This window comes from Mauremys reevesii, linkage group 3 (genome assembly GCF_016161935.1).
Source record: "Mauremys reevesii isolate NIE-2019 linkage group 3, ASM1616193v1, whole genome shotgun sequence".
NCBI classification, from domain to species: Eukaryota; Metazoa; Chordata; order Testudines; family Geoemydidae; genus Mauremys; species Mauremys reevesii.
The window spans coordinates 177,225,484-177,369,662 of NC_052625.1; the positions used below are offsets into that span (position 1 = coordinate 177,225,484).

The 144,179-nt window shown below is 42.9% G+C and overlaps 3 long non-coding RNA genes across 4 annotated transcripts; all 3 read right to left on the reverse strand.

Moving 5' to 3' along the window:
* Positions 1 to 42,238: 42,238 nt before the first annotated feature.
* On the reverse strand, positions 42,239 to 93,642 carry LOC120401853. Its single transcript, XR_005596785.1, has 6 exons — positions 92,670 to 93,642; positions 84,304 to 84,381; positions 81,785 to 81,943; positions 48,626 to 48,691; positions 42,951 to 43,022; positions 42,239 to 42,352 (listed from the first exon to the last, which is right to left on the reverse strand). It is a non-coding gene; the product is annotated as an uncharacterized LOC120401853 (long non-coding RNA).
* A 2,470-nt stretch (positions 93,643 to 96,112) lies between these two features.
* Positions 96,113 to 97,104, reverse strand: LOC120401958. Its single transcript, XR_005596872.1, has 3 exons — positions 96,942 to 97,104; positions 96,501 to 96,727; positions 96,113 to 96,189 (listed from the first exon to the last, which is right to left on the reverse strand). It is a non-coding gene; the product is annotated as an uncharacterized LOC120401958 (long non-coding RNA).
* A 28,404-nt stretch (positions 97,105 to 125,508) lies between these two features.
* Positions 125,509 to 130,504, reverse strand: LOC120401955. Of its 2 annotated transcripts, none has more exons than XR_005596865.1 (3): positions 130,489 to 130,504; positions 128,303 to 128,457; positions 125,509 to 127,991 (listed from the first exon to the last, which is right to left on the reverse strand). It is a non-coding gene; the product is annotated as an uncharacterized LOC120401955 (long non-coding RNA). The 2 variants fall into 2 exon arrangements; XR_005596864.1 differs by lacking the exon at positions 130,489 to 130,504 and adding an exon at positions 129,888 to 130,013.
* Between the last annotated feature and the right edge of the window lie 13,675 nt (positions 130,505 to 144,179).

Genomic DNA, 144,179 nt, shown 5'->3' on the forward strand with positions numbered 1-144,179 from the left:
TTAGAAAGATTTTGTTCTAACTACTAAAGGTCATTTACTAAAAAGCTGTTTTAATGGCATTGCAACTAGAGAGGAAGGGCTGAATGCTTAAAAGGAGTTGGGTTCCTAACTTCTATTGATTTCATTAGAAATAAATAGCCTAAATAGAAGTTAGGATCATAATTCCTTTTGAGCATTCAACCTGAAATTATTATTAATGATTTTTAAATGAAGTGGGTCAGATCTTGCACTGGTGTAAATCACCATTGAATGCATTAAAATGTAAGGACTTAGCAAATAATGAAGTCAATGGGGCTATGTCAATTCCCACCAGCTGATGATGTGATCCAATGCACCCAGCAATGTATGCACCGCCTCTGGCACATCCTCCCAGGTAAATGGTTTTGGCAATGGCATCTCTAGCCTCTCTTGGAGGGTGGGGGTACAAGTCTTATTGTCCCTTCCTTCCCTCCTTCTGCCCAACCCCAAACCCCGGAAGGGGGTAAAAGAAACTCCACATATTGAAATGTGCAGGTACCACCTTCCCTGTATGGCTATAATCCACACAGAGGAGAACGGAGTCCTATGTTTGAAATCAATGGTGTTAAACGAATTGTATTTCATTTACATTCCCTTATATTTTTGTATTAATATTTGTCTTCACTTATCTTTATACATGAAATACAATATTAAAAAATTTAGCAAAGTACTGCAAGTTCAATAAACCCTCCAGTCCTAAAAATGCATTCCTTACACCTTTTTGTATTGCTATTGTACTGTGTGTATGAGAAGCAACATTCCAGAGACACAGCCCTACCAGTGAGGAAAGGCAGTGATACACATCCCTTTCTTCATAACACTGTGAGAGGCAAAGAAACACTTTCATCAACATCACTCACTGGATAACTCACTTCTAAAACACGGAAGTGCTTTTCACTATGGCACTAAGGTGGGAAGACAGCAAGTAGTTCTTGACAACATTGTACACGTCTATGGTTTGTTTCCCCTTAGCAATATTTCCAAGAATTACATTTCAATGCTAAGCAACTGGTGCTTTACATTGTTCCCAGAAACACCCAGCAGTGGAGGTAGCACTGGTGGAAATGACTTATGGTGCTGAAAATGTAAGCATTTCCTCCCGGACATTGGTCAAATTCTTCTAAATGGTATGAAATTCTCTGAAACCTGCTAGCGTACAAGTACATTTGTGTGTGTGTGTAAAAGACAGTGAGTGGGTGGGGAAAATGTGTTGACAGCGAGAAAAACCCCAACCACCTCTTTTTCTGTACAGGGGGAAAGTTTATTATTTGTGTCAGTACAAGAAGCTTTTGAACCAAACAAACAAAACACATTACGAGAATGAGTGACTGGTCCTCCCTGTCATTCTGCACTATGGATACCGTTGCTGAACATTGGCCACGTATTATTCATCTTCATGCAAAAAGGGAGAAAGTTGTTACTGGTGAGTTGCAGAGTCAGGAAAAAATAAGTAAATATCAGTATAACACAGTGATTCAATAAGATACAAGAAATGAAATGTTACTGCTTGTGTACATGGTATCAGGGCAATTAAGAAGAAAGTAACCAAACTGCAAACTATTGGTCTTTTATTATCATTTCATGTAAGTATGTTTTCCCATTACCACATATATATATATATATATATATAAATCCAACACTGGTCTGTACCAATTCAATTCCCAAAGTGGGAACAGAAGGATCCTGGCACTGTGATTCCATAACAAGTATCCAAATTTGGCCCATCGTAATTAAGTGTCTTGGTTAAAAGACAAGAAACACAGGGTAGGAATAAAGTTTTCAGAATGTAGAGAGGTAAATAGCGGGTTCAGCCAAGGATCTGTACTGGGACCAGTGCCGTTCAACATATCCGTCACTTATCTGGAAAAAGGGATGAACAGTGAGGTGGCAAAAGATGTTACAAAACTACTCAAGATAGTTAAGTCCAAAGCTGACTGTTAAGAGTTACAAAGGGATCTCACTAAACTGGGTGACTGATCTCCATTTCCTAACAAAAAGTCTCGGAGGTTCAACTAAACGTGATATCTTTAGCTAACATTTTTGTTAGTGCTGCTTATTTCCAGAAGCCAAAATTTACTGTAACCCCACACCCACAGTGAATTTGAACCACGCACAGAAATTATCTACAAACTAGCAGCATTACTATTTCTCTTGTTTCTGCTCCACCTCAGTCCCCACATTGCCATCTTCTCTGATTTCAAAGAAACTTAAATACACCCATTAGCTGTTAACAGTGTCATGTGGGGGAAAACGCCTGCTTCTTTTAGTTTCAGTTCATACTCTCTGCTTTTCTGAGCAAAATGTTTGAACACACAGGGGTCCTAACAAATGGAACCCATTTGTGATTAATCATTATTATTTCATTTCTAATATGCCATACATGTACATGGCATTGTACAATAGGCAAGCTATTCCAGCAAGTTGGAGGCTCCTGCCACAAGGAGAAATCGAGGTGGACAGATGTACATCAGTCTTTGAATCTGCATTTTAAATATGCAGGAAATATATCCTTATAGTTCAACAGTATTTGTTACGCAGTACCCTGATTCCACCTTCATTGTCCAACAAATGCACAAATAGCCACCCCTGTCATTCTTGTATTCGATGTGCCAGAGTTTTGGTTCTGCCAATCACTGACATTGAAGAACCTAGTTCCTTTGGGTCTACTAAATTCACCTTCTGCGGCACTGCTACTGATCCTGCTCTTCATGCCTTTCCAAGCCTCTGAGGCACTACTCAATGCAGAGATCATTGTCACCAAGTCAAGAGGGAGCATGAAATGGAATGAGTTATGGGAGCATATAATGAGAGACAGAAGTGTGTGCTCATCTCAATACCTACACCTTGCTCTTTTCAATCCGCAGTAGAAACACTAGGGTCTTATTTTTTTATTTCATTCTTTTTTACTTACGACCCTCCTTTTTTCTTTTCTTTTAAGTTAGATATCCTCTCACTCTCCCACTTTTTTCACACCTCCTAAGTGACCCCCAAAGAGGCGGGGAAACTTGTTTGTTATATAAAACACTGATTTCTTTTTAGTTAAAACACCTTGGGCTTGTCTGCACAGTGGGATAATACACACTACAGGGTGTGTGTGATTTCTAAAGCACACTAATGTGCTGTGCAAAATTAGTCCATATAGATCCTGCTGGTGTGCTTTAATGTAGTGCTGTTTAAGACAGCACTAAGTTAAATCACTCTAGAAACTTTTAGTGCTCACCAGCAGGGTTTATATGGCCCAGTTAAGGCACAGCACTTTAATGAGCTTTAGAAATCACAACTCCATGTGGACAAGCCCATATACTACCTAATAGAATTTTAGTTTGCTTGCTTGCTTTGACTATTTGTCCAACACCAGCACAGCGGAGCTGCCCCAGAGCCATGGACTCTGGAAGTCCAGGCTCCACAACAGCCTGCCAAGCAGGTTTCCATTGGAACCCTATCTGTGATTTGATGAAAAGTCCATCAAACCCACCCTGTTTTCACAAGACATTTCAGGTTCAAACGGGCATTTTCTAATGAAATTCTGTTTTGTTGAGATATTTCTGACCATCTCTAGGTGAAGATGAAATATTCTTAACATACCAATAATAGTGGTGTTCCTGTTGTGTAGCTAATGTAGCATTTTGGTTTGGAGAAATTAAAATGGGATTGGGAGTCAGGAGGTCCTGAATTCTAATCCAGGCTCTGCCAGTGGCACGGTGTAGTCTTGAGCAAGTCACTTCATCTCAGCCACAGTTTGAAAATCTATAAATTTGAGATAATAATACTTACGTCCTTGCCTGGAACACAGGGGAGCTGGGAGAATTAATTAGGACTGAAAGGGACCTCCTGAGTTATAGAGCCCAGTTCCCTGTTATCACAGTCAATCCTGTTATATAATCCTGTTCAGGAATTTATCAATGAGTTAATGGCCATAAAGTGCTTTTGAGCACATAAAACACAATGCTTTATCAATCCATGTATCAAGAAATATAATTTATTTAGTTATTGGAAAAGTCCCTGTCTTTTTGAAACAACTGTATGACACCACTTATTATACATAAGGAGTGACACATAACGAAGCAGTTGTTAAAACTGAAAATGATACTCGTGCTCTCTGGACAGAACATTTGCATGTTTGGAAAATGTTCCCATTTCTTTCTGGGTTTGGCCTAAGAAACTTTCAGAGGGCTAAAAAAAATTTTTTTTATATTAGACAGATTTCCTTTTTCAGGCAAAGCCAACAGAGGTCCATCAGCAGTAGTCAAGATCTTGTGAATATTGGGATTAGGGCTAGAAAACTACAAGCCGAGCTTTGCTCTTTGGGCCTGCATCATGGAGAAACAAAGAACGTTCATTATAACCATAGAGGAAAGAATTAATAGATTCACCAAAGTTAAGGCCATTATGATTATCTAGTCTGATCTTCTGCCCAAGCCATAGAGTTTCAGCAAGTGGTTCCTACATTAAGCCCCCCTACATTTTGACTCAGTTGAGTCAAAGCATGTCTTTTAGAAAGATATGCTTTAAAGATTTCAAGTGACTGAGTCCCTAGGTAAGCAGTTTAAATAGTAATTTACCCTCTCCGTTAAAAAAATAGTAACTTACCCTCTCCGTTAAAAGAAAAATTGCATCTTATTTCTAGTCTGAATTTCTCTAGCTTCAACTCACAGTTACTGGATATTGTTATGCCTTTGTCTGCTAAACTAAAGATTCCTTTACTATTGGAAATCTTCTCACCATGTAGGTACTAAAAGACTGTGATCAAGTCACCTCTTAACCTTTTCTTGGATAAGCTAAATAGATTGAGATTATTTCAGTGTAAGGCAGGCTTTCCAGACCTGGATCTCATTCTTGTAGCTCTTTTCTGAACCCTTTCCAATTTGTCAACATCCTTTTAAAGTGTGGGCATGAAAATTGGACACAGGGCTTCCAGGGTCTGCAACTCCTGGGCAGCCCATCAAGCAGACTGCCTGTGGGCTGGAGACGCCAGGGCTTCCAGCGTCTGCAGATCCAGAGCAGCCAGCCAGGTGGACTGCCTCGGAATTGGGAACCCCAGGGCTTTTCCTTTCACAGAGAACTTCAAAATGTCTGGGTTTTTTTCCTTTCTAAGGGAAATGAAACCAAATTTTGAAATATCAAAATCCTCCATGAAAGGGAATTATCTTTCTCCACACAGCTCTAGTAATTATGCTATCAGCCTTTAATTCTTCATTGAATGCAACCTGTGTATTTCCATGATTTGGAAATATCCGATTACACCTTAAAGATTGTTTTGCTAAATCAAGTAGAAAATGATGTCTTAAAACTGTCCTTTGCCATAATACATATAAAAAACTTGACAATGGCTGAGAGCACCACCTACCACACTCACCAAAATTGTCTCATTGTTTCCTTGTACTCTCTTGTCTGTCTGTCTCCATTTTTTGTCCTGCGTCTTATACTTAGGTTGTAAGCTCTTTGGGGCAGGAACTGTCTTTTTTGTTCTGTGTCTGTACAGCACCTAGCACAATGGTGTCCTAGTCCATGACTAGGGCTCCTAGGTGCTACAGTAACAAAAATAGTAACGTCTATGTTACTATAAAATCTCAGCAGACTGGTACTTGATCAGCTGGTTGAGAATTGCTACTTACTATATAATTATTAATAACTGTCTAGCAGGTTTAATCCAAGGAATTCTAAGTGCTTTAAAAACATTAATTAAGCCTAAAAACACCTTCATGAGGTAGATACCATATTATCATCATGCCCAATTTACAGAAACGTATTCTCAAGCACAAAAAGGCTAAGACCCGTCTGTGGATACACAGTGAGAAATGGCAGAATCAGGAATGGAGCCCAGGAGTCCTATCCTCCTGTGCCCTATTTGTTAGAGCTCCATTGCCAAGGGATAAAACCAAGGACAGGAGAATAAATGACTGTTTAATAATGTTTTTCTCCCTATTGCCTTCTGCGGGAGTCTACAAACTACCATCTGGGGCGGATTCATTGTTGCCCTGGCGTAGTCATTTCCTCCTGTGCAAAGTGGGCATAAAATGCTACCAAATGAGAATGGTAACATGTCACCCCAATGCAAAGTGAGTGTAAGTGAATTCATATAACGCAGGACAACAGTGAATCAGATCCTGAGAATTACAAAAGCTCATCATTCTTCTCTCTTTTACTCCTCCTCACCACAGGGACGCGTGATATTAGACTGATCATCATGCCAGTAAAGGAACAAGGAAGTACCGATACTACTTCAGTTGGCCAAACGGGGACAGAGACACTAGAGAGAGTCACAAGGTGCTTCCTTCCCTATCTCAATCCCCTTTCCCTCCTAACTCCCCAATGTGCACTTCTAGCTGAGGATCAAGGGAGCAAGTTTGTGTCTGAAACCCAAATCCCATGAGGCAGCACTACCCTTCCATTGCTGGGCTGGCCAATTTCATAATACGCTCTGCACATTGATCCAAAATGACCCAGTATATACCGTGTTTAAATGCCTAAATTAGGATTTAGGCACCTCAATTTAGGCACCTACTTTAGAGAACATGGGCCTCTGTGACTTGCCCAAGGTCATCAAACATGCAGGGAGCAAAACCAGGAGTCTTGCAAGCCCAACAAAAATTCAACTCCAAGTGACAACTCTAATTTCAGACTCATGCTCTAAAACCTGTTATGCTGCATGCCTTACACAGAGCAAGACAAAGAAGGGGGGGGGACTTCCATTGCCTTTGTTTTTAATGCATTTTTGTTTATCATTTCACTGTATCACTTCATGTGGCAGCTACAGAGCTTCATAGGCAGGCTGAATATTAACCATTCCACTGTACTCCACTCAGTCACTCCTGGCACAGGTTAATCCCTGTATCATAGCCTGCCACCCGTTTGCTAAGCAGCTTAAAAGGACATGTTATAACTTTGACAATGACCTGCTAATGGTTTTAGATTTCTCAGAAGTATTATGAGCTATCTTTGTCACTTTTATCTACTAATGAGATCAATAAATTTAGGAAGCAGACATAGATGGAGCAAACTGCAATGCCACAGCCAAGGACGTGGTGTGTATGACTGCTAAACTATAAATAATAATGTAGAAACTATAATCAAACCTTGACTTCTTCACACAGAAACTGATCTGCACGCTCGCTGGCATAACAAAATCTCCTCATATGTTAGGAAAATAGCAGAACCCATGGTTTCTTCTTTTTGGCATGGTATGACCTACCTCCTAATGAAAAGCTTCACACAGGGAAATAGGTTTTATTCACGATTTTTTTCTTTCAAGTGGATAGAACAGTTTTTGACATTTTATCCTTCTCTGCCAATTTTGGTGCTAAAACATGAAATAAACGTTTAGGTCAGAATCTTTGCGTAACCACAGAGTGTATCTTTATACTCTTTGTTATAGATATACGGTTAACTCAGCATAAATCCTTCCAAATGATTAAAGAAAGCCACATGTCTATTTCAGCTGTTTTTTATAATATATCTCAAACAATGTGAGGGTACGGTGGTCTTCTACAGAGCTGAAGAAACTAGAAACAGCCTGGAACGGAGCTACTTGCTTCCCATCTCTACCCCCCAAAATGCACACTTCTAGATATGACGCTGAGCCTTTGTCCAGTACCACAATACACTTCTGAGTATGTTGTATTTGTGCCAGTTGATCAGTGGTTTTCATAGCACTGTGGCATTTTTAGATATGCTGCTTTGCCACACTAGGGAAAACATACATGACAGCAGGGCTGGATCTACCAAACTGGGCCAGTAAAGATGGTCTCCTAAGACAGCAACACATTGGGCCCATGCTTACATGGGCAAGTGCAGGGCTGGGAGAGGAGCACATTTACTAGCCATTTAGGGCTATTAGAGACTGCAGAAGTAGCCCTGCATGGCAGAAGCAGGATATAGGAGACTGTGGAAAGCAGTACCAAAATACCTCTCTTGCCATATTCCGAGGTAGTTGAGCTTTGCCCTCTTCATTTCCTCTGCAGATACCTAATCTCAAACAGATATTAAAAAGTGTACATTTGGGGGGAGTATATTCAGAAAGATTGACACCAAAACTCTCTCATTGCTTCTGCATTTTTGGATCCACATCATGGGCTTTAAGTGCAAAACTGAGTAGTTGCATCTGTACCTTGTTCATTTGCACACACACCCCCCCCAATTGGGTAGTTAGGGCTGCAACTATTCAGATTTGCACCCTTGATTTAATTTTGAGCACAAAAATGAGAGAGCAAATTGTGTATCTGAAAGGGAGGCCTTCCTTCTGGAGATGTACTCCTTTGAGTACGCAAACCTCAGTCCACTGCACTGTTGGAATGTCAGGAAGCAGCCCCACGGAGGCTTTGTGGCACCGCAGCCATGGGGCTCTATGTGTTTGCTGATGACACTGGTGCAGATGATCCTATGTGATGTCTGAGCAGAAAAAGCATCAATTATAGAATGTAGCAAAATGGAAAAGGGAGGAAAAAAACCCTCACATAATAAAGAATCTTAACACCTCAATCTATGTGAGCATCTTCCACCCCAGATGTAGGCCTCATTGTTCCCAGCGTCAAAATAATTCCATTCAATTGCCACAGCAATCCTCTTATGGCCCAGATTTTCAAAAATGCATGCACAATGCCTGATGACCACATACAAGTCAAGGTGTTTTTCATGCCTATGCATGGGTATTTTCAAAGCCCTAAGCTGCACGCATGAGCTGGGCCTATGCAGAAGTATGTGAACACTTTTTCTCTTAAATTAGTCTTTATTTCTATAGCAACACCTGCATTCTGCCCTTCAGGAGTTAAATTACTGATATCATTGCACTGATGCTCCAAAACTGAAATTCCAGGCCCAATTCTGCTTCCATTGAAGTCAATGGAAAAATCATCATTGACTTCAGTGGAAGTAGGATCAGGCACACTGTTTATTAATATGCTCATACGGCCTTAATCACGTTCCCATTTAAGTGGATGTACTAGAAAAATGCTTCCCTGAAATGTCTTAATTTACTACAATAATACAACTCTCTGTCACTTTACACAGGGCCAGAACTTGCCCTTTGGATGAAAAATGTGCAAAGGAAATGTTCTCAGCATATCTCTGCTCATTATTAGGGCAACAAGATTTATACCACATCCTGGGCCTGTTTGTTCATTTTTCAGTTGCTGTCGCTGTACAGGAGCTTTTTCTTTCTTTGCACATGCTCAGTTTACCCAACTTCGATAATGGCAAAAGTGAGGGAAACTATCTGGCACCCATCACCCCAGTAATTGAGCATCTTAGAGAATACATTGCAGTATGTGTTTCCCATATATATGATGCCTTGTCTTTCATTTGACTTATCAGCCTGGAATCCATGGCTTATTTGACCCTGCACCAGTCTAATCCAGCTCAAAAACTGGATACCACTGCAGCAGAGTTATGTTTCTGCATGTAGATGTATATATAGCCTCCATGGAACTGGAGTTACTTAGCACTAGGGCATGTTACCCAAAACTGGGCCAGCTAGTAAGCTTAGGGAGGACTAATGACCCACCAGAGTTTGGCAGAAAGCAGCATGTTTATTATACTGATAGCTAAGCTCCAAAGAAGCGGCAAAGGGTCACACTTACACTCGCATACTCACGCTCCCAGGACAGGCACGGCACTGGAGATGTCAGGATCCTTCAAGGTAAGTGTCCCACAGTGCAGCGATGGATAGTGCAATGAAGGTAAGTCTAAGGCATGATGAAATGCAACGCGGCAAACCACTGGCCAGGCAGTCCGGGCGAAGGGCCTTCACGGGAGGTACAATCTTGTGAGTGCACTGCTGAGCACATGGACCCTTCCCCTTTTAAGGACCTGCTCCTCATGGCCTGTGACTAGAGATGACTTGGCCATGTCTGGTTGGTCACACTCCACCTCAGGCATTGTCCATGCAGTGTCCATGCTTTGGGTGTGTGATCGCTGCCTAATCAGAGTGCCAGACATCTTGTCTACCTGGGAGCTCTTCAGATCTTCCAGCTGCTCAAGCAGCCCATTCATCCCACAAGCATTCCAGGAGGGAGGGGGAGGGGGAAAGTCACTTCACAGGCATTCAAAGAGGGAGAAGAGACAAAAAGGGTGGGGGGAGAAGGTGTAACAGACCTTTTGAACATACAGGTTATACAGACCATACAGATCACTTCTGCTCCTACAACAGGGCATAGACAAGATTTGAAATTCTAAGGTAGGAATCACCAGCAGATGACACATAGTTGTTTGGTGACCCCTCAAACATTGCCCCCTTCCCAGGAAACTGTGTCTGTGAGACCATCCCCACCTTTTGACATTTTTGACTGTGAGTGCTGAGAAGTGACATAAGGATGGGTGGTGCCTCTGTAGACATCCCAACTCTAAGGCACATAGGGACATGATGGCTCCAGCAAAATGACAGCCAGGGAGACAGAAAGGGTCAAGAGACATATAGCTATTGCCTTCAGTCACAGCAGGATCAGACTTTAACGTTGCTTCCTGCACTTCATCTCAGGACACATGACGGATCTATGGCATTTTCTCATTAGGTTTTCTTGGTTAAGTATACATTTGCTAGCAATGATGTGGTACGACATACATCAGAGGATGCATAATGAGTTAATATTGTTGCAGCATCCTTGATATTCAGAACTTTCTGATTTTGAGCACTTCAAATTTCAACATTAAGATATCATTAAAGGCAATTATTTGTATTGTATAATTACATTAAATCATATGTGCACACTTACAGCTGTGTGTAAATATTTAATCATAAAATTAATCTAGAGTCAAAATAAATACTATGGGTGAAATCCTGTACCCCAAAAGCCAATGACCCAAACATATACATATTGCAATCCATATGTATTATGGGCCAGATCCTCCCTTGAAATCAAAGGGTTATGCCAATTCAGCTATTTGAGGATCTGGCTTTATCTACATGTATATACACAAACACATATATATGTGTGTGTTTGTGTATATACATGTGTATATATACACACACATGAATTATATCATTGATGTTGATGAGTGAACATTTCATTTCAGCAATGAGACATGAGCCAGCATCACTAGATTTTGTAGCTAAGTACGCCTCAGAAAGACTAAGCACAAAGCTCTAATCTAGACCCACACCCTCAGCCTGGACCTGAAAAAACCTCTTTCAGTAGTGATTAGATTAGTGATAATCCAATGGAAACATGCACCCATGTGTATCATATTAAGGTGAAGTGATTTTGTGATGTGGACAAGCTCTGGAGTTTTAGTATCCAAAAACAGTCACAGGAGCATCTTGCAGTTTGTGCTGGTTTTGTGCGCATTCAGGATCAAATGTTTATACCTTGCAGAAATTAATTTAACCCGTCTTTCAAGCATTTGAAGTTCCATATTCTGAAATGTTATCAAACATTCCTAAGTTTGTGGCTTTATAAATATTTTTCATCAGGATTGCTTTTCTCTTTTTTAAAACTCAGCTTTCCAGAAGATTTACATAACGCTTTACATGTACAAAGAACAGCACGGACAAACTAATCATGGCAATCCTTGCAGGATTTCTGTAAGGGGTGGTAAAAATTATTGCCCCTATATTACAGATGTAACCCTTCTGCCAGGCCGATTGATAGCAGCAAGGGCCGGGTTCAATACACAGGGGTCCTTTCCCTACAACGTAATGCAAAACCAGCTCGAGCTCCTCCCAGTGACCTGGGAAAATCTTACACCACCCCTGGGCACCTCAAAGAGGCAATACTTCCCCTCTTGCAAGCACAGAGTCTCGGTGTAGCAGAAAATGTTTAATAACATGAGATAAACAACATAGCATTAAATTGGGAAAACACCTCAACTAGAGTTCATAGACCAAACCATGAGCAAAGACCCACCCCAGGAAATTGGGCCGTGTCCTCTTCCCTGGGCTCAAGTCCAGCAACCCCAAAATCACCCCAAGACTCCAAAGTCCAATACCCCAAATGTCCCTAGAGTCCAGCAACCCAAAGATCACGCACAGTCCCAAAAGTCCCGCAACCCATAAGTCTCTGTCCCAGGTCAGTGCAGCCCCAGAGTTCAAGAGTCTATCTGCAGGGGCTTTCCTCCCGCCAGCCTGAGTAGAAAGGGGCACCTTACATGGTACGGGGCCGACTGCCCTGCCTCTCCGTGGGATTCTGCTTCCGCCTTCTCCACAAACTGTTCAGCTCTGCTCCACTCTGCCAGCTGCTCTGCTCCACCAGCCGTCCTGTGATCCGCTCCAGCCGTCCCCGCAAACTGCTCAGCTCCGCTCGCTCCGTGGGCACTCCAACTGTCCCACAAACTGCTCCACTCCACCAGCTGCTCTACTCCACAATATAGCTTCAGGCTCCCCAACTAGTTAGCACAGCTTTTTAGTGATTTCAGCTCTCAGTGAGTTCAGCTCAGGAACCTGTAACTTAGATTCTTAAGGGAATCAAAAATCAGTTCTGGTATTCAACAGTGAAGAGAGGAGGTGGTGCAATTGATGCTTGTGGCTCACACAAGGAGCCCACTCCCTTGTCTAGCGAATGCCACTCAATTGATGGTGAGACTCCCTGTCACAAAGCAGTTTCACAGTTCCTCATCCACACAATCAGGATGACAACACTCCACTCCTCCCGCCCCAACAACAAAGAAACTGGGGATCCCACAGCTGCCAAAGCAACCATCCCAGGCTGCCGTGGGCTATGCCAGGAGGGGTGGGTGTGCCTACGCAAACACGATCAGCCCCTGAAATTCTTTTCCACACTCGCCATAATTCACCACCAGATGTCAGGGTAAAGCTCATCCTGACTCTGCTTACACAGATATGGACACAGAGCTGGAAAGACTTGCCCAAGGGTTGCATAACAAATCACATTTGCAGCTCCAGGTTTAGAAAGTCAGATGTTGTGAAGACCAAGCCTACATTCAGCCCTCCAAATGATGATGTCTCCTGAACTTTCCACTCACAAATCTGCACACAGCTTTATCTCTAAAGGTGCATGCAACCTTGCCTGCCATTGTTTTAAACAATGCCTTTCATAAATGTAGGCCTCAATCCTGCAAAACTTAAACAGCTGCTTAACTTTACAAATGTGAGTACTGCCATTAAGGCCTATCCATGTTATATGGCCCCCATTGCTGTAGTATCTGAGCACTTCGCAACCTTTAATGTATTTATCCTCAACTCTCGCATGAGGCCAAGAAATATTCCTACCCCATTTTACAGATGAAGAATGGAGAGACTTCCCCAAAAGCACACAGGTAATCTATGGTAGAGCACAGAGTTGACTCTGGGTTCCTGAGCCCCAAGATAACACCCAAGCCACTGGACCAGCCTTCCTCTCCTAATCCTCTTTCTTGCAATGAATGAGAGGGCATGGACCTCTTTCCTGGCATATTCAGATGCAGAATACTGTGAAAAGATGCAAAATGCACAGTCCTGCTGGAAATTTAGCATCTGTATTCCCTGACTTTTGGTGACTGTAACTGTCAACCTTCAGGCTACATTAATAGTTATTGGTGTGATATAACAATATAAAGTGTGGCATAACACACTATGAGAAAGTCAATGGAACAATATTTTGTGGGGAGTTGGGTTTGGCTCTCAGTGAGCCCATTTGATAAGCATGTAAATGTCATGTAGTTCATTTGTATTTAATCACAGCATTTGGAAGTACTGAACTCCATAAGTAACTCATGAGAGTTTCACATCAATGGGAGCAGGTTTTTCAAAGAGCTCAGCAGCTTCATTTCCTTCATTATCATGAATATTCAAGTTTGATACATTAGTTTCAGATAAACAGTCACGTAAATGGTTTTACTTTATTTGAAATTTCTGTGTCTCATTTGCATAAGGCAAGCCAATTGTGAGGGAGTGCCTCCATCCTCTGTTTCTAGAGTCAGTTCTTAGGGCCAGATCCACAGCTGGAGTATCAGAATAGCCTCACTGAAATCCTATTATGCTGCAGTTTTCCTTTAATTGTATTAACAGTCAGTTCTGTTTCAGTGCTGAACTTTATGTTAGTGGGTTTGTAGGAGAGTAAATTCTCAGGAAAGACGTGAGGCCAGTGAAGATATAACTTCACATATTTTATTACAGAAACAAAGACAAAAAAAAGCAGTGTCAAATGGGCGTTGATTAGATAACCTAAAGAACTACTGCACATATCCATTCGGTCCACCACATCGCCATTAAAAGAGCAACTTTATGAGGAACTTTGGCTATAGCTTTATCCCATCTACACAGAGAGCTAATGTGGCCCAGCAGAATGTGCCCAGGAACTGAAGCTGGGAGTCATTCCGGAATTCTAATCCTAGATCTGCTGTTGACTTTCTTTGCAGCTTTGAGGAAAGTCATTTAACTATTCTGTTGACAAGTTCAAGGAGGGTGTAAGCAGGCACAACTGCATTACAATCTGAATAAATTTAGCCATGTGCTTCAGTTAGCTGTAAAAGAGGGATATTTACTTTTCCATCTTAGCAGGGTGTTTTGAGGATTCAGTGGTTAATGTTTGTACATTGCTTTGAAGATGTGAGGTGCTAAGTGTTATAACTGCATGCTATTAATGACCTTAACTCTTTCAGCAATACTAATGAAATGTGATTGTCCAGAGTCATCCATCATTTACCCTCTTTTGTAGAATGTGGATATAGAATGTGGATCGGACACAGACTTCTCTGAGGGGAGAGTCTGATGATAGAGAATCTCCAGGTTATAGTCAGGAGCAGAGGATGGAAGAGGATAATGTAAGGGCCAGATCAGATGATAAACAGTCACATAAAAAAGAATCTGGCACATTAGAAAATGGCAGACAAATAAACAGGGACAATTTTTTAAAGTGCTTGTACACAAATGCTAGAAGTCTAAATAATAAGATGGGTGAACTAGAGTGCCTTGTGATAAAGGAGGATATTGATATAATAGGCATCACAGAAACCTGGTGGACTGAGAGCAATCAATGGGACACAATCATTCCGGGGTACAAAATATATCGGAAGGACAGAACAGGTCATGCAGGGGGAGGAGTGGCACTATACGTGAAAGAAAATGTAGATTCAAATGAAGTAAAAATCTTAAGTGAATCCACATGTTCCATAGAATCTCTATGGATAGAAATTTCATGCTCTAATAAAAATATAACATTAGGGATCTATTATCGACCACCTGACCAGGACAGTAATAGTGATGATGAAATGCTAAGAGAAATTAGAGAGGCTATCAAAATTAAGAACCCAATAATAGTGGGGGATTTCAATTATCCCCATATTGACTGGGAACATTTCACTTCAGGACGAAATGCAGAGATAAAATTTCTCGATACTTTAAATGACTGCTTCATGGAGCAGCTGGTACGGGAACCCACAAGGGGAGAGGCAACTCTAGATTTAATCCTGAGTGGAGTGCAGGAGCTGGTCCAAGAGGTAACTATAGCAGGACCGCTTGCAAATAGTGACCATAATATAATAACATTTAACATCCCTGTGGTGGGAAGAACATCTCAACAGCCCAACACTGTGGCATTTAATTTCAAAAGGGGGAACTATGCAAAAATGAGGGGGTTAGTTAGACAAAAGTTAAAAGGTACAGTGACTAAAGTGAAATCCCTGCAAGCTGCATGGGCGCTTTTTAAAGACACCATAATAGAGGCCCAACTTCAATGTATACCCCAAATTAAGAAAAACAGTAAAAGAACTAAAAAAGAGCCACCGTGGCTTAACAACCATGTAACAGAAGCAGTGAGAGATAAAAAGACTTCCTTTAAAAAGTGGAAGTCAAATCCTAGTGAGGCAAATAGAAAGGAGCATAAACACTGCCAAATTAAGTGCAAGAGTGTAATAAGAAAAGCCAAAGAGGAGTTTGAAGAACGGCTAGCCAAAAACTCCAAAGGTAATAACAAAGTGTTTTTTATGTACATCAGAAGCAGGAAGCCTGCTAAACAACCACTGGGGCCCCTTGACGATCGAAATACAAAAGGAGCACTTAAAGACGATAAAGTCATTGCTGAGAAGCTAAATGGATTCTTTGCTTCAGTCTTCACGGCTAAGGAATTTAGGGATATTCCCAAACCTGAGCTGGCTTTTGTAGGTGACAAATCTGAGGAACTGTCACAGATTGAAGTGTCACTAGAGGAGGTTTTGGAATTAATTGATAAACTCAACATTAACAAGTCACCGGGACCCGATGGCATTCACCCAAGAGTTCTGAAAGAACTCAAATGTGAAGTTGCGGAACTATTAACTAAGGTTTGTAACCTGTCCTTTAAATTGGCTTCGGTACCCAATGACTGGAAGTTAGCTAATGTAACGCCAATATTTAAAAAGGGCTCTAGAGGTGATCCCGGCAATTACAGACCAGTAAGTCTAATGTCGGTACCAGGCAAATTAGTCGAAACAATAGTTGAGAATAAAATTGTCATACACATAGAAAAACATAAACTGTTGAGCAATAGTCAACATGGTTTCTGTAAAGGGAAATCATGTCTTACTAATCTATTAGAGTTCTTTGAAGGGGTCAACAAACATGTGGACAAGGGTCCCTCACCAAAGGCTCTTACGTAAATTAAGCTGTCATGAGATAAAAGGGAAGGTCCTTTCATGGATTGAGAACTGGTTAAAAGACAGGGAACAAAGGGTAGGAATTAATGGTAAATTCTCAGAATGGAGAGGTGTAACTAGTGGTGTTCCCCAAAGGTCAATCCTAGGACCAATCCTATTCAATTTATTCATAAATGATCTGGAGAAAGGGGTAAACAGTGAGGTGGCAAAGTTTGCAGATGATACTAAACTACTCAAGATAGTTAAGACCAAAGCAGATTGTAAAGAACTTCAGAAAGATCTCACAAAACTAAGTGATTGGGCAACAAAATGGCAAATGAAATTTAATGTGGATAAATGTAAAGTAATGCACATTGGAAAAAATAACCCCAACTATATATACAATATGATGGGGGCTAATTTAGCTACAACGAGTCAGGAAAAAGATCTTGGAGTCATCGTGGATGGTTCTCTGAAAATGTCCATGCAGTGTGCAGAGGCGGTCAAAAAAGCAAACAGGATGTTAGGAATCATTAAAAAGGGGATAGAGAATAAGACAGAGAATATATTATTGCCCTTATATAAATCCATGGTACACCCACATCTTGAATACTGTGTACAGATGTGGTCTCCTCACCTCAAAAAAGATATTCTAGCACTAGAACAGGTTCAGAAAAGGCAACTAAAACGATTAGGGGTTTGGAGAGGGTCCCATATGAGGAAAGATTAAAGAGGCTAGGTCTCTTCAGCTTGGAAAAGAGCAGACTAAGGGGGGATATGATAGAGGTATATAAAATCATGAGTGATGTTGAGAAAGTGGATATGGAAAAGTTATTTACTTATTCTCATAATACAAGAACTAGGGGTCAAATGAAATTAATAGGCAGCAGGTTTAAAACAAATAAAAGGAAGTTCTTCTACATGCAGCGCACAGTCAACTTGTGGCACTCCTTACCTGAGGAGGTTGTGAAGGCTAGGACTATAACAGGGTTTAAAAGAGAACTGGATAAATTCATGGTGGTGAAGTCCATAAATGGCTATTAGCCAGGATGGGTAAAGAATGGTGTCCCTAGCCTCTGTTCGTCAGAGGATGGAGATGGATGGCAGGAGAGAGATCACTTGATCATTGCCTGTTAGGTTCACTCCCTCTAGGGCACCTGGCATTGGCCACTGTCGGTAGACAGATACTGGGCTAGATGGACCTTTGGTCTGACCCGGTATGGCCGTTCTTATGTTCTTATGTTCTTAATGCAACCAGGAAATAATTTACTTAAATCCCAAACATTTCCTCACCTCAGTCAGGTGGAAATGGCAGACAGTGTGTTCATTTTAAAGATGACAACTGTCAACAGAAGAGGCAGGGAAATCCACTAATTTTATTCTCACCCTCTTTAAATTAAGTCTTTTGATAATTTAGCAAATGTTACCAGTTTACTTGCATTTAAGAAGACAACCTGTACTCTTATCTGGCGTGCTTGTATGGCCCCCATTACCACAGCATCCAAGCATTAATGTATTTATCCTAAAAGCCCCCCTGCAAGGTGCTACTATCATCCTTTTATGGATGGGAAATTCAGTCACAAAGGGACTACTAGGTGACTGGCCCAAGGTGTTACAGGATGGCTATCATGAAACAGGGAACTGAAATCAGGTCTCCCATGTCCCAGGATACCCTTTGTTCATACAAAAAGGATAATAACATTTCATTACCCCCTGCATCCGAGACTAAAGTGGATCTTAATCCAGAACAGCTGAAATTGATCACATTGGCAAAGCAGGCAGGTCTGCTGATTGCCTAAGCAAAGCAGGTGTGTCTATGCAAATATGGTTTGCTCCTGAAGGCTTGTCTCCCAGGTCATTCAGATCACTGCTTACATCAGTTTGGGATCTACCAACTGCATCCCTCTTGTATACCACATAGCAGCTGGCCCGAGCACAGCACTAAAGCCCAGGAGGAGGTGAGCTATTCTATCAGCCACAATGCTGGTGTGCAGCTGCTGCTGTGAAAAGGTAGAGATTATGATAATAGGAAAAACAATAAAGGTGGCACGTGGTCTGATATTCCGAGATCCATCCTTAGGAAGTATATTCCATTGATTTTGCTGAACACAGGACAAATAAACTAAGAATCAGAACGTTCAATGACTCATATCAAAGATATAAACTGAAAGTCTACACTTGTACTGCATACTGTCTAGCAGAAGAAGTTATAGTTTGGAATTTCCCACATTAAACCCAGCTGCTGCTGTTTGCAGATATACTAAATGCTAACTTTAATCACTGCTGCTTCTTTCAAGTTGGGTTTTTTTATTCTCTTTATAGTATCTTTGGGATGCACATCCTTCTCCAGGGAAACAGAGAAGTTTGGAAAAGAAATAAATCACTGAAATGCCTCTTTTGCTTCAAAAAACCATGTCATTTAGCTTTTCCTAACCAATGGGGTATTTTAAATGGATTGTCCTTTTTCATAATGATGCTTGTGCAATGCTGACGAGTGCCCTAAGAAGTCATTTCTGAGAAGAAAGGCAGCCTTTCAAATAGTCCTAGGGACAGGGAAGAACAAAGCAAACACACTTGCTACCTGCTAAAGGCAACAGGGGTCAGCACAGCAGTCTACTAATATTGGAGAGGTAATAACAGAAGGGAAAGGAGGCTTTGTTTACATTGACTGAGAGAAGCGTAACAAGAAGAAATAACCCAAACTGTAAAAGGCAAAAGAAGATTAGGATACACTTTAGAAAAACATAAAATCCCTAATTCTGCAAATGACTCTGTGTATGCTGACCCTTGCAGGGCTCCATCATGTCTTCATGGAGTCAGTTGCAGGATCAGGGCCTAAAATCGAACTAGATGAGTTCCAATGCTGTTCAGTTATCCCTAACCCAACCCGTTCCACTCTCCTGCTGAATCTGTGAGCATAATCTACAGTTTGGGGAGTGTGCACATAGATATTCATTAGCTATAGACACATGCGCACACACTTTATTTGTGACTGGCAAAAGTCATGGCTGCTTTTAGCCAAGGGACTGGAGGTTATGTTTGGGTTTGGGCTTATTAGCAAACCAAAGACCAAAGTGACTAGATCAAAATAAGTTGGTCTTTAGTGTAGAAATGTGCCTGATATTGCTTTCTGTATACAGGATGCAGGCCCTTTCAGTGATACAGAGCTTTTACATACTCTGTCACTGATTCGGGTGTGGGCAGTCAGGCCTAGTGGTCAGAGCAGAGGGGGTCAGGCCTAGTAGTCAGTGCTGGAGTCAGAGGCCAGGAATAGCACCAAAAGTCAGAGCCGGAGTAAGGAACCAAGCAAGGGGCAGGCTGGGAACAAGATAGGATCAGGACAGGAACAGAAAGGTTGTAGCTGCAGGCATGTGTGTTGAGCAGCCAGAGATCAGTTTTTGCTGCTGGGCTTAAGCGCAGACTTGGTGACCTCCTCAGGCAATCAGATTGAGGGATCAATCAGGCAGCCCTGCTGTGGCTCAGCTGTGCTTATTGGCTGCCTGGAGACTGGGTAGGCTGCCAGTCCTCATTCCTGACACTGACCTTCCAAAGAGCCCGGATTGCCTGGAATTTAGGGTGAAATTTTGTGCTGTGCCTCTAAGAAATGTAAGTAGGTTGGATTGTGCACAAGCTGAAATTCAGCCAGGACTCACGGTTTACAGCATCCTTTCTGATGTGAAAAATGCCACTGGAATCTTTAATGATCATATGTATTCATAGCCTTAATTTTATGTCCCATCTCAAATATTGCACCACAGCACCTCCAGCAACAAGTTGGAGCATTGGTATGTACGCAAATGAGTGCTGGACTTGTTCTTAACCTAAAGATGAAACATAATTTGTATTAGCGTTATAAAAAAACCACCTCCAGAATGAAGATTGTTTCAAGAAGACTGCGTACTCCAGGCACTTGAGCATTCTTGTTACTTCAGAACTTATTTGCAGAAATACACTGACAGGTGAACAATTTGAATTGGAGCCATCAGGTGAGTGAGTTCTTGCCCTTTCAGCGTAAAGCGTGTTCTCCTAGGTCTGCATTTACCTGAGCATTTTCTAACGGGCCTTTTTTTTTTTTTAAATAATTATTTACAAATTAGAGCTCTAGTGAATAAACTTTCAGAGCAGGAGCACTCCATCCCTCTGCAAATACACAAAATAGAGCTAATTATTTTCTGTAAAACTACAAACACCCATCCAAATAATGACAATCATTAGAAAACATTAGGGTCTTTCACTTATAATCTCTGCCAGCCACTGATAACGTTTTATTGCTGCATAGAAGGGTTGATTAAAGCTTGTAATAGATTTAGTGAGGGTGAAAGATTAACAAAAGGTATTTATGGTAGACACACTAAAACATAATATGCTCTCAGTAAACACTAAGAAAACCCAGCTCCATACCATTTATAGGAGAGGTTGCTCAAGATGTAGTTTTTCATCTGCACAATGAAACCGATAACAGGTTTCAGCATGTTGCAAAGAAGGACAAAAAGGACAAGAGCATTTTCCCTTGGGAGTCATATGACAGAACAAGCCAGGAAGTATTCTTCGCTCTCTCTCACTCGCTCTCACACACAAACACACCATGAAAAGGTTCTGTGCATGCTCTGATAGTTCTACCCCTTGGGAACCTGGCCCACAGCCCCAGTCCAAATAAATGCAGTAGAAAATTAAACCAAAGGCTAGGTCATGAGATAATGTTCTGCCCTGGCTAAGGAGCAGAGTATTATTGTGCTGCCTCTGGAGCAGACCAGGAAGGACCTTCCTGGTTTTCCTGCTGTTCCTGGGAGGGAGTAAACTGTGGTGGGCCTCGCCCTTGCACAGTATACGCTATCCAAAGCACTGACACAGGCACACCACCCTAGCATTGGGCACAACCTGCCCCTTGTGCCCATCTGTGCTGGGAGGCCAGCAGCAAAGCAGCAGCTCCCATAAGAGCATGAGGAGGTCATAGCCAGCCCACCGTTTGTCCCTAAAACATATTTATTTTCAACCCAAGATTATGGCTCATTCACAGCAATCAATTTAAAAGCATGTGGCTTCCATATTCTTGAGGAAGGCTATGTGAAAGGGCAGCTTGTTCCCTCGTAAAAAATGGCTAAACATCTAGCAGCTTCCATGGAGGTCAGTAGGAGAGGCTGGATGCTCAGCACTGCTGAAAAGCAGGTGATTTATTTAGGTACCTAAAACCAAGCAAACACGTAGGCACCTATTTTTGAAAATCTTGCCCAGTATTTCTTGCGGCAGGCTAGTGACAGCACTCCCCAACACAGAAGGGCCGAGGCCATGAAAACCGCTTGTCAGGAAAAAGTGATCAGCTTCTTCATTGCAAAAAACAAAAACAAAAAAAAACCCAACCAACCAAGTGTGAATATAAACAACTCCACAGTACATGTTTGTCAACAGATCTATAGACAGATACACACGTACATGGTCTATAAACACTCTTTAATGTGTGCCTTGTCAGAGAGGTCAAACTGTGGTGAAGCAGAACTAGGCTGTGGTTAAGCCAAGCAGAGAACCACGGTCTGCATTCTGTGAACATGTTTGTAAGTTACAGCCCTACGAAGTGGATGACAGATTACAGAACCGGTGACTGTGAATCAGCCTGCCCCACACGGTTCCTCAAGTGCACTGCGTGGGCGACGCTCATTTTGAAGATGACTCTTAGCTTCATGGTGAAAAGTGGATTTTTTTTTTTTAAATGTCAAGCAATGGTCATCCGGAGAGTGAGGATTTAGAAACTAAGGCTGTTCATTATTCCAGACTGAAACCCTATTCTCTCTCGGGTTTAACCATAATACTTGTGTCACAGTCGCTACGTGAAGCCAGTCCCATCTTCCGAGGTGAAACTTCACAGTGATTTCTCTCTCCCTCTATCTTTCATACCAGCAAAATTAATGAAGCATTGAGAAAAAAATCAAAATATTTCCAGACTGTTTAAAGACACACAAACCCCAACAGACGTAAACAAAAGCTTCATATTTGTTTGCTGCTGTAGTGAGTCAGAATAAACAAAACAGCTTTACCTGAGAAGCTGGCATCTGAAAACAAACACTGGGTGTTTGACAACAGGCAGAGCGGGTTTTTAAGTCAGAAAAACAGTATTGAGGATCAGCACAACAACACAATGAGCCAACACCCTTTACTCATACAAGTAAACCTTACTTACCCAAGTAGTCCCACTAAAGTCAAGAAAGGGGGAGTGACATAATGCAAGTTGCCTGCTGCACATATCCCACTGAGCTGCCGGCTGAATCCTGCTCCTACAACAGCTAAATGCCCTCTAATAGCAATATTTTACTTGGAAACCATAACAAATTAGAAGTCCAGCACATGTTGGCACAACAGGCTAAATCAGAAAAGCAACATGGGGAGAGAAAAAAAACTGAGGCAAACATGGATCTATACCTATCCAGTTCCAATACCCCAGCCATCACCAGGGTATCTGAACACCTTGAGTGAGATCCAAGATGAGGACTTTGCCACTGAAACAGCAGAGAGGATAAATGGGATCATGAAAGAGACTACCAAAATCCTGATTGTTATGATGGAGCCCAAATCACTCAATAGCATGCTATGGACGAGTTTTCTTTCTGAGTGGAGACTTTCACACAACAGTTATGGGAAGCAGAGATACACTCTCAGGGCTAGTCTACACTTACCAGCCGGGTCGACGCGGTGAGTTCGACTTCTCGGAGTTCGAACTATCGCGTCTAACGTGGATGCGATAGTTCGAACTCCGGAAGCGCCGCGGTCGACTCCGGTACTCCACCACTGCAAACGGCGGTGGCGGAGTCGACCTTGGAGCCGCGGACTTCGATTCCGCGGCGTCTGGACGGATGAGTAGTTCGAACTAGGGTACTTCGAATTCAGCTACGCTATTCACGTAGCTGAATTTGCGTACCCTAGTTCGACCCCGCTTCTTAGTGTGGACCAGCCCTGAGATGTGGAAGAGATTTAAAGCTTATTAAAAAATAGATGGCTTCTCCAAGAAAACAATTATTCTGAAGGACAGAGGAATGCACCAGAGAATTAGCTGCACCACAACAACCTCCAAGCTTTAGATTTCCTACAAAAAAACAAAAATTCTGACTGCGTCTTTTTCAACTCGACTCTTGCAACCATCACAACTGTGAAAGTTAGAGTACCAGGGAAATCTGGCTATAAAAGAGTCAATGTGAATTTTGCCATTGCTTTCAACAGGGCCAGGATTTCCCGCTATGCCTTTTAAATTAGAAGCTAACATGACACAGGCCGCAAGCAGGATCACATCCACAACACCTGGATTCAGCTGAACAGTTTCTGAGAGAAGGATTCCCCTTGTTTGCTGCAATTAAAATAAAAGATTTGCAAATCAAAGATAAAACAATTACTTCATATCAGAACAAAGCAACAAAGAGTCCTGTGGATTTACAGATCCAGACTAACACGACTACCTCTCTGATACTTCATATCAGAACTTCACTCCTGAGCGTCATAGTAGCTTTTAGTCCAGCTTGGAAACCGCAGCATGGTAAGATCTGTGGTAATGCAACCTTATACCCAGCCGTCTTCAAAGTAGAGGAACAAGTGGCAATTCCAGTTGAAAAAAATAATCTAGAAACTGCAGTAAAGAATGCTAAAGATCTCACTGCTAAAACAAAATGATCTGATCCACAGAGCAATAGCCCTGAACAAAACCCAAGGAGATGCTGTAAACTGTGTTTCCTCTCACTCAACCGTAGCCACTTTTCTTATACCTCTTGGTATCAGAGCTTCCCACTGGTGCATTTTGGGGTTGGGCACATGAGGGGACAGAACAGGATCCTCTGTATTCATTAGAACCTGATGCAGATTTTTAAAAAAAGATTTGGGGTGAAATCTAGGCTCCCTATATGTCAATGGCAAAATTCTACTGATTTCAATTGAGCCAGGATTTCACAATTTCACCTTTGGAGTCTAATCCAATATCCACTGAAGGCAATGGGAGTCCTTTCCACAGCACTCTGGAACAAGGCCTAAATTAGGAACTTATTACTCTTGCTATATAACCAGGACTTCCACCATTTTCTCTAGAAACCTGCAGACATCAGGAGAGTTTTCTTTTCTTATGAATCAGTTTGGTTTTCTACAGAGTGATGTCCATGCCATGTAACCAAATCAGTAATCCAATTTTTTTTTTAGTGGTCAGATGTCATTTTACAGCAGAGCTTCTAACTTAAGAGAGAAATTACTGACTGGCATCTATTAACTATTGATCACGGTCTGTATTCTCTAGGAAAAGTGGTAGACTTTGGTAATCTTTACACCTAACTAGCCTGCAAGAAGAAACAAATACCATAGAGGGAGAGTTATTACTAGTATCAGATTTTCAATATCACCAGACTCAAGAGATCAAAAATCATGAGTCAGACCCAGGGCCGGCTCCAGGCACCAGCATTCCAAGCAGGGGCGGGTCTAGGGATTTTGCTGCCCCAAGCACGGCAGGCAGGCTGCCTCCGGTGGTTTGCCTGAGGACGGTCCGCTGGTCCCGCAGCTTCGGCGGACCTCCCGTAGGCACCCCTGCGGGAGGTCCACTGAAGCCACGGGACAAGCGGACCCTCCGTAGGCACCCCTGCGGGAGGTCCACCGAAGCCGCGGGACCAGCGGACCCTCCGTAGGCATCCCTGCGGGAGGTCCACTGAAGCCGCGGGACCAGCAGACCCTCTGCAGGCAAGCCGCAGGAGGCAGCCTGCCTGCCGCCCTCATGGCACCAGCAGAGCGCCCCCCGTGGCTTGCTGCCCCAAGCACGCGCTTGGCATGCTGGGGCCTGGAGCCGCCCAATTCCAAGCAGGTGCTTGGGGCGGCAATCTGCAAGGGGCGGCAGTCCATGTGTTTTTGCCCCCAAGCAGTGCGCCGAATTGCCACCGCGGACGGCAGGGGCGTTTCCGCCGCGGCGGCAATTCAGCGGCAGCTTCTATGTTCAGCTGTCCACTGTGGCGCAGTTTCTGTCTTCTGTCTTCAGTCCGTGTGCCCTTAGGGCGGCACGTGCGTTTCCACGGCGGCGGCAATTCAGCGGCAGCTTCTATGTTCAGGGTCCGCGGCGGCAATTTGGCGCACTGCTTGCGGCGGTGAAAACAGTAGAGCCGGCCCTGGTCAGACCCCAAAAAATCATGAGATTGTCCCCTCACGCCCCCCCAAAACATGAGATTTAAAAAAAAACTCTACTGTGCAGTTTTTTGGTCTTTTTATTTTTGAACTTCCCCTGTCCATGGTGTGCATGTATTGGATTTATTTATTTATTGGATAAAATGGTTTTGGCCCCTGCTAATGGGATGGATCTTTCACCCCCACATCTGCCCATCCCTGTCCAGCAATTAACTCTAATGGAAGTGGGAGCTGAGTGGGGGCAGTTCATTCATTCTGAGGCCTTTCCTGAGTTCAGTCCATTCATTCCCCCTCAACTCCAATCCCCAGGACCCATCCCCATCAGTTCATTCCTCTAGCCCCCTCAACCCTTCTGTTCAGCTCACCATCAGTTCAAACTCCACTCCCTCCAGGACAGTCCTGCTAGCCTCATCTCTGCTCCTCCTGGTGTTCTTCACCCCACTTCCAAGCCAGGCGGTGGGGGCAACTCCAGGGCTCTTCTCCCCTCATGCCCCTTCCCAGGCCTGGTGTTGCAGGCAGGGAGGAGAGCACCAGCCTGCCCCCATTGCTCACAGGAGGAAGGGGGGAACAGAGACACCCTGAGCAGCTGGATTCTTTAATGCCCTCCTCACCCATCCCTCCTGTGAGAAAGACTTTGGTTTGCAATGGGGAGGGGGAGAGAGGAAGAATGCTCTGCCTGCAGTAGCTCTGATTGGTTATTTTGTCCCAAGAGGTGGGCAAATGGCTCAGGAAGCCAATCAGAGGGCTCAAATTTACTAGCTTGCTAGAGCTTCTCCTGGCATTGGAGGGGCTCCCTCCTCAGCCAAAATCATATCACTTGCACGCAAAAAAATGGAGAGAATTGGCAACACTGGATATTTGTTTTCAGTGTATCCACAATGTGCTCAGCCCATTGACTAGGGGCAAACATATATATGGCCAAGGTGTTATCTGGCCACATTAGGTAGTATAATGTTTTTAAATCATCAGAAGCCCCTGCTTGACAATGGAGATTGCGCAGGAGTCCATGAAGGCCTAATGCGAAGATAATGAGAACGTAATTTAAAGGCAGTCGGGTTGCACAGATCTCACTGGAGATCTAATTTGACCATTCAACTCTTTGTGGCTGGTGATAATGTGTGAGAAGGAAGATTCCAGCTAGACTTCAGAGTTTCCTGGACTGACCCATCTTTACCTGCCAGCTAAGCACCTTCCAGAAGGAATCAGTGAGATTCAATACCCATGGAAACCCACACTGTCACTTTTTACAGCACACTTTCTGAGACATGCTGAACTTCAAACTTCTAGAAATCCTGCTTCAGATTTTAAAAGCTGACTTACACACACACACACACACACACACACACACACACACACCATCTTTAATGAGGAGAGAGAATTTAGTTTAAAAGAATATTCTTTCTTGATTACTACACTGTCTCCATTCCATTACTCAGCTGGTGCAAGAAGGAAATAAACTGAATAATCTGAGGTTTTTCCATGACGTTAAAGAAATCCCTTATTACCCTTCTGCAAATCACAAGCCCAAAGTCTTAGGGCTGGTCTACACTACGGGGGAAAATCGATATAAGATATGCAACTTCAGCTGCACGGCGCGGGATCGATGTCCGCGGCTCCCCATGTCGACTCCGCTAACGCCGTTCGGGTTGGTGGAGTTCCGAAGTCGACAGGAGCGCATTCGGGGATCGATATAGCGCGTCTAGATGAGACGCGCTATATCGATCCCCGAGAAATCGATTGCTACCCGCCGATACGGCGGATAGTGAAGACGTACCCTTAATCTCTCCATTTGGAAATTCTACAGGTGGGTAGCTCTGGTGTGATATGTCTGGGACTGAGCACAATTCAAAGTGAACAACAGAAACAACTTGACCTGGGAAGCGCTAGAAGCATCCATATGTGCATTTTGGAAGTTATTTCATATGATCTCTACGTAGCAACACCTTTACCCCTTTCAGTACAGAACAGTCTAATAATCAGGAGAATGATGGAAATAAAAGGAAAAGAGACCTTCAAACTAGTACAAATTACATACTGTACCATGCCCACCTAAGAGAACATCCGGGAATCAAGCAAGAGTGAGGAAGGTCCCAGTTATAAGATGTGGGAGAACAGAGGTTTCATCTCTCTGAGATGCTTTATCCCATAGTAATCTATGGCAACTTTTGCAGAAAATCAAACAATGCTACCCAGGGGCAGGGGATAGCTCAGTGGTTTGAGCATTAGCCTGCTAAACTTAAGGTTGTAAGCTCAATCTTTGAGGAGGCCACTTAGGGATCTGGGGCAAAAATCAGTACTTGGTCCTGCTAGTGAAGGCAGGGGGCTGGACTCAATGACCTTTCAAGGTCCCTTCTAGTTCTAGGAGATTGGTAGATCTCCTATTATTATCCTTCCATGTGCAGTGAATTAACACTTTAATCACTACTAAAAATAGGGGAAAGTAATTGAGCTTCAAGAAAATCTAAGTTGAAGAATCTCTGTTAAGACTGGCTAAATCCAAAACACTTCTTTTTAAAATACGCCACTTGACTGTAGGATATCCTGCTAACTAAGACACCACATATAATATGTCCTGAGAATGCAACTTCTAGATGAAGCTGACTGATGAATAATTGGCAGGTGCATTCATATCAAAAAGAAACTCTCCTCTGTTATACCCACGAACAGCTTGAGCTCTTTCACCCACATGGCTCATCTCATTCCCCTCTCGTAATCAGTCATCTGAAACCAGATACCTCCCTGAATGGTGTTAAAAGTGGAATTGCCGAAGCTGACTCACTGTATTTGGGGCTGCCCCCACATATAAAAACACTTTGGTTATTGATCTAAAGATTCATGAGTCAGAGGCTAAATATAGCCCAAAGCTTAAATCCTGCTTGCTTTGTTCTTGGAATTGACACAGGGGTTCTCCGCCAGGGCAGCTGCACTCTTCTTTGGCCCCTGTTTATTCAGAATGGGCTCCAGTAAAAGTCAGACGAGTAGAATTATAGGACTGGAAGGAACCTTGAGAGGACATCTAGTCCAGTCCCCCGCACTCAAGGCAGGACTAAGTATTATCTAGACCATACCTGACAGGTGTTTATCTAATCTGCTCTTAAAAATCTCCAGTGATGGAGATTCCACTACCTCCCTAGACTATCCTACTTGTCCTCCCTCTCTCCTCCGGCACTCAACTGAACCCTGAAAGCCAGGGCTGGTGCAACCATTTAGGCAAACTAGGTGGCCGCCTAGGGCACCTAGTGGTTGGGGGTGCCTAAAAGCCCGCTCAGGGGAGGAGGTGGAGTGCAGGTGAGCTGGGACGCAGGGAAGGCCACCCGCAGTAATGGGGGAGGGGCACACAGGGGAACCGCTCCCCACCCAGATCACCTCCACTCTGCCTCCTCTGCTGAGCACACAGCCTCCGCTCTAAGTCTCCTCCAATCAGCACCACAAGCCTGGGAGGGGAGGAGAATTAGAACGACGCCGGCGTGCTCAGCGAAGGAGGCAGAGCCGAGGTGAGCTGAGGCGGGTCCCCCAGGTGGGGTTAGCTGCCGTGGGGGCCAGGGCAGGCTGGTTAGCTGCGGGCTGGGGGGGGGGGGCAGCTGGGCTAGCTGCTGCAGAGGGGGCGAGGTTAGCGGGGAGCCCTGCTGGAAGCTGATCCAGGAACACCAGGTGCGGGAGGTCTGTCCCCCTTCACCTGTCCCCTCTCCACCTGCCCCACACACACACACAGACATGAACTCCACGTTAGTGACAGCAACATACATCCAGAAGAAACCTGTGAAAGGCTCCAGCATACAAAAAGGAATTTCCAATAGCAACCAGCCAGGGTGTAGGAAGATGGGCCTTCCCAGCCTCTGATCTTTGTCACTCTCCCTCTGACATTATCTGCTGACAGGACCAAGGCTCAGAGATAGCCGTATCTCTTGCCTCTTTCAACCAGATTCACTTTACAAAAATCCTCCCTCAACATAGTTTAATGCTACCATCAGATGCCTGGAAGGGAAGCTGAAAGGGCAGGTCAACCTTGCAGCCTCCAGACCACAGACACTCCATTTGAGCTGTTGGCTCCAGCTCATTACCACTCCAGCACCAGCTCAATCTATTTTGTTAATCCAAGAGAAGATTCAGAGGTCACTTGATCATAGTCTGTAAGTACCTACATGGGGAGAAGATTTTTCTGATAGTAGACTGCTCTTTAATCTAAAGGAGGAAAGGCCCATCAAGATCTAATGGCTGCAAACTGAAGCTAGACTAATAGAGACTAGAAATACGGTGCAATTTTTTACCAGTAAGGGTAATTAATCATTGGAACTACTTAGGGATAAAGTGGATTCTTCATAACTTAATCTTTAAATTAAGATTGGATGTCTTTCTGAAAGATATGCTATAACTCAAAAGTTATTGACAGAAATTCCTAGGTTATGTTCAGTAATCTGTGTTGCAGGGGTGATAATAAGGGTTAGAATCTCGGACACCCAAGGACTCTGGAGGAATACCTTCTCTGCTGCTTAATGGTCTTGGACCAACAGGAGGTTTTGAATTTCATTCCTAAAATCATACCTGCACTACTTGAGCTAGAGAACTAACTCCCTTAGTAGGGACCTTGGCACCTGTAATAGCCTCATTAGCCTTTTATGTGGATTAGTCATTAGCATGGAAAAAGGCCCATACTCTCCTAGTGTGGGTTACATGCTTCTCTTGCCTGTGAAAGCTCATTCAACGTCTGAGGCCTTTCCTGAGTTCAGCCCACATGCGGGGCACCACTTTCATTACCAACCCCCCTTTATCAGGGCCAGTACAACCATTTAGGCGACCTAGGTGGTCGCGTAGGGTACTAGGATTTGGGGGGTGGCATTTTCTTCGGCAGCGACCGCAGTGGCTGGATCTTCAGCCGCTGTGGTCGCTGCCGGCATTTAGGCGGAGGGAGCTGGGGCAGGGGAGTGTGGGGAGGGCTGCCTGCAGCAAGTAAGGAGGGGGTGGCACGCAGGGGAACTTCCCGCCCCAGCTCACCCCTGCCCCGCCTCCTCCCCGAGCACACCATCGCTGCTTCACTTCTCCTGCCTCCCAGCTTGCAGCACCTAAGCAGCAACAGTGTGCTCAGGGTGGAGGCGGGGCAGGGGTGAGCTGGGGCAGGGGGAGTGCCTCAGGGCGGAGAGCTGCCACGGGGCTGGGGCGCATCAGGGCGGGGGCTCGGGAATGGGGAAGGGCGCAAGGTGGAAGTTTCGCCTAGGGCGCGAAACATCCTTGCACCGGCCCTGCCCTTTATTCAACAGGGAGTGAAGCACCTATATTCTCCTTCCATTAGTTACACCTTCACCCGGGGATGAAGTTGGCCCAATAGGCTTTAAAAGAATATGCATGTTATAATGCATGCACCCTTTTCATACAAAAATAAAGTATATAATCACATAATCTGCAAAAAATTCCTAAGATTACATACACACTGAAATTACACACATACAGCCCTATGTAAATAACTGTGATGTATTCCATAACTTCTGACAAAAAAAGATGAAGTTATAATAATTGTCACTTTCCATTTTATATAATTTTACAAATAAAAATGAGAGATTTGCCATTAACTAGTATTGACAATATGCATACAGTACACACATTTGTCAATTTCATTAACCTTCCAAATTAGGTATTCATAGTGTGCTAATGGCAGCATAACACATCATTACAATATTCAATGCAATTTCATGGATATTATGTATAGGGAGAAATTTTAGGCTCTCTTGTCCTTACAGCTGTTAGAAAACATTTTACTTTGCAAATATCCCATTAGGGATAGACAAATGCTAAATAGCTGAATCTGAATAGCATGAATTATGGACCCCTGCACCCCCAACTCCCAGACAGGAACAGGGTGCTAGTCTGCTTTTATTTATTAATTGGCTATATGGAAGGAATGAAAATAATTTGTATTGAACACTAGATCTGATTATAATACTCTACACTTGGAGTATCTTCAAGGTTAAACAGGTGGTCTAGTAGCTAGGATGCTGGATTAGGACTCAGGAGACCTGAATTAGATTCTTGTCATGGCCACAAACTCCTCTTATGGTCCTGAGCAAGTCACTTAATTTCTCAGGTCCCCACAATACGTCCCTATCTCACAGGGACATTGGGAGGATAAAATCCATTAATGAGTGTGAGATACTCATGTCTATAAACAGTCCCCAAACCTACATTCTTCTCTACATCTCCCACCAACTACTGCCTCACACCTGGGATGCACACATTATGTCTTGGCTATCTTCGCTCGCTACACTGGCTTCCCATAGAACCTTAGATCAAGTTCAATGTCTGACTCCTTATCTTCAAAGCACTCTATGGCCTGACCCCAGGTATCTAAAAGATCATCTAAAGCTCCAGGACGAAGTCTGTCATTGACAAATATGCTCCTCTTGCACAATGGAACTCCCAACAATAATAGTAAAGTTCATCAGTGCAGGAGACAGATCCTTCTCTGGGGTGCAGTCTGAAACCTATGGAATGAACTTTCCCAAGAACTCACGGCCATCACAAACCTCACCAATTTCCACTCCATTTCATTGGCCTTGCCTTCTTCAACATAAACAGCATAGCAACAGATATATTAAAAACAAAACCAACACATATTACTCAGCCAGGACACTCCATTTCACATGCTTCTTCCATTGGGAAGAGGATGAGAGAACAAACACCACATGATGGATGTGTAGTCACATGGCTTAATGAGCTACTGGAAGATGCTCAGGTGGTAGGATGAGGAGTGCAGTATAAAAACCTGAATAGACTTGAATGTCTGGGTTCTTCCCTCCTTCCCCCAAGTCTTAGGGTTGGATGTGTGTCTCTTTCACTTCTTTGGTGAAGATCAACTATTACTTCAGACAACTGCTACTGCAACAGCCCCCACACAGTTTGTTTAGCAGAGAAAACAATGATTTCTGTAGCTAGCCCTGTTAGCTGCTTCTCTTCTGTTTTTTTAGACAATTGGACATGGAGTACCTTATGGAATTCTAGACTTTCTATTCATGGTACATGCTTTGGATGGTCCAGCTACACAACAGTCAGCTTGTGTTAAGTTGAATCACTCTAGTTTGCTTTTCTCACTGTTGTTTTCATTGCCAAGGGCTGTCAAAACACATTGTCCAGCTTTGAGAGCACAGCCACATACTGTGCCATGGAGAGATACAAAATGCAGCTGATAGAAACTACATAGAAAAGTTCAACTGTATTCCTAATCTACGAATTTAAAAAGTACTTTTTGAAACGCTGAAAGCCAAGTTACCCAATGTCTAATGTTCATTGTAAATGTGTGGTATCAGCTGGACTACTTTTTGTCCATATTTTGAACTGAAGCAGTTTTTATATTAAGTTGATTTGTCTTTTTTCCCTTTTCAGGTAGCATCTGCCTCACTTTTGCCAGCTATTTTTGGTTCTTCCAGTCATTATTTCTTTCCCATTTGTATACTTCATAACATCTGGAATATGAGAAGATCAAGCTTGTAGTGATCTCCCTTTAGGATCCATTGAGCTATCCAAGTTCTTTGCAAAAAATTGATTTTTGGGGGGTAGGATATAAAGAAGAGATAGCAACCCAAGACTACAAATAAAGCTGTCAGTCTTGCTATCATAACACAGATGTATTAAAAAATGAATGACTGTGTCTCAGATAATAGGTGGTGGAAACTGATTTAATGTTTCAAACTGTTGAGCTCTGGCCAGTGCAGAACTATTTAATAACCAGGAAAAGAAACCCACTGTAAAATTAACAAAAAACAAATTTCTTGTCATGACTGCACCTCACTTGCCCGTCACTAAAAGAGAACTAATAATCTTTGACACAGGAGGAATGGAATATTTTTGAATACAATGTATTCAAAGTGTTGGGCCAATTTGGCTTATTATCATACATAAAGAATCTTGGTGTCTTCTGAAAAAAAGAAGAAGTTCAACCCCATCAGCAAGTGCCAGCAAATGTAATAAAGCAGTGGATAGTGGGTGGGTGGTGTGAAAAGGTTTCATAACCACTAACAGCAACCTTGTTGTGAACCAAACAGCTGTGAGCAAAACACAGGTGTGCTAACACAGCGAGAGCTATTCATGACTTCCTACAGTGCATTGGCCAAGATTGAAGAGCCACAGCTGACCACATAAAGCATCAGAGACAGAAAAGGCTGCTAGTGAAATGTCCACTAGAAGTGTAAACACCAGACACCACACGGATGCACATTTATAGCACATTCTCCTCACTGCTGAAATTGAAAAGAAATGAAAGCAAACAAAATGAAAAGAAAAAAGTAATGAAAACAAATTCTATTGTGCCAAGCACAGAATATTATATCTGCAATGTTCCTTGGCTTGAAGAGTTAAGACAAAAAATTCCTTGCATGGAAAAATATGCAGGTAAAGTATATTGGAATATGACATACCTCAAACATTCTGTGTTTATGCATAGTTTATACTGACACTTTCATTACCATTTTCTATCCAAGACAATTGTAATTGAAGGAAATTAAAAACAAATGTCTGAATCAGGTATGACACTGGCAGACCAGGTGCCAGCTCATGCCAAAGTCCCCAAGTCTCAACTGAACACTGTCAAATGCATAGCTGGAATCAGTCTGGCTCATCTCTGTGTTAGTATCGTTAAAATAAGAATTCAAATTATAAGAATATATTTAGAGTTTAGACTTTATTGAAAGTTTGTGAGCTGCTGCGTGCATTATTTTCACTTATAACATCTGTATCCAATATAGGCAATAGCTGAGCATTTGTATTGTGAGCATCTGTGACTGTGTAGATCACCAGATAGGAGGGAGACATTAGCTAGTGCAAAGGGCTCAGTAGAAACAGATGATGTTTGTCCTTCCCAACAGAAAAGTTCCATCAACCCCAAATGAACTATTATGGGTTGTTAAGAGAACAAAAGAGGTTTATTGTTCTGCTTTTCACCCATTCCCATGAAGATGAGTCATGCAAGTAGATTCCTCCCATCAGCTGAGTTTGCAGCTCACATGGCAAGAGAGAGTTAAAAACCCCTAACAAGAATGAACTGATTATCTATATGCTGCTTGCACTCTGAAGGCAAAGGGTTTCTAGGCGTAAGCAAGAGATCCACAGCAGCATAGCCTGGGTTGGCCCTAAAGGACGTATAGAGATTGCTAAGAGGCTTCTATTGTCTTTTGAAATTTAGGATTGTAACTCATTTTTGTACATATGTTTATCTGTTTTAACCTTATAAATACCTCTTGGGTTTCCTTTTCCTATTTAATAAATCTTTATATAGTTTATTATAGGATTGGCTACAAGCATTGTCTTTGGTGTGAGATCTAATGTGCAACTGACCTGCGGTAAATGGCTGGTCCTTTGGAGGTTGGAGTAACCTGAATATTGCTGTGACTCTTGGTGTAAAGGACCATCTATCACAAAAGGAACAGTCACCTGCATGGCCAGACAGATCGGAGTATTGAAGGGGACTGTCCGTGACTCCATATTAAAGCTGTTATATTGCCTGAGGAGTTTACACTTGATAATTGGTTGGTGAAATCAAAGTCCAGAATTCACCACTAGTCTGGTGGATGTGCCCTGCTTCCTAACAGACTGCCCTGAGGTTGGTACTCAAACTCTTGAGTCACTGAAGACAGCATTACATAAGACATGCAGAAGGATAACAGAGTCTCACTCCTCCTGGGAAACTTCCCTGATAATAAATGAGACATATTTCAATAAAGTTTGGTTAAAAATTTAATTAGTTACCTTTATATGCTCTATATTAAGTGCCTCTTTTTTTCAGCAAACATTGGTACAGCAGGAGTGTTTTAAAAATCTGTTTTAAAGGGTGATTCAGAGAAAGCGATCTGAGAAAGGAATGGGAGACAAGGAGCTCTGAGTTGCAATCCTGACTATGGAAATCATGTTTGAGATATTTAAAACTGAACTCACTAGGCAAATACTGACGCATACATTGCAGGAAAGAACAATCTTCCATTGGGAAAGGACTAAGAGAGCTTTTTCATCTATAATTTCTATGATAAAAAAGCCAGTTATTCATTTAAAAAGTGCCCTTACATATTATTTTAATACCCAGGGGCTTCATACTGATAACACATCAGAAATGAATATTACAATTTATTTAAATTAGTAGAAATGTAAAAGAAAGGTTTTATAAAAGAAAAAATAGTAATGAAAATTAAATATATGGTAATCATGATACTGACCAATAGCTGAACATTTAAAATCACACAAATTATTAAAAGATGAAATCTCACATGACTATCTTTGACACACACAAGCGCTGACTGATGCCTAAGGATTTTGGTATCCCTTGTATTCATTTCTGCTTTTAAGCCAAAACCTTCATAAATGGAAGTAGTGAAGGTAAAGTTTGACATTAAGCTGTTGTGTTACTAGTAAAATTAACGATGAAATTACTCTTTCCAGATAGAAAATCTTGCATTTCTTTAAAGACTGTTTGCTAAAGCAAAGTTGAGAATCCTCTTTTTCTGAACACCCAATTTCAAAGGCATTTAAATATCGAACCACAACACTGCAGAACTTTGTTTTCAGCAGATGTAGGGCCCCAGAAAAACAGTTACTACTGTGAAACAGCAGCGATAAAGACTCCTAGATGAGTTACTGCGTACATTCTTTGTCTCCCAACAGTGGAGACCTAGATGTGTATCTATCCAACGTTCTGAGTGTGGCTGCTCCACTCCTTTCAGCAAGCAGCTAGTGGTCAGCATCACAGAACCACACTTAAGAAAGTATCATGCACAGGGCTTGCTGGTTTTGTACTATGGCTAGTATCTGGGTCAAACTGAACATCCTCATCTCCCCACTCTACAAAAATAGATTAGATATTTTTATCACTGTTATCACTCTTCACTAAGACAGCCTCAGCTGTCACAACAAAAAATAGCTCTAAGATCAACAAATTACATTTGTGTTTCTGATGCAGCTAATTCAAGAAAAATCCAATCTTTATTGAATTTAATGCAGCTGAAAAGTAACAGACAGCTCTCTGTACATCCACAGAACAAATACAATGGTGTGACAGTGGAAGCTTCCACACGTAGCCCCATCAACATGCCATAACCCTGGTCTGGAGGAAACACCTCTGGAGGTGAGCGGACAGATCAATCACCATGTCAATTCACTCTTTAGCTTCCCTCCTGAGATTCCCAACAATTAGTTGTCAAGTAATGCTGGATGTGTTACAATTTGGACTGAGGCCTCCAACTCATTGCATGTAGTCCAACAAACAGCCATCATGTAAAGTCATTCTTACCAAATAAAATTCTCCGGTAGGAAAATATTAAAGAGGTTTTTTTTTTACCTAGCTGCCATTCTTAAATTGGTCTGGTCCAGTCATAGGTATTTGTTTAATGGCAGTCTCTTGTTTTATGAAGTAGATTTTAATGTAATCATTAGCAATTCAAGGCATACTCAAGCAAAACCAGAGTATAAAATGGCTAACAGTTTATCATTAAAAATGTCTTCCTTGTCACAGCCTAATTGATTAAAGGTGTTTTACAACTGGCTCAAAACTCCTGGGCTAAATTCCTGTAAAACTCACTAATTTCCTTCCCTCTACCCAACAAACCCTCCTTCTTTCCAACAAACCCCAGTATCCAATCCTTGAAGTAGCTTTGAAAAACAGTGCTCCCCGCCCTTCTGCCTTGTAACAGTCCTTTACCACCTGAATTATAGCCATGCAGCGCTGTCTAATATCTTGCATTCTCCAAAGGGGGCCACCTGGTGACATGGCAATTTGGGTGAAAATAATCCTGAAGTGACAGATTTCAGGATTCTAAGGAAAGGAAGGAGTGAGAACAACAGAATAAGACCAATAGATTTCAAAGAACAGATTTTAACAAACTCAGAGAACTGTTAGATAAGATCCTATGGGAAGAAAATCTAAGGGATGAAGGAGTTCAGGAGAGCTGGCAGTTTCTCAAAGAAACAATATTAAGAGCACTACAGCAAACTATCCTGCTGTGAATGAAAGATAGGAAGTAAAAGGCCAATATGGCTCCATCAGGAGCTCTTTAATGACCTGAAAATCAAAAAGGGATTCTACAAAAAGTAGAAACGTGAACAAATTGTTAAGGATGGATAAATAAATAAATAAATAAATAGCAAAAAGTGTGTAGGGAGAAAGTCCAAAGGCGGATGGCACAAAACGAGTTACACCTAGCAAGGGACATAAAAGGTAACAAGAAGAGGTTTTATAAATACATTAGGGCACAAGATAGATGAAGGAAAGTGCAGGGAAGGGAAGGAGAGCTGACAGCAAACGACATCAAGGAGACCCACATGTTTAAAGCCTATTTTGCTTCAGTATTCACTAAAAAAAAGTTAAGTGTGACCAAATGCTTAATATACTTAATATTAACAAGGGGGAAGGTACAAAATCCAGAATAGGGAAAGAACAGGTTAAAGAATATTTACTAAGTTAGATGTATTCAAGTCAGCAGAGCCTGACAAAGTTCACCTAGGATACTTAAGAAGCTAGGTGAAGCAATCTCAGAACTATTAGCAATTATCTTTGAGAACTTATGGAGAGATAGGGAAGGGCAAATATGGTATCTATCTTTTTTACAAAGAGAACAAAGAGGATCCAGGGAATTATAGACCAGTCAGCCTAACTTTGATACCTGGAAAAATATTGGAACAAATTATTAAATAATCATCTTATGAGCACCTAGAGGATAATAAGGTAATAAGTAATAACCTACATGGATTTGTCAAGAACATATCATACCAAACCAACCCCAATTCCTTCTTTGACAGGATTCCTGGCCTACTGGGTGTAGGAAGCAGTAGAGGTAATATGTCTTGATTTTAGTAATGCTTTTGACACAATATCACATGACGTTCTCATAAGCAAACCGGGGAAATATGGTTTAGATGACATTAGGATGAGAAGGATGCATAGCTGGTTGAAAGACAGTACTCAAAGAGTTGTTATAAACAGCTTGCTGTCAAACTGGGATGTTGTATCCAGTGGGGTCACACAGAGGTCTATTGTCATTAATAATGTGGATAATGGAGTGAAGAGTAGGCTTATAAAATGTATGGTGACAGCAAGGGAGGGGGCCAGGGGCAGGGAGATTTGCAAACACTTTGGAATTCAGGATTAGATTTCACAATGATGTTGATGAACTGAAATCGGTAAAATAAAATTAATTAAAGACAAGTGCAAAATACTACACAAGAAAAAAATCAAATGCACAACTACAAAATGAGGAATAACTGGCTGACAAGAATGTAGGGGTTATAGTAGATCACAAACTGGAGATGAGGGAACAATGTGATGCAGTTGCAAAAAAAGCTAATATTCCGAGTATTATGTACAGGAGTATTGTATATAAAGCATGGGAGGTGATTGACCCACTCTGTTCGGCACTGGTGAGGCCTCAGCTGGAGTAATGTGTCTAGTTTTTGGCACCACATTTAAGATGTGGACAAACTGAAGAAAGTCCAGAGGAGAGCAACAAAAATATAAAAGGTTTAGAAAACCAGACCTACGAGGAAAAGTTTAAAAACTAGGAATGTTTAGTCTTGAGAAAAGAAGACTCAGAGGGACCTGATAACAGTCTTTAAATATGTTCAGGGTGGTTACAGAGGGGACAGCGATTAGTTGTTCTCTATGTCCGCTGAAGATAAGATCATCAGCTTAATTTGCTGCAAGGGAGATTTAGGTCAGATATGGAGGAAAAACTTTCTAACTATATGTGTAGGTAAGTACTAAAACAAGTTCCCAAGTAAGGTTTTAGAATTTCTGTCACTGGCGGTTTTTAAGAACAGGTTGGACAAACATTTATCAGGGAGGGTCTAGGTATACTTGGTCCTGTCTCACTATGAGGGGCTGAACTAGATGCAGGGGCGGGTTTAGGTATTTTGCCGCCCCAAGCACGGCAGGCAGGCTGCCTTCGGCGGCTTGCCTGCGGGAGGTCCCCGGTCCCACGGATTCAGCGGCAGCCTGTGGGAAGGTCCGCCGAAGCCGCGGGACCAGCAGACCCTCCGCAGGCATGCCGCAGAAGGCAGCCTGCCTGCCTGCCACCCTGGTGGTGACCGGCAGAGCGCCCCCCGTGACTTGCCGCCTCAGGCACGCGCTTGGCGTGCTGGTGCCTGGAGCCGCCCTGACTAGATGATCTCTCAAGGTTCCTTCAGCCCTATATTGTTATGATTCTACAATGACAAGCCCATTTATCCAACACCCCACTCCTGAAAGGCTCTTCTGGGGACTGAGGGGTTCCTGAGCCAATCTGGCATCGGGGACAGAATGAGTTGCTACTCTCACTGATATCTCCTCTTCATTAAGCCTGCAGACTGAAACATCCCAGACTGTGCAAGCAGTTTGCAGGGGAATGTGACGTAAATGCTCAGTTGAACCCTATGCTCATGTTGGTACCTAGACTTTTGGCTTCCCTAACTTATCAAAAGCATACCCATCCACCCATGTAAAGACAGCAGATTGCTACCTCGTGTAAATTGATACAGCTGCACTGAAGTCAGTGAAGCACTTGCTGTTTACTCCAGCTAAGGATCTGACCCAAAATGTTTGTGACTAGATCTGTTAAACCATTGAGCCAGATTTTCCCTTTACACTAATGTTATAATTTCTGTGTAGTTACACTGACAGAAAACTGCTGTAAATGGAATAGAGAATCTGGCCCCAAAAGCTCATGTACCTTTAGGCACAAACTTTAATGTTAACCTTCTGACCTTTAATCTTCTAATCAGTCTTTCAGAAATCCTATTTTTGTGCTTTTTCATGTGGAAATGAATGACTTGCTGTTCTTTTGTGTGATAATTTCGCTGAGTGACAATTATTACTTTGTGTCCTCAGCTGTGGAAAGGGTAGAGCTGAGTTACTTCAGTTCATTCCTTTGTTCCTCACTTCTGATTTATAAATTAGATATTTTTGTCCTTACAAACAGAGTGAAAGAAAAAAGATGTAAGATCATTAACCTCATCTAAATATTAATATATACATTCAGTACCAATCTCAAGCAAAGGTAAAAACTTGCAACTATTATTATTCCTTCAAAATGGTTTTGGTTCTTTCCTGATTTTGTATCAGAACCAAATTCTACCTTTTAACTTTTTTTCCATGTGTCAGTGGGATTTGCATATGTGGATCCAGGATAGAAACTGGACATAGTGACCTCTCCAACAGAAATAAAGATTACATTGCATAGAAATAGAAATCTCCAGTCTACAAGCAAAATTTCTTTTTATTCCAGAACTGTAATTTTAAGAATTCTTTAGAGAATTCCTTCAAATAGACTAGACCATCGATTAATATAAATCATATGAAAGTAAATTTATGATTATTATAGTGCCTTTAACAATAAAGTAGTATATTAATTGGCCTCCTATGTTACATTTCCATTATTTATTGTGGTCAGTTTCATAGCAAGAGTATAGCTAATGCTATTTCAAAAACCTAAAGCCCAGTTCACGCTAACATGCACAAGCATGCTAATTGTTTCTTAGATGTGGATTAGCTTCAAATGAGAAAACGTGAAGAAATAATACCAACTGTAGAAAACAAAGAACAGTTATTTAAAGTAAATTGTAGACAGTGATATTGCCAAAATTCTGTAGGGCCTTCATCACAGTGAGAGGCGAATGGCTGGTGTATTAAACCTGTGCAATTCGCTTTACAGATTCTTTTCCCACTGCCCACGTGTTCAGTTTTACTCAACAACAAGCCCTATTATACCTTATTTTCCCTTTGAAGTAAAGCCCATATTGGTGAGAACAATCACTAAGATGACACTTAGAAAAAAGCAACATGATTTGAACAGCTGTAGACAGTCGGTTATTTATCAGAAATTTTAACAAAGGCCAAATGGAAAAGTGGCAGTTCAGTAAAGAACTAGATAGCGAGTACTGCCCTAGCACAACTGTTCCACAAGATGAGAGAGTTACAAAATGAGAAAGTAAACATTCCACTGTATTCTAGCAAAGAGGATGAGAAGATACTTCCCCCACCCCACCGAACACTTGAAAGTGGCAAACTCAGCTCCACTTAAACACAAAAAAATCAACTTTGAAACAATGTTGCAGTTATGAATCTAAATATACAAGTTCATCTTCTCAGCATGCCATTAACTTGCCTATATTGTACAGACAGTGTAAAGTTATACATATGCACCAGATCTTCAACTGGTGTAAGTCAGCATTGCTCCATTGACTTCAAAATTACTGGTGGAGTTGCATTGTCAGGATGCTCAGGAGAGCCCGAAAGCTGACACAGGACCTGTCCTCTCACTGATTCACAAATTTTGAGGGAAACCATGCAATAAAACTCTTCCTTAAACAGAGAGATTGGGGAAAACTCACAAGGGGAATCCTCATGGAGTGTTCCTAGCCATCCTTCTTGATCCCATCCTGTGGGAATTTCTGAAGAAAGGACCCTCTATTATTCAATAAGGGACAATTTGCCATAGTCAGCTGAACGGTTTATGAATTATACCATCTCTCTGAGATCCAAAACAGAGCCCCAAAGAAATAAATACACAAGCATACCTGGTGGATATGTTTCTAAGCTTTTAGTTAGAACATCATGTGCAATAAAAAAAATCCAAGTTCTAGCTGTTAATATAAAACTTATAAACTATTGAAGGAGGAACTTTCAACCATTTCATTCCTACATTTATCTTTTCTTTTGAAAAAATTCACATTTCCAGAAACCACAGAGTGCTGCAGCTATAAAATGGAACCCTCTTTTTGGCTGCATCTGTAAAAGATCAAAAAAAACATGATGCACTAACCAACAAAAAAAATAAAATAAAATAATAATACAATTTTTAAAAGCTTGAAGCTGTGCATTTGTGAAGACCACAAAGTATAACTGAAACCGGTTTGGAAATTCAGCTATAAGTAATTATCCTTCTGACTGGAGCATCTCAGCATGTGAACAAACACCCAAATAATACAAAATTCATATAATAAATATTAGTATAAATCCAACAAGTTTTTCACCAAATTTGATTAGAATTGACCCTTCAAAAACTGATCTCCAAAACTCCAAAGTGTTGTATTGGAGCAGATTTGTATATATTTTATCTGTTTCAATTCAATTCCACCATAAACCCTTTTCTTATTAAGAGAAAAGGATTAGCATATATGATGTGGCCAGGTGGTTACAGAACTTGACTGTATGAAATGTGATAGGCTAAATCCCATTTACACTAATTACATCCACAGCAGCACTGGCACATACAACTTCATGCGTGTTTTAGCTCTGAGCTTTAAAACATATTAGTTTAATGTTAACTTAGTGTCTTTATCTGGAATACGCCAAAGCACTTTTTTCCCAAGCTATTTGTTCTTACCCATCAGCAGCTCATTAGAGACTTCAACATGTGTTTTCATGTGCAAAGCTAGCACCAGTTGACAAATGTAGGCTGCAAAACAGAAGATAAATAAGATATTAAAGATCTGATTATTGGTCAAACAACATGTACAGTTACATAATATAATTTGCAAGTAATTATTTCACTCCCAAATATTTCATAATAAATGCTACCCAAGAAAGGTTAACCCCAATGATATAACTAAATTTGTGAAGAGCTTTACAAATTTGATTATGTCATTGGTGTTAAAATTAATTCCAGATAATTGGAAGCACTGTCTGTTTTTCTACCATAGTGAATTCTGAACAGTTTTTATGGGGCTTTACTGCTGGGTGGACAGTTCTACCATATTTTTATGTTCATGTTCCTGCCATGACAGAAAAACATTTTGAGTTAAGCTATTCACCCTCATAAAAAATACTGAGCAAGTTCTTGGAGAGTGTTTTTGCTAATATCTATTATTTGAGAAGGCCCAAAAGTAGAAATAGTGCCTGCCCCTAAGAGCTACCAATGTATATTTTAAGCATAACACACAAGTGGAGGTGACAAAGAGTAAGGAGGACAATGAGGCAAGAAAAGACTAGGGTTATAGAAATACCATTCTGTGGCTGCTCAGCCTAGGTACAGAAATATGATGATTGTTCAAGCTGAGATGTTTTAATTAAATGTATTAAAAATTAAGAAAAATGGAACCTCAAGCAAATCCCACTGACATCCATGGAAAGAATCCAGTAGACTACAATGCTTTTTTGAACCAGGCCCATAGTTAATATTCTTGGCTCACGTAAACCCTAATTCACAAAGCACTTAAACCCATGCTTCAATCCCATTGAAGTCAATGGGCCTTAAGCATCTGCTCAGGTGCCTTGCTGAATTGGGCCATAATATTGGCATGATGGAAGAGATGAATTTTTGGGAGGTATATAGGTGGAAGATTTGAACACTGGAAAACACTGCAATGCTGGAAGACACACACTTTCTTGGGTAGCATTTAAGAACACTCTGAAAATAAATCTCTTACCAAAACTCCATATCTGTCCCCTTCCCAACTACAGTATTATCCACCACTCCACAGATTTTATTTTGAAAACTTAAAAAAAAAATCTTCACCCGATTAAAACAAGAGTCATATGATCAGCCATATCTGACCGCAACAATGTAAGGAAGCAAATAGCTTAGCCCTTGATAGTTTCTATTATCTTGCAGCCCAATGTTGATCTTAGAAGTAGTAAGTCATTTTACCTATCTAGAGCATGAGATGTGCAATGCTGGTACCACCATGCTAGGTGTCAAGCAACAGAGAAAACAATTTTCACAATCTTGAAAAGATTTGAAAAAATAGCACAATTGGCACTGACACAGAATATATATTTTTTGTTAACACAGCATCATGGCTGTCCTCCTTTATGGAGCAGAGTCATGGAAATCTACAAAAGAAATCAATTAGAAGATTAATTCATTCCTAAGTAAATGCCGATGGAAAATCTTCAGAGTCCATTGTAAAGAATTTCTGATGTTGCCAGAAACTCTAAGAAGAGCAACCCAATGTAAAGCATCAAACAGGGTAAGAAGGTGATCATGAACATGTTTAGAACACACTTTAAGGATGCCACCCACATGACTTCCATGGCAAGTGATAATGTGGACACTACCTGGAAAGTGAAAAAGAGGGCTACCTAGAGAAACATTACACAGAATAGAGAAAGAAATACATCAGCTTGACACTCAGAACTCTGAGCAGACCAGCACAAGACCAAAATAAATGATAGAAACTGATGGACACCCTACGACCCATAGGCGTGGGAACTAGGGACATGGGGGTGCTGTGCCCGCCTCCAGATGTCACCCCAGCCTCGTTCCCCTTACCCCTGTCTGGTCTCCCCTCCTGGAGACACGGCCCTGCTCCCGGTCCCAGGTCTAGGGAAGGTGGGGCACGGACAGGGTAAGGGAGCTAGCTTTCAGCACCCCCACTATTAAAAGTGTTCCAGTGCCACTGCTATGCCCTTGAGTGTTTGGGAGGATAAAGAAGAATGTTGCTCTTCTCCTGCCTACTATTTTGGCATAACATCTCGCAGAAGTGCTGGCTGAAGATGAAACAGTCCTTCCTGATTGCCTCAGGTCCTAATTATATTAGCTACCTATCATGCTGCCATTGAAGTCAACTGGACGTTTGCAATTGTTCTCAGTGGAAACAGGACCAAATCCTCTTTCTTCTTCAAAAGGATATCAAGCCTGATCCAACTCCAATGAAAAGATCAGCCTCATTCTGATTTCTTTGTCTAAAAATCTATTTATTACTAATTTTCAAAAAAGAATAAGCTATAAGACACTCTAGTTGTCTATTGTCTTTTACCCTGATTTTTAGATCCCCTTCTTTACACTGAAAAATAAATTCCATACAGGAGACTATAACATTAATTAAAAGGCAGTATTCCCTTGGGTTAGGTGTTAAAATATTGTCATATGAAAAAAATCATGACTCAATTCAATTTAGCACTCTCACAGTATCTAAGAACCAATGTTTATCTATTAGCCAATATTTACTGTTTAAACTTTTTATACTGCAAAACGAATGCAATAATTCAGCCGCATCATGATTGGAATTCAGGAGCTTAATTCTGAGACCTCTTATAAACCTGAACAGTCCTTATTCGTACAAGTAACCCCTTAAATTCTATGGGCCTACTGACAAGAGTAAGGATAATAATATAGACACATATTGTCTCTCTAAAAATATTCTACTATGATTCTATTAGAGTATTTTTGAAGGGGAACATGCTATTATTTTTAACTAGCCAGATACACAAACCTGATGGCTTTTGTTTCATAAAGATATTACTCATATTTCAATATGTGTTTGGAACATTCTAATATGCTCCAAGCAGCTTGCATACAAAAAATGATCCCTTATGCTCTAGTTCAAAAAGAATTATTTTGGGGAAATTCTGTGGCCTGTGTTACACAGGAGATCAGGCTGGATGATCAACATTGACCCTTCTGGCCTTGGAATCTATGAATCTATGAAAGATGGTGGAGAGACTGTGGTTCTACTGCCACTTATATTCAGATTTGGTGGAGTTGCTCAGGAATTCCAGTGATTAGTAACTAAGCAGTGCAAACGGTGAATGTATATTGTTAAATTGGATTATGGCATTGTTAGTCTAAGGATATGTCTACACTACCCACTGGATCGGCAGGCAGCAATCGATCCAGCGGCGGCCGATTTATCGTGTCTAGTCTAGATGCAATAAATTGACCCCTGAGCTCTCTCCTGTCGACTCCTGTACTCCACCGTTGCGAGAGGCACAGGCGTTGTCGATGGGGGAGCGGCAGCAGTCAACTCACCATGGTGAAGACACCACAGTAAGTGGATCTAAGTATGTCGACTTCAGCTACGTTATTCATGTAGCTGAAGTTGTGTAACTTAGCTCGATCCCTGCCCCCCAGTGTAGACCAGGCTTTAGGGAGAAACTGCTCCCAAAAGTCACATGCTTTACTCAAATTCCTTCTCCAAGAACCATCATCATTCGAGGCTGACCCACTGCATCCACTGTGTTGCTGGGGAGCCCCTGATTTTTCCATCTTCTAAGGTATCAACAAGCCCTGACAGACCATTAGATACTAAAGATCATCCCCTTTTGGAGGGTTTCATTTATTAGCAGAAAAGCCAACACAGAACATAAACAACATTTTCACTGGACTAGCTTAGCTGGGTAACCTGACTGTTCTTAGTCCCTGTGTCCCCTACCTGAGTCCAGTGTTTGCCTCTTTCCAGGCTCTCTGCAGGGGTTCTCTCAGCTCTGGTCTCTACCCTGGTATCAGGCCTCATGTCACTACTGGTGTATGAGTCTTCTCTGGAGTCAAGTTCCAGAGGTGTCCATCCACTGCAACTCTTCTCCGGGGACAGCAGGTGATCCTTGCCATGCCAGGCTCCCAGCTCGTATCTGTGAACCATCCTTCCATGCTCCTAGGCTGAAACTGCAGCCTTCCATCTAGCAGGCTCTCCTCTCTGTAAGCACCTCTTACAGGCTCCCCATTCCAGCGGGTTCCCTGGAGAGCTCACCTTCTAGGCTTCCTGCTCAGCCCTTGGGCTCTGACCTTTCTGGGGAGTTCCTCTCTATGGAACCTTCTGTCTCCCTTGAACATTCCCCAGTGACTGAGCTTGGGTAACCTGTATTCGATCCAGGTGCTTGTTTACTAATCAGACTATGGGGCAATTACCCATAGGTGGGGCCTTCATAAGACAGTCATGGGCTGACTGGGCCCTAACTCCCCATAAACAGCAGCTGCCCTGTTACAATCCCATATAGTAATTGCATTAGAGTGGTGAAATCCACATATGTCTTCATAGGACAGATAGTCTAATGAGGTTTGGGAGGAGTTTATCATAGAGATGATTGGTTTGAAAATGGACACAAATAACAAGCTCTCTAGTGTTTGGCTTTGTTCATAACTTATGCTGCAAAGGACACTACTCTTCCCAACTTCTAATCATGGAGTTAAGAAGAGGAAAAGAATAGGCCCCTCCTTGCAATATATGCCCACCCTAGCTGCTGGTTTTGTGTTATTTCTTAAATACAAATCATTTCCCGTTTACAATATCTTTGGTAGGAAACAGCTGAAACCACAACATTTAGATCTGGATTCAAATCTAGATTTTGAATACTCCAAAGTTCAGATATGTTTGGCTGTAGGATCTGCACTGTAGTGACATCAGAAGGAGTAAAAATATTTTTTAAAAAACCATAAAGTGTTTTTAAAAATCATTTTAATCTACTCTTGAACCACTATACACCTTAATCACAGTCATACCATTATTGCGTGGGGTCACTGCAGGGCAGAGTTAAGGTTGTTTGGATGTCTTAATTGTGCATTTCCATGACTTAACATGTTTGGATTTCTTTTAAGTGTAACCTGAGTGCTGAACTTCCAGGTCTTGAGGATAATTGCAACATACCTGTAATGTATTTTACACTTAGGTTACCAATATGTACAGTCAATCAACTCCATTGTAACACAGTTTTTTGACTTGGAATGCATAAATGTTTAATGCATATACTGCTGCTGGACTACTACTCCTCTCTAGGCCTCCCCAGGCAGCCTAATGTTTAACTTGGCAGTTCTCAAGATTTCTATGCCCCACTGTGACAGGGTGCTGAGCAGCAAGAATGTAGAATCAGCCCCCTGCCACGCCAGCCCCATTTAAGTGAATAAAGTGGTGCTGGCTGGAAAGAACCTGCCCTAATGGGGAAGGAAAGCCAGCTGCCAGCCCAATTAGCCCAGGGCTACATAAGAGGCTGGGAAGAAGGAAGAGGGAGAGCGGGACAGATGAGAGTGAGGGAGTGCAGGCAGAGAGAAAATCCTTCCCTCCTGGGTTCAGACACAAAGAACTCAGAGCTGAGTTCACTGTATGGTGAGAAGATGGTGGGAACACAGGCTTGTAAATAAAAGCACCAGTGGTTTCAGAACTACAGGGTCTCTGAGTAACTTTATCTGGGCCTAGCAGAGGCAGGAGCCAGGAGGGCCAGCTGCGCTCGGTTACACCCACCAGCAAACAAAAATCCCCAAAGATCAAAGTCATCTGTGCATATGTACTCTCCACTCCATCTGAACACAGTGCTTGTCTTGTAATATACATACTGAGACACACTCACCCATGACAGCGTGTGGTAGCTGGGACAAGAGTTGGCTCTGGTATGGTAACTACTGTTGTATGCCCACTGTTAAGACAGAATAATCATAGCTTGTGTTATTTGCCCTAAAATGGGGAAATAAAGGTTATTTGGGTTACAAAACAAAGCCTGTAACACTTAACTTTTTTTGCTATATTTCTCTGACTTCACTTTTCACCACAACCCCATTTTCTAAGACTTACCATAATAAAGCAACAGTCATATAACTCATACTTCTAAGAAACATGCTGTTGAGAGCAACCCATTTTACAAATTGCCAATTAGTCATGTTTGAGTAGTTACCACTACAAATTAGCTGGAGTAAAAACAAAATGTAACAGCTTTGATTTGTTCATTTTTAATCTTTAGGAACTTGATCCTGGGGAAATTGAGATTTTAAAAATACTTTGCATACTGATTTTAAATATGGAATATGGAATCTGCCAAAAAAAATTATACCCTTGTAAAAACGCAGGATGGTCACATGTGTTTGTGCAAAGCATAGATGGCCAATCTTTAAAGATCCATGTGCGGAGAGTCTCACACGGAAATGGCTTTATGGGTCACATACATATTCTGCCATAGCTGAACCCCAAGGGATACTGCAGCTAAGCATAAAAGTTTTTCAGACACTACAATTAGGTTTAAATGGGCATATGGCAGAAGAAATCTGTTCACATGGTGGGCGGGTGGGGAGGAGGAAGAGAAGTTTATATCACAAGCAAAATTAAGAAAAATCAAGATGACAGGCTATTACTAAACTAATAGAAGGGGTGATACAAATGGAAGGAGAATGAGCTTGGGGAAGCACTTGGATGGAACATGTAAACTCTGGGAGTATGGCTATTTTCCAGAGAGAGGGATACAATGCAGATTTGACCCTCATGTAGAGATGTAACGTCATCGTCTTAAGATCACTTACTCTTTGGCATTTTCCACGTTCTGTGCAGTATTTTAGGTACTAGGCTGCTCACATTTCTACAGAACTGTATTGATTACATTGGTCCCTGGTACATTTCTACAGGATTTTTCCATATGGGCACTTGTTTTAAATGCATGATGAATGATGTGGGAGGCCTGCTTTCAAGGTTTGCCTCCTCCTTCAGAGAGCTCACATATATGAGTGCTTCTGTGAAAGCTTTAAGCTATATGGGCCAAATCCCACTGAAATCAATAGGAGTCTTTCCATTGACTTTATGGACTTTGGATCAGGCCCTTTATCCCGACCTTCAAATATTTGTTGGTTGGGTTTTTTTAAACTGCGCATTCTAATAACACAAGTTTAATTAAAGAGAAATCTATTTACAACCTTAACCGCATCTTAACAAAGTTTTTTGTCTGGGACTTATAAACTATAATTTAGAGTTAACATATATAATTACCAAAGAAAGCAAAATGAAATCCACTATTGTTAAAGAACAAACAGCAATTCCAGTTAACAGGGGGGCTAATACAAGTTCTAGAGATGTATAGTTCTAGAGATACAGCAGGGACCATTTTCTTATTATGAAATCTACTGTTCACTTTATGCTGTGGTAGCTCTTTTGCACAGATGAGATGCATTTACACACTCTACATATGAGTCTTATCCCAGAAATGTTGCCATAGAAGGCTTTTTTATACAAGGGGTAGAAGTTTCAAAAGCACCTAGATGATTCAGGAGTCTAAGCCTGAACATCGCTTAGGCACTTTTGAAAATTTTACCCTAGAGAAGTTAGGTGTTGCAACTACTGTTACAATCCTCTAATATATGTATAAAAAGTTTCACATCCACCATGAAAAATTCTTCCCACAGATACATGGGGGATGTATACCACTGTTTTCATTGCATTTGTTCTGAGCAAGACTAAGCATCATAGAATATCACAGTTGGAAGGGACCTCTGAAAGTCATCTAGTCTGACCCCTTGCTCAAAGTAGGACCAATTCCCTGACACATTTTTAACCCAGTTCCCTAAATGGCCCCTTCAAGGATTGAACTCATAAAGTCTGGGGTTAGTAGGCCAATGCTCAAACCACTGAGCTATCCCTCCCCATCATCCACCATGATGTTACTCTGCATCATTGTAATGCGATGCTGCACCCAAAAGCCTTGTTTACATGGATTTTTTTTTCTTAAAATTACCCACTGCCATGGGCATGCACATGGCAGTGTAAACAGGGCATGCCCACCCCCCAAATCCACATGGGCATAGAACTCCTCCGGCCCTGGGGCTGCAGCAGGGGAGAGTAGGTTCCTCCGGCCCTGGGGCTGCAGTGGGGACACAGAATTCCTCTGGCCCCAGTGACAGAGGAGCTCCATCTCTTTCCCCACTGCAACCCTGGGGCTGGAGGAGCTCTGCAACCCTGCCACAGCAAAGTACCTGTGGATACATTTATTCAGATGGCTGTATGGCTCATCGATTTTTGCTGAAATGGTGAATGTAGTGCTGCTTATTTCTATGTATATGTTATAGGTGTGTGTGTTGATATAGTTTAATGTGTATAATGTGTGTGTTTAACATCTCCTCCCGCAAAATGGTCAAATGTAAATTCCTGTGCATGCCCTGCCGACGGTTACTACCACCAGTCAATAAGTTAGTGCACACAGTCTGCCAGCATTTTAACCAACATGTCATTTAAACTGGCCCTGAATAATGGTTAGCCAAACAGGTTAAAACTACCTGGTCACAAATTTTCCACTGAAACATTTTTCCAAATAGAAACTGACAATTTTGTTGAACATAATCTTTCTTCAGGAAGTGTCAAGTCTTTGGCAACATTATTCAGGTTTTTATCAAAAAAACCCAAACTCAAAATTTGGTTTTGCTGAAAGTATTTGCTCCACTGGCCAACATTTTTCAGATGCCAAAAAAAGGAAACAATTTTAAAAAGTTTCAATTTTCATTGCTGAAAACTAAAAAAAAGATCAGTTCTTGGTTAAAAAACCTGAAAAATAATGTAATTTTTTGACTAAAATGAAAAGTTTTTCATTTTCATTTACGTTGTTTACAGGAAATTCTTTCCTCCCCTTCCGCAACCTCCAACCAGTTCTAGTTTTAGCACCAACAACTGGGTGAGGGCTCCCTATGGTGGTGGCAATAGTGTGACATTTTAAGAAAGAAGGCCTGGACAGTCGCACATCACAGTGGTCTGCTGAACTGGCCCAGGAGACAGTGGTGCAGGTAGCCACACTAGGCATTTTCTTTCAGGTGCACAGAGTGCATGCCAGCCACATGCAACATTTCCTGAAAGCACTGCAGGGCCTGTGGATGGTACTTATCTCCCAGTGGCCAGTGTAACGCCCCAGAACAGATGAATGATGTCAACAGTTTATAGCGTACACTTGTTCATAGTTTTGGTTTGCTGCTTTTTCTGCTTCCAAGGATCCTGTCCAGCACAAAGATCCATGCATGTGTAGTGAGGGAAAGGGGCTACTCCACTTTCACAAAGGCCATGATGGAATGTCAGGACCTAGTGCTACAATCCCTATGCACCAGGTGTTTACTGCAATGAGTACCACCAACAATGGGTGGCAGCACTGAAGGAAGAAAGGAGCTTGATTTTACCTTTCCTTCAATATTTTTAGATTTAATTATGTTCTATTTCCTCCTCTCTTGTTGTGTTAATGTGTTGTATTTATCACTTCCTCTCCCAAGTAATGTTGCTATGCACAGAGCTCCTCTCAATTCAGAGCTGTGGGAATAGATTCATGGAGCCATGTGTGATTTGTATAGCACTTTGGGACCCTTCAGGGGGAAAGACACCATAGAAATGTAAGATCATTAGCCTTATAAAGATTGTGGCTGCTCTTCTTGGATCAGACACTTTAGATTTGTATTATGTTTCTATGTCAGAAAGGAAATATGAGCCAAAGGTGAGAAAAAAATCTGTTCTCTGAGGTCAGATTCACATTCCATACATTAAATATTGTATATTTATTACGACACTGTTTTTCTTTTCCACTTTAAATGCCTAATTTTTTTCTGGACTGCCCCTATTAGATTCTGCCTCACTTTGTAAAGTTTAACCTTTTGTTAATTGGAGATCGGGGATTTATCAGGGGTGTGCACAGGAATTTAAATTTGACCGCTGGAGGGTGGGGGTACATTAAACATACACATATTGTACACATTAAACCATATCAACACAGACACATACAACATATGCATAGAAATAAACAGCTGTACACTCACCGTTTCATTGAAAATCCATGCGCCGTGCAGCCAGCCGAATAAATGCATCCACAAGTACTTGGCTGCAGTGTGGGCACAGAACTTCTCAGCTGATTACGGGGGGGGGGGGGGTGCGGGGGGAAGGGGTGTGCCCCTGCTTGTCCCCCTTTGTGCACACCCCTTGGGATATTACATTTTCAGTTTCCACAAGGTAATAAACATGAGCAAGATTCTTTCACACCAGAAACCCAGGTTCACGAGCAATCTCAGAACTTTGGCTCCTTCAGTCACTGCAGAGACTAGGCCAGGTTGTGAAAATGACACAGTTGCTCTCCACAATGGCACTGTCCTTACAAGCCTGCTCTTCAGCTCCTTCTATCAGCAGATCAGCGGCAGACCTATAAGCAGGGCCTCAACAAAAACCACAGATTGCATTCTCCTGGTCAAAAGGTAATTTGGGATGGTAATTAACATGGGAGGAATGGGGAAGAAAGGAATGTGAGGAATCTAGAACATGTTGAACTTCTGATTTAAAGAGATGTCTCCCTTGCTCAAATAACTACACTATGAAAGGGCTTGTCTACACTACAGGACTATTTCGAATCTACTTAAGTCGAATTTGTGGATTCGACCTTAATAAGTCGAATTTGTGTATCCATACTAAATACACAAATTCGAACTTCTTAGTCCACATTCACAGGGCCAGCTTCGACTTTGGAAGCGGTGCACTGTGGGAACCTATCCCACAGTTCCCGCACTCCCCGCTGCCCATTTGAATTGTGGGATTTCCCCCCAATGCATGCTGGGGGGAAAAATGTGTCGTCATTGAACCGTCAATCCCGCCCTCCCTGTCTTCCTTGAAAGCGCCGGCGGGAAATCTGTTCGCGCCCTTCTCTGGTCGGTTACAGCGTGGACGCCACAGCACTGCGAGCATGGAGCCCGCTGCGATCATCGCTGCACTTATGGCCATTGTCAACTCCTCGCACATTATCGTCCACCTCTTCCACAGTCAGATGCTGAGAAACCGGGCGAGGAGGCTCCGGCAGCACGGTGAGGAGAGTGGCGCAGACCTCTCACAAAGCAGGGTACGCCGGGCAGTGGAGATCATGGTGGCAATGGGTCAAGTTCATGGTGTGGAACGGCGATTCTGGGCCCGGAAACAAGCACAGACTGGTGGGACCGCATAGTGCTGCAGGTCTGGGATGACACAGAGTGGCTGCGAAACTTCAGGATGCGTAGGGCACTTTCCTTGAACTGTGTGACTTGCTGTCCCCTGCCCTGAAGCGCCAGGACACAAGGATGCGAGCAGCCCTGACTGTGCAGAAGCGAGTGGCCATAGCCCTCTGGAAACTTGCCACGCCAGACAGCTACCGGTCAGTAGCGAACCACTTTGGCGTGGGCAAATCTACCGTGGGGATTGCTGTCATTCAAGTAGCCCACGCAATCGTTGAGCAACTGCTCTCAAAGGTAGTGACTGTCGGAAATGTCCAGGCCATCATAGATGGCTTCGCCGCGATGGGATTCCCAAACTGCGGTGGGGCTATAGATGGGACTCACATCCCTATCCTGGCACCAGCCCACCAGGCCAGCGAGTACATTAACCGAAAGGGCTACTTTTCAATGGTGCTGCAAGCTTTGGTGGACCATAGGGGACGTTTACCAACATCAACGTCGGGTGGGCGGGCAAGGTTCATGGCCGCGTGTGTTCAGGAACTCTGGTCTGTTTAGACGCCTCCAGGCAGGCACTTTCTTCCCGGACCACAAAATAACGGTTGGGGATGTGCAGATGCCTACAGTGATCCTCGGGGACCCGGCCTACCCGCTAATGCCCTGGCTCATGAAGCCCTATACAGGCGCCTTGGACACTGAAAAGGAACTCTTCAACTACCGGCTGAGCAAGTGCAGAATGGTGGTGGAGTGTGCTTCGGACGTCTCAAGGAGATGGCGGACCTTACTGACTCGCTCGGACATCAGCGAAAGAATATCCCCGTAGTTATTGCTGCTTGCTGTGTGCTCCACAATCTCTGTGAGAGCAAGGGCGAGACCTTTTGGCCGCTTGGGAGGTTGAGGCAAATCGCCTGGCTGCTGTTTACGATCAGCCAGACACCCGTGCTGAGAGAATATCCCAGCGGGAAGCGATATGCATCAGGGAGGCTTTGAAAGCGAGTTTCCTCGCAGAGCAGGGTAACCTGTGACTGTCCACTTGATTTTAAGAGAGCCTGATCATAAACCAAGTTTTCCCCACTTCCCAAGGACGTTTTAAAACTAAGGACATGTTTTAGTAATTAATAATAAATCTTTCGTTGACTTTGCATTTCTGTTTATTCGTTGAAACATGGAAGCATTCTGTGCTGGTTAAGGTGTGCACTGATGGGTGGGTTTGCAGGAAGGGGCGAGGGTGCCATCCTTGGATAGGGGTTACCATGACGGCTGTGGGTTTGGGCGTTGGAAGGGGTGAGGGTGTGGGGAAGGGTGAGTATCTGCCCCTGGATGAGGTCTATTTTTGGGGCTCGGGGCACCGGGGAGGATCGTGACTACGGTCCAAATGCATGTGAAGGGAAGCCTGCCTTTACATTCGGGATGTCAGGCACCAGGACCCTGCACAAGCATACACCTCAAGGAAAGACCGGGGCAGCATACACCACACAGACTGTCCCTGGTGCCTAGTGACTGCAGTCTGTGTGTGCCCTGCAGTTGACCCTGCAGCCAAGTCTGTAGCATGGCACTGTGGGCTATGCAGTGACATTACAATTACCCCCCCCACCCCCACAGAACAACAGAAAGTCTTCTGACACCAGAAACGTGACAGAAACAGTCAGTAACACCAAACCGCTTTTAATAATGTAATACACAGTGGGGGGTTTGAACTTGGAGTTGGGACTGGTTGATGCTGTAAAGAAAGAGCTTGTACAAATTTACAGCGCGACAGTTGTCTCTAACATTATCGGTGTGCTGCGGTGCAGGGACAGTTCTCACGGCCCCTACCGCCCCTCCGTCTTGTCACTTTGGGTGAGGGGGGGACAGGACTTCTTGGCGTTGGAGGGCGGTTGCAGATGCACTGCAGGGGGGCTCTCTCCTCCTGACTGCGGTCTTGAAGAACATCTACAAGGCGCCGGAGCGTCTCCGTTTGCTCCCTCATTAGACCAAGCAGCGTTTGAGTCGCCTGCTGGTCTTCCTGCCGCCACCTATCCTCCCGTTCCAGGTGTGTGCGATGCTGCTGACACAGGCTCTCCCTCGACTGTCTCTGCTCTGCCGCCTCCGCTCTGGAGCTGGCCATCAGTTCCTGGAACATGTCGTCCCTTGTCTTTTTCTTTCGGCGTCTAATCGAGCCAGCCTCTGCGAGGGGATGGCGGGCAGTCCGGGAAGGAGCCAAGCTGTGTGATGTGAAAAAGTAGGTGATTTCCTTGAACACATACATGTTTGCCAACAGTAAACACAGTCTAGTCAGTTTCAGTGAACAAGACCAAAGAGGGAACCAAGTCTCAGGAGATCTCAGAACTAGTCCGAGATTTCGGAATACGCTCTCATTGGCGGCGCCATTGCACTGGAGAGCGCAAGCGAGGAAAGATAGCTGCATCCCTCTTGCACAAAGTCCTGGTAAGCCTTACAGTACAGAGTGCTTATCAGTTAGTGCTTAGCTGTGCTCTCCTGCTGGAGGCAATGTGCAAAGCAGAAAAGATGAGCGTTATGCGGCATCTCCCGCCAGTGAACGGGAAAGACCCCTGTATGCTTTTCCTCTGAGGCCTGCCACAAGTGGCTGTTAAGCGAGGGTCATTCTTATGCAAAGTAAAACTCTGTTAAGCGAGGGTCATTCTTATGCAAAGTAAAACTCTGTTAAGCGAGGGTCATTCTTATGCAAAGTAAAAGTCTACCATGCACAATAGTAACAGTACACTAATTCCACTAATTAGATGCAGCACTTCCACAACGACATCACCCTGAGGCGTGTCAGGCGCACACAGAGAGCGGATGTTAACAGAAGCCCTGCACAGACCAGGACCCTACGCTGCCATGCTCGTAGAGGCGATGGTCCCCCTGTACCTGAGGATGGCATGGCGCGGAAGAGTGTGCTTCAACGGAGCACCCAATAAAGCACCTCTCCCAAGAAACCTCTTGCTGAGGCTTTTCCAGCTGCTCTCTGAGAGCTTTTTTGAACTATCCCCAGAGGACTATTGCTCCATTCCTATATGTGTAGACCTGCTGTTTGTATAGTTTCATATTTAAAAATTTTTATATAGTATTTCTATTTTTTATATATATCCCTGTTTCTTAAAAAAATAAATGTTTCCTTGTTTGTAGCACTTACCGCCTGATCCTTCCCCTGATTCCGAGTCCGGGTTAACGGGCGGGGACGGTTGGTAGGGGATCTCTGTGAGGGTGATGAAGAGATCCTGGCTGTCAGGGAAAGCGGGAGTGGGTTCGATGTCGCCTGCGCCGTCCTCAAAAGACCCTTCCTCATCTTCCCCATCGGCGAACAGGGAGGAGGAACTGTCCCGGTACACTATTCCGTCCTCGGAGTCCACCGTCACTGGTGGGGCACTCCTGGCAGACCCACCTAGAAGGGCATGCAGTGCCTCGTAGAAGCGGCATGTCTGGGGCTGGGCTCCGGGGCGGCCGGGTGCCGCTCTGACTTTTGATACCCTTGTCTTAGGTCCTTCACTTTCACGCGGCACTGCATCGCATCCCGGCTGTATCCTTTCTCTTTCATGGCTTTAGAGACCTTCTCGAAGGTCTTGGCGTTCCGCTTGTTGGAGCGCAGCTCAAAGCACAGACTCCTCGCCCCACACAGCGATCAGATCCTGGACTTCCCGGTCAGTCCATGCTGGGGACCTCTTTCTATTCTGGGATTGCCCGGACTCCTCTGCTGGAGAGCTCTGCATCGTTGCAGGTGCTGCGGAGCTCGCCCCGATGTGCAACCAGAACGTCAGATTCAAACCGCCCAGACAGGAAAATGAATTCAAATTTTCGCGGGTCATTTCCTGTGTGGCTGGCCAGAGAATCCAAGCTCGGACTGCTGTCCAGAGCGTCAACAGAGTGGTGCACTGTGGGATAGCTCCCGGAGCTGCTAAGTTCGATTAGCATCCACACCAAGCCTAATTCGAGCTAGCAAGTGCGAATTTAGCGTTACTCCACCTGCCGGGGTGGAGTACCAAATTCGAACTAAAGAGCCCTCTAGTTCGAATTAAATGGCTTCCTGGTGTGGACGGTTGAGCGGTTAGTTCGAATTAACGCTGATAAATTCGAATTAAAGTCCTAGTGTAGACCAGGCCAAAGGGTTCATCTGAAAGGAGGAAAAATACCCAAGAAAGCTAAATCCATTTCTGAATACTCTAGGTCAGATCTTCAGGTGGTGTAAATAAGCATAGCTCCATTGACTTCACATATCAGTTTACGCCAGCTAAGGATCTGGCTCTTTTTGTTGTACTTAATTTACCTTTTTTTAAAAAATAAGTCAAAACGTATGGCTTTATCTTCATGACAGATTAGGTTTAAATTATTGTAATGATTCCTCCCTTTTAGAATAGGTTTCAGCTTCATTCCATGATTAAAAAGTCTTCCATCAGGTACTTTCATTGCAGAATTACAGAAGTTGGTTAGCCAAATTCTGATGTCATTTACACCAAGGTTATTCCAGACTTTGTTTGAGTTACTCCAGATTGACTCTATTGTAAATGACAACAGAATTTGATTCAATATCCCTATGATCTGAGTCATACACACATAACATATACCTTTCTCCCCAGCACAATACCAAGTTTTCATATATTTGGTAAAATACTTTATATAAGCAGCCTTCTATTTTTAATATTTTTTATATATATAATAGGGAAATTGTTCAAAGAGGGGTTTATTTTGCTAGAAAGAGCAAAGCACTCTGCACAGTTCACACACATACTGGGACTTCTGTTTTTAAAATCTCTGCACCAATCCTGCCACTATAAAGGCCAAAATATGACTGACTCCAAAATTGGATCTGGCCCTTTATTGCCAGATTATGATATCCTTAGGACTTACACTGAGAAGCAATTTAGGCCTGGTCTACACTGGACGGGGTGGGTCGAACTAAGGTACGAATAGCGTAGATGAACTCGAACTACCTTCGTTCGAACTACTCACCCGTCCAGACGCCGCGGGATCGAAGTCCGCGGCTCCCCCGTTGACTCCGCCGTTCACGGTGGTGGAGTTCCGGAGTCGACGGGAGCGCGTCTGGAGTTCGATATATCGCGTCTAGATGAGACGCAATATATCGAACTCCGAGAAGTCGAACGCTACCCGCCGACCCAGGCGGGTAGTATAGACGTAGCCTTAGAGTCTGATCCAAAGTCCACTGAAATCAATGGGGATCTTTCCTCTGATTTCAAGTGAGCTATGGATCAGGCTGTTACTCCACGAGTAGCCCCATTGACTTCAGTTGGGCTATTCATGACATAAATTACTATTCAATGGGAATCAGAGTATCATAATCTGGTCCTTAGTGTTTTTAGATGCATTCTTTCATAACATGCAAAGCATGCCCTAAAAAGTTTTAAACAAAGATTTTTAAAGGATGATACCGTTACAAGCTACCATAAAGCATTTTCAACAGAGATCATGTAGATATAAAATTTTAACAGTGAGAGTCATTAACCATTGGAACAGCTTACCAAGGGTCACGGTGGATTCTCCATCACTGACAATTTTTAAATCAAGATTGGATGTTTCTGCAAGATCTACTCTAGGAATTACTTTGGGGGAAGTTCTATGGCTTGTGTTATATAAGAGGCAAGACTAGATGAGCACAATGGTCCCTTCTGGCCTTGGAATCTATGAATCTATGTTATTAAATAAAACAACGTATAATATGTTATTTAAATTATTACAAAGCATCAAGTGTCATACTTAATAAACACTAACCCCAGGATGTTTAAATGGAACCCTGATGGACACTTAGCAAAAAATAATCTTAAAATGCATAACATATGTAGTGAGCATCCGCTGTTTTTTTTTCTGAAAAAAAGACACTGCTTGTGCCAAACACTGACACCCTTCAAGTTCTCACAGTGCTGGGGTAGCTATACTTTAATACCGTATACTGTGTGCATAACCTTCTCACAGTTAAATCTGGGCCAGAAGTGTAGGGGGAAAAACAACAACAACCCAAGCCAACATATTTAGGAATTCTAGGCTGCTGGTTATTAAAGTGCCCTTCGTTCACCTGCTACATCCAAATCAAAAGGCCGTGATTGGTGTTTAGTCTTGTAAACTGGTATTGTGTGAGCAGTGGGCAGCTGGAGCCCTCTGAGAATCTTCACTTGTCAGAGATGAATCAATCATCTCGAAAGATGTCAGCATCTGCCCAAACCATTTTATATTAGAATAAATGGCAGATGGTGGTGTTTTTATATTTAATCAGTTCCACCAAATGCAGTTTCATCTCTTATAAAACTAAACCATCTGCAGCATGTAGGTGTATAACTCTAGTTAAATGCCCACTGCAGAACCTTTCCTCTTAAAGGTAAGTTGTATGTGTTAACATTTATGGACGTTAAGTACAATAAATATCAAAAGCTTTAAAAAAACAACCCTGCTGTGTTCTTATAAATATGTATATTACTAAAATATAAATATTTTATATCAGAGGTCTATGCTTAATACCTATTTTAGATTCTTGTTATTTATGTAACTACTCAAATTTGCTAGCATGAAAATACTTTCTGTGAAAGAGATCGTTTCCCCCTTTTCTGTACAACTTTATGGACTTGGTCCCAATTTTGTAAACACTGCACAGGAGTAGCATTACTCACATGCATAGACCTACAAAAAATCAATAGGACAAAACACAAATAAAGTTACTCACATCCAGAACTGTTTGCAGGATCTGGCCCTTGAAATAGAAACTCTTCAGCATATCTTTATTTTGTCACGATTTCTCTGTGCAGCAGGTTGGGCACATTGGCTAAATGGCATTCAAAAAAAATTGGACACCCACAACACTAATATAAGATATCTTTTAACATACATTTGCGCAGCACCATCTGGGTGGGGTTCGACCAACTACAGGCTGGCGAGCTGATTTCAAATACAGACAGATGGAATGTTTTTTCTTTTCTCCTTTTTTTCCTGTGTAGAGCAGACGCACATCTTTGCACCAACTGCACTCAATGCACGTTTTTCCTTAACCAAGTAGCAGTCTATGTGAGTACATAGCAATCGGGGGAGTGAGTGGGAACTACTTTAACATACTGGACTCTGCTCAGGCTTATGCTACTAATGCAGCCACCTCTAATGCCTAAAAGTTCCCTCTTTCCCATGAAACATCTATTGTGAGTTGCAAAAAGACAAAATGACTAGTTCACAGCAAATTACTAAGTGTATATCTAGTTATTCTGTATTTCTACAGCCTTGGAAGCTGACCTAAAAAATAAAAACCTGCCGTAGATTTGGAAAATATATATATATGCTGTCATAAACCTGAAGTGCTGTAAGAGTGATTAAGATTTTCCTTGCAGTGGTGACAAACATAGCATAAGGCAGTGGTTCTCAAACTTTTGTACTGGTGACCCCTTTCACATAGCAAGCCTCTGAGTGTGACCCCTCCCCCCAACAAATAAATTAAAAATACTTTTTTATATATTTAACACCATTATAAATACTGGAGGCAAAGCGGGGTTTGGGGTGGAGGCTGACAGCTTGAGACCCCCATTTAATAACCTTTGGACCCCCCATTTAATAACCTTGGGACCTCCTGAGGGGTCCCGACCCCCAGTTTGAGAAGCCCTGGCATAAGGCTTGTGTGTGCTGTTAAACAGCTGTCGTATTTCACCCCAACAGCGACTGCATTTCTGTGATTGATTAAGGAACACTGCAGACAGACAGAATACAGCAGATAGACAAAAGTGCTTTATGAATCTTCAGGTTGAAGGATACCCATAAAAATAAAACAATTTAAGTGACTTTCAGTATTGTTTAAAAGTTCCAGATGGATGGCTTTGGAAACTAGGCACAAAACAGGTAAAGGACAGGCAGTAGCAGTGCAATAATCTTAATAATGTGCCTGAGCTCTAACCTGGAGGTTCACTTCTAAAGATGAGAGGCTACACAGGCCTATACAATGCTTGGCCTCCCAGCTAAAAGTGCCAGTTATCAGGTATTTTTTGTGATGTGAACACTTGTCTTTCAGCAATTTGGCTGAAACCAGAAATAAAACCTGTATCTTCACAGGAAAATTAATAAGTAGAAAATAATGTTATGCATGGCATGCGCTGACAGAAGACTGCACTTTAAGGATTGGGCAGCTTGGGTGATTCCAGATCCACTGCTAACCAAAAAGATCTAAATGTACAGACCCAAAGCAGAGCTTACTCTCAGTTAGCACAGCTTGCAGTGCCTAGCCTACAGTATCTAACCCCATTCCTGTGGGTCTGGAGTCCAAGCACAGAATTTAGGAACCCTGTCCAAAATAACTACAAAAAACATAAATAAATAGACCAGGGCCTGATGCAAATCACTGGCTCTGAGCCCCAAATGTTGATAAGTTCAGAGCCCGTTCTGAACTTCGCAGCCAATCTATTTTAATAAGAAGCCAAACCAAAATGTTGGCTTTTGAGATCCCTGAGCTTCGTGGAATTTCCAATTCTGATCCAAACGTTAGGCCCAGTCGTGGCTAAAACTTAAAAAGGAGATTTTCTATATCATGATAGTCAGTAGGAAAATATGGAAATGTCTTTGCTTATTAGCATCCTGAATATCACTATACAACATAATACCAAATTAACTCTTGGGTATTATGACTGTTGTGGATCCAATTATAGATTTTGGTATATGCATCAAGAACACAGAGTCCTGAAATCAAAGAGTTGCCATATTGTCCAAAAGATAAATAGCTATAGGTCTACACATTAATGGCTAGTTATAAACATGTCGTGCATGTAATTACTATGAGTGTGTGGAATGGGTGTGTGCAAAGGTATTGGGCTGATTTGTGCCTTTGTCTTACTAGGCCAAGCAGTGGGGAAGGGATATAAGTCCCCCATCTCTACCCTCATGTTAGGCCTACCCCACTGTTAACAGTGGGACTGGTCCAAAGCCTCGCCCCTGATCTGTGGATATCCCATAACAAAGTGGATGGAGAAGGAATAGCGACTGGCAGGGGATGAGATGATCCCCGTTTCTGGTTTGTCCTCCTAACTGCTGGCCAAAGTACCTGACCCATAACATTTTGAGGGAGGAAGTAGCTACTCCTTGTCAAGGGCAGGCAACTCTCTTCCTCTCCCATTTGAAACAAGACAGGAGCAGAAGAAGAGTCAATTCCCTTGAGGGACTTCTTTGGAGCAATGCAGTTATTCATCACCCTTTACTCAGGGCTGAGCCTAAAGGCTCCAGCTAGCCATTCTGATTGAGTACCAACAGCGAGTTGCAGATGCCGTTACTTAAGCTAAGGAAATCGGCTGCCCCATCTAGGTTAACAAAGTGGTTTCAGTTTACGGTGGTTCATGGAAAGCTTTTCTTCAGTTTCAACCCAAGTTTGTTCACAAACCCTCAACTCGAGTTTCAGTTTGACTTTCAGGGTCAAACAAGGCCCCAGACTCAAACAGTAACTCAATGAAACTGCTGAGTTTCCCCTGATAGCAACACAAAAGCGAAAACTGCCCCAAGGCCATATTTTTAGCAGACTGGAGTTATAACCAGAGGCAACCGAATCGTAACTAGAGGCAACTTGGTAGATTCCACTGAGTCACTGTTAACGTTTTGGGTCTTGTGTTCACTCCTGCACTAAACCTTTTTAAAAAAACAAAAAAAAAAACATTTTAAATAACTTTGTATTGTATCATACTTGCATAATGGCTGTATGTGGGACTGTGATGGGAGGTTTACCCCATACCACTCCTAATGGGGTTAAGGTGGCTCAGGAGAGGCTAATTAACCTAGTAGGCTGCACCTGAGGGGATACTTAGGCTTGATTGACAAGCCCTAATTGAAGATGAAGCCCCTCTGGGCTGGAGTAGGCAGGGGCTTGTATAAAGCCAGGAAGGGAGAGCAGAGGGGTGCTGCAGTAATTCACTGGGCCTAGTGAGACGAGAAGGAGGAAATCCAGGGGGGAGCAGAAGCCTTGGAATCCTGACCCTGAGGGAAGGGGTTTACACAGAGGGGTGGTGGAGAAGAAAGCTTGCGGAGTGTGGAGTAGAAAGAAGCCCAGGGAAATAGCGGCAAGGATTGAAATGGTGCAGACCTTGGCTACTAATTGTAAGGTCTCTGGACTGGAACTCAGAGTAGTGTGAGGGCCCAGGTTCCCTACTGGCCATTGGGAAAGAGGCACAGTCTTGAATGGGAAGACTGCCTCAAAAGGCACAGCTGATCTGCTGAGACCCTGTTATTCCAGAAAGAGAAAACTATATAGTGACCTGATTGGAGGGCCAATCCACGAAAAGGAAGCACTGCAATCAGCTAAAGAGCAAGAGAGGCTGTGTCATGAGCAACTGAAAGAAGGGGGCATCAGACCGGGCAGAGCTAATCCCCAGATGCAGTCACCAGAGGGTGTCCCACCAGTGGGTGTATCCCATGACAGCGACATTATCACCTAAGAACAAATAATCATTTACATGGTTTCTAAAAAGTCTCTGCTTAGAGAATTAAAAAAAAAAGTTACCCAGAATTGCCACCCAGTTTACATTTTTCTTCCAGAATCACACAAGTGCTTCTGCAACTATTGCAATATGTGTATGCTTTTGCTACCTGGAAAGAATTGCTGAAATTATTTTGACTGTGAATGATGCTTTTAAGTATCTGATCTAGCTACTGCCCTCAGAGCTTTCAAAATCAAATATTTAAATTCCTCTGTTTTGGTTTTCAGGGGGCTTCAGCAGCTTGCAAAATATGGTCGTTATTAAAAACCACTTTCTGTATATAGCACTGTAAATTTATGTGTACTTTAAATCCCAAACACCATGTTCTCTAACCCTAAAAATGCTATAATTAAAGCTGGGCAAGTAATGGATTTTTCATTTTGCTGGTGATTCTGGAAAAACAGAAAATACATTTGGGGTAAACCCAAAACCAATTTCTTTCAAATTTTTCAACAAATTAAAAAGTAAAATTCATTTTTATGTGAAGTTAAACATTTTGTTTTCATTTCAGTCATTTTTAAATAAAAGTGAAGGAAATTTCTAAACCAAAAGTCATTTTGAAAACGTCAAAACAAAAAACACTGATTTTTTTTTCAAAAATGCGATTTGGTGAAATGGATATGAATTCACACAATTCTTTGGTGCTCCAAATCTGCATTTCTGGCCAAAAACTTGTGTAAAAAGTTTCATTTGGCTCTACTTCTAATACAAGATATCAAAGACAAGACAGAAAACAAAAGTTGAGAAAAGCCAAGGTGTGCAGAATTATTGGTGTGAAAATGTAGAAAAGATTCCTGGATGGAGACTGTTCCATACATAGAGGCAGCATGGCAAAAGGCACAAATCTGAAAGTGGAGAAGGACACAAAGGGGGGAAAGTAGGGCAGCAAGATGAGAAGTAGGTCGGATCAAGCTTGAAGATGAGGCCAAGAAAGCATTAGTTTGATGCAGAAAAACAGGAAGCCATTGAATTGAGGAAAAGCAAAACTATTACTAGGTCACTTCATCAACCAGCCTGACAGATAGCTGTGCAATCCACAGTTTATACTCCTAATTGTACCAACTGTGCAAAAAGTTTAGAAGCTGCATCAACTGAGAACTCTGTTTTGTTTATGGAACAGTGCAATGTGGCAGGAGAGGTCTCTCATCTTCCGTCATTGCCTTTGTATGACATTCAGTGCACTGGCGGTGTTGTCCTTGTTTAAATGTAGTGCGCTTTGTGCAGCCATGTGAGGGACCCAGATGCAGAAATAACCTCTGAGTTCTGCTCTGCAGGCTAATGGAGACCAGGTGCATTGTGGTCATGAACAATTTTGCCACTGGGGAGGGGAAAGAGGAGTGTGCCAACTGTTTCACTCCAACAGTATCGCTTCCCAGCCTATTCATAGTGCCGAATTAACAGTCTTGTAGGGTAAATGTTTTGTCTGCCCAGTTGGAAGAAGACAACTGGCAACTGTGAGGGAAGATATAGCATGAGTAATAAGAATCATAATTCAATAATACATAGATTTAGCTATAATGAAAATGTAAGTCCCTTGTAAAACATACTTAGGAAAATGCAGCAAACATGGCAGGATAGTGCCGTAATCAGAGCTCAGAAAACTATGCCAAAATGTGCAGTTTTATCAGTCTAAGGGCAAATTATCTCCTCTGAAGATATTGGAGCTCGTCTGGATTTACACCAGTATAAATGAGAGCAGACTCTGGCCCAAGATATCAATGTGGCATAACTGCTTCCTCATGCCTGCATAATTTTTCAAAATTTGCAATGGACAAACAGAACATGGAGTTCTTTCTTAATATTCTGACCAAAAAGAACACAGACAAAGCTAGGCTGGAGCTGGAAGGTGTAATTTCCAACTTGAACAGGCAAACCCATGCCAGCTCTGATGGCACTAGTATGCTAAAAATAGAAGTGTAGCTGCAGTGGCATGAGCAGCAGGAGGGGCTAGTCACCAAAATATATACCTAATTTCTCAGATGGGATTGTACAGCTAGTCCCTCCCACCACCACTCATGCTGCTGTGCCTACACTTCCACTTCCAAAGCAGACATACCCTGTGATTAGCATCTTAGTCTTTAAGATTTGGGGGGACATAATTCTGCAAAGGCAGCAGTGGACGCCCTATCTCTTAAGATGTTTAAAACTAAACACGATAAAGTGTAATGCCGACAGACCCTGGTCACCAGCAGGTGGGATTGAACCTCGGACCCCCAGAGCTTAGTGCATGAACTTCTACCACATGAGCTAAAAGCCAACTGCTTGTTAGCTAAGGCTGTAGAGCAGACTCATTTTATTTCCCTCTCTCTAAGTGGTCTCGGTGCCACTAGATGGGACAGAACACCACGCCCAGGAGGTGTGTGCGTTACAAAAGCACTAAAGAATACGCTGTAGGAAAAAATCCTGCATTGCCAGAGGGTGAGTTGGATGAACTAATATGTCATTGCTCTAATTTCTGAGATTTTAAAACAAATCATAAACAGTTGAGGAAATCAAGAATTAAAAATAAAGATGACTTTAAAAAAGACACTACAAACTAGCAGAAGAGAATCCTCTTGTACATAATGTGCAACTGGCCTGTGGCACTCTGCCACAGGATATCATCAAGCCTAAGGGACTAATGGGAAATTAAAAAGAACATCATCCACAGTTACACGAGATTAAAATAACACTTTATAAGGGATATCAACCTTCATGCATCAGGGCCTCAATTTAGCAGCCTGGGATTAGGGAGAAACTTCCCCATTGTCATGTTATTGCAGAGTTGCCCATTACAATGTTTTAGCTCTTCCTCTGTTACTGGCAACTTTTAAAGACAGACACCAAACCAAATGGCCCAGTAGTCTGATCCAGGACACTAATTCCTAATATCCCGTGAAGCAATATTGTTGGATTGAGGTACTTCTAAAACAGAGGATACCTGGATGTCAACATTAAATCAACAAAGGTTTGAAATTCAGAGGTCATTCACCTATTTTATGGTGAGGTAGCCAAGTCACGTCAAGAAGCTGCAATTTGTGAGACATTCCCCTCAGTGTACATTTTGGAGAATAGAAAAAGTAGACTGGGTTTTTCAGCATACAGGGGGTATGAGATGGTGCTGTTTCTGGTCTGTATACTTCAACATTAACGCTGAATTTTCAAGCTTCCAAATATTTGCTTTTTTAATAACTCCAGTATTCAGAAATTGTTTCTGTTTAATTTATGTCTACTTAGAACTGTAATGGTAGCTTAGCAAAGGTCCCTAAAATCCCCTGCTATCTATTTTATCTAGTTAGTAGTAGAAGTAGTTTCCAGTAATGCCCACTATGTACTAGACCCTTTCCTAATACAGATGAAAACATATCACACTGTAATTCATGCAGTCAGACTGCTGCACAGCCCACATAGTGCATTGATTTGGGCCCCAATTCCATAAAGCACATAGACACATGTTTAACTTTCACCCCCATTTCTGTGGGACTGAAGCATGTGCTTAAAGAGAGAGCACCTGTTAAAGTGCTCTGCTGAATAGGGTTGGCCCTATGCACACACTAATGTGCTTTGCTGAATCAGGGTCCAAGTGTGGATTAAGTAGGAAATCTAATTCTAAACACAGGAAAGTGGAGTAAAATCTTAGAAGACGATTACTCTTTAGAACAGATTCTAATCTCTGATAGGCAGTGCATAACACTGCAGATGAATAAAATCTAGCATGCGTAGTAAACTGGCTTGCATGTACATGAGTCACTCCCTGCTACCGCACAGACTATCAGGTCTGTGCACATGTTGATTGGTTCCACTCAGCAGCTGATCTAGTGAATCTGATCCTGTAGGAGGTTATGGCTTTGGAACCAAAGCTCATGAGTTCTATTTGCTATACAACCTGCATAGTGTCTGTGTATATGTGCTACCACTGATCATTACATATTCATAAGCAGAGTACTAGATATTTTGAAGAAGGCTGCCGCATGCACTGTCCAGCTGAGATTAAAATTGTCATTAGTATAAAATATGGGGCATTTTCTTCATCAGTCACAGAACACAAGAGATTTGTATTCAGCATTCAACACAGCAGCCCTGCAACAGGAAAAAACTGCAGGTCTCCACTGTAATCTAGACTAGCACTCCTCAGGTCACCAAAATGCCAATATACTGCCTCCCATAAGAACAGTACATGCTTTCGCCTCTCCTACAGCCTCCGTTTGAGGAGGGAAATTACTTCTTATTCCATCACCTGTGTCTGGATGATGAAACCCATTATTACCTCTCTTCTCTCACAGTCTTCTCTACACTCAGTGTTCAGATTTCTTCTCCCCAAGGCACTACATCAGTCAAAATTATCAGCCTTCAGTCCTCACTGTCCACCTCTTTGTAAATACATTCCAAAAATTATTTTTCACCCAAGTGTATCAGAAAAAGTCAATATTTAACGCAATATAAAAATATCGTGTACACAAAATGCTCAGACATGCTCACAATCTCTTCTCTCCAAACAGGACATTTGCAGACTTCGTGTGGACAGCCTTCATGTTTTTTCTATGCAAAATATTTGTGCCTTTTCTATATAATTAATGGGTCGTTAGAGACATGTAAATGCTTTTGTTGCTTTTTCTTTTCTAGTATTTTTTCCACCTCTCCTGTTGTAACATTCTCACGTAATTTAAAATTCTTAAGTGAAATCCTCATTCCTGTTCCAGGTTGCCATAAAGGGGCCAGACAAGCCCTGGTTCTGGAGTGGAGGAGGATTCCTCTATAGAAGGCTCTGGGGAGCAGACATCAGACTGCCTTTCGAGGACACCCTCACTAGTCTTTGCATAGGTGGTGTGCCTGGGAGCTGGAGGTGGAAGGGGTGCATCAGAAGTGGGGGGTCACGGGCATGCAGTGCTATGGAGCGTCTACACAGCACTGCAGCCTCGGGAAGCTGCCATAGCTAAACTTCTCAGGGCTATCAAAATTAACCTTGGGGCCCCAGAGCAGCCTAGGATTGGGAGGGAACAAAGGCCACTTTAACTCCTTCCTCCGTGAGGTGTGAGTTCTGTGCTGCCATTCTTAATATTCATACATCCTTGACCTTTATTAGTAAAGGGTTGTTATCAACTTGAAATACAGTTAGTTTCAAATAATGAACGACACCTGAGTCCTCTCACTTGAACTGACGTTCTGACACCTTTGTCTTGTATGTGTCTTATTTAGATTGTAGGCTCTTCTGGGCCAGGAACATGTCTCATCTATGTTTATACAGTGCCTAGTAAATGTATAGCACTATAAAAGTTTTAGAATAATAAAAACAAATCACTTTTTGATTGCATTGTTGATACTGTTTCCATACAGGCAATTGATATTAATGCCTTTGGCCTTAGCTGAAATCTGTAGTTATGAACAGAGGACTCTCTTGGTTGTCTCTATATCAGACCCTCAAAAAGATCCTGAAAATTTCCTTGTCTTCATGTAACATTTGCATTTTGGAAACTGAAGTCATTCACGTATAAGAAATGATAGCACCTGAGTGTCCTAAACACTGCAAAATGGGTTGGACCCTAGGTTACAGAGAAGGTGCTCACTTATCCGTAAGTAGGTTTGGAAGGATTAGATTTTGATCAGTAAATGCTGATAAACATCAAGTTCACCGTACACACACACACACACCAATGAAAAAATGTTTCCATCAATAATAATCAAAATTTAGAGATAGGCAAAGAAATAAAAATGCCGGTGGGTCAGGGGTATATATTCTGCACTTGTTCCATGCATGCAAAATGAGTGCAAAAATATATAGTGAATATCAGCACCGCAAAATCTGGTGCTGGTCAAAAGAGATGATTTTGCTCTTAATCTGTTACCTTTAAAATCTCTATTAGATAATCATACAACATTTTCCATATTTAACTGAAAATGGACACAGACCATGACAGACTTTCCCTTTCCATCTAGGGATATGTTTTCCTCTTAATATGCAAATGTTTTCTATATGCCTATGTCCCAGTAGTTTTCCATGCAATTAATTGTTTTATCCACCCATCACCCTGGGATTAGGCTTCTAAATACACCTCTACCTTGATATAACGCTGTCCTCGGGAGCCAAAAAATCTTACCATGTTATAGGTGAAACTGCGTTATATCGAACTTGCTTTGATCCACCAGAGTGCGCAGCCCCGCCCCCCACCAGAGTGCACAGCCCCGCCCCCCCAGAGCACTGCTTTACCATGTTATATCCGAATTTGTGTTTTATCTGGTCACATTATATTGAGGTAGAGGTGTATTAAACTTATAACTTGAGAAAACCTAGTGATGATAAAGCCAAATTCTGCCCTTGATGACATACAAGTGCACCTCCACCTATTCAGCAATCTAGCCAAAAATTTCCTGATCATAAGTACAGCAATTCTAAGGACTGCTCCATAACATATATTAAAAAAAAATGTTTTAAAACGTACTTGAGTTGCTAGACTATGACACTGTGTATCGAAGCTGGTAGCATTCATTAAATCATGCAGATATCTATTGTGTGAATGTGCCACTGATAGTCAATCTGATTCTCTAATATTCTTTGGATGCAATGTATTGGATTTTTTCATCATTCCCTCTGCATGTAAATTGATCCTCTGCATTGAAGCAGTACTATTTAAAACAAAAGGGTTTGATTTATAGCCAGTCTCTACCCTCATAAATCACACCTGCAGTGTGGTGCTCTGGGCTCCCTGTGTTCTGCCAGCATTTACCTTTTATAAATGATTTGGGTTTACCTCCCATTGTGATGGAGCCTAATACAATCACATTCTTCTCTCCCAGCATTCACTCTTGCTGTTGCTCATTCTTCCCACTGGGAATTCAGACCTAGTTTTTGCAAGCATGTCAGTTTTGGGGTGGGTTTTTTTTTTTAAGGTAAGGAATGATGAATTAAAAATGTGTTTCTATGCTGTAGCTCTTTCTATCCCTAGACATATTATGCTATGGAATTTTTCCTCCCCATTGACTATGCGTACATTAAAGTTTCTATTTGCTTCACTAATGATTTGGAACTTAAATGGGACAGCAGCTTGAAATGTCCAAGTCTTAAAGTACTTGACCTTCAAGGTAGCCCAGAGATGCTCATCAGGCAAGGTACATGTTGTTTCTTTTGTAAGAAGCTGGAATTCTCAACTTCTTAAATGATATATTTTCTAACGTTAAGTATTTGACACCTGTAGTCACTGGGTCCTAGGATTTTCCTCGTCAGTTCTCAGAATCCAATCTTTGGAAGTGTCCAAAAAGGGTTTATATAACCAAAATGTATTAATTATTAAAATTTATATTGCAGTACTGCCTAGAAGCCTCAGCTAAATTGGGACCCTTTTACTGTAAATGCTTTGCAAACATAGTGAGACAGACCTTGCCTAGAATTACTGACTGACTAAGGCCCTGATTCAGGAAAGCATCCCTAGTTCAGGGCAGCATCTAACTGAAGTCAATCTGAGTTAAGCTCAGGCTTCAAGTTAAGAACATGCTTCAGTGTTGTCCTGCATCTGGGCCTAAAAGACAAGGCACACAGGTGCTTCAGATAAATATGTGAGTGGGGATGAAATGAAATAAGAAATATAGGATGTCTTGGAACAGACTAGCTGTGTATGCCATTCTTAGCCAATCAGTAGCAGTAATCTCAATTTGGCACCTGCCGAGGAAATAGCATTATTATTACAACCAGAAATGGGTCCAAGCCAGAAAATTACAATTCAGACTAGATTTTAGTGACAAAATGTTAATGTTCAATGCTGTTCGGCTTCAGTTTCAGAATTCAATCCTGCAAGCTGGCAGGGCTGCACCCTTTGTTTGACTCTTTCTAAAGATGAGACCGTTGTGAAATTTGGACCTGAACTGACATTTAGAAGTCTTGATCCTGTACTCATTTACACCTCTGTAAATCAGTAACACGACTGAAGTTATTGACAGTAAATTGGCATAGAACCAGTGTAAATGGAGATCTAAATCAGTCCCCCAGTCTTTGGAGGAACGTGTACAATAAAGGTTGTCCATTGTCTGAGATTTGATTAAAATAAGTATTTGTGAAAAGGAAGATCTTAAATAGTGTTAAAATATCAGCAGTACCATACTTCCACTGCAATGAGCAGCACAAGTTTTTGGTATCCATTTCATATCTCCAGTCTCCTGATATATATGATTTGGACAGGAATGAGATGAAATTGGAATGCAGTGTTGCTGTCTCGTGTAAAAATAATAGAACTGATGAAGTGCCTCCAAAGAACTTAAGTGAAGTATGATGTTCCTTCAAAGTGACTTAATTCTCTATTGGCACCAGCACTGCAAAACCAGACTTTCAGCATAAGAACAGCCATACTGGGTCAAACCAAAGGTCCATCTAGACCAGTATCCTGTCTTCTGACAGTGGACAATGCCAGGTGCTTCAGAGGGAATGAACAGAACAAGTAATCACCAAGTGATATATCCCCTGTCACCCATTCTCAGCTTCTGGAAAACAGAGTCTAGGGACACCATCCGTCCCCATCTGGCTAATAGCCATTGATGGACCTATCCTCCAGGAAATCAGGCTCTAATTATTTAGAGACAAATATTGAAATTAAAATCTCTACATTTAGTCATATCAGTTACAGGTTGGTTAGTTTTGTAACCAGATTTTGTTAGAGCAAGGGGCAGAGATAATCACTCTGCATATTGTATTCCATCTGACTATTTTTTAACACATTTAAGTGTCATGGGATGGACTACGCCCTTCAAGAGGGATCTGATCCAGTCCACCTGTGCTTCAGTTTAGTTTATTAACAAAGTTCAAAATAAACACAAGGGTGTCTTTCATCCCAGCCTCAAGTAGACACAACCCCACCTGTAGGATACCTGTCTTCAGAATTCTACTCTGGACACAGCTTTTCAGCCCTTCCCAGGCTCTGCTCAGTCTCGCACTCCAGCCCATCCTGGGCATGTTTGCATCCCACCCTGCTCGTTTCAGGGAAGCCACTTGCAGGTCTTTCTGCCTACAGGCTTCTGCCTGCCTTGTGCTCTCCTCTCCAGCCAGCACCCTACTGCTGGGCTTCTTTCCTCTTAAAATCAACTCTGCACAGGTGTAATAGAGTTGGGCTAATGGAACAGAGCTGACTGGCCCAAAGAGTCTGGCTCTTAAAGGGGCAGGTCACCCTGTTACAGTAAGACATAGCCTCCTTGCAGATTGAGTGTCTATGTCCCTGTGTGATTTGTCTGGATGATGATTGATGAAGACAACATAGATGCAAAATGCAATTACATGGATCCTTTCTCTTGTTTCAGTTTTTACTGTTTTACCTGCAAGTCCTTTTACCACTGGTTTTCACTGACTGAATGCAAATTATGCATATTCCAGTACATATGCATGAGGCTAAGAATTGAGAACTCTAGTAATGTGACTTAATGGCCTTTTGTAAGCCTTTTATGCTGATTTGCTTCATGAAACATATTATCATAGTGAGTTTGTCATGAGAAGGCGTCTAGAAGTGTGCGCTTTATCCTGACATAGTTTCACATGCAAATGTATGTGGTACAGTATTGTTATAACACAGGGGTAGGCAACCTATGGCACGTGTGCCGAAGGCAGCACACGAGCTGATTTTCAGTGGCACTCACACTGCCCGGGTCCTGGCCACAGGTCTGGGGGGCTCTGCATTTTAATTTAATTTTAAATGAAGCTTCTTAAACATTTTTAAAACCTTATTTACTTTACATACAACAATAGTTTAGTTATATATTATAGACTTATAGAAAGAGCCCTTCTAAAAACATTAAAATGTATTACTGGCACACGAAACCTTAAATTAGAGTGAATAAATGAAGACTCGGCACACCACTTCGGAAAGGTTGCTGACCCCTGTTATAACATATCATGCAGGCTTATATATTGGTTTCAAACAACAGTCTTAAAACTCTACCTCTCCTGCAGGAAGGAAATGTCTTTTTTTATACAGGTTCTCAATATTGCTTCATGGAATTCATCATGCAAAGTATGAACACAGCTGTAGGACAATGAGAATTTTACTTGTATGTGCAGTATGTATTCCTTCATCAAGGTAAGTCAGTTCAGACCGAACCTAGAGCTTGAATTAAATATGAATAAATGTGCATGTACTATTATCTGTATACACACAAAAAGACATAGTCCCTGCCACAAACTAGTTAAAATGTATGAAAACTAATCTCAACTAGTACAGATATTTTGCAGGTCACACAGTTTAGTACACAATGTGATGCAGACATTAATATCTATTCATATGGAAAGCTGACAAATCTCATTAATCCTCTATCATAAGAGATCCCTTTATATACTATTATAGCCAAATTTTAAAAAGGGGCCACTAAACCTGTGGCACATACACAACTTTGCGTAGACAAAGGCTGTATTTGCATGCATGAGTTAGGTAGCTGGAATCACAATTAGCTGATTACACACGCAAACTTGGGTTCTGTATGAACCTCTATGAAGATGCAAATCTACACCATGTACTGAAAAATTGATCCTCTGTGGTTTCTTAAATTCTAATATTTTTCCTTGGTTCAGCCAGATGTTTTCTGAGTTCACATCAAAACATCAATGAATATTTTTGCAACCTGCTATGTCTTTATGATCCAAATGCCTGCCCAAAGAATGTATTCTCATGTGATATGACTCCTAAAACATTTGTTTCTAAATATCCAGAGCTAGTAAGGGAGGAGGGGGCAGTTTCTCCAATAGTTCATCCACTCCTGGGAGGAATTATTAAAGAAAAATGATGAACCAAACTTGGGAAAGGAGTATCTCAGAGCCATTATTAAGCAATAATGAACACAGAGGAAGGTAATTCCTGGCAGTTAACAACTAGCTGGAGGAATCATTAACTCAAAGAAAATTCCAACCTAAATTGCAGTCTGATCCAGCAAATGCTTACTCACAATAACAATCCTTACTCATGTGAATAGTCCCACTGACTTGTTTGTAAGGCTTATTTGTATGAGCAATGTGAATTCATTTGAGTAACATCCACTTGTGTAAGTAAGGGTTTGCAGACTACAGCATATCAATTGTGACTTCATTATGTTAATAAAGAGCTTTAAGATGAAAAGTATTACTGACATGCTTAATTTTGTACAATTATCCTATGTGTTGCAAAGTTAACATTATATTTTTGCATGGCTATGGAGTTCTGGTCCAAGTACTGGTCTTGTCTTAGCTGTCAAAGCCCAGCTGAGTAACCAATAGGAAATCTGGATTTCATTCTCAACATTCCATTAGGTTTGTAACCTTCATTAACTGAGTTTGTTCTCCCAGCAATGCCGATTGGCATGCATGTGTTGTTCTCTTGTTTTATACTGGGTTTTCAAGAAAGATTTTTTTTTCCTTTTAACCCTTGCACTTGCTCCCAGGAACAAGTATATAAGTTCCATCTCTGGCAGACATCTCTGATATCCCAGCTGCCTTTCTCCCAGTGAGTCCCCCAAATGCAAACTCCATGATGTCTTGTATCACTTAAATGGGACGAAGATGCACCAATTATCTCTCTCCCCATGCTCCACCCCCATCCTGCCATGATGGTTTCAGTAGAGCTAGGAAGTAAACAGTTTTATTGTCCTATGAGAATTTTTGAGATTTAATTTTTTTCCCCATCCCCAATCAGGATGAAAAGCTGAGAGATGAACATTTTCACAAACCAAAAGTCCACCCACATTATCAGATCAAGTCAATCAAAATGTTTTGATTCAGTTGTGATCATTTTTACTGTTATTTATTCTAAAATAATAAATGTCCAAATAAAGTCATTTCAAACTGAAAAACAGAACTTTTCATTGTGAAATTGTCAAACCAGGACATTTTGACATGTCTGCAACTTTTTTTTTCCATTTTTTTTCAAAATGGGTAATTCATCTACACCTACCCTTTCCCACAAAGAGTCTTGGTTTTGACAAACTAGCATTTTCCAACAAAAAATATTTTGTCCCAAAGAATTCCCTGCGAGCTCTAGTTTTCAGTTTCCTTTGCTTTGCTGATACATAGAACCACATTTGCCCAGTCACATATTAAAGATCAATTCTCAGAATTAAGGAAAAGCTATTATCAACCAAAATAACACAGAAACGCTCACCACTAAAATTCCAGTTTGTGAGTCTTCCATTTAAAATGTCTCTACCGCAAGAGAAATGAGAGTTATTATTTACACTGTTATCTAGCCTATCTCTATCCTAAAGAACATGTTGGTGAGTAAGTATCCAATGCTGCAGGCAGTTCAGCTACTTCAGCTCTCATTGTCTTTGATGCAGGTGATCAGTGCATCATTCAGGATTGGACCATGAGAATATCACTACAAAAGCTCTTGACAAAGAGAGCAATCATGGAAGAAAAAGAGCCTGTACAGAAAAATAATTTTCTTTAGATGAAAAGGGGGTGGGGAAGGGCAATCTATTTCTCTTGGGGTCAGTAATGGAAGACAGAGCTTTTCACCTCTAGGTCATCAGTTCAGATCTGGCTCAGGCTGGCAGTGATTAAAAGCGATAAGAGTCTACAAATATTGAAGGATGTAAAGATCACAGAAGGAGATTGATTATTTTAGGTAGTATAAGAAAAGAGGGTTCAACTAGGAGCAATAGAATGAAATTAATGTTAGCTTGCAAAGTATCTCCCAAAGTAGGTGGAGGAAGCATGTTTTTAGGCACATTCAAAATTAGATAGAACAAAATGCTGCTAAAAATAAATTCTTTATGGGCAGTGATATGGACTAGTGATCTAACTACTCTATTCTGTGGGATGAATTCAGACCTAGTGGTTAACAGTCCACTAATTTCTTATGGAATGCCTTTCCTAGACTAATCTATAAGGCCACTGCTCCCCTTCCTTCAAATACTCCTCTAAACCCACCTCTGGTGTAAACCCTACAAGAAATGTACCATCTGCAATGGCTACGTTGAGGACTGTTGGAGATGGCTGATGATATTTTTAAGAATTTTCAGATGATTCAGATTAATCAAGTTGTACACACAGCTAACCTATGTAACTGTGATCTTATTACCTTTAACCCATCCTACTCCGTATGTTATCCATTCACTTGTTGTCTTGCTTCAAATTACATTGAAAATTCTTTAGAGCTGGGTCTGTGGACCCTATGTATACACTAGCACAATGGGGCTCTGATCCTGACTGGACCTTCAGAACACTACTGCAGTACTACTACTACTAATCAATGTCAGTGGAATTTCATCACCACTAGGAGAGAATCTGGCCCCATGATCTAATTAATGTGATTGCCATCTATCTGATGCTTTGTGGGGACTGTGACAGGATCATCAGGCCTACTCTGCCCTTACTGGAGGCATCAGCAGCCTGACACCACCTCATTCAAGGAAAACTACTCAGACTGGCCTACCAACAAAATGTAGTCCTCAAGAGGCCTAAAAGGGCCAGGAGAAGACATTGTCCAATCAGCAGCCAACAGGCCAGTTAAGAAGGCTTGTCTGCTTCTTCTCAGGGGTGGGGCAGGGTGAGACTGAGACTGAGGAGATGTTCCCCCAAGGCCAGGTCAGGGCCTTTCCCTCAAGCACTGCAACTAAACACTTGCCTTTGAGTTTTGTTTTTTTGTTGAAAGGTGCAGACAGACAAATTCTGAGCTTTGTTATCTTTATTTAACTCTTTGGAGACTTATACTGAGCTTACTTTGAGCTGGTTGCCAAACTTATGGACTAAGGCAAGGAGTGCCTGCAGCACCATTCTGAGCCCTGCAAGGAGTGCTACAGGGAAGTCCCATCTGTGACAGGGACCTATATGAAATGAATTGGTGCTACATGTCTCAAACAGTAAGTCAATTTAGAAGCCTTGTTGATAGTCTCGCTTGACAGGACATGGACTGAACCATCACACAAATTGACCTAATAGCCTCACACCACTAGAGATGGTTCTTTCATGTCAGGGTGGGGACATATTAGGAGAAGATAAGAGCGGCATGAGTGAGCTTGAACCAGAGCTCCCATTCTGTGACCACTCATTTCTTTGAAGTCAAATGCTGTTCATATGGCATTTTTCATAAGTAGCAATTACACATTTTAAAAAAGCCTTTTTAGTTGTTAGTTGTAAAGATGCTCTTTCAAACAGCCACAAGGTAAAGATTTTGGCAAAAGAAAACAACAAAACAACAATTAGACAGAGCAGCTGCTGAGTGGGTTGTGTAGTAGAGTTACAACATATAGAGAAAATTTCCTCATCTGGATCTCAGCCTACTGATTATGCCTAAACAATAACACAGAGGGTCCAATTCTCCACTTCCTTGCACCTTGGGTCACCACAGACACCTTTGCAAAGATAATCTAAGACATTGTCATTCTGTTTTAGGAGCATGTTGCAGCCACTTTGCACTGGTGTGAATGGCAACCCAAGGTGCAAAGCAGTGAAGAGTAAGGCCCCCAGTATGCCACACTCACGAGCACTATTGCACCGCTAGTTCTAAATTTAGAATTCAGGAGTGAAAAATATTTGCATTGTGCCTACCACCACACACATCCCTGCCACACCCTGAGAGATATCCTTTAGCATTTTCATTATTTCTTTGAGTTCTGGGTACAAGTGTGAATGAGCATGTTAACTTCTCATATCCAGAAGCCTTATTTACATCTGGAAAAAGAGCTCTGTACCTTTGAAACTGATAAACCAGGCAGTCAGACTGAACTGGCTTTGTTAAAGTTATCAAAGTTCTTCAGCACAGTTGAGGTTTGTTTCTTTTTAACACAGATGTGACATAGCTGAGTAGATTCCCTGGAAACTCCACAGCTATTTTCAGTAGTGACAAGTGCCCATCTCAAGCATAACTTCTAATCTGTTCAGACCTCCTCGAATAATAAGTAGAGTCTTTTCAACTGATTCAATAAAAAAAATACAATAGCTTTGACACCACCTTCAGAATTGCTGTAGTACCTGTCTCCCTTTCTATGGTATGTCAGCTATACAAGCTAATGACACGATCCTGCTCCCTTTGAAATCAAAGGGAGCAGGAAAGGACAAGGCCAAATGGGTCATATACTGTCCTCAATCTGGGGCATGCAATTCCAATAAAAGCTACACATTTATATCAAGCGTACTATATGGCATCTAGTTTGAAAGGAACAGTAATGGAGAGATAATTCATCCTGAGCACATTATTATGGCTTTTATTAGGGATAAGAGAGCCATCTTCACAATGGTTATCCCCTTAGAAGTGGTAAATTAAAGGGCAGTTTAGGCAACCTGGAAAGTACTGAAGTCCTAAAGAATCAACCGCTAGGGGAGAAAGAGATAGCTGTCAAAATAAAAGACCAATATATCAACATTCAGCCAATAAGAGGGTCAGTTGTGGACATTGTCATCAGATAGGTAAAAGTAAATGAAAAAGCTATGTCCGTGCGACATTATGATTGAGATTTTACATGAACACAAAGTCAGGAAATCCAAAGTTATTGTTCTCACAGCCCATTTGTGCAAATGTACTATTTTGTATCATATCTGATGCTTTAAAACAAGTTCAGGGTGGCAAAGTTAAGGTTAATGTGGAAAATATATAATTTTGATTTTTCTGACAGTTGTCCTGGTATAAGGTCATCCAGAATGTTATATTAACACAATATAAATTTGGGGGATGGTTTTGTGGTGGTTACACTAAATTTTCTTGGATTGAGAAATTATATACAATAAGAGAGAACAAGTAAGGTGCATTTTTTGATCATGATCCCACATTCAAATAAAGGCATCATTAGGTCACATTACATCTCAAATTTTATGCACACGAGTTTATGTAACCCAGGGCCTCGTGCTTCCTACAATTAGCATGCAAATCTGAAATTAGAGCTGTGCTAGACGTGCTAGGGCCCTTCTAATGCCATGTGAAGAATCAAGGGTTGGGTACAACTATCCCAATTTATACACATTGACCCCAATGAGCTCTTGAGCATGGAGCTGGATACAGCTATCTGCTTTAGTGTTAACCCTCAGCTCCAGAGTACAGCTGGAATCCTGAATGGGTGCTTCCACTCTAATGGACACCTGTATAGTGTTGTTGTGGCTGTCGGGTTACGTACCCAGGGGAGGAGTCTGTGTGTCCACTTTTTGTAAAGGGACTGCTCAGTTCAACAAAAATCAGGGCTTCTGGCTGAGAAACTGCTGCATTACTTAACTGAATGGTAACAGAGTTGTGGTGGGGAGAACTCCCACTAACTAAAGCAGGAAGTAAGGGAAGGGTGGAGTATGGCTCCATCTCATAACATTCCGGGTAATTCAGTTAACCCTGTCATGATCACTTTATTATGCCACACCAACAACTTTAAGGATGATACAGGGAGGAATGGCTCTGAAAGTTGGTCCTAAAGAACCTTAAACAGAACACACAGGCCAAACCAAACTACAAGCTGACAGTTCTGACAGGACCTCGGTCAGGCCCAGGATCTCACATCAGCTTCAAGCCCACTTCAGCAACTCCAAGTGTTCCAGGGCCACTGGGGGGGGTGGGGAGCCAGCACAAATTAACGGGGCCCGGCTTCCCCGGCTTCGTCGGCCCTGTTTAGCAGGTCTGCCCTTAGCTGGAAGGCCCGAAAAAATTTTTTCACCAGAGCCCAAACCCGCTTTCAGCGGCCCTGAGTGTTTCAACCACTCAGCTTCTGTGGAGCTACTCCATGCCCACTTCTGCACTGCTCTGACCATCCTCAGAACCCAATGTGCAACTGCCATGATGACAAGGTCCATATAAGAGAAACAGATTGATAGCCAATGGGTAGGATAAGGCCCTTTCTCTCACATATGCTAGGGTCAATTAAAGGAAGTAGCATACTGTGCACGCAATTATACAAAAGTCTATAACCAAGCAAAAAGAAGAGACAATTGTGTTAGTCTGCCTGCTGCAGGCCTACACCAATGTCCACTGAAGTCAATGGCAGTCTTTCCGTTTACTTTAATGGGCATCATATCAGGACCTACACATAGCAAATATGCAGTCAAAAAAGTGATGAACTGTCAGATGAGATACCCAGTTGTATGACATATGCTTTTAAACTCTAGGGTATAATAACTTCAGGCTCTTATTGTCATGAAAGCATTAAATTAGGTTTATATTATTGAAGCTTTATTTTGAGAAGCTTAATATCTTTAACTGTGAGAAAATTCGTAGTTTTTTAGAGAAGAAAATAAGAACTGCATCTGAAGTATTCCAGAAACAATTTTGTTTAGTTCTTGGCACTAAATTTGATGTGATTATAAATTAAGTATTTTGATATTTGATGAAATATTGGTAAGCTGAACATCATAATTATGTAAGCATGTACATAAACTCTATTCCCATATATTGACAAGTAGCAGAACATTATTCAGTTAAATACCAAGTGGTAGTAAAATATTGTAAACATGATCTATAAAAACAAGTTAGAGCAGCATAAAGGAAAATTTCTTACCAATAATTTCCATTCTGCTAGCAGCATCTCCCAACATTCTAGACATCTGGCTGCTCCCATCCACTCTGCAGCTCACAGAGGCAGATCAAGGATTTGGCATCATGTGCCCTGGCCATGCCCCTTTTACTGCCAGTTGCTACCAGGTGGGTTATTGAAAAACTGTGGAAAAACTTGTGACATTATTATTAGTAAATACTCCAGAGTTAATGAAGTAACTATACACAATGCATGAAACAGCCACATGATAATGATCCCACTTAATAGCGGACCTTTGGCTTATAGCCATCTAGAGTGAGTAGAACTAGCAGAAAGGAAATTATCGGTAAGAAATTTTCTGCTGTGCAAACTAGCATTTCCCACAATTCTAGATGTCTGGGAAGTAGTGAGCAATGAACAGATGTAGAGAGAGTTATGGAAGAAGTGAGCAGGACAAAGAGAAAGAAAGTACTGCCCCCCCCCTTTGAAAGAACTGTGCAAAGGGCAATATTATTTCTTGGCTGCTGCCTGTAGCACCTTCCTGCCAAAGGAGATCTCTTCAGATGACAGACAGTGCTTAATTAAGGCATTAGCTGTTGACCAAGAGGCTGCTTTGCATATCATGGATCTGGATGCACTTGCTTGCTCTGTCCACAAGTTTGCTAGGGATCTCAAAGTACACTTTGATCCCTTCTGGAGCAGGGATCTTGGATGTCTTGTAACCCTCCATAATACATAGCCTAGACCATCTAGCAATGGAGGACCTGGAAAGTCCAAGTGCTTGGCATTTTGGATGGCAGGACAAGAACAGGACTCGTGACCATCTCACGGATACTGTATGTTTGAGGTAGATTTTCAAAGGTGTGCCACATCTTTTCAGTCAGATGTTGTGGTCTTAGGCAGAATGAGGGAAGAAAAACCTCTTGGGAAGCATGGAAGGAAGAGTTCACCTTAAGAAGAAATTATTTTGGAGTTCTAAGCACTGCTTGTCTTCATGGAACATGCAGTAAGGCTCCTGCATAGCTAAGGCTGCCAGCTCCGACCCTTGCCCAGTGGACATGATGGCTGTCAGAGAGCAAGTTTTGATGGACACGTAGAATTCTGACACTGAAGTCAAAGAAACTGCTTGTCAAGGTTCTCAACACAAGCAGTAGGTCCCATTTTGGGAAGAGTGGTCTACCTACCTGCCTGGCTAGCCAGATGATTCTAAGAAACCTGGTTACCTGTGGGTTTTCTGCCTGGGAGACCCTGAGGGAACCTGTCATACATGCCTTATGGTAAGTGGGAAATGCCCACAGCTAGCCTTTCACTGACAACAAAGGAGCAACTAATACTGACAAGACAGATTTACATAGATTGGCCAGACAGGCTCTGATGGCCCATTAAGAATAATCCACTCTCCTAATGGCCCTCCCAGAGATTCCTCAGAGGGCATGTACACGATAGGGGCAGTATAACTCCTGTGACACAGCAAGGAACTTTCTAGCAGCTGGAATAAAGTATAAAAGAGGGACAGTGACATCACCACTTGGCCTCTCTCCTCCCCCATCTCAACACCTGGAAGATTGTTTGGAAGACAAAGACTTTGAAATAGAGATATTGGTCCCAGGCTGAGAAGAGAATTCAGCCTGTATATTAAGAACTGTAAACTGCCTGGAACATCCAGTGGGGTTAGAAATCAAACCTTGCTTAGTCTGTTAAAGTTTAGAATTTAGACTGTGATTCTATTTTTATTTCTTATGTAATCAACTTTGACCTCTGTGCCTAACACTTATAATCACTTAAAATCTTTATTGTAGTTAATAAACCTATTTTAATGTTTTATCCTTACCAGTGAGCTTGTCTAAAGTGCTACCGGTGAGCTTGTCTAAAGTGCTTGGGGAATCTCTCAGATTACAAAGACTGGTGCATGTCTCCTATCCTTTTACGAAGGAGTGAACTAATTAATGAGCTTTCACTGTTCAAGAAAATGTTTTGAGCAGTATAAGATGTCACTGTGGGCCAAGGCTTGGGGGCTGGGGGAATTGGCTGGAGTCTCCCGGTGAATACTTCATGTGTTACTTAGAGAGCATTCATGCAACTCAACTGGGTTGTGTGCATGAACATGTTGATGGCTGAGTGATCACAGCACCAGGAGGGGGTTGCTGCTTGTCACTAGCATAGCACTGTGAGACACAGTCCTGGCTGAAGAATTTAAGGGGACTCAGTGATTCCATAATCTAGGTTGTACCACGGGGGATGTGTCATGCAGACCCCACTCCATTCTTCATCTGGTCTCCCATATGCAACATTATCAGCAAGTGAGATCTTATCCAGTATGAAATATCTCTGGATATGGGAGTGATAGACAGTGTTCCCTCTGAAGAAAAGTTCAGACTCCATCTGTTGTTCAGAAATGCACAGGAGCAATCAGAGCCATTCTTGACCTCAACAGGTTAAACTGTATGAAGAAAATGAGATTTTGGATTGAGACTCTGACCTCTGTAGTGTCATCCCTGTTGCAAAGGGACTTCCTGACTTCAGTGGATCTGGCAGATGCTTACCTCCATATTCCCATCTTACTTCCATATTGCCACCACAGACTTCTGAGATTTGCTTGCAGCGGGAAGCACTATCAGTACCTGTAGGATAAATATGAAATTTAAGAGTTAAAGTTTGGCTAAGAAAATATATATGTGTTGTAAAGAAAGGCCCTGACTAGAAAGTAGAAGGAAGGCCTTGAATATAGTAAGTTCTAAGGACAGAAGAAATGATGTAGGGTTGACGTCTATTTCAAAAAATAATTAATGAGATAAGGGAAAGTTTCTAAAAAGAAGACCTCTGACTGGTAAGGGTGACTGCAGATGATTTTAAATAAGACAAAAAGAGAATCTGTCTTAAAATGAGCCAACATGGCCCTTCCCCAACCCATACACCAGTTTTAAAGACTTAGGCCTTGGCTACACTTGCAAATTTGCAGCGCTGCAGCAGGAAAAACACACCTCTCCTGCAGAGCGCCGCGGGCGCTGCTGCCTGCCAGTGGCAAAGCCCCCAGCCCTGAGGCGCGGCAGCGCAGCGCTGTCCGCCACATTCAGGGGAGGAGGAGAGGTGGCGGGGAGCCTCTCTCTCTCCAGTGGCTGGCTTGATCTAACTTACGCTCGCAAAGCGCTGCGCTGCGCAGCGCTGCTGCCAGCGCGCTGAAGTGCAAGTGTAGCCAAAGCCTATGTTAATCCAGCACTGGAAAACAGTTGAGCAGCATGAAGGAGGGGAGGAAAGGCCTTGTGAAGAAAGAAGGTTGTAAATCTTATCTGGATTAAGATTGAAAATAAGGGTGAACTGTCTTGCATTGGTTTTTAGCTGAAGTCAGTCATTGGCAATGATGTCACTTGTTTGTTAAAGGGTATAAAAAGTAAACTCTAAAAAGTTCATTGCTAATACTTGCCTGACCACATTGGAGCCAACCAACATGGGTTTTAAGCACTGCTGGGTTTAGTCCATTTATAAGTATCTTGATCAAATGTTTATAAATATTTTATTACTGTAATGGGTGTAGTAAATTGCTTATTAGTTAGGCTTTTTAGGCATGTTCAGAGCAATTGTATAAATACCATTTGGCCTTTGGATTTAATAAAGGAATTTATGGCTAAATTAGTGTTTGGTGGATTCCCATATCAATATTAATATCAATATTAATAATTTCAACTATTATTAATAATTCCAAGAGTACCTAACACTCCCGTTTGGCCTGTCTTCCACCCCCAGGGTCTTTACACAGGTGATGATGGTGATCATAGCCAGTTTTTCATGTCGCAGTGTACCCACTTGTACCCATTCCTAAATAACATCCTGTTCAGAGCTCCATCCCAGGTTGCAACACACAGAGTCATGACTCAAATGCTAAATCTCCTGCAGGCACATGGCTACATAATCGATGCCAGGAAAAGTTCCTTGATTCCATGGACCAGAATAACTCACCTGGGAGTAGACACAGACACCTCGACTACAATGATTTACCCATCACGGGAAAGGTTTCAGATAATCCAGGATATTATCACTGTGTTCTGGAGCTTCAGGAGGCCTACCATAGGGCTATGTCTTCAACTGCTAGGCCCTGGTGCTTTGTATAGGGATCACTCCATGGGCACAATCACACGTAAGGCATCTTCAAGCCTTCATCCTAAGGGTGTGGGATCACTCCCCGGAATGCATGAAGGATCAAGTATGGGCCCTGATGCAGGTGCTCAGCTCCCTAAAATTGTGGCCTGCCCAAAGCAACATCTGCAGAGGCATGTCCATATGCCCTCCAGACTCCTTAGTTCTCACAACCGATACCAGCCCGAAAGGCAGGGGAACACATCTGGGACCTGAATGGATCAAGGCCTCTGGAGCACAGAAGAAAGAGCTCACAACATGTAAATTCTAGAGCTGAAAGAGGTCAAACTGGCTCTGTGACAGTTCCAGACCTGTCTAGAAGGGGAGCCATTTCCTGGTTCAGTCTGACAACACGACTACAGTTGCATGTGTGAACAATCCAGGAGGAATGAGGATCCCAGGACCACATGTGGAAGCAATGGAAACAATGATGGTGGACAGAGCAGTTTCTCCTTTCTCTCAGAGCGATCCACATAAAAGGGGACTTGAACCAAAAGGTGGACTGGCTCAGCAGGCACATGGTCAACAACTCCGAGTGGTGCCTGAATCAGGAGGTTTTTTATTTAATTGTGTACACATTCGGTCTCCCTTCAGCCAACCTGTTCACGAATCAAATGAATGTGAAGAGACCAAAATACTTCACCAGGGAGACAGACCCAGATCCCTGGGGACAGATGCCTTATCACACAGATGGCCACAGGATCTCCTCTGTGCCTTTCCTTTCCTAGGAAAGGTGGTCCAGAAAATACACTGAGAGAAGGCCAGAGTAATACTGATAACTTTCCACTGGCCAAGGAGACCTTGATTTTCAGAGCTGGTAGAGCTGAAATTGGAGCCTCTGCTTCAGTTTCCATGGAGACTGGGCAATCTCTCACAAGGTCCTTTTCTCCATCAGGACCCAAACTGGCTTCAAGTAACAGCCTGCTTGTTGAGAGGGAAGTAGTAGTATTTCTGACTTGTCCTCCAAAGTCACTAGGATTTTATTTTCATAGAAGAGACTATCAACACTAAAAGTGTATTCCTCTCTTTGGGCCAGAGTCAGCAGCTGGTGCCAAGAGCATGGTGTTGATCCTAGAAAGCCAGGAATTTCAACCATTTTGGATTTTTCCAACATGGCATCAACAAAGGTCTTCTGCCCAGCACCATTGAGTGTCAGGTGTCTGCTCTTAATAGTGTTCTGTTTGCAGCATCTGTGAGCTCTCTGATCCACCAGCCTGGGCTCCCTCTGACACTGTGCTGCTGTGACAAGTTGCAAAGCCCTCCAAGCTTGCACTTTCACACAGGTAGGAACACACACAGCTGCAGTCATATGCAGGATCTCTAGCCACCAGCCTCCCAGCCTAGGACCCCAGAGCAGGACCGTCCTGCCCTGGTCAAATCTGGCTAGTATATGGGTTTAACACTTGGTCCACCTCTCCCTCAATGTGACGAGGACCATGCACACTTGTGGTAACCAAGCTGAGATTTTCCCCAGACAACTTAGTCAAACGCACACTGTTTGGATTAAAACAAATTTATTTTATTAACTACAAAAGATAGTTTTTAGGTGATTATAAGTGATAGCAAACAGATCAAAGCGGATTACCTAGTAAATAAACAAAACCACAAACTGAGCTTAACATACTAGATAGGATATGAATTAGCAAATTCTCACCCTGAGTGATAAACAGGCTGGCAGATTCTTTAAACACAAGCTGCCTTGGCTTTGCAGCTTGGGTTTCCCAGGTTTTCATACACAGGCTAGCAATCCCTTAGCCTGGGACTATCATTTCCCCTCTGTTCAGTCTTTATTCCTCAGGCATTTCCAGGTGTGTTGTTGTTGGAAGGGTGAGGTCCCCACATGATGTCATTTCCCCCCTTTTATATCTTCTTCCCACTTTCTGGAAAGCTCTTTTGCCATGACCTGGGCCAAGCAGTTCCCATTGTGTAGTGCTGTCTCTGAGAGGTTTCTATTGTACACAGTTCCTGGGGTAATCCTTGTGCTTGTTTGGTCCTTAACATTGTTTGGTCTTTTACTGTTCTACCTGAAAAGCTGCTTGTGGGTGTTTTCAACCTCACAACATGTTTCTGTAATACGTACATAGCCAAACTTCATAACTTCACATACAACAATAGCACATACAATTCAATGAGATCTTAATGTCCAGTAGATCAAGACTTTTAGAATGATACCTCACAATGCATACTTTGTACAAAATATATCCCTAACTGCATGACAATGATGAATATTGGGATGCATGCATTGTACAAAACATATAATCATATCACACTGTGAATGTGGGGGTTCCAGGGTGCTATTTTGAGGTATAGTGTCTCACTGCAGCTCAGGGAATTATCCCTGGCTCACTATCTGGGTGGAAGCTTCTGTGGTCTTTGCCATAAAGTGGATTGCAGTGGGGAGGGGGAAGACAGCTCCCCAGGGGATTTCTGCCTAAACCTCACCTCCTTTGGAGAATCTATTGTCCCTTTGCTGGTACCTCTGTGAGGACAAGGGCTGAAAGGAGCACCTCTGTCTGAAGGCAGGCCTGTATTCCCTCCTCAGAGCACTTAGTGATGATGGGAGGGAGTGCTTAGATTTTGCTGCTTTGTCAGCCACCATCTTGTCTAGTTTTTCTCCAAAAAAGAGGGAACCTGTAAACTATGATTCTTTTCCCAGTGCACTTAGGACTGACTTTAACATGGGGATGGCAGGATTTGTGGCCCCACAAGTCTCCCTAGTTTGGTCTCCCGGGGGTACCTTGGGACCTACCCGAGCCGGCTGGCTAGAGCCTTTCTTGTCATTAGGGCCTGTCCCTACTCTGCTTTGGGCTTGCTAATCCATTTTTCCCCATGTGGAATCACAGCTGCTTTGGTGGGGAGGGGACCCCACATAGCCCTGAGACGTAACAGTTAGTTTTGGCTGGATGGGTGAAAGCTGGGCACAACACGCTGTCTGCTGAGCCCAGGAAGGCTGCCTCACAAATGGAGCACTGCTTGGATTTGACCTGTTGCTGTCTTGACTGCTCTGCTCTGCCTATATGGGGGCAGAGGTGCCAGCAAGGAGTTGCTGGGTAGATTTAAGCAGCCTGGTGATTTTGACCATGCCAGGACAGAGGAAAGAAGCCTAGAACAAAAAAAAGCTATTTAGCACAGCCTGAAAGAAAAAGAAAAAAAAACACAAGGGAAGAAATAAAAGGCACAGGAGCAGTGTAACCACCAGCTGACCCGCTGCCGCAGAGGCAAAGAATCTAGTGGCAAGCAGGAACAAAGTGGGTAGAGCCAATCCTATGATCCACTTCTGTGAGCTGCAGAGTGGAGGGGAGCAGCCAGACATCTCCAGCATTGTGGGAGATGGTGGGCTGTAGATTGTATAATGCAATCTATTTCATTGTGTCATTTAAGCTAGCAAACATCTGGCCTCTTTCTGCCCTCCCCCACCTTTTTTAAAATGTGTTTACTTAGGTTTAGATGTCCTTGGTTAAGTAATGTTATATGACCGACAACCCAAACAGGCAATAGATCAGCTAAGTGTTAAAATATTTACTACCTGTATGCACAGAAGTATCCTTGTGCAATGTGTGTTGTTAAGTGGGAGTGGCATGCAATACAGGTGATGCCATCCAGTATAGTCAGCCATCCAGAAAAGCTGGACTCCAAAGGAAATGAACCAGGCTCACTTCTGGTTATCTTTACTGTGTGACTGCAGGATAAGCCAATTTGTGCCTGCAAACCAACTCTAATTGTCTCCTTTTTCTAGGACTTCAAAAAGTCTGACTATCAGGGGCAACAGCAGGAAGAGTATTGTAGATCAAATACATTCTTCTGATTTTTCTCTTTCCATTCAAAAGGAGTTTTACCTAGTTGATGTCACTGGCAGTATTGCCTAAATAGAGACAACAAGATTTGGCCTGCAATTGGCCTAAGTGATCATTAATTTTTAGCAGGCAAAGCTTATGCAGGACAGTAAAGAAGCACACAGGTCATGCCTCACCAAGGATTTTGACTCCATGCAGAATAATTCGTTATTTATATAGTGCCCCATCCTACTCCCCTCTCCCCACATTGAAGTCAAAAGCAAAATTCCCATTTATTTCATAGAGAATAGAGTTGGGTTGCAGATTTGCACAATGCTTTACAAGCATCTAGAAAGACAAGGAGCTCTCAGCATAAGATATAAAAGGGATCTGTGAAAAGATCAGGCTGAAGCTCTGGAGCAAACAGTGCCAGGCCAGGCAGGGGTTTAAATGGGGGAAGAGGGATGGTTTGGCACATGAGAGGAAGATGACTACTCCCAGTATAAAAGTCTGCATGAAAAAATACCACAAGGAGCTTCTGTGCCAACCGCAGTCGGCTTACTCTGTGCTCACCCTGTCAGGGACATTCCAAAGTGGTTCGGGGGGGAACAGGGAAGGGCATGTCAATGTATTCCCAGAGAGTCCCTGTGCCCAAGTTATTGCCTGGCTATGTGGGGCCCATAGGCAGCCAGAGCAACAAGTTAAGGGCCCAAACCAGCCCCTGACAGCACCAGTATTGAGCGCACACAAGCCGTCTCTCCTTTGTCCTTGCGCCCATCTCAGAGCCAGCATGGATGTGCTCCAAAGTCTGGAGTTTGGACAGGAGACAAGAGCTCTAAGGTGGGAGAGAACCGGGCACGGCCTATGGCCTCACTGAGAATAGCAGGAAACAAGGATTTAGGTCTAGAAGATAAGCTACTGCGATCACACGCTCTCTTGAACCCATTTTTTCAGACATTTAAAGACTACAGAGATGGACATTTCATATATAAAACAGCGATGCCTTCTGCAAGCTGTCATTTAGAAGGGCCAAAATCCCTATTTTTGTAATTACATAAGCTTGACGACAGAGGCACTAATCTTTGTTGTACTTATTTCTCTAGCAGAATATTATTTTGGAAAGATTTCATCTCTCTTTTGCCGGAATTTCACCAGAGCCAATTAGTGCAATACTTGTTATAGTTCATTTAGTGGGAAAAACTAATTCAACACATGTCACTTCAAAACTATGCAACATAACATGAAATTAAATGACCTCTGTTCTGGCACACAGTGGTACTGAGTTAGAGTCTCCCTGACTCTATTTGTACTGAATGCCACTTAGGCTGGTATTATTGGCTTTAATGTGCATAGATAGTGTTCAGTCTATGAGCAACTATGGGGTTTTATCATTTGCAACCCTAACTGCATATACTGATACAGCTGAGGCTGCAAAAAAGCTATAACAAATGTATGAAACCAGCATTTCTTAAATGCAGTTGCAGGAGCTAATGTATGGGGCAGAAGATATTTTTATTCATATTTTAAGTAACACTGAGGGCCAAAGATAAATAACCATCGGGTTGAGGCAATGGATTCATTTAATTTTGCAAATGTGACCAAACAAAAGTGGAAGCTGTGGCCAAATTTTTCAAAAGTGGCCTCCAGTTCTCGGGTACCTCAGTGTCTGGGTGCCCAACCTAACACTTAAATCTTGGCCCTAGATTATTTCCAGCTGTCCGTCTGGATTCTCATACCACATCCATGAGAGTGGTAGCTGAATGTGCCTATCGCTGTAGTACTTAAGAAGACAGATTCCTAATGCCGAGCTAATATTAACAGTGTGCAGGATTGTATCAGAGAGAGCAGCATGCTGCAACATGCTCTGCCAAAGACTGCACAGACCTAGTGTATATCAAGTTTCTTGATATCTAAAATCCCAGTTTCAGAACTCAGGATAGACAAACAAGAGTTAAATTTCCATCCTTTCCCCAAGGTTGCTCGACAGCTTTGAACACCATATGGATGCTCTGGATCACTAAGTTTCTGTCCCTTGGAACTTTTACACACATTCAGCCATTCCCTTCTCACATCAGGGGACTCCTCCAGAAGAGGCACAGAACTCCTAGACAAAGACATGACTGATTCTCAGGTCTGTTCCAAGGAAGGGTCTGTCACTACAGCAGATGCAGTATTTCAAAATTTCCAACTGAGGCACTTCTCTTGAGGTCTAAAAACTACAAAAGGCATTTTGTAATGGACCACTTTGAAATCAAATTAGTAATGTTTCAAGGCGTGACCCGTAAAAGGGCTGCTGTCCAGAATACACATGTGTTTGACAGATACATCTTCCACCTAACTGGCCTCCTCAAGAATACAAATGGAATCAAGCTGTGTGAACAGGGCTTCCAAAAGACAGACATGGGATATCAGGATACATGTCAAATCACTCTGTCTCAATGGATAGAAAGGAAATAATGCCAGATATAGTGCACTGTATGGGTCATACCTAACTGCAGCTGATGGGCCAGATTCTGATGCTTCACTGGGACTACCTGCAGAGGTAGATTCTATTCAGTATGCATAAAGGTCGACACAATCTAGCGCTAAGTAAATTGTATTAGATTGTGTCAAATCTTGAAGCACTTAAAAAGACCTGAACTCCTTTTCACACACATCTGTACACTGTTAAATGCTGGAAGTTATTGTGGGGAGTGCATTTACAACCTCAGTGTCAGCACAGGTGTCTTGATGGGGCTGAGAAGCTAGAGACATTATACACTAACTTATTTTTAAATAACTGACTAGTTATTTGTTACTGGCAGGATGTAGCATGGTGGCCAGATGCTATAAGATGCAAGCTGTACATTTGGTTTCAAAATGGCTTATAAAAAGCTCTGTAGACATGGCCCCATGTGCTGCTGATTCAGAGACAAGGGGGTTTAATGGTAAAAAAGAACTATTTTAAATGTTATGAGAGGGAGATACAGACATGCCTTTAAGCTTGCCAGGATATATTTGTGTACCTTCCAAAAAGCTGATTAAATCTTCCTCTCTTCTGCTACATACACCGCCCCCTTCAACAGATCAGCAGCAATGCTGTGAAGGCTGGCCATCTCCCTGGACCTCAGGTGAGCTTCACACAGAAGTTGGCCTCTCCAACCACTGTAGAGCCCTTGTTATCTGCAGACCTGGCAAAAAATCCCACCGCTTCTTTCGGCTGTCCTGCAATTGGAGAAGGGGGACACAACTGGAGAAAGGACTGCATGTGCTGCTGGAGAAAGCACATGCTCCTGCTGCAGGGACAGCAAAACCAAACAGAGCCTGAGCTCAGGACCGGGGGGACAGGCCCAAGAAGCAGTCTGAGTGTGTGGCCCTATGAGGTTTACCACACACAAGAATTAGCTGCTACAGAAAGAGAAGGAGATACCTTAATCTAGGAGCCAGCTGGAGGGGCATCAAGATGGCTTGTGACTGATGAAGAAGAGTTCCTTTTAGGCATATTGGATTTCTATCATACTCCCATTGACTGTTTTCTTCAATTACAATGGACTTCAGTCCATGCTAATAAAGGTGTTAGAACTGATCTGTGCCATGGAGTGTTTCCTGGGTGAATTCCTTCATCCCCAAAGGTTGTAAGAATTTGGCACCACGTAGCACACAGGGGCACCCGCACCAGACCTGCCAAAGGCTGTTCAGGATTCTACACCATAGCAAAGATCTGGTAGCTATTCTTAAGTAGTTAAAGCAAAACACTTTTTCATAGGCTCAGACTGTCAACCACTGTATAATTTATTAGTTATATAAATGAGGTTATATCTCATCAACCTTAGAGGCAGCTCAACAATTTACTTGGCTACTTGAAAAACCCCAAAGATCGTTAGTTGATGTCATTGGAGATTTTCATGTTTTTTTCCAGTACGGTATTTTTAGATTTTATAGCCCTAGGGAATGAAATCCACAAGGAATAGGCATATCTTGACCAGCTGGAGAGCAAGCTTCTACTCACCACCAACTATGCCTTAAATCTGACCTGGAGGAACAAACCTGCAGGGGCAGTTGGTTCATTCTCCATTCTCATGCAATTTCCTCTATTTAGACTGCCAAGACGGGTACCAGTTAGTGCCATTTATTATGCTGGCTTTTGTGTTATCAGCATCTGTCCACTAGAACTGTACTGAGCAAACCAAGTCATTTCATCTAGGCCATCAACAACTGTGACTCACTATCAACCTGAATTGAATTTGAACCAATAACCTAAAGGAGAAAACCAATTGTAGGATACAGAGATTAACTCTTGGAGAGGCTTAAAATATTCTCCATTATTCCCTTGGCAACTATAAAGATAATTATGTACTTACTCAAGTTTTAGTTTTGCAGGTAGCAAGCTAATCAGTGTAGAAATTAAAGGTCTAATTGGCTTCTACCTGTAGGTATGGAAGACATGAAAGTTGCATACACCTGCTGCAATGTGCCAAAAATTTGCTGGGAGTTGATTCTACAGTGCATCATAACAGCATTCTTCAACTCTGCAGAAGCTTCTCCATGTGACTGCCACGTGCTTTGGACACTTGGGGTTTCAGGATTGCAAACTGGAGTGAAAGAGCCTGGTGTGGGAATAGCTGTTCTGTGCAGCATGATCCCCTGACAAACCTGCAAGGAAATTCATGAAGGAATTACTAGTGATTCTCTCAGCATTTACTCCCCACAGGATTCAACGTTACACTACATTGGTGGCGAAGAACCTCACTGGCCATGGCTAGAGCTGCACAGAGACAAAAAGTCTGGCCCCTTTGCATTAGGCCTCAGCCCTCTACAAATTCACCAAGATCTCTGGGATTTACCATCGAAGGGAGGACATCGACAATTTACAAAAGATGAAGATCTTGATGGTGAACCTGTTTAACAGATGAGACCTACCTTGGCAGCAATGTCAAAGTGTTGACTGGTTTTAGGATGGCTGGAGACCAGTCAAGAGATTTCTCTCCCTACCTGCATCTATCATCGGGGTTTAAGATTGCCTGAAATAAAAACCAACAAGGGAGCGTAGGAGTAAAACGCAAGTATGTTTATTAGACCAACAACAGTCAAACAAGGTAAGTAAATGGGGTATGCTATAAAGGACGCCCAACACAGGTAAGCAAGGTAAATAGGTAAAGGTGACATTATAACTATACTGACTGTGACCAAAAAGGGTTTACTCCCTTCCCAAGATGGGTCCCAGGTAAAGGGTACAGAGGACTTAAAAGGTCTCTACCATTTCTTGCAGCTTGCATCTGGAACCTCACAACCTCACGATGCAGATTGGATCCGGAACCGACCAGGTAACTCAGCAGAGTGAGGAGTGGACCTCAGGCAACAGGTAGGTGGTAACTCTGCTTGATGCTGGTAATTCTTCTTTCTCCTTCCCTGCGGCATCATGGGTGCAAGTAAGATCCAGGTGAGAGGATGGGAGCTAGAAGCTCACCCTTGCATGTAATTGTGTTAAACCCTCCCAAGACCCCAAGGCATGGTGCTCTGGCCTAAACTCCTGAGTAGAACACACTGCTGTGGTCCAGCACTCTGCCACTCAGATAGGCAGCTCCGTCCTTCTGATGTGCTAGCCCTTATATGCCCTGCTGTTACCGAGCAGATTACATGCCAGATGATTACTTGGTTCCCTGCCTTTTCAGTAGAAAGGGGGCTGGGGGGGGACGGACAACTATGTTGACCTGAATGTTATGGGTTAGTTGTTATGGCTCGCCACTGATTGCATCCAACCAGAAGATTTATAGGTTCTTGTCCAATTCAGACTACAGGGTACAAGAACTCAGAGAGTTCGATATCGGGTGAGGACTCTCAGGGTACTTGACAAAAACACTTACACTGAGGACAATACCAAAGTGATAAAAAACTTTATTGAGATTAACAAAAGAATAATAAATGCTATGAAACTTAACTGCAAAACAGTAAAAGAATTCCAAAACTCCTAGTGTAACCTTCCTATTATAAGTACCTTAACTTAACATACTCACACCCTTCCTTGAGGACCCAATAATAGGAGATGAAGGACCAGCCTTACTCCTTGGATGCCTGATAACACGATGGTGCTGGCTTCCCCAATAGTTAGGAATGTTGAGTAGTTATACTATACTGCACAAGCTGAGCTGATAGCATGATAGAAGATAGAATGATAGGTAGATAAAAAGATAGTCTATAGAATATGGAACAAAGAAAAGAAAGAGATAAAGCTCTCTTCTTTGCAAGGTATTTTATAGGATCCTGACACTGTGTAATTCAGGCCCAACCTACTATACCCAAATCTTATTACCATACCCTAAAAAATGTATGGGTACCCTTATCCTATAGGTTAGTGGATTATGACACTTACTCTCTATATATGAATAAGGATTATCTCACTCCAAAAACTGCCAACCGAGGCTCTCTTGGCGACTTCCAGGTTTGTGGTGTACTCTGAGGTTATCAACCGGTTGCAGACGCCAGATAAACCTGTTCAGTGTTGTGTGTAGTTCCTCCCTTTGGTTCCCCAAAGTTCAGGGACCGTTCCTATCCGTGCCAAAGGTTACCAGCTTTTATGCTGACTTACTCTTAACTGATTATACTTTTAGCTGTTTAGCGGATCTTACCGGATACAGGCTGGTAGGCTTCTTGCATTTCAGCAAAATTTATTCTATGTATAATTATTAGGAAACACATATCATATGCCTCAACACATCCTAAATTCATAGGAATTAATACGGATAAAATATAAGAATAAAACTGATTAATTCAGAAAGAGAAACATATTATTTGATACGGCTGGATAGATTAGTAGGATATAATAGCTAGCAAAGTAATCCCATGGGCTACAACTATACCTGAGGAGGGGGAAGATGGGCAGCCAAGATAGATTCCTAGTTGTTGTTGCCAGAATTTCAAGATGGCATGAGGGTATTAATGCCAAAACAGAAATCTCCCCCGTCCTTGTCGGCAAGGATTCCCTTTTTTAACACAGGGATCTGATGCCAACACACCTCACTGACACCCAGTTAGGATAGCACACCTGGATTTCTTGTCTACCTTCCTGAAATTGTTGCGAGCCCACCTGTAATGAGACAAATGCAATACAAACATAACACATTGCAATGAAAACAAGATGGTAAAAAGATGTACCAATAAGTGCCAGGATGCAGAAACCTTGGTGGGGTCAGCAAACAGAGATTTCCACCAATTACTTACAGCCGCTGTCCTCTGCACCCTTTAAAGGACCGCTTCTATTTGTTCTGATGAGTGATGAATGGTGAGCATAACTGACTTACCTCATTCTACCACTTCATCAACATGCCTGGTGTGGTCTGGGTGCTCCATCAATTGGCTGATGAGTGAGATGTTTAGTCCCAGACTCACCGGTTCGACATCATCATACAAATAGTATGCAGTTCCAGTGGCTCTAGATGTCATCCTTTCCGACTGAAACCTAACATCGCCTCCCTCTATGGTTAAGACAAAACATAACCACAAGTTAGGGTGGATGTCATTATTTATAGCATAAAACATATTTACAATAAATGTTTTGCAAGAACTCCAGAGACATACTCAGTGATCATTAATGACTGCTATCTGGGAATGAGAAACAGGTTGAAGCTGCAATTCATAATGGCATTTGTCTTCGTTGATATTTAAGCAAATGTGCGCACCTAAGAATACCCCAGTTGGACACAGGTATCCTTGGTTGGGCTTCCATACACATGAATCGATATCTACTGTATGATACTCTATCCCCTCCTGAACTACCCACTTCAGCACATCTATGGGCATCAGGGTCGTGCCACTGACATTAATGCCAAGAGGAAGCACCTCTACAAAAGCATCCCTCTCTCTTGGAGTCTGCATCCAATTAAGTATTTAATAAGGAGTAATCAAACCATAATTATCAGGCTGCTGTGCAATTTATTATCAATGTTTTCACCACAACAAGAGTCTCTCAAACTTCATCTACAAGCATAACTGGTGTTGCACATCTGACTTTAGAATGAGAAGTCTGACATTGAATATCCTGCTCTATTAAATTGGTTACACAGATCTTTTTTTAAACAGAAACAAGATTACATGTTAAAACAAGCTTTGAAGTCTGGAGCCAGCCTTGACTCCACATCAGAACATATAAAAGAGTAATGCCATCAACACATTATCCATAACAATCAGATCTGGAACACCAGCTTTCAAATAATTGAATAGAACAAAAAGTGGAAATACTGCTTGTGGAAATACAATGTAGACCTTTACTTTCCCCATGCTCCTTCCATCCCTGTAAGTATTCTTCCTAATCTTGAAGTCGTTACTGAAGCAAAACTCCCTTTGACGTCCAGGAGAACTTTGCCTGAGTTAGTGCTGCAGGATCAAGCCCAGCCCCTCACTGTGTTACTTTTGTTATGAAGCAATATTTCTCTAGAGAATGACAGCTCTCTTGAATCAAGACACCATGACATCTTCATAGCTTTGAACTCTTTACCCATATTGGCCCACCACCCATTTTGCTCATTGTGCTTAGGAAAATGTGTCCCTTGTCCGCTCCCTCACAATTTCAGCTCTGTCCCCAAGCGTTTACAATCTAGAAGGCAGATACATAGAAAATAGGAGGCTCTGGGGAACCATAAGTAGGGATAGTTTAATATGTGTCTGAGGCTTCTTGGTTATTTAGCATAGGTGCCAACTCCCTGGGTGCTCCGGGGCACCCACGGGGAAAAATTAGTGGGTGCTCTGCACCTACTGGCAGCCAAGCTCCCCGCCCCACTCCCCCCACCTCCTCCTGGCGCGCCGGGTCTCCGCTCCTCCCTCCCTCCCAGCACTTGCTGCCACCAAACAGCTGTAGCAAGCTCTGGAGGAGCGGGAATGTGGCGTGCTCAGGGGAGGAGGTGGGGATTTGGGAAAGGAGTCGAATAGGGGCATGGAGAGGGCAGAGTTGAGGTGGAGACTTTGGGGAAGGGGTTGGAATGGGGGCGGGAGGGGGCAGGGCAGGGGTGAAGTTGGGGCGGGGACAGGGACAGAGGGGGGTCAAGCACCTATGTTATTTAGGGCTGGAGGGTGCTTATTGTGTTTATATGAGTTACACTATAAACTCAGTTCTTGTGGGCATCATGAGTGGCACAGGAAGCATAGGTGCACTTTAACCAGAAAAATCTTTCCTCCACTCATGTTGCACTGAACCCTTATTTAAAATGTCTTGTGGCACCTTATAGACTAACAGACGTTTTGGAGCATGAGCTTTCGTGGGTGAATACCCACTTCGTCGGATGCATGTTGGGTATTCACCCACGAAAGCTCATGCTCCAAAACGTCTGTTAGTCTATAAGGTGCCACAAGACTCTTCGCTGCTTTTACAGATCCAGACTACCCCTCTGATACTTATTTAAAATATATTTGTCCAACTACATTATATCTTCTCCACAAAGAGCATGCCCTTGAACAATTATATTTGTCTGTCTAGGACACTAGGGATTGGAAAAAACAGCATATTGCAACTGGGGGTAAGTAAAGCTGTCCTTACCAAAGTTCCCACTGGCCAGGCCCTTGATCATCTTAGCCAAACAGCCTACCAAAGCCCTAGCTCACTGGCTTGGGTTATAACCCCACCAGCACTCTAACCTCATAAAGAGAGTTAGAATAGCCCCAGCTCCACCATCAAGTGTATAATATAGTATTAGATACAGCAAACATCACACAAGTTTCAGTAAGTTACACAACCAACTGCAACCACCCTGGAAAGGAGAGCAAAGGCAAGAGGGGCCTCAGCCCCATTCAAAATTCCCTTCTGAAGGGGGTTTTTGTCCCACCCTGCCAGTAGCATCTTAGGGCAACCAAAGGTTAGTCGGCTAGAAAGCTGGGCCATAATTGGCTGGCGGGGTATGAAGCCTGACAGGTCTGCCTACCACTCTGGATGGAGGGTAAGCCACTCAGGATGGATAACCAGGGTGTCCAACATTGTTTAATAGGTAACCTGCCCACACTCGATTATTAACCTAGACCAAACACAAAGCTCAGTTTCAAAATCCATTCTCAGAAACCTGCAGACAGCAAGGCGGTACATTCAAATGTTCACAGAAGAGGAAAGAAACATGGCTCAAAGAGATAATTCAGCAACATGGACAGTGATTTTTTTAGTTTCTATCTCCCATTGCCTCACCAAATAGCAATAAGACCATTGTGCTGATACGACTTTTAACCTTATCATGCTCTACTCTGCGCTGATAAGGCCTGAACTGTAGTATTGTGTCCAGTTCTGGGCACCATATTTCTCCAATTTGTCCACATCTTTCCTGAAAGTCCAGAGGAGAGCAACAAAAATTATAGAAAATATAACCTACGAGGAAAAATTGAAAAAATTTGGTTTGTTTAGTCTGCAGAAGAGAAGACTGAGCGGGGATATGGTAACAGTTTTCAAGTACATAAAAGGTTGTTACAAGGAGGAGGGAGAAAATTGTTCTCGTTAACCATTGAGGATAGGACAAGAAGCAATGGGCTTAAATTGCAGCAAAGATGTTTAGGTTGGATATCCAGAAAAACTTCCTAACTGTCAGGGTGATTATGCACTGAAATAAATTGCCTAGGGAGGTTGTGGAATCACCATCACTGGAAGTTTTTAAGAGCAGGTTAGACAAACACCTGTCCGGGATGGTCTAGAATAATTCTTAGTCTTGCCTTGAGTGCAGGAGACTGGACTAGAAAACTTCTTGAGGTCCCTTCCAGTCCTATGATTCTTATGGAGGCTGCGCTATCAAAATGCATATAAATAAATTATGGCTATAACTCTATCTCAGGGTTCTGGTGACAGAAACACCCCTTTTGAGGTTCACAGTAGTTTATTTTGTCATGGGAGACAGTCATTAGAATTACCCCTTTCTTATGTAGAGTAGGGAATTTTTTCTCTCTTAGGATTTGACATTGCACCATTGCGTATCACCTCTTCACAGCTCTCTCGCACTGCATAACAATCATAAAGCATATAAGCTAGATCTTTAAATAACATATAGCTAAAGACCGAAGTTTTGTTAAGATTTATACATAATTTTTTTCAGAATTAACTATAAATACAAGTGCTTTTGATAATTAATAACGTCAGTGAAAATAGGGCTTGGGGATTTCAACAGTAAACAAAGAGCAAATGGATGCTTTTATTCAGAACATACCGTATTTTACATTAAGAGATCAACACAGCAAGAAGAAAAAAGAAGAATGTTGCAAGAAGAGAGAGAACAGAGTGAAAGATTCCGCCAGGCTACAAACACTAGGAACAAAATGGTTGCTGAACTCTTCAAACAAGAATAATGCTTAGGAGCAGTACTCACAAAACCAAAACAAACGGTTTCACAGCTTGATCCCACCACACCCTGCCATGTTGGAAAACCAAAGACAACAGCTGTGTCATATTACGGTATGTCTACCTTTCACACTCCTTGTGGCGGTGCTTAGAGTACATACACTGCACGCCCCCCTAGCATGGGTATAAATAGCAGCATAGATGGTGAGGCACTGCTTAGGTGCGTAAAGATATCCTCAGGTTCTGATGTAAGTACCCTGCATGGCTCTCTACACACCCAAGCAGTGCCTCTCCCATCTATACTGCTAATTTTAGGAGAGCAACATCCCACTGCTTCCCTGGAAAGGCTCTGTCAGTGAGGCACAGGGAGGCAGTGTGAAAGGCTCCATCAGATGCCTACTTCCAGAGCCTTTCCCTGTTGCCTCACCCCTGCCAGAGCCTTTCACTGCCACATGTAGCTATACACCACAGCATGGAAAAAGCTAGTTTTTCATTGCGGCATGTAGCTATCCACACCCTACGTGCTGCCGTCAGTGGTGTGAAAGGTATGTCTATATTGAATGTGTGAGCTGCAGGAACTGAAACTAGCTAAACACAGAAGTCTAGTCTTGTTTTCTAATCTGAGAGAAGTGCACATACAAACTAATAGAAAACACTGAAAAGCAAAATTAGATGTGCAAGAGCCCTTCCATTTTATAATTGTTCTAACGTGTTATTAGTAACACAAGCAAGGGCATTTTTTAAATAGATTTTTATCTTAACGTGTTTCTTTAAGGTTTTGAGAAGCCGCCATAATAGCTGTGTTTTTTGGTCCTGACGGGTATTTTTGGTACTACTCGCTAAATCCATATTTGGAGCTGAGGCAGCCTCAGCAGGGTGAAAAACAGTTCCATTCTGGAGTGGGAAATTCCATGAGATAAAACATTCTTGCATTTTGTCCAGTAGAAATACTGTATTGCCACTGAGAATACCATACTAGTCAGCTCTCTTATGATGTTTATATTAGAAATAAATACCACAGAACGCGTTCTGACTCTTTCAAGGCGGGGGCAGGCTGGCAACAACATAAACAAAAATATAACTAAAAGCAATCCCTTTTGTTAACAGTGAAACCTTAAGATATGAACAGTCTATCCCCCTCCCCTACATATTATGAACGTATTGAAGGGAAAAGCTTTGGACTGAACTCTGGGAGGAGGGATCCCTCCACACTTTCAGAAAGGAAACCTACCCAGCAAAATTGGGCTCCTGCTTCGGAAAACTTTAATCACAGTCAGTCAGACCCACCCACATCTGCTTCCAGGCTTCCATTGCAGGTGCAGGTTTTAACATCTGTGATCTGACTCTTTTGGGATTCTCTCCCCACCTACCATGTGCTTAGTAAACATGGCACAGAAGTTGTTTCAATGCTTTTATTTGGAAAAACAAAGAGCGAACATGGAAGTTCATTTGGAACTGATGATCAGGGGATTTTGAATAGGATAGAAATCAGGAATACCAAGTCTTTCAGAGATGTTGTGTAAGGTGATATGAGTCAGAATCCCTTATTCTCAATTAGGCCCCTTCAAACCTACTTTCAACTACTCACCCAGGGTTGAGTGTAAGTTGGTGAGAAAGGATGGTCTTGTGGGGAAGGCACTAAACCAGGCCTTGAAATATCTGAGTTCTGTTCTACCATAGGCTTCCTGAGTGATGCTGGGCAAGTTACACACATTCTTTTTGCCTCAGTTTCAGATGGTAAAAGGTTTACAAAACCTCAGCTATGAGAAAAGGTTTAAAAAATTGGCCATGTTTAGACATGAGGAAAAAAAAGACTAAGGGGGATCTGATAACTAAGGCTACATTTTTGTCACGGATACTTTTAGTAAAAGTCAGGCAAAGGTCATGGGAAATAAACAAAAATTCATGGCAGTTTGTGACCTGTCCCTGACTTTCATTAAAAATATCCCTGACAAAAGGGGTAAGTGGGTTCAGCACCCACTGCTGGTGGGGCTCCGGGTCCCCCACCGATACGGTGTGTGGGAGCTCTGGGGTCCCCCTGCCCTAAGGGCTGGGCTGCTCCAGGGTCCCCCAGCCGCTGACCATGGCTGCAGCCAGGCAGCTGCACAGGGTCCTCCCACCCATCCACCACCCCCGACCACGGCTGGGCAGCTGTGGGGTCTCCCCCACCATGTTGGAGGCTGGGAGCTGCGAGGGTGGAGCTGGCTGGGAACTCTACCCCCAGGGCAGAAAATGTCACGGAGGTCAATGGAAGTCCTGGGGTATGTCTACACTACAAGAGTAGTTCGATTCAACTTAATTCGAATTTGTGGAATCGACCTTACGAAGTCGAATTTGTTTATCCACACTAAGGACAGTAATTCGACTTTGTGATTCCACACTAACGGGGCCAGCGTCGACTTTGGAAGCGGTGCACTGTGGGAAGCTATCCCACAGTTCCCGCAGTCCCCGCTGCCCATTGGAATGCTGGGTAGAGCCCCCAATGCCTGCTGGGGGAAAAATGTGTCGAGGGTGGTTTTGGGTAACTGTCATCATTGAACCGTCAATCACACCCTCCCTCCCCGAAAGCGCCTGCGGGCAATCTGTTCGTGCACTTTTCTGGTCAGTGACAGTGCGGACGCCACAGCACTGCGAGCATGGAGCCCGCTGCAGTTATGGCCATTTTCACCTCCTCGCACCTTATCGTCCACCTCTTCCACAGTCAGCTGCTGAGAAATCGGGCTACTTTTCAATGGTGCTGCAAGCACTGGTGGACCATAGGGGACGTTTTACCAACATCAACGTCGGGTGGCCAGGCAAGGTTCACGACACGCGTGTTTTCAGGAACTGTGGTCTGTTTAGACACCTGCAGGAATGTAGTGTCTTCCCGGACCACAAAATAACTCTTGGGGATGTGCAGATGCCTATAGTGATCCTCGGGGACCCAGCCTACCCGCTAATGCCCTGGCTCATGAAGCCCTATACAGGCGCCTTGGACAGCGACAAGGAACTCTTCAAGTACCAGCGAGCAGCGAGCAGCGTGACCTGTGACTGTTCAGTTTCTTTACAGAGAAGCTGAACCTGCCCCAGTTTCTTTACCAAGTTACTGTTGACTATCCTCTGCAGTTACATACCCTGTTCACCCCGTTTCCCCCACTTCCAACACACGTGTAAAAATAAAATACATGTTCCATTGTTACTTAAGAAAGGTTTCTTTATTAATGACTTTGCGTTAAAGGGTTGAAACTGGGACACAGACTGTGCTGGGTAGGGTGTGCGGTGATGTAAAGACCGCCTCTGAACTCGAGGAATGACAGGCTCCTGCTCCTAGAGTGGTCCGCAGTGCCGGACTGGTTGTTTCAACGGAGCCTGCCATCCCTCCTTTTTGGGATTCTGTGTGCGGGGGCTATGTGACCTTGTGGCGGAGGAGGATGGATACAGATTCCTCTGCTGCGTGACTCAGCGGTCCAGGACAAGGACCGCTGCATAAGATCTGTAACCGCCCTCCCCCGCTACAAAGTCACATCCCCCCCACCCACACAGAACCTGGAAACCACCTCCCATACCGACCAGGGTGCCTACTGACTGCACTGTGTGTGTGACCTGCTGCTGATCCTGCCCCCGTGTCTGTACCCTGGTAAAGGTGACTGTCCTGTCCAATTACCAACCCCCTTCCCCCCCTTCAAACACAGTCTCCTCTAAAAGAACATAACGGAAACAGTAATTAACAGAAAAGTATTTTTTATTATCAACTAGCCAGTTAGGGGATGAAACTGGGATGGGGGTTTGGGTGAGGCGGGAAGGAAATGACTTCTCAAAATTTAGGGTATGAGAGCTTTTGGGTACTTGAGCACTCTGCTGGGGTGCAGTGACAGTTTTAACGCCCCCTGGTGCCCCTCCTTCTGGTTATTTTGGGTGAGGGGGGTATGGGACTTTGTGATGGGGGAGGGCGGTTGCAGATACACTTCAGGGGGGCTCTGTCCTCCTGCCTGCGGTCCTGCAGAACATGCACAAGGTGCCGGAGCGTGTCCATTTGCTCCCTCATTAGTCCAAGCAGCGTTTGAGTCGCCTGCTTGTCTTCCTCACGCCACCTCTCCTCCCGTTCGCTGTGTGAGCGCTGGTACAGAGAGAGGGTCTCCTTCCACTGGCTCTGCTGGTCTGCCTCGTCTCGGGAGCAGCCCATAAGTTCAGAGAACATCTCGTCCCGTGTCTTTTTCTTTCGCCGCCTAATCTTTGCCAGCCTCTGTGAGGGGGATGCTGTGGCAGGTCTGGAGACAGTCGAAGCTGTGTGATGGGAAAAAGGGAGTGAATTCCTTGCAAAGATACATTTTTGCGAACAATGAACACAGTCTAGTCTGTGTCTGTGAACAAGAGCATGCACAGCACCTATCTCGTGCGCACTCCTACTGCAGGCAATCCGGAAAGCATAAACTCTGCCCCTGTTCCACCCCATCGCAGTGTCCCCCGACCCTTGGAATTCCGGGTTGAGATCCCAGTGCCTGATGGTGCAAATTTCATTGTCGCGGGTGGTTCTGGGTACATGTAGTCACTCATTCCTTCCTCCGGGAAAGCAACGGCAGACAATCATTTCGTTTTCCCTGGATTACCCTGGCAGACGCCATAGCGTGGCAACCATGGAGCCTGTTTTGCCTTTTGTCACTGTCACCGTATGTGTACTAGATGTGTACTAGATGCCGTGGACAGAGGCGATTCAGCAGCGCTACACAGCAGCATTCATTTGCTTTTGCATGACAGCAGAGATGGTTATCAGCCATACTGTACCATCTACCATGCCATTGTAAATTGGCAAGGTGATGATGGTTACCAGCCGTATTGCATTATACCTTCTGCTGCTGTCATAGGTGCTCCTGGCCGAGATCAGCCGGGGGCGCAAAAGACAAAACTGGGAATGACTCCCCGAGTCAATCCCTCCTTTATGGTATCTAAAAATAGAATCAGTCCTGCCTAGAATATGGGGCAAGTGTACTAGGGTTGCAGTGTATCAGAGAACTAGACAGCACAGCCGCTCCGTGTCAGATCATGCAGGAATGATGAGCCGCATGCCATTCACAGGGGGTGCCCCTGCAACAACCCCACCTGTTGCTTCCCTCCTCCCCCAGCCTTCCTGGGCTACCATTGTAGTGTCCCCCCATTTGTGTGCTGAAGTAATAAAGAATGCAGGAATAAGAAACAGTGACTTGTTAGTGAAATGAAATGAGCGGAAGACAGCCTCCAGCTGCTATGATAGTCCAAACAGGACATTAAGCAGTGTGGGGGGAGAGGAGCCCAGCATCCTGCTGCTATGATAGTCCAGGCAGTACAGAATCTTTTCTTTACACATGAAGGGTGGGGGCTGATGGAGCTCAGCCCCCTGTTGCTATGATGAAGACGGTTAGCAGGCCGTCTACTTATGGGATGATGACGAGGACGGATAGCAGTCCTACTGCACTACACCATCTGTCACAAGGCTGATGATGAGGACGGATACCAGTTGTATTGTTCCATCAGCCACCCATGAGGCGGGGGGGGAGGAGAGGATGCTACAGTACAGTGCCGCAGCATTGCGTCTACCAGCAGCATTCAGTACACATAGGGTGACATTTAAAAGAGTCAAGAGACGATTTTTTTTCCTTTTCCTTCTGGGAGTTGGGGAGGGGGGTACAGTGACGAGCTATGCCCTGAACCGCCGCGGACAATGTGTTTGACCGTACAGGTATTGGGAGATCAGCCAAGAATGCAAATGCTTTTCGGAGACTGCAGGAACTGTGGGATACCTTGCGTCCTCAGTCCCCCCTCCCTCCATGAGCGTCCATTTGATTCTTTGGCTTTCCGTTACGCTTGTCACGCAGCAGCGTGCTGAGGCTCTGCTACGCCGTCTGTCCGGAGATTTTTTAAAAATACTTTGGACCAGGCGTAACATTACAGTAATTCCCCTAATTAGATGCAGGAGTCTCCGAGCGAGATCACCCTGAGGACGGTCACTGAAGGAGATAGAGAGCGCATGCTGCGTGAAAGCCGGCACAAACCAGGGGCCTATGCAGCCATGCTCGGGGAGGCAATGCTCCCTGAGTACCTCATGAAAGCGTGGCGCGGAAAGGTGTGCTACCACGGAGCACCCAATAAGGCAGCTCTCCCCAGGAACCTCCTGCGGAGGCTTTTCGATTACCTCCAGGAGAGCTTTGTGGAGATCTCCCAGGAGGATTTCTGTTCTATCCCCATATATATAGACCTCCTTTTCACATAGTTCAGATTCCTGTTCCATTAATAATAAAAGTTTACATGTTTTAAGCACTTACCGACTGATCCGTCCCCTGATTCAGGGTCCGGATTAACGGCCGGGAAGGGTTGGTAGGGGCTCTCCGTGAGGGTGATGAAGAGATCCTGGCTGTCGGGGAAACCAGCGTTGTAAGCGCTGTCGCCTGCCTCGTCCTCCACAAACCCTTCCTGATCTTCCCCGTCCGCAAACATCGCCGAGGAACTGGCCGTCAACACTATCCCATCGTCAGAGCCCACAGTCACTGGTGGGGCAGTGGTGGCAGGCTCCGGAGCGTCCGTTTGCCGCTTTGGTCTTCTGGTAGCCGTGTCTCAGGTCCTTGATTTTCAGGCGGCACTGCGTTGCATCCCAGCTGGATCCTCTGTCTGTCATGGCTTTGGAGACCTTCTCGTATGTCTTTGCATTCCATTTTTTGGAGCGCAGCTCCTAAAGCACAGACTCCTCGCCCCACACACCGATCAGTTCCAAGACTTCCCGGTCAGTCTATGCTGGGGCCCTCTTTCTATTCAGAGATTGCCTGGACTCCTCTGCTGGAGAGCTCTGCATCGTTGCCGGTGCTGCTGAGCTCGCCCCGATGTCCAACCAGGAAATGAGATTCAAACTGGCCAGACAGGAAAAGGAATTCAAATTTTCCCGGGGCTTTTCCTGTGTGGCTGATCAGAAGATCCAAGCTCGGACTGCTGTCCAGAGCATCAACAGAGTGGTGCAGTGTGGGATAGCTCCCGGAGCTACTAAGGTCAATTTCCGTCCACACCTACCCTAATTCGACATGGCCATGTCGAATTTAGCGCTACTCCCCTCGTCGGGGAGGAGTACAGAATTCAAACTAAAGAGCCCTCTATGTCGAATTAAATGGCTTCCTGGTGTGGACGGGTGCACGGTTAATTCGAATTAACGCTGCTAAATTCGAATTAAAGTCCTAGTGTGGACCAGGCCCTGGATTCCGTGACTTCTGTGACATAATCGTAGCCTTATTGATAAGAGTCTTCAAATTTGTTAAGGGCTGTTTAAAGAGGACCGTGATCAATTGTTCTCCATGTCAGCAGAAGGTAGGACAAGTAGTAATGGGCTTAATCTGCAGCAAGGGAAGGAGTATGTAGGTTAGATATTAGGAAAAAAACTTTCCCCTATAAGGGCAGTTAAGCTCTGGAATAGGCTTCCAAGTGAGGTTGTGGAATCCCCGCATTGTAAGCTTTTAAAAACAGGTTGGATGTAACACCTGTCAGGGATGGTCTAGGTTTACTTGGTCCTGCCTCAGCACAGGGAGCTGGACTTGACTTCTTGAGATTCCTTCCAGTCCTACATTTCTACAATTGTATCGCAGCTATAAAATGGAGATAATAATACTTCCTTCCTCACGGGGACATTGTCTGGATAAATGAATGTATCTGAAGCGTTCAAATACTAGAGTAATGAGTACCATAGCAAACTCTACAAAAAGTAAATAAGATGTATGTTAATTTAAAGGTGGAGAGATTAATGCAGCTTGTGGTCAGTTTAAAGGTGCTTTTACATCGCCAGAGTAGCGTAAAAGAGTCTTAGCATAAATAAGACTCAACCCTATTTATATTCATCTCTGAATTTATCTTGGGTTATTGCTTGTCAGCTGGCAAAATGTAAGTGTGGGACTTTGTTGGCAAACATATCTACATTTTGCCAAACCAATGGAGGCCCTAATTGTTAGACAGTGGCCTAGGGGGTGAGACAGGATGCTACAGAAGATGCACAAGAGTAGGAGGGGATCGATTTGGTGGCCAAAGCACCTGATGTCATTACTGGTGTTATAAGCCCATCAGTTCTTTCATATATGTTATTTTCCAGACCTGCTAACTTACACTCCCTTTCTCCAGTAGGAACCACCTTTGGCTTTAGCTTCTCCCCTGGATTGACAGGTAGGGAATCTTCCATGGTACTTTTGCTGCAGAAAGTTTTGTGAAGTTCTGCCTAAGATATTGCCTAAATCGCCTTCCTCTTGCCACCAGTTAGTGATTTTAACTGTTGTAGTTTAGTTCAACACAGAGATATCAACCCTAAATTTAAAAAAAATGCAACATTTACAGTCACATGGTTGGGAAAGGCAGATTACACACAGAGCAAAAAATAAGCAGGGCGAAAGAAGATTGTGCAAGTATAACTCCCCGAGGCATTCCAGACCAGACCTGTGTTCCAATGCACCCCATTAAGAAATGTGGAAAAATTATAGTGTAAAACTATCCCTGAAATGATAACATGTACTCAGCTGTAGAGCAAAGGCTCTGCACTTGGTTCTAGCTTTCTAGGAAAGAGGGAGCATTTTTGATGATGTGGAAACTGTATATAGGGCGACATATGCCACAAACATCTCAAAAACACTGAAGTTTTCAAAATGGTTTCAAACATCCCTTCACAATGTGACTGTCTTTGAATGAGACACGGCATATTGACCCAAAGGAACTTAGGCCCCTAATGCCCACTGAGATCACTCTCTGGAAAATCAATGGCAGTTAGGCGCCTAAATTCCTTTGAGGACCTGGGCCACTGCTCACAAGCCACCAGCAATCTCTGCAGCAAGACTAATATTTGGAGGGAGATATACACTCTGTCTCCCCAAAAGCATGATTCTGATCCCATTGACCAATGGCAAAACTGCAATGGCCTTCAGTGATGCAGGATCTGGGCCCTATTCCTCACCAGCCATGCTATGAAAGTCTCAGGAAGAAAGCAACCTCCTTCACTGATATGAAGATCTTTATAAAACACTCTATGAGCAATACCCACTGTGTAGTCATTTAAGAATGTTTATGATAGGGCCTCTTAAAAGCAACATCAATAAGTACAAGGGGAGACGAGCCTTTGGGAACATCTGTAGGGGTTCACCCCTCAAAATGTGTGTGTGGTAGCAAGAGGAAAGGCAGAAGGGTGATAAGTTCGGGGTTCCCCAAAAAACAAAAGGCAAGTTCTTCTGAAAAGACCTTCTGTTCAAGCTGATATTCTACTAAGCTTCCGGTTTTTCCCCTCTGGTGGTTACACTCCAGGTTACGTACTCATTCCTTATCAGTGAAGACAGACAATTAAATATGGGAAGAGCTGTCAAACAAATGGCCTGAGTTCTTGTGAAACCATTTCACCATTCTTCCACAAACAGGAAAATATTTAGCAAGAGGTGTGCAAACTTGCTACAGATGTCACAGTGTGATTGAAAGGTGGGTGTTGTCTGTTAAAAACAGATCTAGGAACATGGATTCAGCTGCAGAACCAATTCACTTTTTATTTTATACATCAGTGAAGGACTTTTTCTCTGACGGGAGACTGTTCACTAGTTTAATTCTTAAACCTATTTTTCTATTCACACTTCCATGGAAGGGGAGTGTTACCTTCAGTCCCATAGTCCCATTACCATTAGAAGCCACTTACTGAACCCAGCCATCCACTAAGTAAAACCTCTTGGGAACAGGAAATCTTTTCCCTGGGCCTTTGATCAAGTACCTCGCCTCTCCCCCATCATATACCATTTTTTCCCCTTTGCCCAGAGGACAGATGATTTTTTTTTTCTGCTTGCCTTTAAGAATGGACCACTAATAAATTGCCCCAAAACTGTTTAAGACCAAAGTTATCTTGAATAAAACAAAGTTGATCAGAAGATCAATTTTAAAAAAGTAAATGGTGGAAAACATACAGTGTCAGACTGTACCCAGCCTTGCCAAGATAGGCCAAAACATGAGTCACAGAAAATAAATCAGAGAATAAAACACTCAACTTTAAAAATCGTCTGATAGGGTCAGTTTCTCAGAGCCTCTCTCAGCTTCCCAGAGCTTCAGTTCTGTGGTATAAGAGAACCCACAAGTCAGGAAGCCTGTCAACTATACTTTCCAGTTGATGTGTTTAGAACCTACATTACAATAACAGCCATGGAACCATATGTTACATTAGTATGAGAGTTGAAATTCACTCTTGTATTATGCATCACTTAAGTCCCACTTAAGCTTTAAGGGCTTACCTGGGATTTAAGCAGTGCATAGACCTTGTACTGGTCCTGTGTGCTGGTGTGAATTTCACTCAGGGAGAATGTTTCCTCTGATGCAGTACTTAGAAATTAGAGAAATTAACTCATATCCTAACACAATTATACAAGATTGCAAATAAAAGCTACTTTTGAGATCAGCAATCTAAATATTTTCAATTTCGCCTCATGTACTTCTTGGCCTTCAATAAACTCCTCTGATCCTGCATAAGTGCATCTCTTTGCGTACACTTTGGTCATAATAAGTTCATCTCAGGTTAATAGCCTGGTCACCCCTTGGGGATGTGGGCTGCATTGGTTTTATATGTTTCCATTCCTAAATTTCAATTTATCATATTTGTCAGTAATTTCATAGTTCTCAAAAATGTCAAGCTATACTGAATATGATGTCTCTTGGGCACTCTCCACTCTGTCACAGCCAGGAAAGATGGCACATGCACACAAGTCAAATTTCAATGCTTCCTTATGCATTGACTGCTTGGGACCATACACGGAACCTTTTTCTGTTGTCTGGGAGGCTGCTAACTTGAGGCAGGATTAATTTCTGATTGTAGCCCAGGAGCGCCATACAGGTATTCACTATACACACTTGAACAAAGCCAGCCACATAATTCAAGATCCAGAATGCAATACCCCTTGCCCCAAATAGGTCTCAATCAGGACATAGTGTTAAGCCACAGCCTGCATTCTGGGGTAAGGCAGAGGGGCCACTCTAAATTAGGAATCCCTGGAAGAATTTTGATTGAGGGCAGCTTCCCCATCTTTCAGATTAGTGTCAGTCTGGCCCTTACTGCAAGGTTTATACACCTTCCTCTATTTCATCCATGACAGGACACTGTCAGAGACAGCATGCAAGATTAGAAGGCCTGGACCGTTGGTCTTTTCCAGTATAGCAAATCTTATGTAAATTGTTTCCTTTTATTCTGCTCTCAGACATTACAACTACCTGAACCTTTAGGAACTATTTCAGTAACCAGTTCTTCCTGCTCCACCCAGGACAAGTTAACATCAATAAACATGGATTCTTTTAAAGCAACATTTTAAGCAGGCAAGTTCTCTTAGGGAGGTGTCCCTCTACCTGATTTCACACAAGCTATGCTTCAGACTTCTGTCTATTAACTTTTAACATTATTCACATTGATTTTGCACTTTTGAAAAGTGCCTGGCCCACACCCCCTTGGAAGGAAGTTTTCTCTTTAGCCATAGAATAGGTGCACCACCACCAGCAGCAGCAAAAACTTCCTTGTGCTGCTCCAAAACTGTGTGCCCCAACCCTCACCTCCAGGGCAGAGAGAGACGTTCTGGTTGCAAGCCCATCCAAAGCCTTGTTCTTTCTGCTGAGATGGCTAACTGTGCCAGCTAGTGTCTTCTGTGGTGAGGATTTTTTTGACATAGACAACTCTCCACTGGGAACTACCCTGAGACCAAACTCATTTCTCACAGGCCACCGAACAGCTGTCACTTGGTAACCATTTTTGGTAACTACCCAACTAGGCTAGATGTTTAGCCTAGAGCTGAGAAAGCTCCAAATCCCACTAGCAACCCCTATGCCTTACAGGCATGCCTGCAAGCAGTGGAAAGAAAGAAAGAAAGAAAGAAAGAAAGAAAGAAAGAAAGAAAGAAAGAAAGAAAGAGGACAGTCAGTCATGTAACAGGAAGTGGCTTTAGAAGCAAAAGGAAGCCTTCCTCATTTACCAGAAGGGTTCCTCTTTCTGCTGAGCTCCTCTCCAGGGCCAGTTTGGACTATCAGAGTAGTGTAAACAATGCAATCCCATCTGTCAGTAATGGAGAAAGTTGGGGTCCTTTCTTCCCATATCCCTCTGCCAGAGCTTTGCTGCTCGATCGCCTCAGGCAGCTTACAATCTCCTATCACCTAACCTCAGCTTCTGTTTGAAACACAAAAACTCTTACACTTCCAAAGTTCCCACCTCACCACGTTCCCCTGCCTCCTCCCCTAGCCTCACTATACTCACACTCACAGTAAATAGTACTGTGTGCGCTTCACATCTGTTACAACCAATCCTGTTATGTACTTCGGCCCTGCCCCCCACATTTTACACTGTAATCCTGCCCATCCATGATCTTGTACTTTGTATATGAACAGAAATTTTACTGATGATGGAGCAGTTTGTAACCTCAATGGGTGGCTTGTTAGATTAAGTAGAAACAACTAGCCACTAGTGTGGCTAGGAAAGAAAGCCCAGGTTACAATTCCAAGGAATGAAAGCTACACTTAAAAAAAAATGTTGTCAAGAAGAGAAAAGATTTCCCCTCACACTGATAGTAGTAGTGAGGTAGATGTTTTATGAAGGGATAAAGCAGGTGCACCTGCTAATGTCACAAAGCTAGTTTTGCCCAGCTCCCTGCATGACTCATTTGTTTCAGACTTGATAAAAAGATGCAAGTACCATCAAAATCAGGTATTTCTGGTTTGGTACCTTGGTGGACAGGATATGGCCCAGATCCAGACAATCAACATTTTCCACATTAAATAAGCCTGGAGCATGTAGAAGGCAGAACAAAGCAATTTGCAGGTGCCTCTATCTAGTCTTTAGGTGTGACCAATACACCTGTTTACTTATTTGTTAGCACACTTAGGTCTAAAACAGAAGGTCCTTGGCTGCTTCATTGTTTCATTCTTACAATAGTTTGCACAGCTGGACACAGTATTCGGTATGTGTATTTGAGGTACAAGTCCTGATTCCCTCCCCTGCATACATACTTGAGGAGACTACATTCCTAAGAATCTGCACAAGTAGTTTCTTTATGCAATTTCTTCTGAAGAGAATGCAGAGTCTTTGATAAAGGTGTTCATATATATAGAAATACAATCAATATCAACCTGCCCATCAGATCAATTGCTTTAAAAATATCTGAACACAAAGAATCATAGGGTTAGAAGGGACCGCAAAGGTCACTTAGCCAAGATGAAGGAACAGACATTTGAACATGCATTTCTACATGCACCCAACATATTGCCCAACCTATTTCCCAACCTAAGACAACATGTTTCTTAACATAGATTGCAAGTCATATTGCCCTGGGATGTAACTTGCAATCTGTCCATATCTAACACTGCACTGAAAAAAATATGAGGCCCAGACCCTAAATCTGGATGACTTGGCTGTGCCAGAGGGCATGCTGACCCATTTTCTACTTATGGATCTGCCTTTGAGTCTTTTACATTGTGGCAGACATTTGAAGACTCTAGTGCAGATCCATGCAGTTTGCTGCAGGGCTCTCTTAGGTGATAGAAAAATAAGTGTTTGCTTTCCAATGCAAACAACCCATAGTTAATGTCAAATCTAGCCTTCAATTTTCAGCCTGCTCTTTCCCAGTCTCCCCCTCCCCACAAAAAACTAATCCCCTTGAAATTTCACATGCTACTTCTCATTCCGACATAGAGTTTCCTTGTCCTGAGAACTTTGATAAAATTCAGACAAGGATTTTTTTAGCTATAATGTCTCCAAAAATTTATAACATTTATTTTAGACACCATAGCTGTTGAATAAGGTCTATGGGCACAAAACAACCTGTAAATATAATATCTTAGACAGATTTATCTATTTTTCTCCTTCAGAGTTACTATTCACTTTACAGGTAAATGGCCTGCATCAGCATAGTAAAGACATCCCAACATTTTGTTTTGAGTTAGGTTAAGGGGAAAAACACACCCCGGTAAACAGGTTGGGAGAAGAAATTATTGGAAAAGAGGGTTGTATTTGTAAAATGCCCAAAAGCAAAAGCTATTAATAAAAAATGAATTAAAAAGGTTAATACAATGTAAACTACAGCATTGCTGCTCCACTTTAAACAATATTATTTTCATGACTAATTATCTCACAATTAGTAATATTTTTCCTTGATGAACTCTGTGCTGCTTCTTCTTAAGGAAAGTGCTGCAAGGTAATACAGCAGTTCCATGACAATGCAAATAGGACCCATTCAATTTGCACAAAAAAAAGGTTGCCAAGAGCAATTAGCACTTCATTAATATGATATAAAATGCTAATTTGCCATATATCCCAAGTGACTCAAAATTCCTTTCCACCCATATGTGCAAATAATAGTTAATATGGTATAGCACGTTTGAATCAGGTTCATGGTGCATTCGTAGAAATCCCTGCATCAGTTTCTTGTATAATAACTATTAGTTAATAAGAACAGTAGCCCATATTTAACCTATGACTGCAGTGTTAACTATAAAAGGATCTGTTGGCAGCAATATCTCATAATTCCACCCATGTAAGGTTCTCTCTACCTTGCTGTCCAGGGTGAAGTATTAGAAACTGACTTCCAATCTAATTTATAAAGCAGATTTAAATGAAGTGCTGCTAATGCTCAGACTGGACATTCAACATTCTGTGAGGCAAAATCATTCCCTGTGAATTGCACAGCTCAGGCATTCTCGCACTCACTGGCAGCTTCTAATGATCAAAGCATTTGACTTAAATAATTGATTTATTTATACCAGTAAAGAAGCTCCGGGGGGTTGTGAATATTATGCGATATAATCACACCATTAGGGAATCAGAGACACTCAGATGTGCCTTGTGTCTGCTAATGCCCTGTGGGTATGATTAGAATATCATACATCAAAGGAATTTGCTCTAAAATATTTCATACCATAAATTAATAAAATACTGTATTTAAATAATTTTACTGATTTAGCGGGACAGTTTCAATGAGATGCAAGATGCTCTGTGCATGGCAGCAGCGATACGGTATTCAGAAATGGGTTGATCTAGGAAAGTACAGAAGCCCTAACCATGCCCTGTTAATACTCAGATGCCAGCTGGGGCATCCATCATTTCAAAAATCACTGTCTCAGTTAAGTACTGCTTCCATGGACTGTGACTCAAAGCCATCCAGCTAGTATTGTCTGATGGAGCAATGTTGCTCCTTCAAACAATCCTTTTGGGAAAAGAGCTCTCTAGATAGTAAGGCCTTCTGGCATAGTGGCAGGCTAGCAAAGGTAAAAATCCCTTCCTACCAGATGCCTGTTCAAGTGGGAAAGTATCCAGACTCTTCTGTTCATTCTATTTCTAATACATAAAAGCAATAGATCTATCTTGGATAGTAATATAGCTCCCCATCAACATAGTATCTGAGCACCTCACAACCTTTAATGTGCGTATTCTCACAACACTCCTGTGAGGTAGGGAAGTGCTCTTATTCCCATTTTACAGATGTGGAACTGAGGCACCGAGAGATGAAGTGACTTGTCCAAGCTCGCACAGGAAGTCTGTGGCACAGCAGTAGATTGAACCCATGTCTCAACTCCCAGGCTAGCACTCTAACCACTGGACCATCCTTTCTTCCCATCAAGACACCAATTTCTGGTTAAGGCTGTCAGTGAACGTACTGCATGGAGCAGTTTTTAATACTGGGGAAGGATGTATTATTTGAATTCATGTCTGCTTTAGCAGCAGTGTGGCGATGCCCTTGCCCCCAGGAACTTCCAGGAGGAACTGTTTATAAAGAAACACTTTCCCTGCCCCTGCTCACCCATGTGGAGGGGTGCAGATACTGCAGTGCTAGGAATCACACAAGGCCACCAGGGACCACCAGATCATCTAGTCCAACCTCCTGTGTATCACAGGCCACCAACATCACCCAGCACCCACACACTAACCCAACAACCAAAATTAGACCAAAGTATTACGCCCACAGGTGAAGTGCCACAAGCAGAGAATAGGAGGGACTGAGGAACCCCAGTCTAAGGCCCCCAAAATGGCAGAGAAGTGATTGAGATATACTGAGATAATCCTAGCAAGGGATCCACACACTGCAGAGTGAGGTGAAAAATCCCCAAGGTCACTGCCAAGCTGATCTGGGGGGGAAATTCCTTCCTGAGACTACATATCAGTGAGACCCTGAACATGTGAGCAAGAATCATCTAGTCAAGTACCTGAGGAGGGTGGGTGCTTGTTCCCACATCAGAACCTTGGCCCACCCCACATCTAATTGCTAACCATGGCCATCCCTGATGCATCAGGGAAAGGAGCTTAAAAACAAACAAAATACACTGTGGGGGAGGAGGAATCTCTTCCTGACCCCTTCAGGTGGCCCATTGTAAGCAGAAGTGAACCCCAGGGCTGCTAAACCCTGGCCCCTACCATCACAAGCAACCCCATCATAAAAATCACACTCCTAAAATTGTCCAGCTCTCCCTTACAACTAATTAAGTTATTTGCCCTCACAACTCTGAATGGGAAACTCTTCCAGAACTCCACCCATGTATTGGTTAGAAACCTTCTTCTAATATCCAGCCTGAATTTGGTCATGGCCAGTTTATATCCATTTGTTCTTGTGCCAACAAGATAGAGATATTGCAAGCTGCAACATCGCTTTGGAGAGTTCTCTGCTACTCTGGGGGATGCCTGTCCCCCTCTGTAGTCTACCAGCTCCACAGACTAGTGTGAAGATGGAGAAGGACTGGGTACCTTGGGGTGATTTCTGCCTCAGGCAGCAATAGGACAGAGTAATATAGCACTCTCTGAGCACAGGGACTGCAAATATGGCTGTTCCTTGGGCTGAGGAGAGTATGACTGGGTAAAGGCTCCTTAAGTCTAACTCCCTACTACCATACTTCCCCGCACAAGGCTAAGCATAATCCAGGCCATATCACTTTAATGCTTCTAAACAGCTGATGTTATTTGATATACAGAAGAAGACTGGAATATGAGAATCATAATAATGCATCCTGTACTGATGATGTTTAAACTAATTGTTCACACTCTAAGCAATAAAAAGCAACAGATATTTTTTTTATGAATTCCTCCAAAAATGCCATCTCTATTATTAAAATAGGGATGGGCATTTTTTTAAGGGAGTCATTCATCCCTATGGGAAGCTCCCTGAGAATCTGTCCAAAGTTCTTCCCACTCTGGGTATGTCTATACTGCAACAAAGGGTGTGACTGAAGCATGTATAGACATAAATGAGCTAACTTTGATCTAGCTAGGCTGAAATAACTATAATAGTGAAGTTGCGACAGCATAGGCAGCTGCATAATTGGTATAAGCCCACGTGCATCCCTGGATATGTACTCAAGTGGCTAACTTGTGTCTACATGCCTATATCTGCAGCAGTCATCTCTCTGACTGGAGTGTAGACATACCCGTAAACATCTCTCCAGCCCTTGAAACCCTGCAAATCTTTAGTGAATTTGGCCTCAGAAGTACTGTGTGTGCTTGCAGTATTGACTCTCAATACCTTACAGTACAAGGTACTCAGAGGCTATATGCCATGTAGCACTTTATAAAGTAATTAGAGATTAATCTGTGTTGTGAGGGTCATATCTGAAATCAGCTCTGAATTCAAACTTTTCTCAGGTTCAGTTGTTCTGGTTCAGCCAGTCAAAAAGTCAAGTCCCCACCTTGAAGCTTCAGGATCCAAATCTGAATCCAGAACCAAACTTGCCTGTAGGTTGGGATATAGAGGAAGAAGGGCTCAGATTCAGTGTTCCAGTTCAGGCCTAACTCTTAAATAACTAAATAAACAAAAATATATTGTTACTGCAGTATGCTGAGTGTAATATTCATTATAATTAGAGACTGGCCCTGGACACAAAATCCAGAACCTGATTTCGAACTCTCCAAATGTCAGTGGCTGTCAGACCTTAGTCCCACTGGTTGTCCAATTTCATGGAGCCCATTAGAAAAGACAGTGGCCACTGTAAAATCTGGATATGGATCCAAGTTTGGATTATAACAAGGGATGATAAATAGTGCCAGCACCAACAGCCTCAGTTGTCCGTAGTGGATTAACAGAAAGGCCCTCAGATGCACTGGTCTATATTAGTTAAAGCTTTAACTGTCTAGACTGTAGGCATCCCATGCTGATCAAGGAGCATTAGCATCACCAGGTCTCAGAGCAAGTCTCTTTGAACAGCTGTGATTTTATTTTCTGCCTCAGTTGCAACCTATGAATACTTTTCAAGGGTAAGGAGGACTAAAGCACATCACAGCAGCCCAGCCTAAGATGCCAAAGGAGAGGATCACTGTGGCAGAGTGTGCATCTGGAAGAAAAGAGGGCAACTTTTGAACTTTCCAAAGATGAAAATAACTATTTCTGACCAAGAACAAAACCTGGGCTTCTACATTCAGTTGGGCTCATGGTCTAAAAAGATGCCAAGTTCTGAAACTTTCCAACCTGTCTATACTAGAATTTTCCACAGAACCCATCAATGTAGTATCTAAGCACTACACAGGCTATTTATTTCTGCACACCAACGTCCCGAATGAATGTCATCATTTTCTCTGCTCTTCACAGATTCCAGGAAGCTTTACTTTACTTGGGGTACGTTTGTGCCTGATTTTAAGAGGTGCTGGGCACAGCAGCTCCCATTGCTTCAGTTGAGATGTACCTGGACAGCCGTTCTGAAAACCAGGCCCATATCCTTCTTAATCCTTCCAGTTATGGTGGAGAAGTTTAGGGGGAAAGTGTCCCTTGCAGCATGTTCTAGGAGTCATAAAATTTTGTCACAAGTCTGTGGCAGTCTATGTGCTACATCACCACTATGAATGCTTTAGCTCCAGCTGTTATATGCTTCATCTAAGCTCTGTTAGCTGTCCTGTCCTACCGGGGTGCATGCAATGGTGTAATCAGGAAGGCCAAGGCACAATTGGAGGTGCAGCTAGCAAGGGATGTGAAAGGTAACAAGCAGTGATGAGCTGCCAAAATCTTAACAACTGGTTCCCTATAAAAAGTTTTGATTTAAGCGGGGGGGGGGGAGCGGGGGAGGGGCCAGGGGAGGGGGAGACATACCCCTGGGGCCGGGGGCCCCTGCAGGGCCTGGGGAAAATTGCCCCACTTGCCCCCCAGCAACTCTAGAACTTGCAGCCCCCTCCCCACTTATCCTGCCAGCAGCTCAAAGCAGCAGGATGACTCAGGAGTTCAGCTGAGCTGCCCAGCTGCTGCGGCTCTTCGGGGTGAGGGAAGCGGGGGAGGCCTGGGGGAGACATCCTCGTGGGGCCAAGGGCCCCTGCAGGGCCCGGGCCAATGGCCCCCTCCCTTCCCCTCTGGCCAACCCTGGAGCTTGCAGCAAGACCCCCCCACACCTTGCCGGGCCTCTCAAAAAGCGGCAGCAAGACAACTCCAGAGCTCAGCTGAGCTGCCCAGCTGATGCCGGCGGTTGGCCACGCTGCAGCTGGGAGAAAGCAGGGGGAAGGGCCGGGGGAGCCTCAGCCTCCCCAGCTGGGAATCCTGGGAGCAACAGGATGGTCCGGCCCACGGACCGGAGTTTTGCCCACTCCCTGGTCCTTTAACAACCGGTTCTCCACGGAGGTCTAATTTTAGCAACCGGTTCTTGGGAACCTGTGGGAACCAGCTTCAGTTCACCACTGGTAACAAGAAGGGTTTCCACAGGTATGTTAGCAACAAGAAGATGATCAGGGAAAGTGCAGGACCCTTACTGAATGGGGGAGGCAACCTAGTGACAGATGATGTGGAAAAAGCTGGAATACTCAATGCTTTTTTTGCCTCGGTCTTCACAGACAAGGTCAACTCCCAGACTGCTGCACTGGGCAGCACAGTATGGGGAAGAGGTGAGTAGCCCTCAGTGATGAAAGAACAGGTTAAGGACTATTTAGAAAAGATGGACAAGCATAAGCCCATGGATCCGATTCTAATGCATCCAAGGGTGCTGAGGGAGTTGGCTGATGTGACTGCAGAGCCATTGGCCATTATCTTTGAAAACTCATGGCGATCAGGGGAGTTCCTGGACAATTGGAAAAAGGCAAATATAGTGCCCATCTTTTAAAAAGGGAAAAAGGAGAATCCGTGGACCTACAGACTGGTCAGCCTCACCTCAGTCCCTGGAAAAATCATGGATCAGGTCCTCAAGGAATCCATTTTGAAGCACTTGGAGGAGAGGAAGGTGATCAGGAACAGTCAACATGGATTCACCAAGGGCAAGTCATGCCTGACCAACCTGATTGATAACTGGCTCTGTGGATATGGAGAAAGCGGTGGACATGATATATCTTGACTTTAGCAAAGCTTTTGATATGGTCTCCCACAGTATTCTTGCCAGCAAGTTAAAGTAGTATGGATTGGATGAATGGATACGGTGGATAGAAAGCTGGCTAGATCGTCAGGCTCAATGGGTTGTGATCAATGGCTCGATGTCTAATTGGCAGATGGTATCTAGCGGAGTGCCCCAGGGGTCTGTCCTGGGGCTGGTTTTGTTCAACATCTTTATTAATGATCTGGATGATGCGATGGATTGCACCCTCAGCAAGTTCGTGGATGACACTAAGCTGGGGGGAGAGGTAAATATGCTGGAGGGCATGGATAGGATACAGAGGGACCTAGACAAATTAGAAGATTGGACCAAAAGAAATCTGATGAGGTTCAATAAGGACAAGTGCAGAGTCCTGCACTTAGGACGGAAGAATCCCATGCAGTGCTACAGGCTGGGGACCGACTAGCTAAGCAGCAGTTCTGCAGAAAAGGACCTGGGGATTACAGTGGATGATAAGCTGGATATGAGTCAACAGTGTGCCCTTGTTGCCAAGAAGACTAATGGCATATTGGGCTGCATTAGTAGGAGCATTGCCAGCAGACTGAGGGAACTGATTATTCCCCTCTATTCAGCACTGGTGAAGCCACATCTGGAGTACTGCATCCAGTTTTGGGCCCCACGCTACAGAAAGACTCTCTCCAATTTGTCCACATCCTAACAGAAGGCAACAAAATGATTAGGGGGCTGGGTCACATGACTTGTGAGGACAGACTGAGGGAACTGGGCTTATTAAGTCTGCAGAAGAGAAGAGTGAGGGGGGATTTGATAGCAGCCTTCAACTACCTGAAGAGTGGTTCCAAAAAGGATGGAGCTAAGATGTTCTCAGTGGTGGCAGATGACAGAACAAGGAGCTCAAGTTGCAGTGAGGGAGGTCTAGGTTGGATATTAGGAAAAACTATTTTACTAGGGAGGTGGTAGAATCTCCATCTTTAGAGGTTTTTAAGGCCTGGCTTGACAAAGCCCTGGCTGGGATGATATAGTTGGTGCTGGTCCTGCTTTGAGCAGGGGGTTGGACTAAATGACCTTCTGAGGTCTCTAATGTTCTATGATTCTATCTTAGTGGATCAGGGATGGAGATGCAGTCACTGATATAAACTGGATTCTGATGGCTTTAAAGAACAGAACCAAGGTCTTAAATTTGTGCCAGATTGGAAACCAAGAGAGATTAGAGCACCAGTGATAGTGGCTCATCTGACTAGAATGCAGGCTGGCACATTCTCTGTATTGTTTCCATCTTCTGCCCTGATTACCATAATTCAGTCTGAAGATGACTACTACATGGATCACTATGGTCAAACCTTCACTTGAGAGGAAGAAGCAAAGTCAAAAATAGTTAACCGGAGAAAAAAGGCATTTCTTGCTACTGTTGCTGCCTGGGCATACAGGGTTAGTGATGAGTCCAGCAGGACTACAAGGCTTTGTACCCTTTAACAAACAGAGAGCAGATCTTTTCAGGAGGACAGGAGGTCAGAGTCCCAGCTAATTCTTCAGAGTGTTTTCCCTGTTCTACCAGCCTGAAATTTGGTCTTTCCTAATATCAGTTAGAGTCAGCTCTTCTTCATCCAGGCAGTGATCTCTTAGCAGGCATTGTGCAATCTTAGCGATGGCAAACTGCTTGCCTCTGTAGGAAGTGAGATATACAGCTGTCATCAGTGTATTGTTAGCAAAGGAGCCTGTTAGCCCTATCAATAGATAAACACTTCAGAACATTAAAAATAGTTAAGTAAACCACAGGCTACAAGAGAGTTGCAGACCTGCCTACTCTCGCTGTCATTGGAAAGGAAATTCTCTCTCTTTGTATTAAGTTAAAAATGCCGTTCTTCTCTGAAAACTGACCAGTTTAAAATGACACCGTCTTCCTGAGCAGGTCTGCTCGCTGAGCCAAAATTTTAAATTAGGACCTGAAGGTAGGCCCCTAAATCCACATTTAGTCATCTAAAAATGAGGTGCCTGATGTTCCATGGTGCAGAACATTCACAGTAGTTGGTACTCAGCAACTCTGAAAGTCAGGCAGATTTTTAATTAACATGCCAAAATATGAAGTTATCTGCCCAACTTTATGCACTGAAGTTTGAAAATTTCAGTCCATATGCTGATCCTCTGGTCTGGCTGAGCTGAGATCAATACAGAACTAGGAAAGGGGGTGGGGGGAAATCAGACATGGCTTTAGGCCATCTTGATCCTGGGTCTGATTCACCCCCTGGTGCAACTTAAAGCAACCTGCAGGTTGCTCTAAATTGTGACCAATTGCTAGCCCTCCCCTCCCAAAGCTGTTTTGACAGCCACAGAATGCCTCGCGTGCTTCAGGTTGTAGCAAGAGCGGTATAGAACTACCATACTGGCTCCTCACTGCCTGTGGCTTTTTCTTACACTGGCAGAATATCAGTAGCCAGTTATGCTGGCTTTATGGAGTAGTGCTGAAGTGCAATGGAAGGGAAAGAGGCCAGTAATTGGACCTATATGGTTAACTTAAGAATGGCCATCCTGGGTCAGACCAAAGGAACATCTAGCCCAATATCCTGTCTTCCAACAGTGGCCAATGTCAGGTGCTTCAGAGGGAATGAACAGAACAGGTAATAATTGAGTGATCCATCCCCTGTCACCCATTCCTAACTTCTTTATATTCTTGTTAGCCTTGTAAAGCCAATGGTGCTAAGAAAGAGTGAGCTGGATTTTATTCTGGTTGATGTACCATGAAGTCATTACTAGAAATAACTAAATTACAGGACCAAATTCTCTCCCTAGTTATACCTGTGCAACTAAAGGAGGGATTTAATGACACAGTCAGAGAGACCACCACTTAACTGTCAGGCACTGCTCTCAGTGAATTCAATAGAGGTTTTGCCATTGATTTCAAAGGGAGCACAGTCAGGACTATAAATCTCAAATTGAGTTTGCCTGGTAGAGAATTTTTAAAGATACACTTTTAGTAAACTTAAAAACCAAATTTGCTCTGGAAACCCTTTAGATACAATAAATATGGAACTCCATAATGCTATTTTTATAGTCACTTTTCAGAGCAGAATCAGTTTTTAAAAGTACTTTCTACTTTTGATGAAGGACTTTGAAACGCATTTCAACGAAACATTTAAAAATCTAAATCATTACTTGAAATCACCTTCCTTTGAATTGCCATATCTTGACAGCCCGGAAGCTGTAAGAGGAGGAATGTGAAAAGTATACGCCTAATGCTATTCCTTTTCCACAGCTCTTGTTCTTGTGTGACTAGATTTATGCACAGAGCACCTTAAATGGAATCCATCAAGATTACACACATATAGCTAGTTATAACAATAGCGCAGGTAGCGCTGTACCTACTATCTCAGCTTCTGTCATATGAAAAGAACTGAGACATGGTGACACAATGTTCGTTTGTTTTGGTGGCAGGACTTACATAACACAACAGGGTCTAAAAATAATAATCATCTGCTAAAACATGTGAAAGTGAGTTAAGTAAAACCTTAATATATTCCCTTGTTTAAATATTAGTTACGTGGGCTGACAGCTGTTCCCAGAGGAGGGTTTTAAAAAAAAAAGTGCTACAAAAGCATTGGTTGTTAAAACAAATCTGTCGATGGGACTCTTGGAGTAGAGTGTAGCCCAGCTATAGTTGCCCAAATACAGAGAAGACATTGTAAAGGAAATATTGGGGGGGGGAGGGAAGGGCAGAGGTGGGGAAAGGAAAACAAAACAGAGACAACCTCCCACAAAGGGGAGTATGAAACCTGTGAAAATAAGAATCCATCTTTTCACCAGGCCTATTTTTAGAAAAAGCAGTTTGAAGAGATGTCATAAGGCTTCAAAAACATCAGCTTGGTGATTAGGGATATGCTATAATACCTCTCTTCAGTGCACAAGGAGACAAGATGGACGTTAAAAATAAACATTAGGAGTAAGGAGGTTTCTGTACACATAAATCTCTTCCTGCTTGGGAGGGTGAAAAATATATTAAAAAAACAGGAGGTGACCTCACGTGTTGCCAACTCTCTCAATTTTATCACAAGTCTTGAATCTTGGTTGGTTTTCTTAAAGCCCTAGCTCCTGTAATCATGTCTTTGTCAGAATCTTCTTTCATTTTTTAAATAAAGTAATCTGTAGCCCTCAAAGTTACAAAGAAAAGCTTGAAAACCCAAATCATAACGGCTTGAAAAGCAGAAGGTTAAAAATATACATTATTTGTAGAGACCTCCTCCTTTTTAAGCCAGTTGCCCGCTTTTGAGGCCAGTCTAATGACTCCTTGAGGTTGACAATATTGCCTCCATAAGGTATACAAAAGTCGGGCTTGATGGAAGAAAGAAGAGGTGTCTGACTGCTGATGTACATTGTTATGCCCATTGTTATGAAATTGAAGGTAATAATAATAAAATATATTTAGAGCAGACTTTTCATTTGAGAATTTCTAAGTATTTAAAATACATTAATCATTTAAGCCTCGGGACAGCTCTATGTATTGATACTATTATTCCCTTGTACAGAAGGGTAGAGGTTCAGTGATGTACCATGGGTGAGGCTATGATTCTGTCACAGATTCCGTGACTTTCCAGGAACTCCATGACTACTTCTGGGCAGGGCTGCAGCAGCTGTCAGGCCCTGGGGCTGCTAGAGCAGCAATGGACGATCAGCTGTTCCCAAGGCCCCATTGCTGGCTGCTAGAACTGCTGATCAGTGGCCGGCCCGGGGACTGAAGCAGCAGTAGTCAGCCCCTGCCGCAGGAGTGGTGGTGGGGCTAGAGCAGCTGCAAGCCCCAAGAGTGCTTTGTTTGTCCACCCTCCCCTCCCCCAGGGTATTTTTAGTAAAAGTCAGAGACAGGTCGCAGGCCTCCATGAATTTTTGTTTATTGCCCGTGACCTGTCCGTGACTTTTACTAAAAATTTCAGTGACAGAATTGTAGCCTTAACCCTGGGACACTGAAAGTCACAGAACTGAAACTAAAACCCAGAATAAAATACTGATTTTCGGTCACCCGCTCTAACGACTAGGCCACATTGTATCCATATGACCATGTAATGCTATGAGACTACCTCAATTGATGTAAACATAGGAACTCAAGGAAAACAACATTAAGAAAGAATGTGATACTAAAGGAATAAGGCAGGATTTCCTTACTTAGGACTGTAAGGATGTATCCCTGTAAGGCCACCATACTGCAGTGCTGAAAGTTAGTGGACAGATAAGTTGTGAGAGAGTAAAACAGATTGCTGGACCTCTGCAGATGAGAGAACATTAAACTCTCTCTCATATGCAAGGCTGTATTTCCTTCCAGAAGACACTAAGAAGGTCATATTTCCTTTCTGTGGAGAAATCCAATCAGAAACTCTACAAGGTGTACTTCACAGTTTCTTCTGAATTGCCCCAGGTGGGGTTTGTCCCCTCCTGAGCAGGCCAGGTAATCAGCCTTATAAGTACACAAGTCTTCTGAATTCTATATGGATCTTGAACCTCCCACAGAGAGAGAGAGCCCCATCCACAGAGGCCCATTACCTAAGCACAGCCCTACAGCCCTCTAGCTCCCTCATTCTATGCACTTCCATACATTCCTCATGCCAGTTGCCACTAACTACAGCATTGCCAACTCTCATGCTATTTGGTGCTTTTCTTATAGCCCCAGCAGCTTCAATCAGATAATTAGGTGAGCATCTCAGCTTTTATTTTAAAAACTAAATTTCTAGCCCTTATAGTTATGAGGGAAAGCTTGGAAACATGAACCCTAAGCACTCCAACAACAGAAGGCAAATAAAATACATTTCGGGTCTTTATGAAATCATATGATTTTAAACCACTCTTATGATTTGTTGCGACCTCACTCATTTGAATACTTGGGGTTGGCAGTACTGTAACTATCACCACCCTCCGAAAAAGGGTTTTTCACAGCATGTGGCGACGGTTCTCTCAGGGAAGTCACAGTTGAGTTTGTGAGGGAACAGTACTATGGACAGCAGCATTGCCCTACATGCCCTAGTGACCCCATTAGCATCAAGGCTGATCCCAAAGGGAGTGGCCTCCTTGCAGATTGAGCACTACTTTGATTGATCTCTAGCTAGCTCCTTAAGATGATCTAGCTGGATGGTCAGTCTATGGCCATCATTGGTGATTTTATTGCACCATGGAAGCTGTTGGTGATCACTAAGCCTGTAGTGGCATTCTTTTGAAAATACACTTTGTAATTCAGTTGTCTGTCATCCTAGCAATATGCCCATACCCAGAAAGTTGCCAAAAGCAAACCAGTGCCGATGGGGATACTTGGTGAGTTTGGCTATGAATATCCTTATTGCTCATCTTTTCCTGCCACCTAATATGGAGCAGCTGACGATAACGAGCATCAAAAATGTCAATCTGCCGCTCTTCAGCCTTCCTTGGTGCCTATATTTCACTGCTGTACAATAGAATTGGTATAACCGTAGTTCTGAGAATCCGCAGATACATAGAAAGTGTGATGTCCCGATGTCTCCACAAAGCTGCGGAAGGCCCTGGAATGTGGCAGAGGCAGCTGCAACACAAGCATCCACATCTTTTGAGCATCTTCCAGCAATGTCTAGGTCACTTCCCAAGTATTTGACAGTTGCCACCTGCTCATTATCTTCTCTGGTCAGAGTAGATAGTCTGATCAGCAGCAGCCTAGTCTGTGGTGTACCTTCAGAGGCACTTCAATGGGATTGTGGAAAAGGCAAGCATACCTCAGAGCCACTGCTCCTCAACTTCTCTGCTCCTCATTCAGATGCACTAAATGTAACTCCCATCCATGCATAGTGGTAAGGTAGAAGATCAGACCCTGGTTAAAGTAGTTAAATATATGGATTAAAATCACCAATAGTAATAGTTAATACAACTGCTGTTAAAAAAAGAACTACATATATGGAGGGGGAAATATTTGGGACATAGCTGCTAACATGGCATGCAAATACAGATCTAAAACACTCTCATCGCTGTAATTTTATTGCATACCACAGAATCTTCCAAAAACCAAGTGTGCAGTGCTGGACTTCAAAGATAGGTGACAAAGCCTCCAATTGAGATCCAAAACCGTAGTGCAGAAGAAGGAAGATTTACAGGATGTGGGATTTATTGATTTAATATGTTTACATTTTTCTATGGCTTCCAGTTTCATCAGTCAGCATTTCTGAGGTCAATAATTGACAGTAACAAAACAGAATTATGCAAAGCTTGATGGGTGTCTTCTATGAGCGCCAATCATAGGCCCACAATGTATTGTAAGTTCCTTGTGGCAGGGTTTCAATCTAAATATAAGGCAAGATACAGACAGGCAGAGGAGCACAAGGTAACAGTGAGCTAAAACTGGTCTGCATTTAAACCAGTGGTCATAGACTACCAGTTTCCTAATGTGGCATTCCTATGGAAAAGGCATACACTTGGTTCTAAGATAAGATATGTATCTGATAAACAACTATACTTAAGAGGTACAACATGGTCTCCTGGTTGTGAAGGTCTGATATAAGACTCTGATTTGAAAAACCCTAGTTCCAAATAACACCCTTAACTAAACACACGTAGCAATCAATATTTCTGATGGCACTCCACCTCTGACTTCGAAAGAATAGCATTAGGTTGGGATTCACAGATTCTCCCTCTCCTGGTCATTTGTTTTGCTCACTCTCACTTTCTGAAACTACAGAGGATGAGAGAGAGAAGACCTTGCTAGGGTTTTAAACTCATAATCCCACCTGTAGCAACATGCCTGGAACTTGAAGTAAGGAGCAAAACATGCAGGAGAGAAGAGCTTGGAGGAGGCACCAGGAAGTCAGTCTTTGTGCAGATGGCTAGAATGCTAGCTGCATTGCAGCACCTCTTTAAACAGTTCTCTTAATAAAGAGACAGTTTAGTTTTTCAAAACACAGAATTATTTCCCTGTTAATACCCAGCACCTAGTACTTGCTATGTCAGGAAAGCATGAGAGTGGAGCAACTTTAATGAGTTTCACAGTAGATGTCCTGTTGCACAAACAAAGGTACATGAGCAATATAGAGGACACTTGTACCACAGGCATAAACCTCAGTACAAACTTACTGCAGAACACTTGCCTTCTCTCCATGCAGGCTTTATTTGCTAGCTAATGAACGTGGGGATGCAAATAGAAAGTCACCCCACAGTTTATAAATGAGCTCAGCTGGAGTATTTTAAAATACAATGATACACTGCTCCTTTCCACTGGCACTAGTATAGAGGAGCTAAAGCCAGTGGAATGGGGAAGAAATTGGAAACAATGGACAGGGAGGGAAGGCAAAAGAAAGCAGCATCTCTGCTGCTCTTTCCCTCCTCCCACTGAAGATACACAAGCCTAGTGCAGGCACACAGAACGGCTGGGGCTCTGTCAGTTGGGAGACATGTCAGTAAGCAGCATACACTAATGAGCACCTACATGGAAATATTAAAAGCTTTCCTCCACATCCTCTGAACCCCTAGAACAGAGAAGATAGAGCACAGGAGTTATCGAGTGACAACACAGCTCCTGAGGAGATGCCAGGACCAGAAGAGAGGGGATTGGTGTCTATGCTACAACTCCACAGTCCAAGGTTTGGCACTATAGAGAAACCTAAAACAGACAGAAGGTTAGATAAATTGCACAGGGTTTCCAGGCCACACACCCTCTCCTTGACACAAAGTTAGAAGCCCCTCCCTCTTAGAGAAGAGCAGAACAAGAAGGAAATACCACAAGATGAACCCTGCTGAGGTCCCAGAAGCCTTCCACTACCATGAGTTTTTCCTCAAGGAGGAGGACTAAAGCCAAAGAAAAAAAATCCAAGATCCAGATCACACAATCTTGTTCTCCTTTCTGAATGGTGTTTCCTCATCTTAGCATGCATTGCCCAGCCTCCTACTATCTCACATACAATTAAGTTCAAGTTCTAAAAGCTCCACCTGTAATTGGAGCCAGCTGCAACCTTTCTGACACATACTAATTGCCAATAATGATTTAAGTGCAGTAAATTCACATGCTGCAATTGTTTTAAATAAGTGACTCTCTCACAGTTTTTCCCTGAGAAAAAACTGTTAATCTTTGCTGCTGACTTATCAAATCCTCCAGTCACCTGTTTACCATCATTTTCATGAGCTGATAACGTGTTTATTAGAGCCATAATGTGCAGGTGGAAGTATAAAGGTCTCATTTGGTAGTTTGAGTTTCATCTAATATATCTTTATGGGAAAGCTTGGTTTTGCTGTTGGGTTTGACTACAGCAGAGACCAAGGGCCAAAATAAGTGCCTCATATTCCTTTCAAATTAAAAGTTACCCTTAGTAACGTTAGTTAACCTTAGACAACTTCCCAGGATACCATTTGGAACAACATACCAGGTTGTTGGGGGGTTCAGTCTAGGATATTGCCTCCTGTAACAAATGCATCTGGTCTTAGTTACCTTTAACTTAATTGAATTCCTCTTTTCATTTTGATGCTTCAGGAATTTTCTGTATTTCAGAAGAAGTTTCACAAGGTAATAAAGGCCTCGTTTGAGAGTTTTGCTTCCACCAGGATACTTTATGTTCCTATAGGAAATCCTCCCTGAGATTGTCAAAAATGCAATGTCTGCACTGTTTGAACCCATTATTTCACTGGAAGATTTGATGTCTGTTCTGACAGGAAATATTTTTTTATTGTGCCAGTGAAGTTACTGCTGTTGGGAAATCAATGCACATGATTTATCAGTCCACCTTCACTAAGACCAAGGGTTATTCCCAGGTGGGCAGTAACATGGCAAGACAGGGTCTGGTGCAAATGAGTCACTTTTTAAAGCCATCTTCAATTGGCTTGATCCTGCAAGGTGCTAAGTGCCCTCAACTCCCATTGAGTCAATACACTGCACGATCAAGCCGTAAATGAGTGACAACTAAGCCTAAGCATAGGAGGCAAACACATTCTCCCTGGACATAAATGAGGAAAGATGCATTACAATAGGGGGGAAAGAATCTTCCAGCCTAATTTATTTTGATACATTTTCCCTATTACATTCTTTTGCAACACTACAGCATGTAAATGATAAAAGCTGCTCCCAAGGTCCTCTTTTACTATCAGTAAGGTTGTATATTTGTCACCACTGTCACAAGAGTCATGGACTCAAAAGATTTTCATGTTTGTGTTATAAATATCCTTGACTTTGGGGAATTGGTATGTTAGTAGGTCAGCGGCTGGGCAGATAACAAAGCACCTGTGTGAACCTGCAGGTGAATATTTGTATCAGGCAGTGGTTCTCAAACTTGATTCACCCTCCCCCCCCTTTGTGTCTGTAGTTATTTACATGCCCGCCCCCGCCCCCACACTCAAGTACATATACCGCCTCCCAGCTCTGAAGAAAGATTGGAGAGCAGCAACTGCTGGCTGGGTGCCCAACTCTGAAGGCAGCGTCACCACCACCACCACCACCAGCAGCTGCAGCACAGAAGTAAGGGTAGCAATGTGAAAAGTGATATTTGTCAAGATCACTTATCACATCACACTTAGCGCACCATTGCCACCCTTATTTCTGCACTGCTGCTGCACCTTGGGGTTGACAGCCAGAGCCCTGCCATCTCCAAATGAGAGAACTGAGAACAAAGGGGGGGAAGGAGAGCCCAAGCCCAGGCTACCTCCCAGTGGGGGATTGGGGTGGGGGAAAAGGGGAAAGAGAGGCCAAGCAGCAAGGCTCTAACTGTCGCCTTTATCCCCACCTCCTGGGTGTCCATGGCCCTTCTGCACAAGTTCCAGCCACCTGGGGCTGATAGCCAGCCCTCTTAAAAAAATAATTAAAAAAAAAAGCACACAGCTACACAGCTCATATCTCCCTTGACAAATTTCAAGATCCACCCCACAGTTTGAGAACTGCTGGAATAAGGTTTGGAGCTTCCCAACAAAGCTTCTCTGTGTGGAACTCCCACTGAAATCAGCACCATGCAATGAAATAACATCACCAATAGTGCTTCATGGGGAGGATGTATACAATCAGGCCCATTGAGACTGAAACAAGAAGCCCAAAAGACTTCACAGAGCACTAGTGCGGAATAGAGAATCAGCAACACATGACACAGTGGACCATGAGAGAAATATAGGAAAACAAGTTGTCAAACAAGAAGTAGTGACAAGTTACTCCCTCAATCTAAAGGCAACTTTTTGTGGGGAAGAAGAAGAAAGGAACCTGAACCTAAAGGAGGGATATATAAAAAGAAGGGTCTGTATTCAAATCAAGAGGGTTCTCAGAATATGTTTAAGGTCTCATTCTGAAGTCCTTAGTCAGCCAAAATTCCCACAGACTTCACTGGGAGTTTAAGGACTGCCAGATTTAGCTCTTAAGAACTTAATGTAGAGGTCTGCTTCTGGGAAGATAGGTTATTTACTATAAAACATGGGTAACATTTTATAATTTATCCTGTGATTACTATGACTTTTGACATTGATCCAATAACTCTTCCATAACTCATGCCCAAGCCTATCATGAAAAAACTAGAGCCCAAATTGTTCATGTCAGTACATGAGTAGTGTGGGTGAAATTATCAACATAATGCTAACATGCAATGATATTGGGGGGGAGGAACACAGTTTGAATAGACTACAAAGCTCCATTGAAGGTTTATTATTAGCCGCCTAAATAAATGTAAAAGCTGGTATTTTTTTATGTACATAGCTCTTTCCTACTTAACAGCCCAGTCCAGAGGGACAATTCATTGGTTGTTCTGTGGCACAAGCCAACTTCTCTTTTCCAAAGAAATGCGTAGAATATTTTCAGCAGACTGAATAATCGAACAGGCTGAACATTCTTAGGTGTTTTAAAATCTATAATATTCTCAAAGTCTGCTTTTGTGCCCAATAATCTCCTGAATCTACATTTTATATAAACCCTGAGCCAATGCTGACCATGCCCAGACTAATAGTTCCTGAAATAGGTTTCCCTACAGCTGAGAACTTTGCCAGTGCAAATAATGTACCAGTTTGCTGATGCAATATATTTCAGTTCTCTTCCTAGGTTTAACCATTTCAGGTAGTACCATGACCTGGAAGTGCAGCAAATCTATGGTTACAGCTGGTCAAATTATTCATTGCAAATATTATATGTTGCTAATTTTCCCCTTTTTTCTGTTTGCAGATTGTTGGTGACCCAATCTTGATGTCCACAAATATATATGTAACTATTCACCAAATAGTTCATGTAACACATTTCAGCCTAGAGGTTGTTTAAGGACTATACACCTCAGCTATTCACAATACACAATTGGTTACCTACATCATATGGTATTGCATCTGATCCTTGATTGGATGACTGAAACTTTTTCGAGAATAATCATTTGCAAACAACACATATATGGCACAAATTTTCAGATGAAAAATCATCCATGGCAAAATTTGAGACCATTTGGGGATTCATGAACATTTCCAGAAATACCCAGAAGCCGTTCCAAGCCCTTGCCCTATAAAGGCTTACAGAACTGGACCCCTGAAAATTGGGGTCACCCCAAGAAGACCTCCTTGCAGCAGGCAAAAAATCTAAGATTCTCACAAATGACAGCAAAACAAACTCACAGTTTTTGAGTGAGAAAACATTCACAAATCACTTGGTATTATTCAACCTGCTTTACCAATCCACTTTGCCTAACAACCGAGACAGTGAAAGGTAACCTGGCAACAATAATCCAGGAAATGGGAAAGACGATGGAGGAAAGAGAGGGAGGGCTATCTTGTGGTTCCAACAAGATTTAGTAATTGTTTTGAATCACAGCCAGAGCTGTTCCTAGGGATGGGGGCCCACAGTGGTCAATCTGCTGTGACTGGGAGCAGCAAGTGCGTTATTCTTGTTTTTGAAGAGGAAGGAGATGGAAAGGACAGAGGGGTGTCAGGGAGCTAGATTCAGCGGAGTCAGTCTCCTAGCAACACACTGGACACAGCTGATTCTGCCAGTGCCAGGGGCTGTCTGATTGACTGCACTTCCTGACTGGTGAAGGGGTGGAGCTAGATACTACTTGACCCAGCAAGAGCCTAGAGCTTGTTAGCTGCTCCACGCATTGCAAGTCTGCAGCTGCACTTGGCACTGCTTCCTGTGCCAGCTCCTGCTTTTGTGCCTGCATCAGCCCCTGCCCTTCTCCATCCTTGACACATCTGGCTCTGCTTCCCAATCACATCTCCGGCGCACCCACTGGCTTTGGCATTCGGCTTATGATCACGGGCTCTGCTCGTAATTACACCCCTGGGTATCCTATGGTCCTCATCATTGACTCCAGCTTGGCTCCACTCTAACCTCTAGGCCTGGCTACCTCCATAGCTCCAACCATGAGACACAGCCTCCTACATCCTGGTCATGTTCTTGCCCCAGGTGGAAAGAGAAGAGAGTAGTGGTGGGCCTATGATGAGTGAGGTTTGACAGACAAGAATTTTCTGGTTGAGGGGGGAAAAAGCAGGTGACTGAAGAAACAGATATATCTACTAAGTAATTCTCCCACTGCCTACAAAAACATAAAACCAGCGCTGGTCTTTGACATTACCAGGTAAAATGCTGCAAGGAGGTGTCCCTGAAGTGGACACCAATGTTCAGGAGTCCAGTCCTGAAAGCCTTCATGGGGCGAGTTGGGGAGCTGCAAGCAAGTGCATAGTGCAGTGAAAAGCACATTGAGCTGGCACCTTCTCCTGCAGCCACTTTCACATGTCCAAAGGGCTGTGTTGGAGGAGACAGCGCCATTGCCCCAGGCATGCCCAGTCTCTGAGCCCTTATCCACACGATGGAAATAGATTGCTCAGCAACCATGGGAAATCTGGAACTCCTGCTAGGTGTAGGAGTCCAGTCAAGGCCTACAAGTTCCAAACCACATCCCAAACTAGCGAGTGGCTCTGCACAGTACTGAGGAGCCCTCTTACCTCTCATACCTCTAGTGCCCTTTCCACTCCACAACCTGGTGGCCCTTCTAATGCACTTCCCCCCACCTCCACACATGACCATGTCCATGATTTGCTTCAACCAGTGGTTGTAGAATACAAGAGATGTAATAAAAGTGGGAGGATTGTCAATAAAAAAAGATCAGGACATCAGGAGTAACCCAGGATTTCAAAGAGATGATGGGTTAACTGTCAGATAAAATATCCTACCAAGCAGTGGCAAGTTTCCCTACACCATTTACCATGTGAATTTTCCTCGAAAATAAACAATCATTAGCCCCACAGGATTTCTACATCAGTCACAGAAGATATCTAATGATGTAATGTTTAAGAGAATTAATTGTGTGAAATAAACCCTTGATAACCATCTTTCCCAAGGATGGCTAAGTGTGAGTCAGAGTTTATTTTAATAATCCTTACACACTAACATGGCATAGTCCATGTTGTACTGCAGTGATGCAACCGCTGTGAGACAATGAGAGAGAGCTGTGAACTCCCACTGCAAAGGGAGGCTGGTCAAATGGAGGTAGTTAAAGAAAGCACACACACTATGAAGGGGCGAATTTAGCAGGCTTGAGAGATTGGGCTTTGCTCTCCAAACTAATATTATTATATCAATTTCAACCACTTAGCACTGATTGCCTGTGTCAACAAGGCACTTCCTCTGTTCTGTATCTTGAGCCATCCTTGTGGCACCTGCCCTTCAGGGAGGAGTTATTGGATTAACCCAGCTTCCTCTTTATCTCAGTTTACTCACCAAAACTACTCTGCAGAGAAAGCTCCCTGAGTCAGTCTTGAGCTGCAGTTTCACTCATATGCAAAAACGCAGATGTAGCATTGAACATGCAGAGCTGAAAAAAAAAACATGACTTCATTGTGAGTAACCACCACAAGCAAAACCGGGTGAAGTCACTGGGGATTTTTCTTTCCAGCACGCCCACACCTTTGGGACTCTTTCAGAGACTTGGACACCTGCAGGGCTGCCAGGAATGGGTAAACCTCTTTTGCTTGCTTTCCCTCAGCTGGGGGAAGTAGGCAGCTGGCAGGACTTATGTGCCAAACACGTTGAGACATGTTGGTTTTGCTACCTGTGCCAGGCCAGAAGAGAAAAAGCTGATGGAGTCATTAGTAACCCGGCTTCAAAATACCAATGCTGGCTCCGTTCCAAACTCCTGACCCTTACAACATAGCACTGTCGGATTGCTAAGCAAGCTGGTCAAGTCACTGAAGCAAGAGAGAGAAGTCCCCAGATTTCCTACCGTGTGTAATTATGTATAGAGTTAGCTAACCATAAACTCCCTGGGACTCCTCAAGGTTTTAACCTTAAAATGGGTGCCAAAAAAACAACCCACCTAGATCTGTATATTTACTTTTAAAGCAAACATATTCAGTGGCCAAAGCCACCTGTTTAAAAAATGTTTTGTGACATAAAGCAGCCATTCAATCCAGAACTGGGAATAAAACCTCAGGGCTGATTGCCCATTTATTGAGAGGGAGTGAGATGCAGCTCATAATTAGTCTTCCCACAAAACAATCAGCGTCTTCAAGGTGAGCTGAGGATTTTAACTGAAGGATAAACAGGAAACTGTTAATGGTAGGATTAAAAGGTTAGATAAGAAAGCAGGTGCTGAAGTACCTTATATTTATCTACTTGGCTTTCACCTGCAGGTATTTCTCACTACATATTACCTACCACACAGACCTTTACTGAAAGCTATGGCTACAATACAGCTTATGTTGGCATAATTTATGTCACTCAGAGTGTGAATAAGGCCATGTCTATACGTACAGCACTGCAGCTCTACCGATGCAGCACATTTGGTGAAGACGCTCTATACTCACCGGAGAGAGCTCACCACTGTGAGTGGCAGAAGCTATGTTGGCAGGAGAAACTCGGTGTATCACACCCCTGAGCAACATAAGTTATATCAACCTAGGCTATAGTGTAGACAGAGTCTAATTCACCCCCCCTGAGTGACATAAGTTATACTGACATAAGCACCAATATGGACAGCTCTGTGTTGGCAGGAATGCTTCTCCCACTTAGATAATTTCTGCCACTCGCAGGGGCTGGAATAGTTAAGCAGACGGGAGAGCTCTCTCCCGTTGGCTTAGAGCAGCTACATTAGACCACTATAAATTCCCTAGTGTAGCTGTGCCTTCACCCACTATATTACTTACACTAGGCTTCATGTGGCAATCCTTTGGTTCAAATAATTTTAGACTCATTTCTACTTGGGGGTAACATTAATATATTTTATATAGAGAAATACCTGCAAATGGTATTTCTCCTGTGATAAGGTCAATCTCTAACTATGTGGGCTTGCATTTATGACACAAGCAAGCAAGCATTTAGATTTGAATCCCATGGATTCCTAAAGTACATTTTTAAATATATGCATTCATCAAGCCTTTAATATTTAACTTTCTATAGGATGAACTTCCTTGCATAGGAGCCTGGAAGGTACAGATAGCAGCCAAGTGGCTTTTGGTCATGATACAGGACAATCTCAAATCCATTACGGACTAAAAAAAATTCAAAAATGACTAACAATAGTCTGAGGTCATCTCTTTAAACTCTCCAAGTAATTAAGCCATTATAGACATGTAAGCACCTAGACGGAGGTTTCTGCAATTCCACAAGCATGGGTGTGACTTTCCCAGAAAGGTATGAGGAATCTCCTTTTTAGCAACTCAGCAACCCAGCCTTCATAGGAAGAGATTTCCAGCCTGGGTGAAGGAACTAGCCTTAATGGGACTAGACGTCCAGGCTCTGGAGTAAACCAAAGAGTTTATCCTTGGACAGAGAAACAAGTTAGCTCTTTCCTACTGAAACTTTTTCAGCATGAAAAGAGAATGACAAACATTGGGATAGAATGCATATAAGAAATTAACTTGAAACCAGATTGAGACCATGGATGCCCCAGAGTAGAAAAGTGGACACAGACTTTAGGGTGGCAGGAGGAGGAGAAGGGAAGTAGGATGGAAGTACTGAAAAGTAGGGTACAAGAATGGTGGCCCCATTTCCCAGGAGGCCCCAACCCAGCCAGCTTCGCTGAACATCGCCAACTTAGCATTTAAAAGACAAGTGTGTCTGTCTCCTAACGTTTTTAGCACCATGTAATTCTTTGTTTCCCTGTATGAATATAACCTGTAGACAGCAGCTATACCTAAGAAAACAATCCAGTGAGAAAGATTCAAGCAAAAAACGGACTTCTGATGACATATTCAACTTCTAAAAAAAATGCCATCGCAGCTGCCAAGAAGCATTTCTCCCAGCTCTAAATGCTGTAACATTCAGATAAGCAGAACATATAACATTATCTTTAACAGCACCATTTGGTGCTTTCCAGTAATTGGCTAGGCAAAGCAAGGTCTTACATACAACCAATGGCATCACCATTTGTATGATAATTTTTGAACTCTGCATCTGATTAATTCCAAACTTTCAGGGAATGTTCTAAGTATCACTGCACATGGTTAGCAGACCCAGAAGCTTCTGCAACCACATCTGTAATTGTCTGTAGATCAAAAAACTGATTTGTAGCAGTCATTAACAGTTTCCCACAGAACAATACCCCCATCTCAGATCTTCCCATCATCCCAATCCAGATTAGAGAGTTGACACACTGAATGATTTATCTCCTCAACAGAATTAAAAGAATTAAGAATGGTGGGAGGAAGGGAATGTGAGGGTGCAGACAAGAGCCTCTGGTATGGGATGGGGGACCCTGGCTGGGGGAGAATAGGTGGCAATAGCATTGGAGAGAGACGAATGGGAGACTCACAGAGCCACTGGTATAGGAATAGAACAGGCGATTCTGGTATGGGGAGAGGAAATGGGGGAATACACAGAGCCTGGGGCATGAAGGAGTGAGTAGGCATTGTATGGAATCCCTGAAATAGAGGGGGACAGGAGAAAGGAACTTGTGAGGGGGAACGGAAGAATGCAAGGAGAGCCCTTATGTGTGCAAATAGTTTAGCCTGCAGAAGCAATGAAGTGCAGGCCTACTAATGGTGAATTCCAATAATGTTATGTCTCTTGAAAATTAGGAGAGAAATCTCCCACCACTATCCCTGCCCCCTCCCACCCAGTCTCACTTTGCTGGAAAAACATCCCCATTCTGCACTGTGGCAGTGCAGGACAATAGCCCTTCACCGGGAGGCCGCAAGCTGATGACAGCACCAACTCTGTTGCAAGCAGCAGCAGGGAGCCTCCTTTGCAGGACCAGCAGTGAGGCATAGCCTGGCCAGTCATCAGCACATACCATCATCACAACATACATGTTCTGCCCAGCTATGGCAGGGCCCCAGAGGGAGCACAAAGTGAGCAGCAAACCCTTTCCTACTCCCTGAGAGGATGAGATCTTTCTAACAGCTAGGTAGGATGAAAGTAGCATGGCAAAACCTGGGGGGGTAGGGGGATCATGGCAAGGGAAGGCAGAGGGAGGTAACATGAGGCTGGATTTTTGCCATATGGTGGTGAAGAAAAACGGAGGAGAGAAGGAAGGAAGGAAAGGATTTTGCCGCAGGGTGAGTGGAGGAAGCCTGAGGTAGTGCACATAGAAAAGCATGAGAAGAATTAGGGATGGGTGAGAGAGCCGGGGTGTTTTCTTATGTGTATACATCTAAGGGTTTGTCTACACCAGAGGCAATGTGCCCAAGAGGGGTGTGAATTCTAATGAGCAACAAACTTTTATGCACTAACTGGACTGTGTAGCCCCAGCTGGTGTGCACTAGATGTTTCTTAATGCTCATTAAAATATTAAAACTGTAAAATGTTTATGTATACTAAGGAACTTTTAGCGCACACCATGCACAGGCCAGTTAGTGCATAAAAGTTTGATGCTTATTAGAATTCACACACCCCTGGGACACATTGCTCCATGGAGTACACAAACCCTAAGAAATTATTCACATTTTTGTGCTCTATTTTATAAACAAAGTATTTAGCACTTTGTAGATGCTGTCTGTGGATGTAATTGGTATTCCCCCCCACACACTTTATTACCACTTTAAAATAATAAATAAATAAACGCTAAGTATATACATTTAGACATACGCATACACGCGCACACACACACACAGTGTCAGACAAGTTACTGCAACGCATTCACTTTGCAAAGATCTGCAGGCACCAAGGAAATAATCAAAATGAGTTTGACTTCTCTGCAATACGTAAACATTTCACCACAGCATCATCTTATAAGCCCTTGAAGGGAAATCTAATATGACACAAATGAAATTTTTGCACAGCACCACTTTGAAGGAATAATCGCATCTTCTCATTTTTGTTTAAAATAAACCTTATTGTTCAGCACTTAAAAAAAGAATAATAATAAAATAATAATAAACGGCAACTTGCAGTAAAGTGAAAACCCCATTGTGCATATGCATCCTCTTATTATTCTGCTCATGTGCCAATATTACAACATGCTCAATAAATACAGATTAAACCTTTTGCAAGTGTTAATTACTGAGATGAAAGCAAAAATTTCACGTAAAGTCCATATTATTAAAATCTTATCACAATCTTCCACACTAAACTAATTGAGCACCATTTTCATATTATTTGCATTAAATGATAGAGTCATTGCTTGAAGCCTGTGCACTAAACATAAGCACTCCAGGACAGGGACTGTGCCTGCTTTACTTGGAAAGTGCCCAGTATATTTTTGCCAGTAGCTCTGTATAAACAATAGTTAATACTAAATAATAATGTGTTGATCTTCTGCATAGAGCTCAGCTGCTAAGGTGACGATTTTCAAACTCTTTCCTCTGCGTAATCATTTTGACCAAGAACTTTAATTAAACAGCCCTGTACTTTCCACAGAGCCATAGCACAGACGGCTTTTGATGTGCTCTGTTCAACCACAGAAGCTACAGTTTTGCAGGCTAACAGACGGATAGGTTCCCTACTGGGTGGGACTTGGGCAAGCACATGCCACAATCGAACTTGGAGGCTGATTCTCCTCTCACCCATCCTAAAAGGTGAAAGTTTGGGAAAGTTCTGAGCGTGTGAAAACAGAATGTTATATTGGAAATGGTTTTGCAGTCGCAACCAGCTGTGCCACTAGAACAGAGAAAGAGATCTACAAGTATTGACCACCCAAACAATATAAAATAATACCATAAAATAATTCAGTTGGAGTTCTTTTTTGCCTTCTGGTTTTGCAGCTGTTAGCATACACCCGGCTCACATTTTCAGACTCTTCTCCAGAAATATGAGGCCTAGAAATTTATTTCCTTTATTTACAAAAGTGCCATGTTTGTTGCATTATATACAGTGCACGTTAGCAAACTTACAAAATTTCAGTCTACTGTACTTAAAGTCAATACTCCAGGCATGTCACACAAAGTGAAACAGCACAAAAATCTTATAAAGAAAATGTGAGTAAAATAAAAAAAAGTGGGGAAAAAATTAGTTTAAGAACAAAATTAATCCTGTGTCTCTTTTCTGATTTGCCACTTCCATCTGTAAATTGCTCTCAATTTTGTGGTCGAGCCTCGTATCTATTGTAAAAGCCACGATTCTCACATAGCCCCTGGAAAATGTTCCCAGCATGTAACTGTTCTGGAAGCGAAGGTTGTTTGGCTTCTTCGTCTGATGCACTATCTTCCTGTGACTCATTACAGCCTTGACTGTCTGAAAGGAGTTCCACATTGGCGGGGTCTCCACCTGGCTGTCAAACTCAACAATGGTCTCAAATTCCTCTGCTGTTAGACTGTAGGGGACGACAACATCAAGGTGCACTTCAGTGTCCTCCAGCCTTGGCTGAAACAAACCTGCCCTTTCAGAAGCCATTACATACAGTCTTCGGGAGAGCTGCAGCCCTAGACTTCTTAGCGAGATGAAGTGCATCAATAATCATTGGGTTTGGTTTGGTTTGGGCAACATCCATGGCTTTAAGCTGCAGGTAAAAATCAAGAGGCCATGATTCACACATTCAGGTGAGCCATCAAATTGATTATACTAAAACCTCTCCACTAACAAGGTTGTCAATAAGCAGCAAGTCTGTTGCCACTACCCAGACTAATTAACATTATAGTCAGTTGGATGGTAACCGTTCCAGGCAAAATGCTTCTAATTAACCCAAAGTTGTTGTTATAGGGTTGTTATAAAGTGGCATCTACAGTATCTAGACTCTTTTCAATCCAATACAGTATTTGAGCTGACAGCCTCCTGTGGTTTCAGATTCCACAGGCTCACTACACACTCTATGAGGGGCTGTTTGAGATATTTGAAATTTACTGCCCACTTACTGCACCAAGTGACCCCTTGTTTTCACAATACAGAGCTGCACCAAAAAGAAAAGGAATGAGCAGTTGTTGTTATAATCTTATGCATCTCAGATAGGCCACTCTCGGGGCCAGATTGTCTCTAGACCATGTAAAAGTGCAGGAAGGGGCAGCTGCAGGAGACAAAACTGATGGAGATGGTATACAAAGAAGCTTGGAGAAGGATTGTACTTCCTTCAGGCACAGCCCCTCCTCAAACTTCCCCTTGGGGCAACAAGGCTGGGCTGTGACTAAACAATGTTAAACTATCCTATCAGGCTTTTAAAAAATTGAAACATAATATGATATAACCAGAAAATAGCACAAACATAGAAAAGACACCATTTTCCAAGTGCTCCAAAGCACCCCCTCCCCTCCCACATAAATCAAAAAAGACTAACAGCAAAAAAATGTGATGAGTGAGTTGTTTATGACCCGTATTTTCAAGTCTATTACAAACAAGCAGAAAATATTCACTTTGACTTATGGGAATAGATATTTTCCCAAGTGCATGATTCAGCACTACAAAAAGTAAAAAAGTACATCATCTGCCTGGGCTCTTTAACTCACTTTAAGTCATCAGTTTCACCTGAGATGTATTTTTTGTTCTCTAAGCATTTTATCCAGCCCATGATCAAAATCTCTTTAAGAAAAAAAAGGGGGGCTTTTACATCCCAACCAGCAGATGCTCTAGTTAATTAACACAGTCATTTGAATTAGAATTTCAGTAGGTAGTTAAAACAACCACTTACAAACAGTGGTATGAAGAAATATTAAAATGAAACCATTTTACACTTTACAAAGAATATCAATGTCAGGTCTAGTTCTTCACAATACCTTATCTTAAAAATTAGATTGTTCAAGCAGGACTAATGGCACTGGCCGATTTCCGCTAACTATAGTACTAAACGGGAGCAAAACTGGGTGTAAAAAAAAAGGCTGGGAGTGGAAGGATAATTATTAACAGTTATTTTGCTACACCTATGCTAGTCAGTTTCCCTGTGTAGACAAGCTGTCTGATTTGTGTTTCCAAACTCCTCTGGAAGTTGACAGAATCTCCTCCACAGGCATACGGTGAAATTCAGAAGCAGGGTGGCTGTAATTGTCATCCTTACCAATTCTTGAGACAAGGAGCGAATCTCAGTTACAACTGTAAAGAAGCAGGAAGGAAGAATGGAAATAGAAGACAACATGTTAATTGTTCTCAGTCTGAGTCCTGCAGCTCAGCAAAGAAGGACAACAACAACTGTTGTTTAAAAAAAAAAAAACCACCACCACCACCACACAAATGTCTTATTGATGAAGGGGTCTCTGTCTCTTCTGCTTTTGCCAAGGCTGTAGGTAACATACAGTGGAAGAACTCTCTGTTTTGGGCTGCCTGCTATGCAAGGCAACTGCTGAAACAAGATATTGATGAGAAAGGAAACTAGAACAAGAGTTGGCTGGGAAACAGCATTTCTGCAGATTTTTGAGGGTTTGGAATTTTTTTCACCCAAAGTCAGTATGAAAAAACAAAAATTCCAAATTTTTCAGGGAACTAAAATTCTGCAATATTTTGTTTTGGAAACACCAAAATATTCTATCAGGAACACTTTGGTGTTTCCAAAACTAAACATGTTAGCTAGGATCACCAGCTCCTGGATGCTACCCCAGAGCTAGGGAGACATAGGAGCCTTGGTGGGCTTCCATGGAGCTAGGACCGCATGGGCGTGAAAGACCCCCAGTGCTGGGAATGATTTACTAATGGAAAATTGAAATTTTCCAGCAAAGTTGACATTTTCCCTTGGAAATTTTGAAGAAAGTGATTATTCCATCAGAAAATTATTGAGACAGAAAA